Genomic DNA, 127,500 nt, shown 5'->3' on the forward strand with positions numbered 1-127,500 from the left:
CTCATCACGTGGACATTTCCAGCAGCCAAATACTCCAAACACACGTTTCTAAACGTGGAGGGAAAAAACGAAAGGCCCGGGGAGAAAAATCCACGCAACCGCGGGGAGAGAAAAACATGTAGAACTCCCAACAATACAGGCATCGTCAGGGTCGGCATCGAACCCACGACCTCCTGCATACCAGGCGAGGTAGTTAACATCTCCTAGCCACCGTGATGATGATGATGATGAGAGAGAGAGAGAGACAGGCAGACTCCAAATATAGAGCAGCAGGCGTCAGGGTCAGGATCGAATCCACAACCTCCTGCATACCAGGCGATGTAGTTAACATCTCCTAGCCACCGTGATGATGATGATGATGAGAGAGAGACAGGCAAACTCCAAATATAGAGCAGGCGTCAGGGTCGGCATCGAACCCACGACCTCCTGTACACCAGGCGAAGTAGTGAACATCTCCTAGCCACCGTGATGATGATGAGAGAGAGACACTGCAGACTCCAAATATACAGCAGCAGCAGGCATCAGGGTCTGGATCGAACCCACGACCTCCTGCGTACCAGGCGAGGTAGTCAACATCTCGCAGCCACCGTGATGATGATGAGAGAGAGACACTGCAGACTCCAAATATACAGCAGCAGGCATCAGGGTCTGGATCGAACCCACGACCTCCTGTACACCAGGCGAGGTAGTTAACATCTCCCAGCCACCGTGATGATGAGAGAGAGACACGCAGACTCCAAATATACAGCAGCAGGCGTCAGGGTCTGGATCGAACCCACAACCTCCTGCGTACCAGGCGAGGTAGTTAACAACCTCCTAGCCACCGTGATGATGATGATGATGATGAGAGACACTGCAGACTCCAAATATACAGCAGCAGGCGTCAGGGTCTGGATCGAACCCACAACCTCCTGCATACCAGGCGAGGTAGTTAACAACCTCCTAGCCACCGCGCCCGACTGCGATTGGCGGCAGCATTAGCTTGTAACGAAGCGGTACATTTCGAGTGCAGCGGCCAAACCTTCTCTCGCTTGGGCGCGATGGCGTCCAGTTCGTCGATGAAGATGATGGCCGGAGCGTTCTTCTCGGCCTCCTCGAAGGCCTTGCGCAGGTTACTCTCCGACTCACCCGCCAGCTTGCTCATGATTTCGGGACCTGAGTTGGATGACCGCAAAATCGACGTCATCAGTGACGCATCGACCCCCCCCCCCCCCCCCCCCGAGATACCCCGCGCTGCTTTTAACAAACGTTGCCGAAGGTTCGTGTTGCTTTTGTTGGCAATTTCACCCCGCTCACCTTCCCTTCCAAAGTGTGAGCTCTAGGCATCGTGTCGTGAGATTAAGTAATCCTTTTAAACCAACACGACGGACGCACTGTTGATATACCTTGTGAAGAGTGTTCATTGAATGCATAAAAACAATTTTTAAATGTTTAATTCTGAGAGCCAGAAAAAAGTCTAATTAAGCGACAAAGCTAATTTGAACATGACCTTTTCCGATTTAAAGCTTTCGTTACTGCAGGGATTCATCTTATTGGTTCTTTCGGTAAAGTCACGTAGAATTGAAATAATAAAATAATAAAAATTAAACATAATGAAATAATTCTCACGACGTTTCGGCCACAACGCAAGGTGGAGAACAGGTCTATCTTCTCGACAGACCTGTTCTCCACCTGAGGACGGCTGCTTGCGTTGTGGCCGAAGCGTCGTGAGAATTGTATTTTATTATATTTTATTTTTATTTTACTATTTCAATTCTACGTGACTTTACCGAAAGAACCAAGAAGATGACCTTTTCCGTGCAGTCATTGGCCACCGAGCTGAGAGCAACAGCTTGCTACACTTGATAACCTGGGTGGCTAAGAACCAGATTCGAACATAAGATCTCATCTTAACACGTAGGCTTTTGTGACCAATATTATTCAGGGTTAAAGCTTTTTTTTTGGGGGGGGTTGGATCTCATCGTTGTTGGTCAATGCCAGCCCTATGAACCATGCGGCCACTCACCACACTAACCAAACTTAACCAAACATGTCTAGAGGTGGCACGCTAAGTCAATCAAGTCCATGAATCGACCGGAGATTAAAATCAATGATTTTTCTCCTGTGAATTACTCAGGCTCCTTTAATGATGGTGGCCACCCCAAAATTCTGCCTCTCAAAGACAGGAAACCCCCGTCCGAACCAGGCCCAGCGTGATCCCAGCTCATTGAATGCCAAAGAGATCGCTATGCCAGGTCTGAATACGTACCGTGGCTCCCACAATGCCACGCGGGAGGCCGTGTGGCACAGTTTGGGTGCCAGTTATCACCGAGCTTGCGGTCATGTCGCTACAGTTCTCTGCGGTGAGTACAACGTCGAACTAAAATGAACACTGAACCGCTTGCAGGTTCCGAGATCCAGCGGTATACGGGACACGCACCCTGCAACTTGCAAGGACGTCTCGCCAACGGGAAAGGGTTCAAATAATCGTAGAGCCCAGCACTGATTTGTTACCCGCCTGGGCTTGTCACGGGAATTAATTCTAGATTTGAAGCTTTCGTGACTGCAAGGATTCATATTCTTAGGTTTTTTTCGGTAAAGTCACGTAGGTAAAAAATTAAAATTAATAAAAGTAAAATAAAAATCACGACGTTTCGGAGGCAACACAAGCTTCCGTCTTCAGGTGGAACCGTCACAGCACAATAGCAGTATTTGTATTTTATTAATTTCAATTTTTTACCTACGTGACTTTACCGAAAAAAACCTAAGAATATCGTCACGGGAACTCACCGTTAATCAGGAAGAAAAAGGCCCCCGTTTCGTTGGCGACGGCGCGGGCGATGAGGGTTTTGCCGGTGCCAGGAGGCCCGTACAGCAGAATGCCACGGGGCGGCTGTGAAAAACAACGGCAAAGATCACGGGTTTATGGCCTCACAGACTGGCCGAGGAAAAATTCTGCAAGCGATCACCTACTGAGAATGCACGAGGGGGGGGACGGTGTAGCCAGAGTCACCTGTGGCCAGAGGTCGCAACCGGGTACCCGATACCCGTACCCTACCCGACACCCGGCTACCCGTACCCGGCCGGGTACGGGTAGCCGTTTGCGACTCTGGTGCGGCCGGGTACGGGTACGGGTAGGCCGTGAGTCACTGGTGAGTCACCGTTTGTCACTCATTTCGAGTAGGGTACGGGTAAGGAACGGGTACCCGCACCCGTACCCGGCCGGGTACCCGTACCCGGCCGGGTACGGGTACCCATTTGCGACCCTGGTGCGGCCGGGTACGGGTAAGGAATCAAAACCCGTTTGCGACCTCTGCCTGTGGCTGGCCTCACTTTGTCTCCCCACTGCTGATGACTAACGCACCTCGCCACGTTCTCATTTAAGGAACTCTAGCGAGGAGGGCCCGGGACCGGTTCGGTTAAATGCCACCAACGTTAGCCGCAGCTGGGTCAGACGGATGAGATCGCAATCAAAATTAGGATTCGAGATTTTTTCCGGAAGTAAATATGATAACTTGGCATTTGGGTAGGAAATATAGCAAGCCAATGGAGGGGGAGAGACAGCGGTAGACGTAAAATAACATTGCGAGACAATAGCAGAACATCTGGATGAGCGTATTGGATGAAGGGGCGATAGCAGAACATCTGGAGGAGCGTATTGGATGAAGGGACGATAGAACATCTGGATGAGCGTATTGGATGAAGGGACGATAGAATATCTGGATGAGCGTATTGGATGAAGGGATGATAGAACATCTGGATGAGCGTACTGGATGAAGGGGCGATAGCAGAACATCTGGATGAGCGTATTGGATGAAGGGATGATAGAACATCTGGATGAGCGTATTGGATGAAGGGATGATAGAACATCTGGATGAGCTCACTGGATGAAGGGCGATAGCAGAACATCTGGATGAGCGTACTGGATGAAGGGGCGATAGCAGAACCTCTGGATGAGTGTATTGGATGAAGGGACAATAGCAGAACATCTGGATGAGTGTATTGGATGAAGGGATGATAGAACATCTGGATGAGTGTATTGGATGAAGGGACGATAGAACATCTGGATGAGCGTATTGGATGAAGGGATGATAGAACATCTGGATGAGAGTATTGGATGAAGGGACGATAGAACATCTGGATGAGCGTATTGGATGAAGGGATGATAGAACATCTGGATGAGCGTATTGGATGAAGGGATGATAGAACATCTGGAGGAGCGTATTGGATAAAGGGACGATAGAACATCTGGATGAGCGTATTGGATGAAGGGATGATAGAACATCTGGATGAGTGTATTGGATGAAGGGATGAAAGAACATCTGGATGAGTGTATTGGATGAAGGGATGATAGAACATCTGGAGGAGCGTATTGGATGAAGGGACGATAGAACATCTGGATGAGTGTATTGGATGAAGGGATGATAGAACATCTGGATGAGTGTACTGGATGAAGGGATGATAGAACATCTGGATGAGTGTATTGGATGAAGGGACGATAGAACATCTGGATGAGCGTATTGGATGAAGGGATGATAGAACATCTGGATGAGTGTATTGGATGAAGGGATGATAGAACATCTGGATGAGCGTTTTGGATGAAGGGATGATATAACATCTGGATGAGTGTATTGGATGAAGGGACGATAGAACATCTGGATGAGTGTATTGGATGAAGGGATGATAGAACATCTGGATGAGTGTATTGGATGAAGGGATGATAGAACATCTGGATGAGTGTATTGGATGAAGGGACGATAGAACATCTGGATGAGCGTATTGGATGAAGGGATGATAGAACATCTGGATGAGTGTATTGGATGAAGGGATGATAGAACATCTGGAGGAGCGTATTGGATGAAGGGATGATAGAACATCTGGAGGAGCGTATTGGATGAAGGGATGATAGAACATCTGGATGAGCGTATTGGATGAAGGGGCGATAGAACATCTGGAGGAGCGTATTGGATGAAGGGATGATAGAACATCTGGAGGAGCGTATGGGATGAAGGGGCGATAGAACATCTGGAGGAGCGTATTGGATGAAGGGATGATAGAACATCTGGAGGAGCGTATTGGATGAAGGGGCGATAGCAGAACATCTGGAGGAGAATATTGGATGAAGGAACAATAGCAGAACATCTGGAGGAGCGTATTGGATGAAGGGATGATAGAACATCTGGAGGAGCGTATTGGATGAAGGGGCGATAGCAGAACATCTGGAGGAGAATATTGGATGAAGGGACAATAGCAGAACATCTGGAGGAGCGTATTGGATGAAGGGATGATAGAACATCTGGAGGAGCGTATTGGATGAAGGGATGATAGAACATCTGGATGAGCGTATTGGATGAAGGGATGACAGAACATCTGGAGGAGCGTATTGGATGAAGGGATGATAGAACATCTGGATGAGCGTATTGGATGAAGGGACGATAGAACATCTGGATGAGCGTATTGGATGAAGGGATGATAGAACATCTGGATGAGTGTATTGGATGAAGGGATGAAAGAACATCTGGATGAGTGTATTGGATGAAGGGATGATAGAACATCTGGAGGAGCGTATTGGATGAAGGGACGATAGAACATCTGGATGAGTGTACTGGATGAAGGGATGATAGAACATCTGGATGAGCGTATTGGATGAAGGGATGATAGAACATCTGGATGAGTGTATTGGATGAAGGGATGATAGAACATCTGGATGAGCGTTTTGGATGAAGGGATGATATAACATCTGGATGAGTGTATTGGATGAAGGGACGATAGAACATCTGGATGAGTGTATTGGATGAAGGGATGATAGAACATCTGGAGGAGCGTATTGGATGAAGGGATGATAGAACATCTGGATGAGTGTATTGGATGAAGGGATGATAGAACATCTGGATGAGTGTATTGGATGAAGGGACGATAGAACATCTGGATGAGCGTATTGGATGAAGGGATGATAGAACATCTGGATGAGTGTATTGGATGAAGGGATGATAGAACATCTGGAGGAGCGTATTGGATGAAGGGATGATAGAACATCTGGAGGAGCGTATTGGATGAAGGGATGATAGAACATCTGGATGAGCGTATTGGATGAAGGGGCGATAGAACATCTGGAGGAGCGTATTGGATGAAGGGATGATAGAACATCTGGATGAGCGTATTGGATGAAGGGGCGATAGAACATCTGGAGGAGCGTATTGGATGAAGGGATGATAGAACATCTGGAGGAGCGTATGGGATGAAGGGGCGATAGAACATCTGGAGGAGCGTATTGGATGAAGGGATGATAGAACATCTGGAGGAGCGTATTGGATGAAGGGGCGATAGCAGAACATCTGGAGGAGAATATTGGATGAAGGGACAATAGCAGAACATCTGGAGGAGCGTATTGGATGAAGGGATGATAGAACATCTGGAGGAGCGTATTGGATGAAGGGATGATAGAACATCTGGATGAGCGTATTGGATGAAGGGATGACAGAACATCTGGATGAGCGTATTGGATGAAGGGATGATAGAACATCTGGAGGAGCGTATTGGATGAAGGGATGATAGAACATCTGGATGAGCGTATTGGATGAAGGGATGATAGAACATCTGGATGAGCGTATTGGATGAAGGGATGACAGAACATCTGGATGAGCGTATTGGATGAAGGGATGATAGAACATCTGGATGAGCGTTTTGGATGAAGGGCGATAGCAGAACATCTGGAGGAGCGTACTGGATGAAGGGATGATAGCAGAACATCTGGAGGAGCTCACTGGATGAAGGGGCGATAGAACATCTGGAGGAGTGTATTGGATGAAGGGGCGATAGAACATCTGGATGAGCGTATTGGATGAAGGTGTCAAGAATATCGTGAAGAGTGGTGGAAGACACAGGGAGAGGCCTTTGCCCAGCAGGGGATGTTAACGGCAAAGAGAAAGAGGAAGAAAAAAAAGCGATGGGACATTCTTATCTTCTTGGTTCTTTCGGTAAAGTCACGTAGAAGGGAAATAATAAAATAAAATAAATAAAACATAATAAAATACAATTCTCACGACGTTTCGGCCACAACGCAAGCAGCCGTCCTCAGGTCAAGAACAGCGCTGTCGGAAAGACAGCGTCTGAATGACCACCACCAAGCTTGGCATCGTATATTTAAGCTGGGTTAGAGGGGGAAGGGTGCCTTGACAAAGGAATTTGCATATCAAGATGAATTTAGCATATTCATGGAAAATGCAGATATGGGATTAGTCACTACTTGTGGAATGCGTAGGAGGTGGGGGGGGGGTCTCAAAGTCATATTATGCCCGTGCATTATGTAGGATTAGCAGCAACAAAGGGAGGAATTAGGGTTAGCAGTAATAAAGGGAAGGAATTTTAATAGTAAGGAGCTGCAGCAGCTAAACCGCCACGTAAAAAACGAAAATATAAACTACAGTAATCCCTCGCCACTTTGCGTTTCAAGTTTCGCGGCCTCAGTGCATCGCGGATTTTTCGAACTCATTTAAAGGCCTCATTATACCTGTGCAGTAACACCATCATCATCATCATTCATCATCACATTCATCGAACTGCACAGGTCTGTCATCGTCGTCATTGTCATCGTCATTGTCATTGTCTTCGTCGTCGTCATTACTGGAGTCAAGTCTCAAGATACTACTGTCATTGGTGAGTGTAGAACACCATAATACGTATCGTATGAGAGACAGAGAGAGAGAGTGAATGTATAATATTAAGGTTTTATAATTAAATAGACTTAAGTAAAATATTTATATAAAGTATAAATATACATATTTTAAACATTCTGGTACCCACACACACATAGACAAAAATTCCTAGGGGGGCCAATCCTACTTCGCGGATTTTCACCTATCGCGACGGGGTTCCGGTCCCCATTAACCGCGATAAACGAGGGATCACTGTACATCAATATCATCAATATACTCAATATACCTTGACGCCAATGGCCTTGAAGAGTGCCGGGTGCCTCAGAGGTAGCTCCACCATCTCCTTGATCTGCGCCATCTGCCTCCGGCAACCTCCGATGTCATCGTAGCCGATCTCATTCAATGCCTCCTCTTCCTCCTGAAGGAGCATTCACGGTTCCGGGGGTCAAGTCCTGCTTGCTGGCCGATTCTCAGTGTACAGCTGCTACACTTCTCATTTTACGCGGGGGCAGGGATTGTGCCTCTTGAAAACACCCCGTACATTAAACGTAATTTTCCCCTAAAGAAATCAAAGGAAATGGTTGGGGGTTAGAGAGAGCACGCGATCAAACACAATTCTTCCGTCTAGATATTTCGCCGGTTACATTAGCGTATTGTTTACAATACTATTATATTCTTAGGTTTTTTCGGTAAAGTCACGTAGGTAAAAAATTAAAATTAATAAAAGTAAAATAAAATAAAAATCACGTTTCGGAGGCAACACAAGCTTCCGTCTTCAGGTGGAACAGTCACAGCACGATAGCTGTATCAAGTGAGATGCTACCACGCATATATTAAAGATGGTAACAGCCTAATTAAAATAAAGTTCAAAAAGTCCAACAAAAAATATGTTTTAACACATAGTGAGATTTCGATTTAAAGCTTTCATGACTGCAGGGATTCATCTTGTTGGTTCTTTCGGTAAAGTCACGTAGAAGGGAAATAATACAATAAAATAATAATCTATTTATTTTATTATGTTTTATTTTTATTATTTTATTATTTCCCTTCTATTTTATTATGTTTTCTTTTTATTACTTTATTATTTCCCTTCTACGTGACTTTACCGAAAAAACCTAAGAGTATGAATCCCTGCAGTCACGAAACCTTCAAATCTAGAATTGACCCCCTTAACTTGTGGATGTTTACCAGCGTAGCAGTGTGATGACACGAGAGTCGTGTCAACGAATCAGCGTCTTTCAATTCCTGGGTCTGAGCCCTGGGGCTGGGTGCATCTATTAGCAGGCCGATGTCTCGGTGTCACAGATGCCGAACCAGCATCTCGGACGGCACAGGTTCAAGCTCCGAGGCTAGCTGTCTCTTACCAGGGGGCATGATGGCCATTTCAAGGCACGGAGCCAGTAACTCAGAGTCACTTAGCTTTGTCTCAAGAATCAAACCTAAATCACGATTTAAAGCTTTCGTGACTGCAGGGATTCATCTTCTTGGTTCTTTCGGTAAAGTCACGTAGAAGGGAAGTAATACAATAATAAAAATAAAACATAATAAAATAATGCTCACTTCATTCAGACGCTGTCGCCTCGACAGACCTGGTCTCCACCTGAGGACGGCTGCTTGCGTTGTGGCCGAAACGTCGTGAGAATTATTTTATTATGTTTGATTTTTATTATTTTATTACTTCCCTTCTATGTGACTTTACCGAAAGAACCAAGAAGATAAACCTAAATCACTTAAGATAAACGCCTGGCCTCCGGACTTGAACTTGAACGGTGTGGCTCAGTAAAATTTTCTATAAATGGCACCAACCCCCATGTGACAAGAGAGCGACACAGCCAGCAATCGGACACCTCAGCAAAGCGCTCAGTCAGCTGCTCCAAGGCTCTGGCTTGTGAGTCTATAAACGCTGACTCAAGTGGCAATGCAGCAGCAGTGCTGTTGTTGTCGATGGCGGTGCTGTTGGTGGTGTTATTGTTCCTGGTGGTATCGTTGGTGGCATTGCAGGCCCGTGCCATCCTCAAACCGCCCACACTTCGCCTGTTGATGGTATTTTTGGCGTTGCTGTTATAATTATTGGTCAGCGATGCAGAGTGCTGTACGGTATTTCAAAATCGTGTTGTTACTGTTGGTGTTGTGGTTGTGGTGGTGGGTGTTGTTGGTAGTGTTGTTTCATTCGGACGCTGTCTTTCCGACAGACCTGTTCTTCACCTGAGGACGGCTGCTTGCGTTGTGGCCGAAACGTCGTCGTGAGAATTATTTTATTATGTTTTATTTTTATTATTTTATTACTTCCCTTCTACGTGACTTTACCGAAAGAACCAAGAAGATGAATCCCTGCAGTCACGAAAGCTTTAAATCGAAATTTAGTGTTGTTGTTGTTATCGATGTTGACGATGTAGTTGGTGGTAATGTTGGTGTTGGTGTTGTTGGTGGGGAGCGGTAGTGTAGCGGTTAGCTACGAACCCGGCGACCCGCGTTCAATTCCCGCTCACAGCCAAACACCAGTGATGATTATCTGAACCGAGTACCTGGTGCGGTGTGTAAACATCGCCACTGGGGAGACAAAGGCGGCTGGGCGTGGTGCTGGCCACCCACCCCATCCGTACCGTGCCGGCCTTAAATCGGTGCAAGCAAAACAGCACTTGCCCCAACAGTATGTTAAGGCTATACGGGGGATCTTTGTCTTTGTTATTGCCGGTGATGTTGCATCAAATACCGTCCTTGGCCACTCACCTCCCTATTGATGGGCTCGCCCTCACAGTGGATCACAGTGTCCGGCGCCACGATGCAGAAAGGGCTCGGGTCTGTCTCCACCACCTTGAACTCCACCGCACGCATCCCGCCTCGAACGAGGAAAATGTCTCCTGCAAAGGCGCCGCGCAGTACAGCAAGTAGGATCACCATCGAACAGGCTATCCGTGTGGGTTTTCTGAGCATCGGTCATCTCAACAAGAACAATATTGCTGGGTCGTATCGTAACAAATGTCTCGCAGTTTTTTAGCCTAGGGGGAACTCACCCCCATGATGACAGCTGTCCCTGTGTGGCAGAAAGGTGAACGCAGCACTGGCCAGCAAAGTGGGCATGAGCGCGCCAGTGGGAGGCTATGTTGCTTTGGTTTTGGTTTTACAATTAAGTAGTTGTGGCAAGATCGGACCATGACACCGGTACACACACGTGGCTCACTCTTTCTTTCAAATAGCGTCACGGAATCTTTGAAGTCCACTGCGTGAAACCCAAGTGAAAACGGACAGCCGAGAATCCCTTTGAAAGAGCACTAGAGAAGAGGAAAATGAGGCTAAAGATAACAGAATAAGATGGGATGGCGACCAAGTACAAAAAGCTATGCAATGGGACATCGGGGCAAGAAAGGTTTAGCAGGAATGTCTGGAAAAGCAATGTCGCCACATTGAATACTACGCCGGAGAAATACAAGACCAGGGGAAGGTGCACAAACTAGTCAAGAGCACAAACAGGAAGTTTGCAACCAAGGCAAACGGCAGTGGACAGCTACGAGGTATCTGCCCATGAGTCGTGATGATGATGATGTCGAGGGCGACGGTTAATAAAACCGGGACGGCCGGAGCGGCGCCTGAACCGAAGAAATCCTCAACAGGCGACAAGACGCGTTTGTCGCAGAGGTTTTTAAATACTTTATATTAAGTTCGCTTGCTTGCTTGCTTGCGCGCTTACGACCGTGCAAATCTTTCGGTTGTTTATTAACCCACTTCCCGTGATCCAATCGAGCTGACATTTTGCACACAGACTCGTTGTGCGTGACAATTTATTTTCGTGAACATTTTTTTCCAAAATTTTCCACCTTTTAGGAAAAAAAAAATTAGATTTAATTTAAAATACCAATGTGATAAAAATGAAACTCTTACTCAAGAAAAACAGAAATGAATAATAACATAAAACCGATGCCATGCATATAAAGGATTTATAGTGAAAAACTTTGTTTTTACGGGTTAATTTTTTTTCACCGCCCTCGCGTCGGACGCGGTTGCACGCACACACTGAGAGGCAGCGCTTCAAAGGTGAAGGTTTGGCGAGTCGGGCAAATTAGTGAAGCTCCTGAACGCTGAGGGTCGACCGGAGAGAAGGCAGTAAGTCTAGTGGGTTCCGGAACCCATCTGTGCGGACCTTCTGAGAATTGTTCTTTTATTTGGCGAATGCTTTTGACCGTCACACAGTCAGAGCGCCAGATTTCAGAGAAAAATAAGTAAGTAATTCTAGATTTGAAGCTTTTGTGACTGCAAGGATTCATACTCTTGGGTTGTTTTCGGTAAAGTCACGTAGGTAAAAGTTAAAAGAAAAATAATAGAAATAAAATGTAAAATCACGACGTTTCGGAGGCAACACAAGTCTCCGTCATCAGGTGGGACCGTCACAGCCAAATTTACTGTATCAAGTGAAGAGAAATCCAAGAGACAAGATCTTATATACTGGTTCAGGGGAGGGGGGAGGAGCTTATTTAGATAAGCTCCTCCCCCTAAGCTCCTCCCTCTAAGCTCCTCCCCCTTCCCCTGAACCAGTATATAAGATCTTGTCTCTTGGATTTCTCTTCACTTGATACAGTAAATCTGGCTGTGACGGTCCCACCTGATGACGGAGACTTGTGTTGCCTCCGAAACGTCGTGATTTATTACTTAATTTCTATTATTATTTCTATTACTTTTACCTACGCGACTTTACCGAAAAAAACCTAAGAGTATGAATAAGTAAGCTTGTCGATGTTACACGCAAGTGGACGTCAACCCACGTAGCCTCGTGACAGCCTCCTCCTCCAGCGTGTGTGCAAGGCAACCAGTACCTTTGAGAATGATGCCCTCGCATGCGTACACTTTGGTTTCTTCCAACAGGAAAAGGAAACTATTCAGTGGGAAGTTGGCCAAAGGTCCAAATTATTGCATCGTCTTCTTGGTTCTTTCGGTAAAGTCACGTAGAAGGAAAATAATAAAATAATAAAAATAAAACATAATAAAATCATTCTCACGACGTTTCGGCCACAACGCAAGCAGCCGTCTTCAGGTGGAGAACAGGTCTGTCGAGAAGGCAGAGTCTGACAGACCTGTTCTCCACCTGAAGACGGCTGCTTGCGTTGTGGCCGAAACGTCGTGAGAATTATTTTATTATGTTTTATTTTTATTATTTTATTATTTTCCTTCTACGTGACTTTACCGAAAGAACCAAAGAGTTTCAAGATTATTTTTCAGGAGATCTCGTGGGCAGAAACCAGAGAACCTGGGGGAAACCTCCTTAAACGGATGGTGAGTTAAGACTCAAAGCTCCGCAAAGGTAGATGCAATCCATTGCTAAGCTACCATCGCCTGGCCACGTGGCAGTCCCACGCTTATCAGGCAGCCTCCCATCCATTTCAACCCAGCTTGGCTTCGGAAGAGATGTGACAAGATGTGGCTAAATTCCTCTGTTGATATATACATTCCTTTGTCAAGGCGCCCTTCTCCTCCTCTAACCCAGCTTAAATATACGCTGCCAAGCCTGGTGGTGTTCATTCAGACGCTGTCTTTCCGACAGACCTGTTCTTCGCCTGAGGACGGCTGCTTGCGTTGTGGGCGAAACGTCGTCGTGGAAATTATTTTATTATGTTTTATTTTTATTATTTTATTATTTCCCTTCTACGTGGTGACTTTACCGAAAGAACCAAGAAGATGAATCCCTGCAGTCACGAAAGCTTTAAATCGAAAGATGTGGTGGTTTATTGACGGCAAGTTGGTCACACGGGTGTTCGTGGCTAGGGAGTTGTAAGTGGCAGAGAAAGCGGAATGCCGAATGGTGAAAGCTCAGAGATTAAGCAGCGATGGGGATTAATGAGAACCCAGAAGCTACCGCTAGACCACCAGAACTGGGCTGTTCTGGGGGCTGGCAAAAAACCCGTTTCCCAGCGTTGTCACGGAGAGCAGTCAAGAGATGCCCCTACCTTTGCGTACAGGCCGGTAAGCCTCCAGGAAGTACGGCTTGAGGTAGACCTCAAACAGGTTTCCCGTGATGCCCTCCACCGTGTCGTCAATGGGCAACACGTGCACTCGCTTGCCGTACTTGACGTCCGGGCAGGCCTGGATGCTGCATGCGCGCACGCAATGTGGGCACAACACATCAGCCATTAAATAATGCGTAAGAATTGGATGTTTTTCTCTTCATAGTTGTAATAGGGGGTTGACATGACCCCGAAAGCAAACGGTGGCCACCACATTCACGACGGCGTTGAACAAACAATTCGATTTAAGATTTGAATAGATACCAGAACACAAGGACACATGAGCACAGGGCAAGCTGGGTTTGTAGTGCATTGCGCTGCTATGTTCCCGCTACACTGTGCCACACACAAACTACCGTTCGTCGCTAAATGGCGGTAAAGTCACCAACAGCGCTTGTGCCAGGCTAGATGCACCTTGAGGCCACGTGGAGTTGTCAAAGGCTCGCTGGCAGGATGTTACGGGACCCAGGTATTATGGGTTGATGGAGATGACAGATGCAGCCAACTCTGCTCCACACTCAACTTTCTGCGTTTTAGTCACCCGGCACTCTGCTCATTGTTATGAGCATCGCTCCACGCACAAAGACCCCCCCCCCCCGTATAGCCTTAACAAAAACTGTTGAGGCCAGTCCTGTTAGCGAGCACCTATGAAGGCTGGCACGGCACACGAGGGGGTGGGTGGCCAGCACCACGCCAAACCACCTTTGTCTTCTCAGTCGCTGTGTTTACACATCATGCCAGGTACTCGTTTAAGGCTGAGTCGACCTAGGGGAGGAGGCCCAGGACCGGTTTAGATAATCGTCACTGGTGTTGGCCGTGAGCGGGAATCGAACTCGGGTCGCCGGGTTCGTAGCGCAGTGTGTCACACGCAAAGCTATTGCTACCCACAACAACAACAACCGCCATTCGCCACTAAGTGGCCGTGACGTCACCACGGCGCTTGTGCCAGACTATGTGCACGTTGAGGCCACGTGAAGTGTCGAACACCCGTTTGCAGGAGGTCACGGGACAGACCCAAGTGCCATGGGGTAACTGACTGAGCCGACTGGCCGATGCAAAGATCCCCCGTATAGCCTTAACAGACTGTAGGGGCAAGTGCTGTTAGCGAGCACCTATGAAGGCCGGAACGGTACATGAGGGGGTGGGTGGCCAGCACCACGTCCGACCGCCTTTGTCTCCCCAATGGCGATGTTTACACACCGCACCAGGTCACTCATTCCAGGCTGAGTCGACCTAGGGGAGGCCGAGGACCGGTTCAAACAATCGTCACCGGTGTTGGCCGTGAGCGGGAATCGAACCCGGGTCGTTAGGTTCATAGCGCAGCCTAAAATAAAATGTTTCGCTCCGGATGATCGCTACAAAGTATGACCTGTGTTTTAAATTAGTGTGCTGATCTTAAAGGTGCATTGAAAAATTATAATACTCCGATTGATGCTCCTGCTGTTGTGGAGTGATTCATGCAGCCCGCTATGGCTGCAGGGTTTTGGTAGTACATGTTGTTTGTTGTTTATTGTGAAAATTCCGTCACAGTTCCTATGATCACTGTTTCATTGCTTTCATGGCTTTATTTTGGTGATTTCGAAAAGTGTATTGGTTTGGCCATGTTTGTTTGTTGTAGTACAGAGTTAGACTGATGGCCTTAATCTAAGTTGTCTTGTGGTTGTTGCTGGTTGTTTGACTTGCATCCCACTGGGATTTTTGCACACAGCGTTGGTGTACGGTGTTTTTTCTGCAATATGTTGCCGTCTTTTCTTGGATTTTCTGTTTACACTCAGTCACATATTCACTTTAAGATGTTTTCTTGTTCACGTTTTAGTTTTTTGTTTGTTGCGGTTGCACCCGATTCAAGAGCCGAATGGCTCACAGGGCTACACCTAATAAATTAATCTTAATTTTGGAGCTTTCGTGACTGCAGGAATTATTCCCCCTCCCTCTCTCCGCCCCCGCCCCCTCTCGATATTTAAGGCCCCGTCACAGAGACGACCTCTCTCTTTGTGCCGATACGTGTTCTCTCTCTCTGTGTATCTTTATGATGTCTGTCTGCTTGTGTGTCTGTCTATAGTTTTCTGGTTAGATTTTTGTTGCTATTTCTTTTATACCTGATGACGATTGCTTGTGTTGCAATCGAAACGTCGTAGTATGCTATTATTTAATTTATTATTAAATCTTTTATATTAAGTTCGCTTGCTTGCTTGCGTGCTTGCGTGCTTGCTTGCTTGCTTACGACCGTGCAAATCTTTCGGTCGTTTTTTAACCCACTTCCCGTGATCCAATCGAGCTGACATTTTCCACACAGACTCGTCGTGCGTGACAATTAATGTTCGTGAAAACATTTTTTCCTAAATTTGACACTTTTCAGGACAAAAATATTATATTTAATTACCAATTGCTTAATGGTGCCATGCAATCATCTGACCCATAGGTGGCAGCCATCTCAAGCCAGAGAACGAGAGGACTCTAGCCGCCACGCATATAAAGGATTTATAGTGAAAAACTTTGTTTTTACGGGTTATACTTGTTTTATCTTTATACGTGACTTTACCAAAATAACCAAAGAACTAATAAATGAACTTGAAGCGCGAAACGCTACACCACCGCTCCCCACCACAGACACACACATACACAGCCTCACGCGCGCGCGTGCGTAACCCACCTGACCACGTCGCCCAGACGCACGCGCAGGTTGTTGCGCACGACCCGGTTCATGCGGATCTTCTCGTCCGAGCACGTGTCGTCGGAGAGCACGATGCAGACCGTCTCGCGCCGCTTCTTGCCCTTCAGCATCACGGTGTCCCCGCGGAACAGCTGCAGCTCGTCCATCTTGGGCTATGCGGGGAGACACACCGTCGAGTGTTTACATTTCTCGATTTAAAGCTTCTTTCGTGACTTGCAGGGATTCATCTTCTTGGTTCTTTCGGTAGAGTCGCGTAGAAGGAAAATAATAAAATTTTAAAAAGAAAACATAATGAAATATTTTGCGCTATGCCGATCTAGCTGCCGAAGCACGGCATCATGGCTGAAACACAGAAGTCCGACCAGTGGAGGTGGGCTGCAGAGGTTTTGTGGCAACATCTACAACCAGACTGCTTAGAGACCTGGGAATTAAAGGCCAGAGCCAGCGTTCGGCAATCAGAGCCGTATCAGAGGCGGCAGAAGGCAGCAGTCAGTGGCTCTGGATGAAGAGGAAAGACCCCAGCTGGGCCCCGAAGTGAGAGGGCCAGGAGGTATGCAGTCAACAATGCTTGACTCAGGGAGGAGGACACCCCTGCCATGCATAGTCCCATGGGATGTTGGCTATCAACAACAAGGCAACTCCTATGACTAATTGGGAATGGGACGCAAGCGTAGGATTGATCACCCTGTCGCTTGGCCGCCTTTGGGGAGGGTGTATAGTGTGAAAGGCCGAAACACCCTAGGAACCAAAGGTTCACTACTGACGATGCGCTCCCCAAATTTCACCAGGCTCACTGTTCATGAACTCTTGGAAGTGCTTGCACAAAGGATAGTAACATCTCATCCTGTGTTCTTTGGAATATGAATTTTTATTTTTTATTTTTATTCAGTTATTTTATTATTTCGATTTAAAGCTTTCGTGACTGCAGGGATTCATCTTCTTGGTTCTTTCGGTAGAGTTACGTAGAAGGGAAACAATAAAATAATATTAATATTAAACAATAAAAATTATTCTTCTTGGTTCTTTCGGTAAAGTCACGTAGAAGGAAAATAATAAAATAATAAAAATAAAACATTTAATAATTCTCACAACGTTTCGGCCACAACGCAAGCAGCCGTCCTCAGGTGGAGAACAGGGCTGTCGAGAAGGCCGAGGAGCCCCACACGAGCTGAGATGTCGATCAGTTAGTGAGCCGGCGTCACCATCAACTCTCCAAAGCTCTGCCTTCTCGACAGACCTGTTCTCCACCTGAAGACGGCTGCTTGCGTTGTGGCCGAAACGTCGTGAGAATTATTTTATTATGTTTTGTTTTTATTATTTTATTACTTCCCTTCTACGTGACTTTACCGAAAGAACCAAGAAGATGAACACCATCGAGTGTTTAAGGGACCTGCGACAGAGGTCGCAAACGGGTTTTGATTCCTTACCCGTACCCGGCCGCACCAGGGTCGAAAACGGCTACCCGTTTGCAACCCTGGTGCGGCCGGGTACGGGTACGAGTAGACCGTGAGTCACTGGTGAGTCACCGTTTGTCACTCATTTCCCAACGTCTTGTCTCTTCTTACTATTCCTAGAATCAACCCACCCGCGCCTGCAACATGGCTTCATCCCAGAGGTCGCAATCGGGTACCCGTACCCTACCCGATACCCGGCCGGGTACGGGTAGCCGGGAATCGGGTAGGGTACGGGTATCGGGTACCCGGTTGCGACCTCTGACCTGCGACCAACTTTTAACTCTGCTGGTGGGGGGGGGGGGGGGCAGCTAGCTCAGTCCAGGAGCCGGGGTGCTTTAGGGGAAGGAATCAGCGCCTCTGAGGGTGTGGGTTTCAACATGAAGTGCTCAAGCAACATGGTGGCAGCATCGGAGACAAGGAGTCAACATCTCTGAGGGTATGTGTTTTAGTCAAGGAGATCAGTATCCTAGGGGACTGACGCTTGTGCCAGCACATCCGAGGCCCTGGGATCAAGCTCTGGGTCATGGTTTCTCTAAATTTCAACCAAACCACTGCCACTCACCTGAAGCCAGACTACAGAATATTCAGATTAGTTTTAAGTCCAGCAAGCTACAGTTGTATCTTGATTCTCAACACCATAAGGGATCATATGTCAACGTAAATATGGGAGTCATGACGAGATCGTAACTCTTAATCTCGCGAGAGCTATTGCGAGAGATTACACCATCACTCCCGCTACACCAGCCAACGGAACGCCAGGGAGACATCAACAGGCATCCATCCGACAAGGCCGGCATGATTTCATCACCAAGCGCGATATTGCGACGCGTCGTTAACGGCGTTCCCTCTTCAGGCTGCTCCTAACCACGTTCTGCGGTAGTGACCTGCAACCGAGCGGGGGGTGCGACAATTCGTAGAAAACTTCCGAGCGTATCAACAAAAGCCCGCCACCCGAAGCCGCGACGTGTCTCACAGAGCTCGACGCTTCTCGCGCGAAAACCGGCCACGTGCCGGAACGAGGAAGTGCGGGGCGAGGGATGGTCACCTGAGACAGAGACACCACGCTGTTGTCCTCATTGATGGCCTCGTCCACCACCAGGCGGTTGGGCCTCTGCTTCTGCTTCAAGATTGCCGTCGACACATCACTGGGTGGCGCAGAGACGCACACGGGGGAAGAAGACGCGCGGGAAACGTGAGGGCGCGGCCGCGATCGTTTTGTTGGTAAAAAAAGAGGCAGCAGGGCAGTTGGCGCAAATGGACCCACACTCGGTGAAAATGTCAACATCCTAAGAAAATAAGCCTATGACTGAATCACATGGAATGCGTCCTATCTCATCAGAACTCAGGGTTGAGACTGGTGAATGATTGATAATTGTTTTTTTTTATCTGGCAACAAAACTGACATCTTTTTTTACAAGGAGTCATGTTTGCATAGACCACAATACTTGCAGTCATAATGCAAACAAAAAACATAACTCTGATAATGTATGTGCACTGTCCTTGATGTTGATTGGTCCACACCCGAGACAGCTTTCCTTAGAGCCTAGTCTCACATGGTGTTGGACCAGATGACGCCAAAAGGCGCACAACTCAAAGACAATGCACCATCAGAGTATGAGAGCTCGGGGCAAGCATTTACACCATTGGAACCTCATTTGCCAGTAAAAAATATGATAATTGATTTTTTACCCTTTTATCTGGCAACAAAACTGACACCTTTTTTACAAGGAGTCATGTTTGCATAGACCACAATACCTGCAGCCATAATGGAAACAAAAAACATAACTCTGATAATGTTATGCACTGTCCTTGCAGTTGATTGGTCCACACCCGAGACAGCTTTCCTTAGAGCCTAGTCTCACATGGTGTTGGATCAGATGACGCCAAAAGGCACACTTAAAGACTAGGCTCTAAGGAAAGCTGTCTCAGGTGTGGACCAATCAACTTCAAGGACAGTGCATACATTATCAGAGTTATGTTTTTGTTTCCATTATGGCTGCAGGTATTGTGGTCTATGCAAACATGACTACCTTGTAAAAAAAAAGGTGTCAGTTTTGTTGCCAGATAAAAGGGTAAAAAACTGTATTTTGTTGTTGGCTTAGATGGCGTAAATAAAAAATGTGCCGTTTAGCCCGCCAGCACCCGACATAGGCAATTTACCGTAGCATACATGTCAACTCCTCACCAGTGGCCTAACTTATTACAAAGCAATTCAGACTTTATTGGTTACCCCGTGCCCCTTTTGAATCTCAGCGTTCATCCGACAAAGTCCCATCACAAGGGAGAAACACAAACAAATAGACACAATGTTATTGCCGGTATTGAAACGGCTGTACGCCGTATGGACCTGAAAAGTCAATACGGGGTAAACCGTGTGGGTTGACAAGTAGTGTATAGTAGTGTAGTGTTTAGTAGTGTAGTGTATAGTGTAGTGTATAGTGTAGTGTATAGTGTAGTGTATAGTAGTGTAGTGTTTAGTAGTGTAGTGTTTAGTAGTGTAGTGTTTAGTAGTGTAGTGTATAGTGTAGTGTATAATGTAGTTTATAGTGGTGTAGTGTATAGTGGTGTAGTGTATAGTGTAGTGTATAGCAGTGTAGTGTATAGTGTAGTGTATAGTGTAGTGTATAGTAGTGTAGTGTTTAGTGGTGTAGTGTTTAGTAGTGTAGTGTATAGTAGTGTAGTGTTTAGTAGTGTAGTGTTTAGTAGTGTAGTGTTTAGTAGTGTAGTGTTTAGTAGTGTAGTGTTTAGTAGTGTAGTGTTTAGTAGTGTAGTGTTTAGTAGTGTAGTGTTTAGTAGTGTAGTGTATAGTGTAGTGTTTAGTAGTGTAGTGTATAGTGTAGTGTATAGTAGTGTAGTGTTTCGTGGTTTAGTTTATAGTAGTGTAGTGCATAGTAGTGTAGTGTTTAGTAGTGTAGTGTATAGTGTAGGGTGTAATGTAGTGTATAGTAGTGTAGTGTATAGTGTAGTGTATAGTAGTGTAGTGTTTAGTGGTTTAGTGTTTAGTAGTGTAGTGTATAGTGTAGTGTAGTGTTTAGTAGTGTAGTGTTTAATGGTTTATTGTATAGTAGTGTAGTGTATAGTGTAGTGTTTAGTAATGTAGTGTTTAGTAGTGTAGTGTATAGTGTAGTGTATAGTAGTGTAGTGTTTAGTGGTTTAGTGGTGTAGTGTATAGTAGTGTAGTGTATAGTGTAGTGTATAGTAGTGTAGTTTATAGTAGTGTAGTGTTTAGTATAGTGTGTAATGTAGTGTATAGTAGTGTAGTGTATAGTGTAGTGTTGAATGCAGTGGCGGCTCCTGCAAAATCTCTCAGGGGGGGCAAATGTCTGGATGATTGATAAGGATAAGGTCCACCCATGCAATGGATAAATTAACAGCTTAAGCATGTAAAGGCAACTTCACTTCTTTAATATTAATGAAAAATAAAGTGACTCTTACAATACATCTTGTTTGTTTCTATACTCACTATTAAAACAAACCACTCAAGTTTTTTTTATTAAAGATTCCACTAGGTCGCGACAAATTATATTGTTGGATGAAACGTGCTTACGTATGATGATGTAAGCACGTATGATGATGTAAGCACGTATGATGACGTAAGCACGTTAGGGCGAGCCCTCCCGGAAGCCATAGAGAATGCATTGCAGCGCCCCCGTTCGAAAAAAAACATCTTTGAATGTAAGTCTACGGGAACACTCGGGGCGATTCTCAGCTGGAGGGAAATCGCCCAAAAAGAGACCGGTACTCCGCAGAACGTGACATGACGCTGATTGGACTATATCCAGCGGCACAGTGACGGCTAGCGTGACTCTGTGGTTGAATGACATTGGTGGTGCGTCGCCCAATCGCCCTAATGAAGAAACCGCCCCTGGTGTAATGTAGTGTATAGTAGTGTTGTGTATAGTGTAGTGTATAGTGTAGTGTATAGTAGTGTAGTGTTTAGTAGTGTAGTGTATAGTAGTGTAGTGTTTAGTGGTTTAGTGTATAGTAGTGTATAGTGTAGTATGTAATGTAGTGTATAGTAGTGTAGTGTATAGTGTAGTGTATAGTGTAGTGTATAGTGTAGTGTATAGTAGTGTAGTGTTTTGTAGTGTAGTGTTTAGTGGTTTAGTGGTGTAGTGTATAGTAGTGTAGTGTATAGTGTAGTTTATAGTAGTGTAGTGTGTAGTAGTGTAGTGTATAGTAGTGTATAGTAGTACAGTGTATAGCATGACTGTCAAAACCGTATGGACCTGAAAAGTCAATTTCCCTGTACAAGAATACGGGGTTATAAACCGCATGGGTTTTGACAGCTGTATCGGAGCGAGGCCGTAGCCATGGAGTCAACATTGGGGGGGACCAAATCTTCCAGAAAAAAAAATCTAAATTTGAAAACTAATTTCCTGCCTAAAATATTAAAAAATTAGCTAACACATAGGATGGACTTTTTATTTATTTTGTACAATAATGGCTAATAGTGTATTGTATTACACTGCTCTGTTTTTTTCTTTTTTAACCTTTTCTTGTTTCATTGTACGTAATGGCAGAGATTCTGGATTTATAAAGTCCAACCATAACCACAATCATATGAACAGAAATCTATTTTATAGCTGCGCTATGAACCCGGCGACCCGAGTTCAATTCCCGCTCACGACCAACACCAGTGACGATTATCTGAACCGGTCCCGCGCCTCCCCTAGGTCGACTCAGCCTAAAATGAGTACCTAGTGCGATGTGTAAACATCGCCGCTAGGGAGACAAAGGCGGTCGGGCGTGGTGTTGGCCACCCACCCCCTCGTGTGCCGTGCCGGCCTTCATAGGTGCTCGCTAACAGCACTTGCCCCTACAGTCTGTTAAGGCTATACGGGGGATCTTTGCCTTTGTCCCCCCAATATATATTAAAATTACGGCCTTTGTGTCGAAGTAACGTTTTTGTTACTTAAAACAAAACGTTGCCTATTAGTTACTATTTTAATTCGAAACCATACTCTTTTGTTCTTTCGCTAAAGTCACGTAGAAGGGAAATAATAAAAGCAAAACAATAAAATTCTCACGAAGTTTCGGCCACAACGCAGGACGGCTGCTTGCGTTGTGGCCGAAACGTCGTGAGAATTTAATTTAATTTTTATTATTGTATTACTTCCCTTGTGACTTTAGCGAAAGAACCAAGAATATCAGAGTATTAGTTGCAAGTTCAAGTATTAGGTGTAGCCCTGTGAGCCATTCGGCTCTTGAATCGGGTGCAACCGCAACAAACAAAAAACAAAAACGTGAACAAAAAAACATCTTAAAGTGAAAATGTGACTGAGTGCAAACAGAAAATCCAAGAAAAGACAGCAAAATATTGCAGAAAAAAATCACCGTACACCAACGCTGTGTGCACAAATCCCAGTGGGATGCAAGTCAAACAACAACAACAACCACAAGGCAACTTAGATTAAGGCCATCAGTCTAACTCTGTACTACAACAACACAAACATGGCCAAACCAATACACTTTTCGAAATCACCAAAATAAAGCCATGAAAGCAATGAAACAGTGATCATAGGCACATTGGTTGTGGATTGTGGTGGTTATGGTAAGGGGGTAAAAGAGTAAAACTCCCACGACGTTGACAATCTGGAGTACGACGTTTCGCATCGGACCTAAACACAAACAAGAGGACGTCGTAAACGTGAGCTGCTGTCACATTGTCAAGGACGACGCCGAGTAACGGTTCAAGGCGTGACTCGACACTTTATCGGCCTCACGCAAGGTAGTTGGTTTTACGTTAATGTTTATACTCTGTGATTATTTCGGTAAAGTCACGTAGGTATATTTTATTACGTATTATATTTTTTTATTTTAATTTTATTTTGTATTATATTTTTTATTAAATTTGTTATGTTTTATTTTATATATTTTTTAACATTTTACTTTATATTTTATTTTTTATTTTATTTTTATACCTACGTCACTTTAACGAAAGAGCCCAAATAGAATTGATTCACGCAGTCACGAAAGCTTCTAATCAAGATTTTTTAACGTTTTGTTTATTTGTTTAAAAAAAATAATAAACCTCTTCCCCGGCGTATAAAACGATGGGTAAAACGCTCGCAAAATAACGACGACGTTTTACAAAGCAACCAACAATAGCGAAACTCTCCCAGCGTTTTTTTTATTTTATCGCAGCAAGAGTTTGACGGCGTTACGACAAGGCTGGGACTTGCGGCCTAGTCTCTACTCAATTACACATTTTTGTTGTTTAAGATATATAAACTCTGACATGCAAGAAACAAACTAAAAAAAACACACATTCGTTAGTTACTTACTCTCCGCCCGTGGCCATGCTTGGAGACAGAAGCCGATCGTTGCTTTTATTAAAACAAAAAAATATAAATAAGAAATCGGCCACTCCGCTTCTAATATCGTCGGCGAACAAGTGACTCGGTGGATTTAGAATCTCCCACCACGCACCGCGGTGCACGCGCACGCAGTGACGCAAGCAGTGACGCAATAACGCACGCGCACTCACTCGCCACTCATCACTCACTCACCACTCACTCACTCACCACTCACTCACTCACTCACCACTCATCACTCACCACTCACTCACTCATCACTCACTCACTCATCACTCACTCATCACTCACTCACTCATCACTCACTCATCACTCACTCATCACTCACTCACCACTCACTCACTCATCACTCACTCATCACTCACCACTCACTCATCACTCACTCACTCATCACTCACCACTCACTCACTCATCACTCACCACTCACTCACTCACTCATCACTCACTCACTCATCACTCACCACTCACTCACTCACTCATCACTCACTCACTCATCACTCACTCATCACTCATCACTCACTCACTCATCACTCACTCATCACTCACTCACTCATCACTCACTCATCACTCACTCACCACTCACTCACTCACTCATCACTCACCACTCACTCACTCATCACTCACTCACTCATCACTCACTCATCACTCACTCATCACTCACTCACTCATCACTCACTCATCACTCACCACTCACTCACTCATCACTCACCACTCACTCACTCATCACTCACTCATCACTCACTCATCACTCACTCACTCATCACTCACTCATCACTCACTCATCACTCACTCACTCATCACTCACTCATCATTCACGGATGACGTCACCGCGCGCGGCACAAATAAACAAAGTCACGGCTCGGTGACGTCATTGCGCACACCGCCCGCGTTGCGGCTTGACGCATCTACAGCGAACGGGGGGGGGGAGTTGACCCGATGCGTGATGACGTAAGATCATTTAACCCCCACGCCTTCCCCCCCCGGGGGGCCATGGGTAACGCGCGATGACGTCATGTTTAAATACTTTTGCGCCTTTAATTATTGCGCGATGACGTCACGTTTTAAATTCCCACGTATCCGTGTATCAAGCGCGATGACGTCACGTTGTAAATACTCTTGCGCCTGTAAATAATGCGGGATAACGTCACGATTTAAATACACGTGTCAGTGTATAATGCGCGATGACGTCACGTTTTAAATACTCTTGCGCCTGCAAATAATGCGGGATGACGTCACGTTTTAAATACACTCGCGCCCGTGTATCTTGCGCGATGACGTCACGTTTTAAATACCCATATTCTTAGGTTCAAAGAAAACAACAAAAACAATCTACGCAAGCGGTCGCGTGACGTCATGTGTTAAATAGCCTCGCCTGTACAATGCGTTATGACGTCATGTCTCATGTACATGCCTCGCCGTTTGAACTGCGAGAGCTACAACAATGGCTGTTGTAAGGGACTACTCTGCACCAGGGGCTGAGATGGCTCTAAAGATGATTTGTGGGACTCTCTCCCAGGGCTTGCGAAGACTTCAGTTTTTTATTCATTTTATTTGGTAATAGTCCTGTGTTGAATCGGGTGCGACCGCAACAAACTAAAAACATAAACAAGAAAACATCTTAAAGTGACTGTGTGACTGAGTGCAAACAGAAAATCCAAGAAAAGACGGCAAAATATTGCAGAAAAAACACCGTACACCAACGCTGTGTGCAAAAATCCCAGTGGGATGCAAGTCAAACGACAACAACAACCACAAGACAACTTAGATTAAGGCCATCAGTCTAACTCCGTACTACAGCAAACAAACATGGCCAAACCAAACACTTTTCTAAATCAAAATAAAGCCATAAAAGGCTTGAATGGTGGTGTAGAGACTCAGGATCTGCAGTAGCTGCAATGATTGTTTTAGGGGAGTCTCTCACAAGGTAATTGTTTTTTTTACCTTTTATCTGGCAACGAAACTGACACCTTTTTTTACAAGGAGTCATGTTTGCATAGACCACAATACCTGCAGTCATAATGCAAACAAAAAACATAACTCTGATAATGTATGCACTGTCCTTGAAGTTGATTGGTCCACACCCGAGACAGCTTTCCTTAGAGCCTAGTCTCACATGGTGTTGGACAAGATGACGCCAAAAGGCGCACAACTCCAAGACAATGCACCATCAGAGTATGAGAGCTCGGGGTAAGCATTTACACCATTGGAACCTCATTTGCCAGTAAAAAATATAATTGTTTTTTTACCCTTTTATCTGGTAAAAAATCTGACACCTTTACTGGCAAATAAGGGTCCAATGATAATTGTTTTTTTACCCTTCTATCTGGCAACAAAACTGACACCTTTTTACAAGGAGTCATGTTTGCATAGACCGCAATACCTGCAGTCATAATACAAACAAAAGAACATAACTCTGATAATGTGCACTGTCCTTGAAGTTGATTGGTCCACACCCGAGACAGCTTTCCTTAGAGCCTTTTGACGTCATCTGGTCCAACCCATGTGAGACTAGGCTCTAAGGAAAGCTGTCTCGGGTGTGGACCAATCAACTTCAAGGACAGTGCATACATTATCAGAGTTATGTTATTTTGTTTGTATTATGACTGCAGGTATTGTGGTCTATGCAAACATGACTCCTTGTAAAAAGGTGTCAGTTTTGTTGCCAGATAGAAGGGTAAAAAACCAATTATCATATTTTACTGGCAAATGAGGTTCCCATAAGGTTCCAATGGTGTAAATCCTTGAATGGTTGTGTAGGTAGACTGTCACCCGGGAGATATGAAAGTGTAGGCACATGTTATTTTTCCATCACAGGAAGATTTAGTTTCTAACCACTTTCGTCCAGCATCTTGAAATGCAGTCACGTTTAGACAAGATGCACATATACATGACTATTGTTGTTGTGACTTGAATTTAAACATGCCTGTCGCAATATGCATATTTTAAAGTTGCATTTTTTTTTCCATTTTCCGAAGTATGATTTATCTTTCTTTAAAATTACATATCTGATCAGTTTCGCATTTCAAATCACATCACCGCAAATATAGTTTTCCACAGATCCAAACATTTAAAATCACTAATCCACACTAAACCTTGGCAAATATGCATAACTGGTGCTGCCCTTATGAAAGCTTTACCATTCCATCAATTACCTCCTCTTGTAGCTCTTCTTAAAACATTCTTTTATCCAGACAGGATTACATCAGCACCCATACAACATTGCAACGTTGAAGCAATTGTAGTTTTCTCTTCAGTCCTTTTTGAGTCCTTCAAAAAAGCTGCCTTCACTGGGAATGTGTCCACACACACCTGGAGATTCAATCCCATACTTTCAAGTAAAAACAAAGTTTTTCACTATAAATATTTTATATGCGTGGCGGCTAGAGTCCTCTCGTCATCTGGCTTGAGATGGCTGCCACCTATGGGTCAGATGAATGGCTGCCACCATTAAGCAATTGGTAATTAAATATAATTTATTTTTTTCTAAAAAGTGTAACATTTAGGAAAAAAAAATTCACGAAAATACATTGTCACGCACAACGAGTCTGTGTGCAAAATGGGAAGTGGGTTAAAAAACGACCGAAATATTTGCACGGTCGTAAGCAAGCAAGCAAGCACGCAATCAAGCAAGCAAGCACGCAAGCAAGCAAGCAAGTGAACTTAATATAAAGGATTTAAAAAAACTCAACGAACGAAAATTCTCATCTGATATCTGAAGCTAAGATTTTTTTCTGTGTTTTAGTGGGTGGCCACCAGGGCTTGAGAGCTGTTGTAGGCTTGGTGGCCTACAAGCTGGACAGGAGATGGCTTTGTTAAGTATTAGCTCCTCATATTCGTTGTGGGTAAAATCCAGGTTCTCCGTTTTCCTCCCACGTGTGAAGCCAAACACTTCTTGAATTGGCCTGGCATTCCATCTTAGCGGGACCTCCTTAATTATTGGGATTCAATTTCGATTCAAAGCTTTCGTGACTGCAGGGATTCATCTTCTTGGTTCTTTCGGTAAAGTCACGTAGAAGGGAAGTAATAAAATAATAAAAATAAAACATAATAAAATAATTCTCACGACGTTTCGGCCACAACGCAAGCAGCCATCCTCAGGTGAAAACCAGGTCTGTCGAGGCGACAGCGTCTGACGCTGTCGCCTCGACAGACCTGGTTGGGTGGGGAGGGAGGGGCTGGGTGGGGAGGGGCTGGTCACCCCGTGGTGCCCTTATAAAACTCAACGTTTAACCTACTCACGCCGGCTTGTGCCCGCCCTCACAGTCGCCCATATTTGCGGAATACACCACGCCGCCGTTGACCCTGGCCACTGACCGAGCAACCCAACGTGTTCCTACCAGCTCCCTCCGCAGGAATGTGTTTTTCGTCATTATAAAACACGTGTACAGTATTCATAATGTGCTTATATCTGTGATTATTGTAAAATACTTATTTTGGGCTTTAATATATTCATAATGGGTCCCGAGTGTGGTGATAGTAAAGCCAAAATAACCCATAAATAAATTTGCAAGATAAATAAAGGTTTCGTCCGTGCTTTGGTCCCTATAAACGAGTCGAAAGTTCAATAAAATCCTCCTGTATATGGAATAGTGACCAGACACTCACCCTCCACGCCACGACACCACAAATCTCTCAATCTCTCGGCACGATTACACTTTGTAACACGATTTTTGTTCCTGGGTTAGTAAGTGTTATGTTCTAATTGCTTATGCCTCAAAAGTATAGAAAATGGCTGCTATTATGATTCTCCACAAACTGTGCTTTTGTGACGAGGACTTTGTGTGAAGGAATCACACAAATGCACACCGCGTTTTCTCATTGAAAATAGGTACATTTCTAAATGTCACTGCCCTGGTCACAAAAGCAAAGTTTGTGAGGAAATATAGCCATTTTCTGTACTTTTGAAGCATAAATAATAAGAAAATAACACTACCAAGGAACACATTTTTTATAAAATTGTTTCACAGCGTCATTAATGGGGTGGATTGTTAACTTTGCTTTTGTGTCCTGGTCACAAAAGCAAAGTTTGTGGGGAATTATAGCCATTTTCTGTGCTTTTGAGGCATAAATAATAAGAAAATAACACTACCAAGGAACACATTTTTTATAAAAATTGTTTCACAGCGTCATTAATGGGGTGGATTGTTAACTTTGCTTTTGTGTCCTGGTCACAAAAGCAAAGTTTGTGGGGAATTATAGCCATTTTCTGTGCTTTTGAAGCATAAATAATAAGAAAATAACACTACCAAGGAACACATTTTTTATAAAATTGTTTCACAGCGTCATTAATGGGGTGGATTGTTAACTTTGCTTTTGTGTCCTGGTCACAAAAGCAAAGTTTGTGGGGAATTATAGCCATTTTCTGTACTTTTGAGGCATAAATAATTAGAAAATAACACTACCAAGGAACAAAAAATGTATAAATGTGTTACACAGCGTCATTAATCGGGTGGATTGTTAACTTTGCTTTTGTGTCCTGCTCACGAAAGCAAAGTTTGTGGGTAATAATAGCCGTTTTCTGTACTTTTAAGGCATAAGCAATTAGAACATTCTAGATTTGAAGCTTTCGTGACTGCAAGGATTCATTCTCTTAGGATTTTTCGGTAAAGTCACGTAGGTAAAAATAAATAATAAATAGAAATAACATGTTTTATTTCATTTCTATTATTTTATTTTTATTATTTTATTTCTATTAATAATAGAAATAAAATAATATAAATAATAACAGAAATACATGTATTAATTGTATTCCTATAATTGTATTTTTATTGTTTTATTTCTATTAATAATATAAATAAAATAATATAAATAATAATAGAAATAAATGTATTAATTTTATTCCTATAATTATATTTTTATTTTTTTATTTCTATTAATAATAGAAATAAAATAATATAAATAATAATATTAAAACATTTATTAAACTAATAGAAATAAAATTATTATTATTTATTATTTTATTTATAATATTATTTCTATTATTTTATTTTCATTATTTATTTCTACCTACGTGACTTTACCAATTAGAAAATATCACTTACTAACCCAGGAACAAAAAATAGTTGTTTTGTTCCACTGAAATTTGTATTTGGTAGCGTGGTGCAAATCGCCGCGGTCCCTAGGCCCCTCCACCATCACCACCATCACCCCCTCCCCCATCAACGTTAACCCGACATCATCATCAGCAGCAGCAGCAGCCAGGCCCGGCGAAGGTAAAGACTCAGGCCTTTCTCGTTCCTCAGGTAATGCTGCTGTTGTTGTTGTTGTTTACGTGAGACTAACGTAACGTTTAACAAACAAACACCCCCCCTCCCCCTCCTCCTTTAAACTCGAGTGCAGAGACGAAGATCTTTGTGGGAGTTGCGTTTCCGTGACGAGTGGCGTGTTAGACTGGTCGTTCTCTCGTTCTCTACAGGGCCTACTGTTGTTAGAATATAACCAAACACAACAACAGCAGCAGCATCACAACAACAATTTTGTTAAAGAATGTTTAATCGTAAGCCAAAATGTTGTTGCGGTTAAATTTCGATTTAAAGCTTATTTCGTGACTGCAGGGATTCATTCTTTCGGTAAAGTAACGTAGAATGGAAATAATAAAATAATAAAAATAAAACATAATAAAATAGCTTTATTTTCATAAAATGTGAATGAAAATAATAAAATAATAAAAGTAAAACATAATAAAATTTCTATTTAAAGCTTTCGTGACTGCAGGGATTCATCTTCTTGGTTCTTTCGGTAAAAGTCACGTAAGAAGGGAAATAATAAAAATACAACATAATAAAATACAATCCTCACGACGTTTCGGCCACAACGCAAGCAGCCGTCCTCAGGTGGAGAACAGGTCTGTCGAGAAGACAGAGTCAGACTCTGAGGACGGCTGCTTGCGTTGTGGCCGAAACGTCGTGAGAATTGTATTTTATTATGTTTTATTATGTTATGCTGTCGCCGTTTTTGACTTTGTGAGGTTTTTTTTTGTGTTTGAAGAGGAGCCGCGAACTTGGAAGCGGATTCACTTCCTCAACTTCTCATGGCGACGTCTTCATAGCGCACGCAAGTTGGTCTCCCCCCGTGTCACAGCCCCTGCATCTCCCCCTGCATCTCCCTGTGTCACAGTCCCTGCATCTCCCCCTGCATCTCCCTGTTTCACAGTCCATGCATCTCCCCCTGCATCTCCCTGTTTCACAGTCCCTGCATCTCCCTGTTTCACAGTCCCTGCATCTCCCCCTGCATCTCCCTCTGCATCTCCCTGTTTCACAGTCCCTGCATCTCCCTGTTTCACAGTCCATGCATCTCCCCCTGCATCTCCCCGTGTCACAGTCCATGCATCTCCCCCTGCATCTCCCTGTTTCACAGTCCATGCATCTCCCCCTGCATCTCCCCGTGTCACAGTCCCTGCATCTCCCCCTGCATCTCCCTGTTTCACAGTCCATGCATCTCCCCCTGCATCTCCCTGTTTCACAGTCCATGCATCTCCCCCTGCATCTCCCTGTTTCACAGGCCCTGCATCTCCCCCTGCATCTCCCCGTGTCACAGTCCCTGCATCTCCCCCTGCATCTCCCCGTGTCACAGTCCCTGCATCTCCCTGTTTCACAGGCCCTGCATCTCCCCCTGCATCTCCCCGTTTCACAGTCCCTGCATCTCCCCCTGCATCTCCCTGTTTCACAGTCCATGCATCTCCCCCTGCATCTCCCTGTTTCACAGTCCATGCATCTCCCCGTGTCACAGTCCCTGCATCTCCCCCTGCATCTCCCCGTGTCACAGTCCCTGCATCTCCCCCTGCATCTCCCCGTTTCACAGCCCATGCATCTCCCCCTGCATCTCCCTGTTTCACAGTCCCTGCATCTCCCTGTTTCACAGGCCCTGCATCTCCCTGTTTCACAGTCCATGCATCTCCCCCTGCATCTCCCCGTGTCACAGTCCCTGCATCTCCCCCTGCATCTCCCCGTGTCACAGTCCCTGCATCTCCCCATGTCACAGTCCCTGCATCTCCCCGTGTCACAGTCCATGCATCTCCCCGTGTCACAGTCCCTGCATCTCCCCATGTCACAGTCCCTGCATCTCCCTGTTTCACAGCCCATGCATCTCCCCCTGCATCTCCCCGTTTCACAGTCCATGCATCTCCCCCTGCATCTCCCCGTTTCACAGCCCATGCATCTCCCCCTGCATCTCCCTGTTTCACAGTCCCTGCATCTCCCTGTTTCACAGCCCATGCATCTCCCTGTTTCACAGCCCATGCATCTCCCCCTGCATCTCCCTGTTTCACAGTCCCTGCATCTCCCCGTTTCACAGCCCATGCATCTCCCCCTGCATCTCCCTGTTTCACAGTCCCTGCATCTCCCCCTGCATCTCCCCGTGTCACAGCCCCTGCATCTCCCCCTGCATCTCCCTGTTTCACAGTCCCTGCATCTCCCCGTTTCACAGTCCATGCATCTCCCCCTGCATCTCCATCCTGCATCTCCCTGTTTCACAGTCCATGCATCTCCCCCTGCATCTCCCTCCTGTATCTCCCTGTTTCACAGTCCATGCATCTCCCCCTGCATCTCCATCCTGCATCTCCCTGTTTCACAGTCCATGCATCTCCCCCTGCATCTCCCCGTTTCACAGTCCATGCATCTCCCCCTGCATCTCCCCGTTTCACAGTCCCTGCATCTCCCCCTGCATCTCCCCGTGTCACAGTCCCTGCATCTCCCCGTTTCACAGTCCATGCATCTCCCCCTGCATCTCCCTGTTTCACAGGCCCTGCATCTCCCCCTGCATCTCCCCGTTTCACAGTCCATGCATCTCCCCCTGCATCTCCCTCCTGTATCTCCCTGTTTCACAGTCCATGCATCTCCCCCTGCATCTCCATCCTGCATCTCCCTGTTTCACAGTCCATGCATCTCCCCCTGCATCTCCCTCCTGTATCTCCCTGTTTCACAGTCCATGCATCTCCCCCTGCATCTCCATCCTGCATCTCCCTGTTTCACAGGCCCTGCATCTCCCCCTGCATCTCCCCGTGTCACAGTCCCTGCATCTCCCCGTTTCACAGTCCATGCATCTCCCCCTGCATCTCCCTGTTTCACAGGCCCTGCATCTCCCCGTGTCACAGTCCCTGCATCTCCCTGTTTCACAGTCCATGCATCTCCCCCTGCATCTCCCCGTTTCACAGTCCCTGCATCTCCCCGTTTCACAGTCCATGCATCTCCATCCTGCATCTCCCTGTTTCACAGTCCATGCATCTCCCCCTGCATCTCCCTGTTTCACAGTCCATGCATCTCCCCCTGCATCTCCATCCTGCATCTCCCTGTTTCACAGTCCATGCATCTCCCCCTGCATCTCCATCCTGCATCTCCCTGTTTCACAGTCCCTGCATCTCCCCCTGCATCTCCCTGTTTCACAGGACCTGCATGTCCCCCTGCATCTCCCCGTTTCACAGTCCATGCATCTCCCCCTGCATCTCCATCCTGCATCTCCCTGTTTCACAGTCCCTGCATCTCCCCCTGCATCTCCCCGTTTCACAGTCCCTGCATCTCCCCCTGCATCTCCCTGTTTCACAGTCCCTGCATCTCCCCCTGCATCTCCCTGTTTCACAGTCCATGCATCTCCCCCTGCATCTCCATCCTGCATCTCCCTGTTTCACAGTCCCTGCATCTCCCCCTGCATCTCCCCGTTTCACAGTCCCTGCATCTCCCCCTGCATCTCCCTGTTTCACAGTCCCTGCATCTCCCTGTTTCACAGTCCATGCATCTCCCCCTGCATCTCCCCGTTTCACAGTCCATGCATCTCCCCCTGCATCTCCCTGTTTCACAGTCCCTGCATCTCCCCCTGCATCTCCCCGTTTCACAGTCCATGCATCTCCCCCTGCATCTCCCTGTTTCACAGTCCATGCATCTCCCCGTGTCACAGTCCATGCATCTCCCCCTGCATCTCCCTGTTTCACAGGCCCTGCATCTCCCCCTGCATCTCCCTGCTTCACAGGCCCTGCATCTCCCTGTTTCACAGTCCCTGCATCTCCCCCTGCATCTCCCCGTGTCACAGTCCCTGCATCTCCCCCTGCATCTCCCCGTTTCACAGTCCATGCATCTCCCCCTGCATCTCCCCGTTTCACAGTCCATGCATCTCCCCCTGCATCTCCCCGTTTCACAGTCCATGCATCTCCCCGTGTCACAGTCCCTGCATCTCCCCGTGTCACAGTCCATGCATCTCCCCGTTTCACAGTCCCTGCATCTCCCCGTGTCACAGTCCCTGCATCTCCCTGTTTCACAGCCCATGCATCTCCCCCTGCATCTCCCCGTTTCACAGGCCCTGCATCTCCCCGTTTCACAGTCCATGCATCTCCCCCTGCATCTCCCCCTGCATCTCCCCGTTTCACAGCCCATGCATCTCCCCCTGCATCTCCCCCTGCATCTCCCTGTTTCACAGTCCCTGCATCTCCCTGTTTCACAGTCCATGCATCTCCCCCTGCATCTCCCCGTTTCACAGTCCCTGCATCTCCCCCTGCATCTCCCCGTGTCACAGCCCCTGCATCTCCCCGTTTCACAGCCCATGCATCTCCCCCTGCATCTCCCCGTGTCACAGCCCCTGCATCTCCCCCTGCATCTCCCTGTTTCACAGTCCCTGCATCTCCCCGTTTCACAGGCCATGCATCTCTCCCTGCATCTCCCTCCTGTATCTCCCTGTTTCACAGTCCATGCATCTCCCCCTGCATCTCCATCCTGCATCTCCCTGTTTCACAGTCCATGCATCTCCCCCTGCATCTCCCTGTTTCACAGGCCCTGCATCTCCCCCTGCATCTCCCCGTGTCACAGTCCCTGCATCTCCCCGTTTCACAGTCCATGCATCTCCCCCTGCATCTCCCTGTTTCACAGGCCCTGCATCTCCCCCTGCATCTCCCCGTGTCACAGTCCCTGCATCTCCCCGTTTCACAGTCCCTGCATCTCCCCCTGCATCTCCCCGTGTCACAGTCCCTGCATCTCCCTGTTTCACAGTCCATGCATCTCCCCCTGCATCTCCCTGTTTCACAGTCCATGCATCTCCCCCTGCATCTCCCCGTTTCACAGTCCCTGCATCTCCCCGTTTCACAGTCCATGCATCTCCCCCTGCATCTCCCTGTTTCACAGTCCATGCATCTCCCCCTGCATCTCCCTGTTTCACAGTCCATGCATCTCCCCCTGCATCTCCCCGTGTCACAGTCCCTGCATCTCCCTGTTTCACAGTCCATGCATCTCCCCCTGCATCTCCATCCTGCATCTCCCTGTTTCACAGTCCATGTATCTCCCCCTGCATCTCCCCGTTTCACAGGCCCTGCATCTCCCCCTGCATCTCCCTGTTTCACAGTCCATGCATCTCCCCCTGCATCTCCCTGTTTCACAGTCCATGCATCTCCCCCTGCATCTCCCCGTGTCACAGTCCCTGCATCTCCCTGTTTCACAGTCCATGCATCTCCCCCTGCATCTCCATCCTGCATCTCCCTGTTTCACAGTCCCTGCATCTCCCCCTGCATCTCCCTGTTTCACAGTCCCTGCATCTCCCCCTGCATCTCCCTGTTTCACAGTCCCTGCATCTCCCCGTTTCACAGGCCCTGCATCTCCCCCTGCATCTCCCCGTTTCACAGTCCATGCATCTCCCCGTTTCACAGTCCATGCATCTCCCCCTGCATCTCCCTGTTTCACAGTCCCTGCATCTCCCTGTTTCACAGTCCATGCATCTCCCCCTGCATCTCCCCGTTTCACAGTCCATGCATCTCCCCCTGCATCTCCCTGTTTCACAGTCCCTGCATCTCCCCCTGCATCTCCCCGTTTCACAGTCCATGCATCTCCCCCTGCATCTCCCTGTTTCACAGTCCATGCATCTCCCCGTGTCACAGTCCATGCATCTCCCCCTGCATCTCCCTGTTTCACAGGCCCTGCATCTCCCCCTGCATCTCCCTGTTTCACAGGCCCTGCATCTCCCTGTTTCACAGTCCCTGCATCTCCCCCTGCATCTCCCCGTGTCACAGTCCCTGCATCTCCCCCTGCATCTCCCCGTTTCACAGTCCATGCATCTCCCCCTGCATCTCCCCGTTTCACAGTCCATGCATCTCCCCCTGCATCTCCCCGTTTCACAGTCCATGCATCTCCCCGTGTCACAGTCCCTGCATCTCCCCGTGTCACAGTCCATGCATCTCCCCGTTTCACAGTCCCTGCATCTCCCCGTGTCACAGTCCCTGCATCTCCCTGTTTCACAGCCCATGCATCTCCCCCTGCATCTCCCCGTTTCACAGGCCCTGCATCTCCCCGTTTCACAGTCCATGCATCTCCCCCTGCATCTCCCCGTTTCATAGCCCATGCATCTCCCCCTGCATCTCCCCCTGCATCTCCCTGTTTCACAGTCCCTGCATCTCCCTGTTTCACAGTCCATGCATCTCCCCCTGCATCTCCCCGTTTCACAGTCCCTGCATCTCCCCCTGCATCTCCCCGTGTCACAGCCCCTGCATCTCCCCGTTTCACAGCCCATGCATCTCCCCCTGCATCTCCCCGTGTCACAGCCCCTGCATCTCCCCCTGCATCTCCCTGTTTCACAGTCCCTGCATCTCCCCGTTTCACAGTCCATGCATCTCCCCCTGCATCTCCCTCCTGTATCTCCCTGTTTCACAGTCCATGCATCTCCCCCTGCATCTCCATCCTGCATCTCCCTGTTTCACAGTCCATGCATCTCCCCCTGCATCTCCCTGTTTCACAGGCCCTGCATCTCCCCCTGCATCTCCCCGTGTCACAGTCCCTGCATCTCCCCGTTTCACAGTCCATGCATCTCCCCCTGCATCTCCCTGTTTCACAGGCCCTGCATCTCCCCCTGCATCTCCCCGTGTCACAGTCCCTGCATCTCCCCGTTTCACAGTCCCTGCATCTCCCCCTGCATCTCCCCGTGTCACAGTCCCTGCATCTCCCTGTTTCACAGTCCATGCATCTCCCCCTGCATCTCCCTGTTTCACAGTCCATGCATCTCCCCCTGCATCTCCCCGTTTCACAGTCCCTGCATCTCCCCGTTTCACAGTCCATGCATCTCCCCCTGCATCTCCCTGTTTCACAGTCCATGCATCTCCCCCTGCATCTCCCTGTTTCACAGTCCATGCATCTCCCCCTGCATCTCCCCGTGTCACAGTCCCTGCATCTCCCTGTTTCACAGTCCATGCATCTCCCCCTGCATCTCCATCCTGCATCTCCCTGTTTCACAGTCCATGCATCTCCCCCTGCATCTCCATCCTGCATCTCCCTGTTTCACAGTCCATGCATCTCCCCCTGCATCTCCCCGTTTCACAGGCCCTGCATCTCCCCCTGCATCTCCCTGTTTCACAGTCCATGCATCTCCCCCTGCATCTCCCTGTTTCACAGTCCATGCATCTCCCCCTGCATCTCCCCGTGTCACAGTCCCTGCATCTCCCTGTTTCACAGTCCATGCATCTCCCCCTGCATCTCCATCCTGCATCTCCCTGTTTCACAGTCCATGCATCTCCCCCTGCATCTCCATCCTGCATCTCCCTGTTTCACAGTCCCTGCATCTCCCCCTGCATCTCCCTGTTTCACAGTCCCTGCATCTCCCCCTGCATCTCCCTGTTTCACAGTCCCTGCATCTCCCCGTTTCACAGGCCCTGCATCTCCCCCTGCATCTCCCCGTTTCACAGTCCATGCATCTCCCCGTTTCACAGGCCCTGCATCTCCCCCTGCATCTCCCTGTTTCACAGTCCCTGCATCTCCCCCTGCATCTCCCCGTGTCACAGCCCCTGCATCTCCCCCTGCATCTCCCTGTTTCACAGTCCCTGCATCTCCCCCTGCATCTCCCTGTTTCACAGGCCCTGCATCTCCCTGTTTCACAGTCCATGCATCTCCCCCTGCATCTCCCCGTTTCACAGGCCCTGCATCTCCCCCTGCATCTCCCCCTGCATCTCCCCGTTTCACAGTCCATGCATCTCCCCCTGCATCTCCATCCTGCATCTCCCTGTTTCACAGGCCCTGCATCTCCCCCTGCATCTCCCCGTGTCACAGTCCCTGCATCTCCCCCTGCATCTCCCCATGTCACAGTCCATGCATCTCCCCGTTTCACAGTCCATGCATCTCCCCCTGCATCTCCCTCCTGCATCTCCCTGTTTCACAGTCCATGCATCTCCCCCTGTATCTCCGTTTCACAGTCCATGCATCTCCCCCTGCATCTCCCCGTGTCACAGTCCATGCATCTCCCCCTGCATCTCCCCGTTACACAGGCCCTGAATCTCCCTCCTGGATCTCCCCCAGGCCTGTGTTGGTGTGTTATGTAAACTAATAACACCGTGTTAAGTTTTTGATTTAAAGCTTTCATGACTGCAGGGATTCATATTCTTGGTTCTTTCGGTAAAGTCACGTAGAAGGGAAATAATAAAATAATAAAATAATAAAAATATAAACCAATAAAAATTCTCACGACGTTTCGACTGAAACACAAGCCATCATCATCAGGTGTGAAATCCACACCTGATGATGATTGCTTGTGTTGCAGTGACTTTACCGAAAGAACCAAGAATACCGTGTTTAGTGTTTATGTTCGTAACGTGACCTTTCTCACCCTCCCGTGGCCCCGACTGGACATCTGAAACAAAGAGCTTTGTGTAGCTCATCAGATTCCTCCAGTATGAATACAGATTCTGAAGCCTGCAGTCATGGCACACATCTTTTTCAAATAAATTCTGGGAATTGGCAGACTTTGGGGGCGGAATTCGATTTCGTAGTCATTGTATAGCCCCTGTTTTGCAGTCCTGCATTGTACAGAATTCTTTCGATTAGCCTAAATTTAACATGTTTCAGATCATTTGCACATGGTTTACGTCACTAACGTTTCTTTTAAAAAACGCAGGGTGAATTCATTGATGCGTGTATGTACGTTGAACTTAAATTTCGATTTAAAGCTTTCGTGACTGCAGGGATTAATCTTCTTGGTTTCTTTCGGTAAAGTCACGTAGAATGGAAATAATAAAAATGAAACATAATCAAATAATTCTCACGACGTTTCGGCCACAACGCAAGCAGCCGTCCTCAGGTGGAGAACAGGTCTGTCGAGGAGACAGCGTCTGAATGAAACACTTCCCGACAGACCTGTTCTCCACCTGAGGACGGCTGCTTGCGTTGTGGCCGAAACGTCGTGAGAATTATTTTATTATGTTTTATTTTTATTATTTCCATTCTACGTGACTTTACCGAAAGAACCAAGAAGATGCGTTGAACTTCTTTCGCACCCGTATGTCGCCAACCGTGCTAATCGGAGGCGCGGGGGGAGAAGGACAAATAAACGAATTGATGCACGCCTGTCCACAGGTTAGACCCGCACGACCGTCGTTTACTTCCACCGCACCGAGTGACCTGAGACGAACATCACCACCACCGCCAGCATGGCGTGCGCGGTGTCCGCCCCGGTGCCGCCCGAGCCGACGGACGACTTCCCGGCGTGGCTGGAGGCGCAGGGCGTGAACCAGGAGGTGGCCCGGGCCATGGACTCGGAGCTGGGCATCCGGGACTACGGGGTCCTGCGCGCCTGCGTCGGGGACGGCCTCGTGCGTGCCGAGCTGCTGGCCACGGCGCGCGACCGCCTGCCCTTCGGCTTCTACGCCGTGCTGCGGCAGGTGGTGAAGGCCCTGCGGGGCGACGGGCACCACGATGATGCGGCCGCCTCCTACCCTGGCGACGTGACGCTGGGAGGGCTGGTGGAGGTGCTGCTCGCTCTGTTCAGCGGCTTGAGCCGGGAGCTGCTGCTGTCCGCGCGGAGGCTGGGCGAGTGGGATGGACTGACGCATCCCACAGGTTTATCAGCCACGGGCGCTGACAGTCCTGAAGATGTGGGGCTGGGAGCCATGGATGACCAAGAATTCAGTGACGGGGGTTTCGCTTTAACCGCCACAAGAGCAGCTGCCCCCTTGGATGCGGTAGATTTCGGTGTTTGTGTAGCAGAAGGTAATGTGGCCTGTGTCCGGTATTCACAGAGTGTTTTGGGATTTAATGAAACTACCGAAACGCACCTCCTGTTTGAGCACAGGTGGCTATGTACAGTGCGAAATGAGTTCCACGTACGTGCAATCTCCGTTTTGGTGTTAAATGCATACATTTACATTTGTGCCGCGTTTTTCCCATTTTTTTATGGCAACAAAACTGACACCTTTTGCAAGGAATCGTGCTTACATTAACCACAATACTTGCAGTCAAATGCAAACAAAAACTATACTCTGATATTTTGATTTAAAGCTTTCGTGACTGCAGGGATTCATAATAAAATTATGTTTTATTTTTATTATTTTATTACTTCCCTTCTACGTGACTTTACCGAAAGAACCAAGAAGAATACTCCGATAATTTATGCATTGTCTTTGAAACTGATTGGTCCACACCAGAGACAGCTTTCTTTAGTTGCCAGAAAAAAAGGGGAAAAACCCTATTAGTATATTTTGGTACTGGCAAAGGAGGTCCCATGATGGTTGTGCTGCGTTTTCAAAACTTCCCGCCGAACCAAGCTGCTAAAACGCAATATTGACTTGTTTTCATTGTTTTTACAGATGAGGCTGAGGAGCCAAAGTTGTTATCTGATGAACTTCTCCAACGCGATCAGTTGATGACCATCAAAGTTGAGACCTGCGCTGGTAAGATTTTTCCCCCTTGTTCACGGTGACAGGGCCCCGGCAGTAGCTTTACCGTGGTGTGAAACAAAACTTGATGGTGTCTCTTCAATGAGATGCCTTTTATAAAACCAACGAGATTATTATCAGGGGCTGGTAAGGAATAAGTCCGACACGCAATGCTCAGAATCAGAATATATTATTTATACTGGAGGCACCCGATGAGCTATAATGAATTCTAGATTTGAAGCTTTCGTGACTGCAAGGATTCATACTCTTAGGTTTTACCGAAAAAACCTAAGAGCTATAATGAACTCTATGAAATGTTAAAAGAACTTTGATGAAGGGAGTAAAATTTGGGCTTAAGATAAATGAGCAAAGTCACGGTGATGTACAGCAAGTTTGCTAGACAATTGGAGCTATCGTCTGGAGCGGGGCAAGTTGAAAACAATGGTTATTTACACCTCTAAGTGATTTTCACCCGGAGGTCACAAGGAATACAGGGCGATTACTTAGCACAGCTCAGAGGTCGCAAACGGGTTTTGATTCCTTACCCGTACCCGGCCGCACCAGGGTCACAAACGGGTACCCGTACTCGGCCGGGTACGGGTAGTCGGTACCAATCAACTTCAAGGACAGTGCATATCATTATCAGAGTTGTTTCTTTTTGTTTGCATTTTGACTGCTTGTGTTGTGGTTATTGCAAACATGATGCCTTGTATAAAGGTGTCAGTTTTTGTACCAGTTGAAAGGGTAAAAACGTATCACTACAGTAAGTGTCTGATTCTGCCTTGTGGCAGTTTGGGTCTGGACACTTTTGGCAAACCGCATGCAAATGTAGATCACCGGTTACCTTCCAGCTGCACAAGTACCACATTCAACTGCTGTATTCCTCAAGGGGTGAGAGGGACTGCATTTGTGGTTAAAGTGAAACCCACAGCACCGGGTTCCACGCTTCTTTGGGTACTTTTCAGATTTTGTTCAGGTTTTAATGACCATGTAATAGATGGTATGCGCCAATTTTCTCACGATTACGACGTTTCAAAAACAACTTGAACCCGCTCTCATCTGCCTCCGTTCGCCAATTTTGGTTCGGATCTGCTCCCTGTAGCTGTGCCAGAGGTCGCAACCGGGTACCCGATACCCGTACCCTAACCGATACCCGGCTACCCGTACCCGGCCGGGTACGGGTAGCCGTTTGCGACCCTGGTGCGGCCGGGTACGGGTACGGGTTGCCGCACGTGACTCACCCCAACCAATGAGTGAGAAGGCCGTGAGTCACTGGTGAGTCACCGTTTGTCACTCATTTCCCAACGTCTTGTCTCTTCTCACAATTCAAGTTCCTAGAATCAACCCACCCACGCCTGCAACATGGCTTCATCCCAGAGGTCGCAATCGGGTACCCGATACCCGTACCCTACCCGGCCGGGTACGGGTAGCCGGGTAGCCGGGTACGGGTACCCGTACCCTACCCGATACCCGACTACCCGTACCCGGGTACGGGTACCCGTTTGCGACCCTGGTGTGGCCGGGTACGGGTAGGCCGTGAGTCACTGCTGAGTCACCGTTTGTCACTCATTTCGAGTAGGGTACGGGTAAGGAACGGGTACCCATTTGCGACCCTGGTGCGGCCGGGTACGGGTAAGGAATCAAAACCCGTTTGCGACCTCTGCCTGTGGCTGGCCTCACTTTGTCTCCCCACTGCTGATGACTAACGTCCTAGAATCAACCCACCCGCGCCTGCAACATGGCTTCATCCCAGAGGTCGCAATCGGGTATCCGTACCCGTACCCTACACGATACCCGGCCGGGTACGGGTAGCCAGGTACGGGTAGGGTACGGGTACCCGTTTGCGACCCTGGTGCGGCCGGGTACGGGTAAGGAATCAAAACCCGTTTGCGACCTCTGATCCGACCCCACCCGCAGTGTTTTTTGTTTTTGCCAGGCGAACTGACGAAGACCACGATGGTCTTATTAAGGCTGACCCCGTACTGGACATCTGTGAAATAGAGCTTCGTAGCTCATCGGATTCCTCCAGCCTAAATGACAGATTATGATTCTGAAAAGATACTTCGTCACAGACATTGGCCGAGGGCATCGCTAAACACCCGTTTTCGGAGCTCAGCAGCTCCAACTTCTTCTCCCACCGTTGCCTTGTAGGAGTACAGTAGAATAATTCACTGGTCAACAAAAAAAACACATTTTTTTCTGGCCTGGACTTTTGCAGCTGTTTTAGACTAATTTCACAGGGTGCCGATTCCCAATCTGATCTCAGATTTGCTCTAACACATCTCATTTTTATGCTATCGGCAAGTTGTTGCGAGTCAGTGACTACTTTAGTGTTAAAATATGGTGCTGTATTTTTAGGATAGTGTGTTTATAATATCATTTTTTGTACATATCCACATTTCTTTAATATTTTTATTCTGCAGTTTTTATTGAAAATGCAATATTTGATATCTCAAAAACCCGATGTGATAGACAAAAACTGATGCCAGATTTGGAATCGGCACCCCAAAATTACCTTAAAACCGTTGGAATACCTTATGCCAGAAAAAGTGTGTTGACCAGTGTAATTATACTGATGTTAAAACACAGTATTCGCATCCGTATTATTAGTGGCACAATTACCGATAGCCCCAAGTGAAGCCCTCGTATATTGCTCCTATGATAGAAACCACGCTGTCGGGAGCGCATCCCCCATGTATGCCATGGTATAATGACCCCTTTTAGTGCCCATCTTGAGCACTCAGCGAGGTCTGCCTGTATTTGACCATAATTGACTTGAGCATTCTCTGTAAAAACTCATAAAGGTCCAATTTCGATTTAAAGCTTTCGTGACTGCAGGGATTCATCTTCTTGGTTCTTTCGGTAAAGTCACGTAGAAGGGAAGTAATAAAATAATAAAAATAAAACATAATAAAATAATTCTCACGACGTTTCGGCCACAACGCAAGCAGCCGTCTGAGGACCAAGAAGATCATAAAGGTCCGTACACCAATATTCTTAAACCCGCATAGAGGGTTTAGTTTTTTTTGGTATTATATCGCGTAAATATAAATAAACACGCCACCACACGAAACGGCCAATCAGCGACGCATATTTAAGCGAAAGCCTGCATGTTGAACATTCTTAACCCTGCCACGTTCAGCATTGTTCCGTACCAACCCATGCTGTGTGCATTTGTTTCTTAAAATCCAGACCTAGCTGAACAGAGCCTGGCTTTGGGCGTTGACGATTCTGGCTCCAGCCGAAAGGAGCGGATCGTAAAAGCGGAGAGCTTTGACGGTGAGCCTCGTCAATGTTCAAAGACGGTCTTCCCTCTATACGCCATTTCGCTGCGTGCCCTCTGCTCCGTGCCCACCCAAAGGGGAGGCTCCTGTCCACTTGCGTTGCGCTCCCCGTTGAAGCCGTGGTTCTTAACCTTTGCTGCAGCCCTTGCACCCCTTTGATTCTCAATTGTTAAAAAATATATTTTTTATAATGTTAATGAACAAGCAAGGTTTGAAACGGAGTAAGTTGTATTTTGATCTAAAGCTTTCAGTAAAAAAGTAAACTTCAAGGACAGTGCGTACATTATCAGAGTTATGTTTTTTGTTTGCATTATGACTGCAGGTATTGTGGTCTATGCAAACATGACTCCTCGTAAAAAAGGTGTCAGTTTTGTTGCCAGATAAAAGGGTAAAAAAACTATTACCAATGACATTGTTCAGTAGACATCTACAGGTTATCTGCCCACAGATCGTGATGATGAAATTGTGGTGCCGCAATTTCGATGTTTAGCTCCCTCGACTGGTATGCAAGAGGTAGTAGGTTCGATCCCGACCCCGACACCTGCTTTCATATTTGGAGTTTGCATGTTCATTCTCCCCGTGGACGTGTGGATTTTTCTCCCGGGTTTTTCCCTCCGCATTTAGAATCAACGTGCGTTTAGAGTACTTGTCTGTTCTACATTTTAACTTGAAAAGCCACTTTGTTGAGCTATCATTTGTGACCAGGTCGCTTCCGAAAAAGAGCTATATAGCTTGGGGCAGGCCTTACCTGCTATAAATACAAGTAGTTTTTGGTTGCTGCGCTGGTATTTTGAGCAAAACTGCCCATCAAACTGCAGATGTGGAAATACAATCGAGTCATTGTGTGCAGTCGGATGCTCGTAAGTTGCTGAGCTAAAGTGGCGGATTAGAAAACTACCCAGCCACGTGTGCATCGAATCGAAACCTTTTCGAGTTAATTTTTTCCCGCTCGCCACCATCGCCAACTGCCGTTCCTCTCTCCCGCAGGCAGCAACCACTCTCGCGATCGCCCGCGACCCCTCATTGCGGACGTGAAATCGCTGCAGGCGGCCCAAGCAAACTCTCCGCTCGTCGACAACTACCTCCGCTTTCCCCGGACGCATCATCCGGCGGCCGACGTGAGACGCGGCAACAAAGTCGCGGCGGCGGCGGCGGCTGCCACGTGCACGCCCGATCAGCTCGCGATGGGCCATGCCCTTGGCTGGGAGCCCGCGGGCAAGGACGCGGCCTACCGGAAGTATCCCGCCGCGGACGACGATCCGCTCCCGGCGTGCCACAGCTGCGGGATCTGCGGGAAGACCTTCTCCATGCGGCGCAACCTGACGCACCACCAGCGCATGCACACGGGGGAGAGGCCGCACCGATGCAAGGTGTGCGGCCAGGAGTTCTCGCGGGTGGACACGCTGAAGCGGCACGAGCGCACGCACACTGGCGAGAGGCCGTACCGGTGCAAGGTTTGCGGGCAGGACTTCCCGCTGCCGGGCACGCTCAAACGCCACCAGCGCAAGCACACGGGCGAGAAGCCGTACAGCTGCGACACGTGCGGTCAGACCTTCGCTTGGAAGAACGTCCTCAAAGACCACGAGCGAACGCACACGGGCGAGAAGCCCTTCCGCTGCGACGTCTGCGGTCGGGCGTTCACGCAGTCGTCCTCTCTGAAGTTCCACCAGCGCAAACACGCGGGAGCTTTCGCGCCCGTGACGATTATCTGAAACGGTCCTCTCCCCTCTAGGTCGGCTCGGCCTCAAACGAGTAGCTGGTGCGGTGCGTAGTCGACATCGCGACGCTGGGGAGACAAAGGCGGTCGGGCGTTGTGCTGGACACCCACACCCCTCGTGTGCCGTGCCGGCCTTCATAGGTGCTACTCGCCAACAGCACTTGCCCCAAGTCTGTTAAGGCTATACTGGGGGGGGATCTTTGTTTTTGTTTGTACTTCTTTCACACCGTACGTAGCCCATCGTGTTCATCGGAGGTGATGGTGGGGGGAAGGGGCTATACGCTAAAAGCAGTCCTAAATAAAGATTTTTTTCAGTTTGCATTTTAAAAGTTCACAGTTTCAGTGTGCATCTAATGGCAGAAGAGAGTTTTCCAGACCAGGTGCAGAGGCACAGCTGAAAGCATGCGATGCAGTGGGCCGTCTTCGGTGAGTGGCTGAAAAAGCTGGGGTTTGGCACGATGGTCTGTGTTTTTTGACAGTCTCTCAGCAAGGTACTGTGGTTCATTGGCAGCCAGCACTGTCTAAATAATAAGCAGAACCTTGTAATGGATATGTTGAGCAACCGGCAGAGGTCGCAACCGGGTACCCGATACCCGTACCCTACCCAATACCCGGCTACCCGTACCCGGCCGGGTACGGGTACCCGTTTGCGACCCTGGTGCAGCCGGATACGGATACGGGTAGGCCGTGAGTCACTGGTGAGTAACCGTTTGTCACTCATTTCGGGTAGGGTACGGGTAGCGTACGGGTACCCGTACCCAGCCGGGTACGGGTACCCATTTGCGACCCTGGTGCGGCCGGGTACGGGCAAGGAATCAAAACCCGTTTGCGACCTCTGGCAACCGGGAACCGATGCAGCTCGGCAAGCGCTAGACGGATACGTACGTACCGTAAGTGGCCAATCGTGCTAATTGGAGATGCGGTCGGATCTTGGAAGGTCCCGTCGCGACACCACACGTGTCAACGGATTTTGTGCACGCCCTGTAGCTCGCTAATGTTTGTTTTTTTTGACGTCCTGTTGGGAGTAGTGAGTTGCAATAGTCCAGCCTCATCAGTACTTTGCCGCGTGCCGAAATATTGGAATTGCACGATCCCCGACCCGTATTTTGCACGTGGTGATCAAACAACATCAACGGTTGATCGCGTGGTGTCGAGACTCATTGATCTCAAGTAGAAAACTAAAATCTTTCGGAGTCTGCGACCTCCTCTGGGTCGAGCAGCATCTCATTTTGTTGCGAACCACACGAGCGTCCGCTCGCGTGCAGTCTTCGAGGATACCGAGGCTCTTCGTGTTCCAACGTTGACTTCGCTGCCGCACACAACTGCGTTGTCGTCGGCATACCGATGGGACTTGATGTCGCACGAAAATTTGACATTGACAAACGTAGGAAGGCCCACCAGGCTCGGCACAGGCGACGACTGATGTTCACCCAGTTTAACGAACTGTGATCCACCATAGTAATGGGTTTTTACCCTTTCAACTGGTATAAAAACTGACACCTTTATACAAGGCATCATGTTTGCAATAACCACAACACAAGCAGTCAAAATGCAAACAAAAAGAAACAACTCTGATGATGATAATGATATGCACTGCCCTTGAAGTTGATTGGTCCACACCCAAGACAGCTTTTCTTAGAGCCTAGTCTCCATTGGTGTTGGACCAGATGACGCCAAAAGGCGTACAACTCAAAGACAGCGCACTATCAGAGTATTGAGAGCTCGGGTTAAGCATTTACACTATGAGACATCTCCTTTGGCAGTGGCAAAATATAGTAATAGGTTTTTACCCTTTCATCTGGTATAAAAAAAAAATCCACCATCTAGGTTATGACCTAAATCCACCTCGGTGCTGTACCCGTCATGCCAGACCTCGACATTAGCCACCCGGTGAGAATCTGGTGGTCGGCGTAGACAACGGAGAGATCCAGGCCGAAGCAACGCTGCGGTGCACCGTTTGTCCATGATCCTGTCGAGGTCTTCGGTGATCTTCGGTGGGGCCGTCTCGGTGCCGTGCGACTTACGACTCGTGCCGATTGCGAAGAGTCGAATCCGCCCGTCCAAGGTGGTTGGAAGTAACCACTTCAGACGGAGGCGCTCTAGCAACCTTTTAAGTTTAAGATGGGGGATGCTAAATTTCGATTTAAAGCTTTCGTGACGGCAGGGATTCATCTTCTTGGTTCTTTCGGTAAAGTCACGTAGAAGGGAAATAATAAAAATAAAACAAATACAATTCTCACGACGTTTCGGCCACAACGCAGGTCTGTCTTCTCGACAGACCTGTTCTCCACCTGAGGACGGCTGCTTGCGTTGTAGCCGAAACGTCTTGAGAATTATTTTATTGTTTTATTTTTATGATTTTATTATTTCCATTCTACGTGACTTTACCGAAAGAACCAAGAAGATGAGTGCGGGATGATTAAAAACACCGAAGTACGTGTGGGGGCTGTGGTTTGTATCCGAGCTGCACCACGTTCCATAAGAATTCGTGGGGGCCTTGAAAGGGGCCAGGCGCATGCGGTGTGATTACGGTGATGGCGACACTTTTTTTAATGTCCTCCCAAGGATGTACACTTGTCATCAACTTGACCACTAAAAATTGCCGGACAGAATCTGAATATTCTTGGATCTTTCGGTAAAGTCACGTAGAAGGGAAATAATAAAATAATAAACTTAAATTCCCACGACGTTTCGGCCACAACACAAGCAGCCGTCCTCAGGTGAAGAACAGAGCTGTCGGAAAGACGGCGTCCTCATGAACACCGCCAAGCTTGGCAGCTGCTTGTGTTGTGGCCGAAACGTCATGAGAATTTTATTATGTTTTATTTTATTTCCCTTCTACGTGACTTTACCGAAAGATCCAAGAATATGAATCCCTGCAGTCACGAAAGCTTTAAATCGAAAGAATCTAAATATTTTTACTGGTAAGAATCGATGAGCTATAAAGCTGGTAAGAACGTTACAACAGACAGCAAAAAATACATCTGAGTGCAAAATACAAGAAATGTAAACAAATCACAAATTTAATTTAAGCCATCCCCCATCCTACCAGACAAAGCCCACAAGCAATTTCAAACCCTCACGCCACAAACACCACACGCGCACCCATGCTGCTCCTGTCACCTGGCGCTTGACCAAATCGGAACTCGGGTGGCTCAAACGCGCCGCCGAGAATGCGCCTGGCCGAAATTGGTAGAACTCTTGTGTGCACGTGAGGCTCAACGTTGAATCACCGGACCCGTTCGGACCGTTCTTACAGCCGTCCACAAACGTACCAAGCCCTTGGCCACGATACCAAATAACCAATTGCAGGACACGGCCTGTGCTTGTGTGATGCCACCGCCACGGAGCCGATCGGCGGGTGCCCCACACATAGAGCGCTAGAAGAGATCCCCTGGCTGACAGGTTTTAACCCGGAAGCCCTCGTATAGGGATAATCTTCACGGTTTCCTGCGGCCAGGGAATTAGACGGTCTTCTCCGACGCTAACGCACACCGGGGCGTCGTGACTCGAGTGGAGAATGACATGGTCCCGACGGGGCTGTCCCGCCACCACGGTTGAAACGCACCCCCCGCACTTGCCCAACCCATAACAACGGAAGCTCCTAGAGTGCGCAATTGTATGTGCGAGTCGCCAGCAGGCAAACGTGAATATTTGTGCGTAGGGAATGTCAAACGGGGTTAGCAGGTCAACCGCCACCATTTACAAGTCGGCATGATTCACTCAACACTGCGGGTCGCTTGGGGGGGGTAATGTAGCACGAAGGGAGGAGGGACTGTCCATTCGGGATGTCTTCAACAGAGATGTTTATTCGGTAACGTCCCATTACCATGGACACTTGCTCAACTCCGGTGCATCATGAAACGACAGTCTGAAATGGAGGCCGACCGAAACTCAATTTGTGGCTTGGGCTGAAACCAAAAATAAACGGAAAGTTAAAAATTGACTTTCAGCCGAAACCGAAACTTTAACTACACTTTCGACCGAGACCGAAACAGAAAGGTATATAACCAAAGTTACCGAACAAAATATTTATGAAATACAGTACTGTACTAGCTTTACCACCCGGCTCTGCCCGGGACTTGGATTCACCACGGCCGGCCGCCTTTGTCTCCCCAGTGGCGATGTTGACACCACACCACTTACTCGTTTGAGGCCGAGTCGACCTAGGGGAGGCCCAGGCTAAAGACAAAGATCCCCCGACTGACCGGCTGACTTAGCACTAGCGTTATATTCTAAAAATAGATCTTCGCTTGACGACCGAAAGCCAATATCAGTTTCAGATGTAGATGCCAATGGTTCTTCACGTTCTGCAGATGTAGATGCCACTGGTTCTTCACGTTCTGCAGATGTAGATGCCACTGACTTTTCACGTTCTGCAGATGTAGATGACACTGGTTCTTCCATGTTCTGCAGTTGCTAGTTCCCTTTGGTGCTCGTGTTTCCTCGACTCTCTTGAAAAACTTATCAAGAGATGTCTGCACAGTTTACTCTCTTCTGTTCACGAATCAACTTGTCACAGGCAGATGGGGCCTCAAACGATGAACACCTTTAAGAGAAGCTGGCTTGCTTGCACTGTACCTGTAACTCTTGCGCGATTATTGAGAAGCCACGCTGTTCACGAGTGCTTGTGTCTCTCTACACTACTCGGAGCACAACAACGAAGCCACTAAGCCAGCAACGTGGTTCACCAATTAAACGATTCTCACAAAGCACATTGATAACACTGGTCAACAAAAAAAAAATTCTGGCCTGGACTTTTGCAGCCGATTCCAAATCTGATCTCAGATTTGCTCTATCACATCTCATTTTTATGCTATCGGCATACCCCACTTTCATTGATTTTACCCGAAATTAACTCGGTCACTTATGATTGCAAGTTGTTGCGAGTCAGTGACTGCTTTAGTGTTAAAATATGGTGCTGTACTTTTTAGGATAGTGTGTTTATAATATTATTGTATGTAGATATCCACATTTATTTAATATTTTTCTTCTGCAGTTTTTATTGAAAATGCAATATTTGATATCTCAAAAACCTGATGTGATAGACAAAAACTGATGCCAAATTTGGAATCAGCACCTCAAAATTACCTTAAAACCGTTAGAATACCTTATGCCAGAAAAATTGTGTTGACCAGTGTAATTCAATTTACGAGTAATAACATAATTTTTAACACTTAAAAGCTTTCGCGACCAATATCCATAAAAAAAAGTTTCTTTTTTTGGGGTTAGAGCGCGTAAATATAAACGTGTCGTTAAACCCGCCACCAACCGATACGGCCAATTTAGTAAGATTTTTCACATAAACAGAACTGAAAAAACCCCTATATTACGGATGAATTAAAATGCAAAGCGTCTTTCGTATGTGGGTGGCAAGCAAGAGTGGTGATATCTCATATTCTTAGGTTTTTTCGGTAAAGTCACGTAGGTAAAAAATTAAAATTAATAAAAGTAAAATACTCACTTGATACAGCTATCGTGCTGTGACGGTTCCACCTGAAGACGGAAGCTTGTGTTGCCTCCGAAACGTCGTGATTTATTATTTTATTTCTATTTTACTTTTATTAATTTAAATTTTTTACCTAAGTGACTTTACCGAAAAATCTTCTTGGTTCTTTCGGTAAAGTCACGTAGAAGGGAAGTAATAAAATAATAAAAATATAATAAAAATAAAACATAATAAAAAAATTATTTTATTATGTTTTATTTGTATTATTTTATTACTTCTCTTCTACGTGACTTTACCGAAAGAACCAAGAAGATGAATCCCTGCATTCACGAAAGCTTTAAATCGAAATTTACTGGAAAAACCTAAGAATATGAATTCTTGCAGTCACGAAAGCTTCTAATCTGGTGATATCTCCCTCGCTTGCTATGCAGGAGGTTCAATAAGCCATCTTTCTTCATCATCACAGCAGGGCCTTACTTGGTAAAAAAAAAAAAACTAGTTTAAATCACCGACTCCGGAGCACGCCACTTGCGTACGCTGGTGGAACTTCAAAGACGACGCTTTGCCGAAGCTCTGCCCGCACCCGCCGCAGTGAAAGGGCCTCTTGCTATCGTGCGTACGCTCGTGCTTCCTCAGGACGTTCTTGCGCGTGAAGGTCTGCTCGCACTCGCCGCAGCGGTAAGGCCTCTCCCCCGTGTGCGTCAGCTCGTGGCGCCTCAGCGTGCTCAGCTGCGAGAAGTTCTGCTTGCAAACCTCGCAGCGGTACGGCCTCTCCCCCGTGTGCGTACGCTCGTGCGACTTGAGGTGCGAGCTCGAGGAGAACAGGTGGTTGCACACGCTGCACGAGTAGGGCTTCTCGCCCGTGTGCAAGCGCTGGTGGCGGACCAGGCTGCACCTCATCGAGAAGAAGTGGCCGCAAACCCGGCAGCCGAACAGCTTCTTGCCCGCGGCCGCCTTCAGCGAACGCCGGCGAATCGGCTCGAACGCCGGCGATAGACCGTCGACGGCGAAGGCAAAGTCGTCGTGATGCTGCTGCTGCTGCTGCTCCTCCTGCGGGAGAGGCACGTCTATGTCCGCGGCCTTCTCGTCCCGGGCGTATCCCATCGCGAGCTGCTGCTGCTGCTCGGTCTTGAACGCGCCGCCACTCGTGGTGGCCACGGCGTTGCCGACGCGCGTTCTGCCCAACGTCGGCCGCCGACGCGGCGCGGGTAAACTGCCCACGGGGGGGGGCACGTCCGCCGCTTGGGCGTCCCGCAGAGAGCCGGCGTCCGCGGCGACGGGCCGCCAGCGCTCGTGCGAGCTCTTCGTGCCTGTGGTGGAGAGGAAAAGACGACGAAAGCAAAGGGTCAACGGGGGGGTTTTGCCTCGACGCAATTTGCCGTGGCGTCTGGCCGCACACGATGGCTGCCTAATCCCGTCTTGCGGTTGGGTTTCTGCTCGAAGCACCGTGCCAAGTGATAATTGTTTTTTACCCTTCTATCTGGCAACAAAACTGACACCTTTTTACAAGGAGTCATGTTTGCATAGACCGCAATACCTGCAGTCATAATACAAAAGACATAACTCTGATAATGTGCACTGTCCTTGAAGTTGATTGGTCCACACCCGAGACAGTTTTCCTTAGAGCCTAGTCTCACATGGGTTGGACCAGATGACGCCAAAAGGCGCACAACTCAAAGACAATGCACCATCAGAGTATGAGAGCTCGGGGCAAGCATCTACACTATGGGAACCTCCGATTTAAAGCTTTCGTGACTGCAGGGATTCATCTTCTTGGTTCTTTCGGTAAAGTCACGTAGAAGGGAAGTAATAAAATAATAAAAATAAAACATAATAAAATGAAATAATTCTCACGACGTTTCGGCTACAACGCAAGCAGCCGTCTTCAGGTGAAGAATGAGACACTACCAAGCTAGGAGCTTATATATAAGCTGGGTTGGAGGTGGAAGAGCGCCTTAACAAAAAGAATGTGCATATGAAGAGGAATTTAGCATATTCATGGAAAATGCGTAGGAGGTCCGATTCAACACAGTACATAAAATCCGTGATCTGGTACCGTCTGTAAAAGATGTGGTTCCAGACATACAGTACCCTGGTGTCTACAAACTAAGTTGCCTCTGTGGTAGCAGTTACATTGGGGAAACCAAACGACATGTCTCGGACCGCATCCGTGAACATAAAGCTGACCTGAAACACGGTAGGACAAACACCTCAGCCGTGGCAGATCACTGTTACAACTCAGTGGGCTCACATGACATTGACTTATCCAAGACAGAGGTTCTCTGCAAGCCATCTGGCTATCATGAGAGATTCGTTCATGAGGCGATCCACATATACAAACACAGAGACAATTTTAACCGAGAAGATGGATTCTGGCTTAGCAATCATTGGAAGGACGTAATAAACCATTTCGATACACATTAGGGTGGGTAGAATAATACATAGTGTTATGTTGAAATGTATAAGGTATAGGGTGGTTTATAGTAATACAGTATATAATTTAATGTTGGGTTTATCTATGGCAGTATATAGTACGGTATATGCTCGTGTGATGTAAGAGAATAAAGTTTAGATGGAAGCATATTATATAATTTTTACGACGTAGAATTGTAATGTTTTACTTGCTGTTATTAACTCAGCTTATTGTAGAGTATAGTAAGTATACTGATGGTGCTATGCAGTTTATACTTTAGTTTTTTATGTAGTTTATACTTTAGTTTTCTACGTGGTTGTTTAGTAATTGCAGCTACATATCATTAACATTCCTTTCCTTTGTTAATGCTACTCCCTGCACCCTCCCTTGGTGCTGCTGATCCTGCATAATGCATGGGCATAATATGACTTTGAAACCCCCCCCCCACCTCCTACGCATTTTCCATAAATATGCTAAATTCCTCTTCATATGCACATTCTTTTTGTTAAGGCGCTCTTCCACCTCCAACCCAGTTCATATATAAGCTCCTAGCTTGGTAGTGTCTCATTCTTCACCTGAAGACGGCTGTTTGCGTTGTAGCCGAAACGTCGTGAGAATTATTTCATTTTATTATGTTTTATTTTTATTATTTTATTACTTCCCTTCTACGTGACTTTATGGGAATCTCATTTGCCAGTAAAAATATGATAATTGTTTTTTTAACCTTCTATCTGGCAACAAAACTGACACCTTTTTACAAGGAGTCATGTTTGCATAGACCGCAATACCTGCAGTCATAATACAAACAAAAGACATAACTCTGATAATGTGCACTGTCCTTGAAGTTGATTGGGTGTGTCTTTTGTTTGTATTATGTATTATGCAGGTATTGTGGTCTATGCAAACACGACTCCTTGTAAAAAAGGTGTCAGTTTTGTTGCCAGATAGAAGGGTAAAAAACCAATTATCATATTTTTACTGGCAAATGAGGTTCCCATGGCACCGTGCCAAGTGTTTCGCACGCATGGTCTCTCTTACGGGAGGCAAAAGACATCGACTCTTTATGCGTAATAATGTGGCGAACTTGCCATGCGATACGTGAAAACATTTCAGTAAAATTAATCGTCGCAAGATCAATTGAGCACCGCTGACAGCAGGAGCCGCAGATGAGAGGGGATTTTGCTGCAATCGGGTTTTTATATTTCTAGATTTGAAGCTTTCGTGACTGCAAGGATTCATATTCTTAGGTTTTTTCGGTAAAGTCACGTAGGTAAAAAATTAAAATTAATAAAAGCTAAATAAAAATCACGACGTTTCGGAGGCAACACAAGCTTCCACCTGAAGACGGAAGCTTGTGTTGCCTCCGAAACGTCGTGATTTTTTTTTGTTATTTTACTTTTATTCATTTAATTTTTTTACCTACGTGACTTTACTGAAAAAACCTAAGAATATGGATTTTAATATGTTGCGTTACCTCCGCGGGTTTCCGTTTTCACTCTTTGCAACATCTGCCCGGGGTCCAAACCTTCGAAGTCTGCAACTGGGTTCCACTTCTCCTCTGCGGGATAAATCAAACGGCAACGGACAACGATTCAGGATCGTGCGCGAGAATGCAGGAACGTCCGAACTACAAAGGGGTAAAGCTGAAAAAAGGCTCCCCCCCCCAAAAAATAAGAAATTACAAAGTAAAATAAATAATTTACACCATTGGAACCTCATTTGCCAGTAAAAAAATATGATAATTGGTTTTTTACCCTTCTATCTGGCAACAAAACTGACACCTTTTTTTGTTTTGTTGCCAGATAGAAGGGTAAAAAACCAATTATCATATTTGTTACTGGCAAATGAGGTTCCAATGGTGTAAATGCTTACCCCGAGCTCTCATACTCTGATGGTGCATTGTCTTTGAGTTGTGCGCCTTTTGGCGTCATCTGGTCCAACGCATGTGAGACTAGGCTCTAAGGAAAGCTGTCTCGGGTATGGACCAATCAACTTCAAGGACAGTGCATACAGAGTTATGTTTTTTGTTTGCATTATGACTGCAGGTATTGTGGTCTATGCAAACATGACTCCTTGTAAAAAGGTGTCAGTTTTGTTGCCAGATAGAAGGGTAAAAAACCACTTATTAAAATAAATAACTCGGACCGGAACACGCACTCATTATAACCTTTGCACCTGTACGATAGAGCATTCTGCCACCAGGCCACGTGCACCTGCCTACCGCTTAAGACTCGATGCTAATCGGTTGCAGGAAATTAAAGGTTGTGCCCGTCAACACTTGGGAGTGCAGGATGATAACCCGCTACAACCGTTCTGAATGAATGTGCCCTAACAATGGAACACCGTTCCCTTGGGCTCCTCTCTTTTCACAGTTACTCTTAAAAACGAAATACAACTCTTTGGTTCTTTCGGTAAAGTCACGTCGAAAGAAAATAATAGAACACGACGTTTCGATTGCAACACAAGCAACCGTCATCAGGTGAGAACTGGATGTAAATGCAAGCTCGGAGAGAGAGACACACAGAGACAGAGAGGAGAGACACATCGACACACACAGAGTGTGTCTCTGTGTGTCTCTCTCTGTCTCTGTGTATGTCTCTCTCTGTGTCTCCTGTGTGTCTCTCTCTGTCTCCTGTGTGTCTCTCTTTCTGTGTGTCTCTGTGTGTGTCTCTCTGTGTCCTGTGTGTGTGTCTCTCTGTGGGGAGGGGCTGGGTGGGGCTGGGTGGGGGGTGGGAGGGGTGGGGCTGGGTGGGGAGGGGCTGTTCACCCCGTGGTGCCCTTATAAAACTCAACGTTTAACCTACTCACGCCGGCTTGTGCCCGCCCTCACAGTCGGGCATATTTGCGGAATACACGCCGCCGTTGACCCTGGCCATTGACCGAGCAACCCAACGTTCCTACCAGCTCCCTCCGCAGCAGGAATGTGTTCTTGGCCAAAACCTTACCTTCGCTGGTCTCAACTTTGATGACAGTCAACGTCTTATTGTGGTTTAAGCGCTCACCGGATAACAACTGGCCAGCCTCAGCCTCACCTGGAAAACAAAAACCGCTGCGTTTGGTATCGACTCGTGGCAGTTTGGTCTAGCATGGGCCGTTCGTGGCAACGATTCGCACAGATTAAATATAAACGGGATCAAACACAATCGCAGGCCTAACATCTCACCGGAGAGGAGAAATTCAAAATCGAAAGCACTACGTGAACACCGTGGCACCTTACCTTCCGCTGCACAGGCAACAAAATCATCTGCTGCATCCAAGGGAGCGACCGCTCTTGCGGCTAAAGTGAAATCCCCGTCACTGGTTTCTTGCTCATCCATGGCTCCCAGCCCCACATCTTCAGGACTGTCAGCGCCCGTGGCTGATAAACCTGTGGAATGGGTCAGTCCGTCCCACTCGCCCAGCCTCCCCACGCACAGCAGCAGCTCCCGGCTCAAGCCGCTGAACAGAGCGAGCAGCGCGTCCACCAGCCCTCCCAGCGTCACGTCGCCCGGGGAGCAGGCGGCAGCGTCATCGTCGTCATCGTGGTGCCCGTCGCCCCGCAGGGCCTTCACCACCTGCCGCAGCACGGCGTAGAAGCCGAAGGGCAGGCGGTCGCGCGCCGCGGCCAGCAGCTCGGCACGCACGAGGCCGTCCCCGACGCAGGCGCGCAGAACCCCGTAGTCCCGGATGCCCAGCTCCGAGTCCATGGCCCGGGCCACCTCCTCGTTCACGCCCTGCGCCTCCAGCCACGCCGGGAAGTCGTCCATCGGCTCCGGCAGCACCGGGGCGGCCACCGCGCACGCCATGCTGGTGGTGCTCGTCTCGTTAAAGGCGATGACTTTGGGTGGAAATTAAGGGTTGTGCGGAGTAAAACTGTGAACAGGAACGGAACAATACGTCAATTGATCGTGCATTTTTATCAACTTTGCAAGATGTGCCAACTACACTATGAGACCTCCTTTACCAGTGGCAAAATATAGTAATAGGTTTTTACCCTTTCAACTGGTACAAAAACTGACACCTTTATACAAGGCATCATGTTTGCAATAAGCACAACACAAGCAGTCAAAATGCAAACAAAAATAAACAATTCTGATAATGATAATGATATGCACTGTCCTTGAAGTTGATTGGTCCACACCCGAGACAGCTTTTCTTAGAGCCTAGTCTCCATTGGTGTTGGACCAGATGACGCCAAAAGGCGTACAACTCAAAAACAGCGCACTATCAGAGTATTGAGAGCTCGGGGTAAGCATTTACACTATGAGACACCTCCTTTACCAGTGGCAAAATATAGTAATAGGTTTTTGTTGAAAGGGTAAAAACCTATTACTATATGTGCCAACTAGTCAACGCCATGGAAAAGATTTACCCCCCGAACAAAAACCATACCAACAGTGGTTTCAGCAACAGGTCTGTTATCCGGCACTTGACCATCCGGAATGCTCGATTAACGGGCATCTCGTCATGGACGGAAATACAAATGTTTCCTGCACGGATCCGAAAGAAATTCTGACAAGCCATCCGGCATCTTGCTGTGCGCCTGCCGTAGATCCATTGTTGTCGTCGTTGTTTAGGGAAACTTCAGGACGCTGCCGAGCGGTGGAGCTAGCGGAAGTCTGTACGTACGGCGCCGTACTACTGTGTTCTGTACTCTGAACGGAGCCCCCACTGATTTTCTACAATCAACTAAGAATGCTCTGCAACTGAACGGTGAGTGCCTCTGTAAAAGGGTAATATTAGTTCGTGTATCGCAGTTAAAAGTGTAGGCTTAGTTTTTTGTTCTTTGAAAAACTGTACTGCTTGGAAAATTTGGTGAAGCGTAATTATAACTCTCTAAACTAACCGGCATCTTTAATTAACCTGAACCCCTCCATTCCAGACGGATGCCGGATCACAGAACTTTTGCCGCATTTATTTACATTGTAAAAAAACCCTAAGACTTTTTCTTTTATCAGGTTCAAGTTCACTTATTAGGTATGGCTCACAGGGCTATTCGGCCCTTGAATCGGGTGCAACCGCAACAAACAAAAAACAAAAACATGAACAAGAAAACCTCTTAAAGTGAATATGTGACTAAGTGCAAACAGAAAATCCAAAAAAAGACAGCAAAATATTGCAGAAAAAACACCGTACACCAACGCTGTGTGCAAAAATCCCAGTGGGATGCAAGTCAAGCAACAACAACAACCACAAGACAACTTAGATTAAGGCCATCAGTCTTACTCCGTACTACAACAAACAAACATGGCCAAACCAGTAAACTTTTCGAAATCACCAAAATAAAGCAATGTAACAGTGATCATAGGAACTGTGACGGAATTTTCACAATAAACGACAAACAACATGTACCACCAAAACCCTGCAGCCATAGCTGGCTGCATGAGTCACTCCACAACAGCATTGAGCTCTTTTTAAATCCTTTATATTAAGTTCGCTTGCTTGCTTACGACCGTGCAAATCTTTCGGTCGTTTTTTAAACCACTTCCCGTGATCCAATCGAGCTGACATTTTCCACACAGACTCGTTGTGCGTGACAATTAATGTTCGTGAAATTTTTTTTCCAAAATGTTACACTGTTTAGGGAAAAAATAATTACATGTAATTACCAATTGCTTAATGGTGGCAGTCAATCATCTGACCCATAGGTGGCAGCCATCTCAAGCCAGAAGACGAGAGGACTCTAGCCGCCACGCATATAAAGGATTTATAGTGAAAAACGTTGTTTTTACGGGTTAATTTTTTCATAAGCGAACTGGCCATCACAAATGAAAGCTCAACTGAGTGGCTTGTCGTCACGTGGACATTCATAGCAGCCAAATATCCTTAACGCATAATGCTGATTCTAAATGTGGAGGGAAAAACCGGTGGACCTGTAGAAAAATCCACGCGTCGAACCCACGACCTGTATTACCAGGCGAGGCAGTTAACATCTCCTAGCCACCCTCAATTTACATGTTTTTACAAATAAGCAATCCGTTCTTTCTGACAGACTCCCACAGCTGTTAGACAGCTAATGTGCCATCTTCAAAGTCAACTCTTAAAGAATCTTGTCACCGCAACTTTGTGTCTTTCAGTCGCCAACCTCTGGCGTGGTGGTAGTAGTAGTAAGACAGAGTTACAAATCAGTCCCATCTGGAACTCTGCGTGGAAGACGATTGCTTGTGTTGCGATCGAAACGTCGTGATATTTTTATTATGTTTATATCTACGTGGCTTTACCGAAAGACCCATAGAATATAAAGAGAAAGAGTTCCAGACCGCCAGTCCCATCTGGAACTCTGCAAGGAACTAGAGAAAGTTCCAGACGGCCAGTCCCATCTGGAACCCTGCGTGGAGGTAGAGAAAGAACGTTCCAGACGTCGGTCGCGTCTGGAACTCTGCGTGGAGGTAGAGAGAGAACGTTCCAGACGTCAGTCGCGTCTGGAACTCTGCGTGGAAGTAAAGAGAGAACGTTCCAGACGACCAGTCACGTCTGGAACTCTGCGTGGAGGTAGAGAGAGAACGTTCCAGACGGCCAGTCGCATCTGGAACTCTGCGTGAAAGTAGAGAGAGAGAATTGGAGAACGATGATCGATAATTGTTTTTTTACCCTTCTATCTGGCAACAAAACTGACACCTTTTTTTTTACAAGGAGTCATGTTTGCATAGACCACAATACCTGCAGCCGTAATGCGAACAAAAAACACAACTCTGATAATGTATGTGCACTGTCCTTGAAGTTGATTGGTCCACACCCGAGACAGCTTTCCTTAGAGCCTAGTCTCACATGGGTTGGACCAGATGACGCCAAAAGGCGCACAACTCAAAGGCAATGCACCATCAGAGTTGTGTTTTTTGTTTGCATTATGACTGCAGGTATTGTGGTCTATGCAAACATGACTCCTTGTAAAAAAAGGTGTCAGTTTTGTTGCCAGATAGAAGGGTAAAAAAACAATTATCATATTTTTTACTGGCAAATGAGGTTCCAATGGTGATGATGATCGAGTTATGGGAATACCAAAGCAGTCAAACAACCGCAAGATGATGGTGGTGGTTGTGGGGTGAGCAACACCAACCCAACCACCCACAATATCCCAAGAGTTGCGTCTGAAGGTATCGCCTCTGTGACCTCCCCCCGGGCCGCCTGTCCACCAAAAGATCCGTGTTTGAAACAAGTATAACCCGTAAAAACAAAGTTTTTCACTATAAAAACTTTATATGCGTGGCGGCTAGAGTCCTCTCGTCCTCTGGCTTGAGATGGCTGCCACCTATGGGTCAGATGATTGCATGGCAGCATTAAGCAATTGGTATTTAAATATCATTTTTTTGTCCTAAAAAGTGTAAAATTTTGGAAATTCTTTTTCACGAACATTAATTGTCACGCACAACGAGTCTGTGTGCAAAATGTCAGCTCGATTGGATCACGGGAAGTGGGTTAAAAAAACGACCGAAAGATTTGCACGGTCCTAAGCAAGCAATCAAGTGAACTTAATATAAAGGATCAATCTTAATTTTAGAACTTTCGTGACTGCCTCCGCCCCCCCCCTATGTCTATTTAAGGCCACCCCACAGAGACGATCACCCCTCTCTGTTACCTGTGTAGTAACGCTTACGACTCGTTGACACCGGAGTTGGAGGCACACTTGTTTATTTGAACACCAACTTTGTGACATACACAATTGAGGGGGTATCGGCCCCCTCACCCGTCTATCTGAGGACACACCTCTAGGCTAACCTTAGCCTGCCTCTGAGTCCTCCACTAATGGGCTAGGGGAGGCTATCTTGGCCCGACACTGGTCAGTCGGGCCCAGTACCCAGAGTCCAGACCAGCACTGGCTCTGGCTCTGGTACCACGCCACTGGCTCGAGCCTGCGCGGTCCTGATAAGGACGGCGTACCAGGGGGAGTCCAGGGCTCTATCTCAGACGTCTTCCGCCTCCTCTTCTTTAGCTAAACATCACTCCCGAGCCCCCCGATACATTCCCCTTTTATACACCCCCCTCCCTGAGGGGTGGGGCCCCGGGGGATCGTAACGTCCGAAGCGCGGACGTCGTAGAGGGCACCTGCCCGTGCACTGACGTAGCCCTGCCCACTGTGCTTGTTTACCATAGGCTGCCATGCATAACGGGCTCTCTGTAACAACCTGTGTTGCTCCCGCTATGTATCTTGGTATAATATCTGTCTGCTAATATGTCTGTCTATAGTTTTCTGGTTAGATTTTATGTCGCTATTTCATTATACCTGATGATGATTGCTTGTGTTGCAATCGAAACGTCGTATTCTATTATTTAATTTATTATTTTATCTTTAGACGTGACTTAACCGAAAGAACCAAATAATAATATTAATATAAAGGATTTAATTAAAAAAACATCAACAATGTCATTCTCCCACGACTTATCGATTGCAAACAATTTCTCTCGCTGTGGTTTTCACACCACCTGATGACAATTGCTGGCGTTGGCAAACGAAACGTCGTGATAATTTTATTGTTTTATTATTTATATTTTTTCGCTTCTACGCGATTTTACCGAAATAACCACGAATATGAATCCACGCGGTCACGAAATCTTTAAATCGAACATCGCCAGCTCCGTTTAGTTCGGAATTTTAGTTTTTTTTAGAAATCCTCCGCCAACGTTACACTTCCGTACAGTAATCACCGCCACCCGCCTATTGATGTAATTCCCATTTTTTATGTCATAAAAACTAAAAATTAAACAAACACAATCGTCGTTTACCTTAGGAAGGTTATCTCGAATCGTGTTAATTTCGACTTTAACGCCCTTAAACTCATCGTCGTTGTTGTTGTTGCTGCTGCAATGGGTCGCACTGTACCGTCACGGCGGCCGCGCGCGCGCGAACAGAGAGGGGTCAAACAACAACAATAACAGGACTCACGCGGGATTTGCTTGCTTGCTTGTTTGTCGTTGTCGTCTTGTTAAAATTCACGTTAAAAAGGTAACACGAAGCGATATAAAAGAGAGAAACGGGAGACGTTTGAACGAACGCGGAGAGAGACGCCGCCGCCGCCACCACCGCCACCGCTCCTCCGTGTGGATCAACGCAGCGGCCGCTCTCTCTAAGGGACCGCGGCGAATTTGCCTCTCGGCCCCGCCCCCCTTCGCCCCCTGCCCCCTCTCCCCCCTTCCGCCCCCTCCCCCTTCCGCCCCCTCCCCCTTCCGCCCCCTCCCCCTTCCGCCCCCTCCCCCTTCCGCCCCCTCCCCCTTCCTATCCCTCCCCCGCTCTCCCTCCCCCCTCTCCCACCCCCCCGCCCTTTCCCCCTCTCCCTCCCCCCCGCTCTCCCTCCCCCTCTCCCTCCCCCCCTCTCCCCCTCCCCCCCCTCTCCCCCTCCCTCTCCCCCTCCCTCTCCCCTCCCTCTCCCCTCCCCCCCTCTCCCCTCCCTCAATCTCCCCCTCCCTCTCACTCTCCCCCTCCCTCCCACTCCCCCCCTCCCTCTCCCCCCCCACCCCACCCCCTCCCTCCCCACCACAAAATTACATTGCGATCATTTTCCCTCCGATCCTATGGGGGCCCGTCCATAAATGACGTCACGCACCTGGGGGGCGGGGTGGTCAGACATTTGTGACGATGTGTGACGAGGAAACACGTAATCAACCAGGCTATGCGTTAATTGTGTGTTAACCGACTCTCTGTGTTGTATTACATCACATTTCGATATTTTGCTGGGTTATTTAATTTTCGTGTGCCTGTCTCCTAGTTTTCAATTTTGCGTGCGCGTTCCACATTGTCATCTTACTTGCAGCAGCAGCAGTACGTTGGCGTACACTCATTGATATGCTAATTCTCTCTTACCCCCTCCCTCTCTCCGTTCTCGCCCCCCCTCTCTATATTTAAGGGACCGTCATAGAGACAACCCCTCTCTTTGTGCCGATGTGTGTCCTCTCTCTGTGTGCCGTTGTGATGTCTGTCTGCTTGTATGTCTGTCTATAGTTTTCTAGTTAGATTTTTTGTTGCTATTTCTTTTATACCTGATGATGATTGCTTGTGTTGCAATCGAAACGTCGTAATATGTTATTTTAATTTATTATTTTATTTTTAGACGTGACTTAACCGAAAAGAACCAAAGAATAAGGGAGGGGGGGGTTGAGAAATGTGACGTCACATCAAAATGCGCAACTTTAAATAAATATAGAATTGTTTTACCAACACTAAAGGGGCCGTCCATAAATGACGTCACACGGCGTCACAAAAGTCAGTCCCCCCCCCCCTCAAATATGACGTCACAAAGCTCTGCCCCCCCCCCCAAATATAAAACATGCTTCAAATCGCTTTAAGCTATTGTCATTGTAGTGCGTATTTAATGTGGCGCTGCACTGATGTTGTAGGAAGAAAACATTTATTAAAAAGTCTATTTAATTAAGTAGAACGTGTTGTCTATGTTTATTTAAAGTTGCGCATTTTGATGTGACGTCACGTTTCTCCCCCCCCCTCCCCCCCCTAGGTGCGTGACGTCATTTATGGACGGCCCCTATCTTCTAAACTCTAAAGAATATAAAATAATCAGTGCCGGATGATCCCAGTAGCACAAAAGTAGCTACATAAAAAAAGCTCCCCCCCCCAACTCCCGGCGCTAAACGCTTTCAAGCTATTCTGCACTTGCTCTATTGCTATAGTACTATACCGCCTTCGACTTTTAGGAACGACTGGGTGTTTTAAGGTTAGCGATTTGTCGTGTTATCTGGCTGTATAGCAAATTAAAAAAATACAATTACTTTACTGCGCAAGTTAAACTTTTGTGTTTTAATATTTCTGTGTTGCAGTAATTTTAGCTGTGACGGTCCCACCTGATGACGGAGACTTGTGTTGCCTCCGAAACGTCGTGAATTTTATTATTTTATTTTATTCCCATTATTACTTTTATTAACTTTTAATTTTATTTTTTACCTACGTGACTTTACCGAAAAAACCTAAGAGTATGAATCCTAAATTTCGATTTCAAGCTTTCGTGACTGCAGGGATTCATCTTCTTGGTTCTTTCGGTAAAGTCGCGTAGAAGGGAAGTAATAAAATAATAAAAATAAAACATAATAAAATAATTCTCACGACGTTTCGGCCACAACGCAAGCAGCCGTCCTCAGGTGAAGAAATGAATCCTTGCAGTCACGAAAGCTTCAAATCTAGCGTGATGTATTACAAATGTAAACTTCGTATTAATACGATGGAATTAAGCTGCGGTAACGATGTTAAATATATGAATGCATGCGGGGTATATGGAGGCGCGGGCTATTTGAAATTTGTTTAACACAAAACGCTATTTTTGCAGAGTATATGCATCTGCAGTTTATATGCGTATGCGGGCTATATGCGTGAACATACGATACCTGGTGCTGTGTGTAGTGAACATCATCACTGGGGAGACAAAGGCGGCCGGGCGTGGTGCTGGCCACCCACCCCCTCGTGTGCCGTGCCGGCCTTCCGAGGTGCTCGCTAACACCACTTGCCCCTACAGTCCGTTACAGGCTATACGGGGGATCTTTGTCTTTGTTGTGAGTGCGTTTGTGAGGACTCATTACACAGGACAGATGAAAACAAAACTGATTTTAGTTTTCTATTCATGTTACTTTATTTCGTGTTTTGTTCACTATACAGTACTTATTACAGCATTGCTTGCAAATGTACACCATTTCTTTTTATTTACGCGTTTATAAAAACTTCTCTTTTTTTTGTTGAAATGGAACACATTTCATAAGTACGCACATTTAAATACGGTAACATTATTGTGTTCCGACTTACGAACGGGCCTTGGAAACGTTCGTAAGTCGAAGACTGCTCGTACTTTTAAAGCATTAGAACAGAATGTTGTCAGGGGCAATACATCTTTCAAAGTGTCCCGTAGTCCATCGCAAAAGGAATAAAACACTGCCCCATAAAGTCCCAGGCAATAATGGCGGAGTTTTCAAAATAACATCTGGAACATTCTGGCAGCCGTCAAAGAAATGATTCGCATCGTCGTAGCGGAAAGTTATGCTTCGTACCATAGTATGATGCCACGCTTGCCCGTGGCAAAATGCGTGAGGCTAGCCACGCTGTAGGGCTCTCTGTAGGGCTCTCTGCATCAACAACTGCACAAACACGAGGCTGTAGAAACACGATCCCAAATGGGTCCAAGGAAAATAATAAAAGCAACAGCAATACCTCGATACGCGAATATTCGACGTGCGCAAAGTCTCAGCATAACTTTGTATTTACCAACATTATCTTAATGTGAATACAAACGAAGTAAAACAATAACTAAATACACTGACATTTATAAATAATACAATTATCCATCGACAGTATACAAATAAAAATACAATTATATGATACGGATTCTTGAGAATTGCGCATTGCGATGGTCAGAATGTTTTTTTTGTTAATTCGTCTTGGGCAATCGGCAATGCAGCCTTACGACTGCACCCAAGACTGCAACGGTGAGCGCGAAGATATTTGACAATCGTTTTTTTAATTTGAATACCGCACAGTATAAAACACATTATTTTCAACGTAAATTGTCTCCGTGTACGATGTGAACGGTAAGTCAACAAGTGTCTGGTCTTCTTAGTCTTAAGCCTCACCTTACCATATTAACAAAAAGTGTACCGTACTTGGCCCTTCCCCTCTCCAAGCATTATATATACGGAGTGGTATTTCTTGTGATCTCTCATTTACTTGATACAGCTGTCGTGGCTGTGACGGTTCCACCTGAAGACGGAAGCTTGTGTTGCCTCCGAAACGTCGTGATTTTTATTTTTATTAAATTTTTTTTACCTACGTGACTTTACCGAAAAAACCTAAGAATAAGTGTCTGGTAGCGTGAAAGGTGAAGCTACTTAGGCCGGGAACGCGTCCTCACGCCGCGCGCGGTACCAACGCTAGAAGCCGCTCAACATGCAAACTTTCTATACGCGTACGAAGCTCACGGAACGCGATCCCCCAGATCTCCCGCGCCCGTGGGCAAGCTCAGGCCGGACGGGCCCGGCGTTCCCTCGGCGGCGCCGGCTTCCCGCGCGTGCGTCCGCTCGTGCATCTTGAGGCTCTTGCTCCACGTAAACGCGCGTCCGCACACGCCGCAGCTGAACGGCCTCTCTCCCGTGTGCGTGCGCCGGTGGTTCCTGAGCTCGCTCGGCAGCACGAAGGTCCGCCCGCACTCGTCGCAGCCGTGCGGCTTGTCGCCCGTGTGCGTGCGCTCGTGACGCTTGAGCCCGCAGCGGTGCGGGAAGCTCTGTCCGCAAGCGGCGCAGCGGAAGGGCCGCTCGCGCGTGTGCGAGCTCCGGTGGATCTTGAGGCTCGACAGCCACGAGAAGGCGCGCCCGCACACGCCGCACGGGTACGGCTTCTCGCCCGTGTGCGTGCGCGCGTGCGACTTGAGCTCGCCGGCGAGGGCGAAAGCGCGGCCGCACACCGGGCATCGGTGCGGCCTCGCCGCGGCGGCGGCGGCGGCGGTCGCGGCGCACTCGTCGAGGTTCGTGCCGCGGCCCTGGGGGAGGGCGCGGCCGCAAGCGCCGCGCCGGTCCGGCTGCTTGGCGCCGGCCGTGTGCGCCAGCCGGTGGCTTTGGAGGGTGCGGCGCTGAGCGAAGCACCGGCCGCAGACCTCGCACCGGTGGGGGCCGTCGGAGGGGTGCCCGGGGGCCTGGCCGGCGGGCGGGACTCCGGGCCGACCGGCGTAGCAGTCGCGCCGGTTTGACTCGGGCGGAACGCGCTCCGTTGCCGGGCGATCCCCGTCGCCGGCGGGCACAATCTTGTTATGGTTCGGGCCTCCCGGCCAGCGGAAGCTACCGTCACCGAACAGCTGGTTTGCGTGTTCGGCGGCGGCGGCGATGACAGCTTTTGATCTTGTACCGCCACCGCCACCACCGCCGCCACCGCCGTACTTTGCTTCGGCCGGGGGCTGCAGCAGACGCGGTGAAGAGTCTATGCTGAAATCGGCCCCTGCGGCCTGCAGCGAGGTTACTTTCTGAATGACGAAGTCGGATTGGTCACCGATGTGTTTGCCTATGGGAGGCGGAAACTCGTGTTAGGAATTGCATCGGTGTTATCGCGCGTGATGCGCACGTGCACACGCACAGAGGCAAAGCCACTGCCATGATGTGAATCCGTGAGCCATATCTGAATTGAAAAGTCGCGTCTTTGGAACTGCTGTTTGTGTTTAGTTTGGTGTCTTTTCCCCTCCCGCAACCTCCGATTACCGCAGTTAGCTACGTAAGGCGCGAAAGAAGTTCAACATACATACTGCACTGCAATCCTTCTGCAGTACCTTATACTGTACTGGAAAGATTCTGGTCACCATGTTGCGATGAAAATTATATCATTACTAGCTTGACTAGCCGGCTTCGCCCGGGACTTGGATTAACCACGCCTGGCCGCCTTTGTCTCCCCAGTGGCGATGTTCACACACACCAACACCAGTTACTCGTTTGAGGCTGAGTCGACCTAGAGGAGGCCCAGGACCAGGTCGAATAATCGTCACAGGTGGTGGCCGTGAGCGGGAATCGAACTCGGGTCGCCGGGTTCGTAGCGCGGCGCGCGAATAGCTACGCAATCGCTGGCCCCCCACCACACACACACACACCCATGTCGGGAAGTATGCTAAACATTTTGAACAGACACGCATAATCACAACTTTGCCTTTTATGCATATGGAGATGATTATTAGATCACGTTTTAAGGCTTGGGATGCTTTCGTTTTGTTATTGGTAAATTTTTAATAAATTATTCATCTATTAAAAAGCACGTTTTTATAACCTGTTCGGTTTTTAATCATTGTTTGTGCTCCTTAGAATGTGTTTTTTTATACGATGTTTTTTATGTATTGTTTTAATATATGTCACGTTTTAATTGTTACATAAATGTTTAGAACTGCGTTTTTGCGTTCAGTTTTGTTGTCCGTCCCCTCTGATTGCCACGGTTGGCTATGTACAGTGCAAAACAAGTTCAACATACATATACGTACAAAGTTGAAATATGCTGTGGTAATCAATTATATAAAAAATTGTATATTTTCAGCACCACTCCACACACGTTAATTGCACGTTCGCAGAATAGCAAACACGTGCCAATGATTATAAAAATGCACAGACGTAACATTCGCATCGTTAGCATGCCCTGCACATGACAAGCAAGAGACAACATCACGTGGCAGGCTGCCTGAAACGCCCCAGGCAAATTCATTCGAGGACAAATTAAAATGGAGGGGAAGAGACTCAAAATGTTGTCAGGCCTGAAAATTTTGAGACAACTCCCTGAGTATTTACAGGTAAAAAAAAAACGTTAAATATATATTTTAAGAAACACATGTTCATGCTTGAAAAATTGAGACAATTATCTGAGCATTTTTACGTAAAATAAAAAAATGTATTTTCAGGTCTGAAAATGTTGAGACAATTACCTGCGTATTTTTCGGTAAAAAAAAAATCAGATAAAAAAAATTAATGCTTGAAAAATGTCAACATGTGATATGTACACCACGTGGGACACAAAACGTTGTTATCTGAGCATTTTTACGTAAAATAAAAAATGTATTTTCAGGTCTGAAAATGTTGACACAATTACCTGCGTATTTTTCGGTAAAAAAAAAATCTGATAAAAAAAATAATCATGCTTGAAAAATGTCAACATACGTGATACGTACACCACGTGGGACACAAAACGTTATGTTATCTGAGCATTTTTACGTAAAATAAAAAATGTATTTTCAGGTCTGAAAATGTTGACACAATTACCTGCGTATTTTTCGGTAAAAAAAAATAATCATGCTTGAAAAATGTCAACATGTGATATGTACACCACGTGGGACACAAAACGTTGTTATCTGAGCATTTTTACATAAAATAAAAAAATAAAAAATCTATTTTCAGGTCTGAAAATGTTGAGACAATTACCTGCGTATTTTTCGGTAAAAAAAAATCTGATAATAAAAATAATCATGCTTGAAAAATCTCAACATACGTGATACGTACACCACGTGGGACACAAAACGTTATGTTATCTGAGCATTTTTACGTAAAATAAAAAATGTATTTTCAGGTCTGAAAATGTTGACACAATTACCTGCGTATTTTTCGGTAAAAAAAAATAATCATGCTTGAAAAATGTCAACATACGTGATACGTACACCACGTGGGACACAAAACGTTGTTATCTGAGCATTTTTACGTAAAAAAAAGAATCTATTTTCAGGTCTGAAAATGTTGAGACAATTACCTGCGTATTTTTCGGTAAAAAAAAAATCAGAAAAAAAAAAATGTCATGCTTGAAAAATCTCAACATACGTGATACGTACACCACGTGGGACACAAAACGTTAACACGCGTCACACCTCACAGTGAAATCTCGAAACCCTTCAGCACCGCTCCCCCCTCTTGCCCGTCACCTGCTAGTTCTGTTGAGCTTATGAACCCCATTCTTCGCGGGTCCAGATCCTCCCACGAGACCTGGTGGAGGTTGCCGTCGCCCCCAGACGCTGGCCACGAGATGTCATCTGCAACCGGGTTAACGGAGGGCGGGCACTCAAATCGATGACGACAACGCCAACGCAATGCGGTTCTCCTAAAGAGTTGACGCACGCAAAACGTACCAATCTAGCGAGGCTAGCATCACAAGGGGTGGCGCGGTGGCTAGGAGATGTTAACTACCTCGGCTGGTATACAGGAGGAGGTCGTGGGTTCGATCGCGACCCTGACGATGTCTGCTGATGAATATTTGTAGTTTGCGTGTCTCTCTCTCATCATCATCATCACGGTGGCTAGGAGATGTTAACTACTTCGGCTGGTATACAGGAGGTCGTGGGTTCGATTCCGACCCTGACGCCTGCTGCTGCATATTAATATATTAAGAGTTTGCGGTGTCTCTCTCCCCGCGGTCGCATTTTTCTCTGGGTCCTCCGGTTTTTCCCTCCACATTTAGAACTGTGCATTTAAGAGTATTTGGCTGCTAGAAATGTCCACGTGACAAGCCACTTGGTTGAGCCATCATTTGTGGCCAGGTTGGCTCCTCAGTGGGGCCTTACCTAGTAAACAAATATATAAATAGTTTGAATAGTTAGTAAGCCCCCTGGTCGTCGACGATACTGGCAGAGGTGTCAAGCAGAGGTCGCAAACGGGTTTTGATTCCTTACCCGTACCCGTACCCGGCCGCACCAGGGTCGCAAACAGGTACCCGTACCCGGCCGTACCCGTACCCTACCCGTACCCTGCCGGGTACGGGTAGGGTATCGGGTACCCGATTGCGACCTCTGGGATGAAGCCATGTTGCAGGCACGGGTGGGTTGATTCCAGGAACTTGAATTGTGAGAAGAGACAAGACGTTGGGAAATGAGTGACAAACGGTGACTCACCAGTGACTCACGGTCTACCCGTACCCGGCCACACCAGGGTCGCAAACGGGTACCCGTACCCGGCCGGGTACGGGTAGCCGGGTGTCGGGTAGGGTACGGGTATCGGGTACCCGGTTGCGACTTCTGGTGTCAAGGCATGGAGATAATTAATGGGAAGAGTGGCGGCGATAAAGGAGCTACGGGGAAGCAACCGTCCGTAACCCGCCGACTACATTTTAGCAAGCCACTCACTTGCCTGTCTCCGTGCCCTCAACTGGCTACCCATCGCCAGCAGGGTCATATGCAAGATCGCCTGCCTCTGCCACCACGCCTTCACATCTGCCTGCCCGCCGTACCTTCCTTCATTACCGACGACTTGCAGCTCAGCACACGGCAGATTGCCTTGCGCAGCGCGACTCACGACCTCCTCTCGATACCAAGATCCAGGATGGTCGCGTCTATGCGCCGCTTCTCGGTGGCAGCCCCAACAGTCGGGAACGCCATCACCCCTCTGCACATTCGCAGCATCGCCTCAATCGCCTCCTTCAAGAGACACTTAAGAACTCACCTCTATAACCGCGCTTTCGAGCTACTCTGAGCTTGGCTCTGCGCCTCTGAGTTGCCGCCGTTACGTCCGCAAATTTGCGCGCGTTATGAATTGCGTTATTATTATTATTAACATTCAGCCCTAGAGCTAAATCTGTTTTGTCTCAAAGCCCCATTACCGCTAGCACAAATCGGATCATAGCCGGGAAAGAAACTCGTGATGAAACGGAGGTGCAGGTTGCGTTGTTACCATCACGGAGCTCCATTTTAATCACGCGAGTCGCCTGCGACGGACTGAAGCCCCCGACCGGAGGAGACACCTCCACCGCGTCTGCAGAGAGAGAGAGGGGGCAAAAGCGACATCGACTGAACGGGCAGCTCGCTTTTTCTAAAACAGAAGCCAACGCCGGAAAAGAATCGGGCGGTGAAACGTGCATTTTGTTTCAAGCTTTTGACGTCACCGAATGCTTCACGTACGATAACAATCACCGCCTCTACCTGTGTAGTGACACAGCGCCGACTGCTGTCCAACAGCGGCAACTGCGGTGGACAGTAAGCGCGCACGCCGTGGAGCAAATTAACCTTATGGCAGTACCCCGGCTCTTGCATAATGTCCGTGATGCAGTCATTTTTAGTCTGTCGATGGTCGGCGATGCGGCAATCGACTCATCTCGACGAGCTGTACACGATGCACCACCACGGTGCGTACCGCGAGCGTTCAGGGTTTCAGCGCAATCGTCCTCGCTGCGTTTCGACATCGCGTGGTAGCACCGATTTCGGATTGATTGGTACCGCAGTCGCGGAGTTAAGTACACCCCTGGAAAAAAGAGTGTCCCAGAAATAAAATATTGAATTGCCCCGGGCAATTTTGTGTTATTTGGTACCCCGGGGTACCGCCATCAGGATCATATACACGGTTGTGCCGGCAGGGCGGAGGGACTGGGGCAAGGGTCACGGAAGACCTCATCTGGAAGCCCCTGGAACCCGCTAGTGGGTTCGAGAAGAGAGGCGTGGCCAGGGCGGTGCCAGACCGCGCCGAGGAGGATAAAAGCAGCGGACAGTGAGAGCTCTGGGCTGCCGGTTCTGGGAGTGCAAACGTCTCGTCGTCACTGTCATCTTCGCCGCTGCCGCCTTCACTCGATAACACTGTCTTCTTGGTTCTTTCGGTAAAGTCACGTAGAAGGAAAATAATAAACCAATACAAATAAAGACAGCGTCTTTCCGACAGACCTGTTCTTCACCTGAGGACGGCTGCTTGCGTTGTGGCCGAAATGTCATGAGAATTGTATTATTTTATTATGTTTTATTTTTATTATTTTATCATTTCCCTTCTACGTGACTTTACCGAAAGAACCAAGAAGATGAATCCCTGCAGTCACAAAAGCTTTAAATCGATAACACTGGTCAACACACTTTTTCTGGCACAAGGTATTCCAACGGTTTTAAGGTAATTTTGGGGTGCTGATTCCAAATCTGGCATCAGTTTTTGTCTATCACATCAAGTTTTTGAGATATCAAATATTGCATTTTCAATAAAAACTGCGGAAGAAAAATATTAAAGAAATGTGGATATCTACATAAAATGATATTATAAACGCACTATCCTAAAAATACAGCACCGTATTTTAACACTAAAGCAGTCACTGACTCGCAACAACTTGCAATCATAAGTGACAGAGTTAATTTCGGGTAAAATCAACGAAAGTGGGGTATGCCGATAGCATACAAATGAGATGTGATAGAGCAAATCTGAGATCAGATTTGGAATCAGCACTCTGAAATTAGTCTAAAACAGCTGCAAAAGTCCAGGCCAGAATTTTTTTTTTTGTTGACCAGTGTTATTACGCGGCCGGAGAGTTGTTGACTGTCTCCGTCGATGCCGTCGGTGTAGCGCGGTCAGGGTTTGTGTCTAGGCTGGGCTATACGACATGGAAGGAATGAGTCGTGAACCTGTGAACCGAAGAGTGTCAATAAAGAAGGTACCTTTTGGCGTCATCTGGTCCAACACCATGTGAGACTAGGCTTTAAGGAAAGCTGTCTGGGGTGTGGACCAATCAACTTCAAGGACAGCGCATACATTATCAGAGTTGTGTTTTTTGTTTGCATTATGACTGCAGGTATTGTGGTCAATGAAAACATGAGTCCTTGTAAAAAAGGTGTCAGTTTTGTTGCCAGATAGAAGGGTAAAAAAACAATTCTCATATTTTTTACTGGAAAATGAGGTTCCAATGGTGTAAATGCTTATCTCCGAGCTCTCATACTCTGATGGTGCGTTGTCTTTGAGTTGTGTGCCTTTTGGCGTCATCTGGTCCAACACCATGTGAGACTAGGCTCTGAGGAAAGCTGTCTCGGGTGTGGACCAATCAACTTCAAGGACAGTGCATACATTATCAGAGTTGTGTTTTTTGTTTGCATTACGACTGCAGGTATTGTGGTATATGCAAACATGACTCCTTGTAAAAAAGGTGTCAGTTTTGTTGCCAGATAGAAGGGTAAAATAAACAATTATCAAGAAGGTGCCTCCTCAAGAATCCTGCCTGCCGGCCCGTCGACACTACACCTGCACAAATAAAGGCGCGCGATTGTTTTATGTGGACATAACGGTAGCGCTGTGTGTTGGCGCACTTGCACTATGAACCTGGTGACCTCAGTTTGATTTACAACCCCCTGTAGCAACCCACACTGACCGGCGTGGTAAAGTTCGGTCGACGCATCCCACAGCCCGACACGTTATGGAGATGCCTTCATTCATCAGCGGACTAACAAAGGGCTATTTCTTTCTACGCTTCCACAGTGGCCATATTTATTTGGTGTCTATTGCAACAGGTATCATGACATTAACATATTTTTCTTACCATTCCCTGAAGGCTGATTTCCGTTGGCCTTTAGCAAGTCCTCGATCTCAACCTCCGTTCCAGGCGGAGTGGAGCCCCCAGCACTGGCCCCTTGACCGTCCATGGCTCCCAGCCTCCGCGCGGACAGCAGCAGCTCCCGGCTCAGGCCGCTGAACAGAGCGAGCAGCACGTCCACCAGCCCTCCCAGCGTCACGTCGCCGGGGGAAGAGGCGGCCGCGGCGGCCGCGGCGTCGTCGTCGTCCCAGAGCGGAGTCCCGGCGCCGTCGTGGTGGGTCTCGGCGCCCCGCAGGGCCTTCACCACCTGCCGCAGCACGGCGTAGAAGCCGAAGGGCAGGCGGTCGCGCGCCGCGGCCAGCAGCTCGGCACGCACGAGGCCGTCCCCGACGCAGGCGCGCAGGACCCCGTAGTCCCGGATGCCCAGCTCCGAGTCCATGGCCCGGGCCACCTCCTGGTTCACGCCCTGCGCCTCCAGCCACGCCGGGAAGTCGTCCATCGGCTCCGGCAGCACCGGGGCAGCCACGGCGCACGCCATGCTGGTGGTGCTGGTGGGTCATGGAGAGAGAGTAGATGCGTCACAACTTATCGAGTAAAACAAAATTGTTAGACTCATGTAACCAGCTCGCCCTGTATGCCTCTCCTCCCGTGATCGTAATGAGGGGACAGGCCGGCTAATAAAGAGGACAACAATAGACGACCATTGGAACCTCATTTGCCAGTAACAAAATATGATAATTGTTTTTTTACCCTTTTATCTGGCAACAAAACTGACACCTTTTTTTACAAGGAGTCAGTTTTGTTGCCAGATAAACGGGTAAAAAAACAATCATCATATTTTGTTACTGGCAAATGAGGTTCCAATGGTGTAAATGCTTACCCTCATACTCTGATGGTGCATTGTCTTTGAGTTGTGCGCCTTTTGGCGTCATCTGGTCCAACACCATGTGAGACTAAGCTCTAAAGAAAGCTGTCTCTGGTGTGGACCAATCAGTTTCAAGGACAGTGCATAAATTATCAGAGTATTGTTTTTTGTTTGCATTCAGACCGTGGGTATTGTGGTCAATGCAAACATGACTCCTTGTAAAAAAAGGTGTCAGTTTTGTTGCCAGATATAAGGGTAAAAAACAATTATCAACAATAGACGACATCATGGGACCTCCTTTGCCAGTGTAGTAACGCTCACGACTCGTTCACACCGGAGTTGGAGGCACACTGGTTTATTTAACACCAACGTTGTGACATACACATTTGAGGGGGTATCGGCCCCCTCACCCGTCTATCTGAGGACACACCTCTCTAGCTAACCCTAGCCTGCCTCTGAGTCCTCCACTAATGGGCTAGGGGAGGCTATCTTGGCCCGACACTGGTCAGTCGGGCCCGGTACCCAGAGTCCAGACCAGCACTGGCTCTGGCTCTGGTACCACGCCACTGGCTCGAGCCTGCGCGGTCCTGATAAGGACGGCGTACCAGGGGGAGTCCAGGGCTCTATCTCAGACGTCTTCCGCCTCCTCTTCTTTAGCTAAACATCACTCCCGAGCCCTTCGATACAATCCCCTTTTATACCCAACCCCTCCCTGAGGGGTGGGGCCCCGGGGGATCATAACGACCGAATCGACCCCCCAGGGTGTCTGGCGCGGACGTCGCAGAGGGCACCTGCTTGTGCACACATGTAGCCCCGCCTACTGTGTTTGTTTACCATAGGCTGCCATGCATAACGGGCTCTCTCTCTAACACCCCTACATCACTCCCCCCCGCATAGCATGCAGCCGTCCCGGCTGCCAACATACAAAAATTTGACAATAAAGGTGCCTTCACCCCCTGACCGCGCGTGTGCCTCACTATTTTTGAACAATAACAGGAACCAGAACAAGAACGCAACAGCAAGATGAGAAACAACCCGACGCACCCCCCCGAATAAATACGAATTCCGTAAAAAAAACAGCTTATATACAACCAGCAGGGAACCCACCCCGCACACACAACAAACGGTGAACCCAGCATATGTACATCCGAGGAGCGGGAAACACACCATCCACACAACACCCAATAAACACAACAGCTATGTACACATTTTCCGGCCTCACAACAGTTTGCGCATTTTAGCGCGCGTCCTTGCAGCGGGCCCCTCACACGGGGTAACCCCGCGTGGCGGACAATCAGGTGGCGACTGTCCGTCGTGAGGTGAGCATTCCTCTGACTCCGCGTGACCCTCGGCATCCGCAGGAGGGGTGATCGGGCGTGAGCCCGTCACTCCTGATGCTCCTGAAGGTGGCACAGCCGGCAAGGCATTAGGTGAGAGCGACGGAGACGGACCCAGCAAGTCGGCCGACCCCCCACATGTTTGGCCACGCGCGTGTGAAGTGGGGTTGTGAACCGCAGCGAAGGGTTTTAATCTGGAGGGGTGCACGAACCATCGCCGCTTCCCCCACTTGATGCGCACGCACTGCGGACGTAACACCTCCACCACTTCCACAGGGCCCCGCCACGGCCGCACAAGTTTAGAGGAGGTTGCCAGTGGCACCTGGGGGCAGTGCAACCATGCCTTGTCCCCCGGCTTCCACTGCAGCATGTGCGCTCGACTCAATCTGAGGCGCTCATTTGCCTTCTGACGGAGGTCAGAGTTTTGCATTGCAGCATCCCGTGCCTCGGTCAATTTGTCCAGATTAAATTTAACGTGGTCAGCCAGATTAGTTTTTCCCTGCGGCACGGGGATCCGCAACTGGGCACGAACAGGCGGGTCTGGTTCTCGGCCGTACATAAGGTAAAAGGGAGAAAACCCCGTAGCCGCATGGGGTGCCATCCGGTACGCCGCCAAGACCCCCTGAATTTGTAGGTCCCAATCCGTTTGCGAGTCCGAAACTTGTTGTGATAACATGGACGAGATGGTGCGATGCAAACGTTCGACCATCCCGTCAGTTTGTGGGTGATATGGGGAGGTCCGAATTTTCTTTGTGCCCAGGAGATCGCAGACTTGTCTGAGTAGTTTACCGGAAAAATTTCTGCCCTGGTCGGTCAGCAGCCTCTCCGGAGCACCTTTGTCCAGGACATAACCCTGAACAAAGGCCTCCACGATGGCTGCTGCCGACTGGTTGGCCAAAGGCCAGGCCATAGGCCAACGTGTAAAATACTCGACACCCGTCAACAAATATCTATTCCCTCTGGGGGTGGCGGGGAATGGTCCCAAAATGTCCAGAGCGACCAGCTCGTTTATCCTGGACACTTTGATCGATTGCAAGGGCGGGTTAGACTCCCGTGCCGGCGGTTTGCGTTGTGCACATTGAGGGCACGATCCCAACAAATCCCCCACATCCCTCGTCATGCCAGGCCAGTAAAAATCAAGTTGCAGCAAGGCGAGAGTCTTTTGGGTCCCCAGGTGTAGGAGGCGCTCATGAGCGGCCCATACCACCCTACCCCGCAACCCAGTAGGGACAACCAGCCGATGTCGACGTGACTTCCCGTCCCAATGCAATAGCAGACCTTGGCACATTTCCCATGCGTCGGAACCACCACTTTTTCCCCCCGCCGCACCGCCAACGCGACGTCGCCACCCGAGGAGGGAGACATCCTCCATCTGGAGGCGCCCCCATTCAATGACGGGCAACCCCAACAGGGAATCTTTGCCCTGCTGTTCGATCGAATTAGGAACCATTTCATCGTCGTCGTTGGCGGCCGCCAAGACAGGTACCGATGTGTCCCCTGGAGGCCTGCAACGTCCAGACCCCAGGAGGCATGCACACTCGGAGGTGGTTGGCAAGCGTGACAGAGCGTCCGCGTTGGTGTGGCGAACGCCCTTACGGTATGTGGTTTGGAAATCGTAATCCTGGAGGACCTCCAACCATCGGGACAATTGTCCCGATGGCTGTTGAACCCTCAGGGCGTACTGCAGTGCCGCATGATCTGTGCGGACGGTGAAATGCCGACCGTACAGATATGGGCGATACTGTTGGACGAAATGGACAATTGCCAACAGTTCCCTACGGGTGACACAATACCGTTGCTCCGCTGGAGACAACACCCGACTGCCGTACGCAACCACATGTTCCACGCCGTCAACCACCTGGGAGAGCACGCCCCCAATACCCGTGTTGCTCGCATCGGTGTCGAGCAAGAACGGTTTTGAAAAATCAGGGTAAATCAGGGGAGGAGCGTTTACCAAAGCATCCCGAAGGGAGCAAAAAGCAGCCTCCTCCTCCTGACCCCAGCAAAACCGAACCCCTTTAGATGTTAAAGCATGTAGGGGTTTGGCGATAGTCGCAAAATTAGCGACGAAGCGTCTATAATACGACGCAAACCCAATAAAACTCCTAACCTCTCCCACTGAGGTGGGAGTCGGCCAGGAGCTTACACACTGCGTTTTGGCGGGATCGGTAGAAATACCTGAGCGCCCCACGATGTGCCCCAAATAACGCACCGACTCGCGTAACAAATGGCATTTTTGGGGCTTAAATTTCAAATTAGCAGCCCGCATCTTTAGGAAAACCGCCCGCAACCTCTGGAGATGTTCCTCAAAAGTTTTTCCAAAGACAATGACGTCATCCAAATAAATCAGGCACGACTCCCATTGCAATCCAGCCAAAACCAATTCCATCAACCGCTGGAAAGTTGCCGGCGCTGAGTGTAAGCCCATCGGCAACCGGTTGAATTGAAACAGGCCGTGCGGAGTACGGAAAGCAGTTTTAGGCTTTGAATCATCGTCCAGAGGAAGCTGCCAGAATCCCGAAAGTAAGTCCAATGTGGAGAAGAATCGCGCTCCCGCCAAGGCGTCAAGCGATTCGTCCATCCGTGGGAGCGGGTATGCGTCGGCAACCGTAATTTTATTAAGGCGCCGAAAGTCAACGCAAAACCGCAACGAACCGTCCTGCTTCTTAACCAGGACGATCGGCGCTCCCCAAGGGCTGTTGGAGGGAGAAATTATGTCGGCGGCTAGCATGTCATCAACAGCCGATTTGACATGGTCCTTTTCGGCGGGACTCAACCGAAAAGGATTTTGGCGTATTGGCGCGCTGTCACCCGTATCAATATGGTGACGCAGCAGATGAGTGCAGCCCAAATCGTATTTATCCCGACTGAAAACGTCGGAAAATTCCCTCAGTAGTGTCTTAAGACGTTGGCGCTCTAAATTTGACAGGTCCGTCGATCCCGCGCAAAGCGCCTCGAGCCACCCTTCATCGCTGTCTGAATGTGGTCGCGGTGCAGGGGCAGCGCCGACATGACTCGCGACGGGTTCCTCACAGGGCACCGGCGTTGCGTGAGCAAGCACGGTCCCCTGTGGGACCACCACCGTCTGCGAGCCCACATTGAGGACCGCGATGAAGGGTTCTCCATCCCCTCTCACTATGGTCTGGGCCGGGAGTAAATTAGGTCCACTGACCCCGGCCCTAGACGGTCCCAGCAAAACCCCTTGAGCCCCAATGCCCTTAGCGAAGGGCCGCCGAAGTCTCAAAGGAATTAACATTTGCGCCCCCGGAGGAACGCGCACCGTTCTATCTACGAACGCCGGCACCGTCGCGAACGCCGTCCGGCTCGTAGCGGGGGATGGCAAAAACGCCATGCGTCGGCCCGATGGGAGCTCAATGCATCCCTGGTCGATTAATATCCTAATCGGCATTTTGGCCAGGAAATCCGTCCCCAGCAGGCACGGAACCGCCAGCGAGGAGGAAACAAAAATCGGCCCAGATAATTTAATATCCCCGACACAAATTTGGGCTCGAATTTGTCCGATGATGCCAAGTGAACCCCCGTTAGCAGCAAAGAATGGCACATTAACAGGCATCAAAGGACGGCTCTGGGCAGGGAGAATGTTATAAATCAACTCCGAAATAATGGTCGCCGATGCTCCTGTATCGACCAGGATGCGCACCTCGACCCCATCGATGTGACCCACAACGGCCGACGACCCCGATGACGCGGCTACAACCCGATGGGCCAACACGGACCACTGGCTGGGTTCAATGTGAGTACCCAGAGCGGTGCGTGTTGGTGCCATGGTACGCGATATTTGCCCCCCCTTCGCTGCGGTGTTCGAGTGTGTGACGGGCGTGTGCGTGGGCCAAACATGAGGGGTGCCGCGACTCGCCGGATTATGATGGTGGAGCTTGTGACGAGGGCCGGCGTCCCGTTGAGGTGTCGTTCCGCGCTGCCGAGGAGAGCGGCACCCCGAGGCGACGTGGCCCCGGATGCCGCAGTTATAACAGCGTGGAAGCGCTGGTGGCGACGATGGACGTTGTAGACGGCTTGAACCGGCCCGGTCCTCCCGCGCTCCCGCTCCGTGCTGCCGTTGATGGTTGATGGCGCAAACCTCTTCCGCCGGGAGGGTGGCCGCAGCGACGGCGCGCCCGCTCGCCGCCTTGCTGGCCTTCCGTCGTTGAGAGGACAGGTTTGCGTGGAGGAGACGGGCCGCTTGGAGGGAGCACATCTCTGCATCGTCCTGTGCGACAATGACGATGTCTAAGTCGTCCGCCAGCAAAAGTATCTTCTCTGTCACCATGGCGTCGACACCCTCGTCATCCATTCGTGGAAAGGCCTCCTTCGCCAGTGCCAGGAGGCTTGTGCGGTACGCCAGGGGCGACTCCTTCGTCCCCCGCTGGCGATCGTAAAAGAGTTGGCGACAGTCCGATGGTGGACCATATACCGCCGACAGCACCTGCATCGCCTTCCGCAGCGTGGAGCGCCTCTCCTTCGAAGCCGATGTTAGAGTGGCGAGGGCGTCGCTGTCGAGAAGTGCTGGCAGCGCGCGGAGAGCCTCGGCGTCTGTCCACTGTGCCATCTCCTGGTGAGCGAGGAAGCGCCGCTGGAAGCCGCCCCAGTCGCCATCCTCGCCCACAAATTCCTTGAGTGGAGGTAGCCGCTGATGTAAGGCAGCGGCTGCAGAGGAAGAACGCACTCCCTCGTCCGCCTCACTCAACTCAGCGTCGGCACGAACCAGCGATGGCATCGCCGGTCGCACCCGTGGTGACGCGGCAGGCACTGTACTCCCGCCGTTGGACGCGATGCTTAGAGCGGCCACGCCCTCAACAGCAGCTGCGGCGATGGCGGGAGTTTCAAAATGTTGCTCCGTTGAAATGGCGGGAAGGCGCTGTGGTCGTTGGCTGCTGTCGCCTCGTGGCGGTCCCGCAGCCCCCAGCCGCGTGATGTTGTCGAGCATGGCGGCTGCGGCGTACAGCAGCTCGGCCAGCTTCGCGTGCGCCTGCCTCAGCCCCTCCGTCGACGGCTCCCCTTCCTCCAGCTGCTGTGGCGTGGATGCACCCAGCCCCGGCTGCTCGATGGCATCTTCAGCCATCTCGGGCCCTCCGACTGCAGCGGTGTCCTCCGCCCCTGGTACTCCGACTCGAGTCGTCCGGCGTGTATCCATGTTCGTACTTTGTTTCACTTCTGACGCCAGATGTAGTAACGCTCACGACTCGTTCACACCGGAGTTGGAGGCACACTGGTTTATTTAACACCAACGTTGTGACATACACATTTGAGGGGGTATCGGCCCCCTCACCCGTCTATCTGAGGACACACCTCTCTAGCTAACCCTAGCCTGCCTCTGAGTCCTCCACTAATGGGCTAGGGGAGGCTATCTTGGCCCGACACTGGTCAGTCGGGCCCGGTACCCAGAGTCCAGACCAGCACTGGCTCTGGCTCTGGTACCACGCCACTGGCTCGAGCCTGCGCGGTCCTGATAAGGACGGCGTACCAGGGGGAGTCCAGGGCTCTATCTCAGACGTCTTCCGCCTCCTCTTCTTTAGCTAAACATCACTCCCGAGCCCTTCGATACAATCCCCTTTTATACCCAACCCCTCCCTGAGGGGTGGGGCCCCGGGGGATCATAACGACCGAATCGACCCCCCAGGGTGTCTGGCGCGGACGTCGCAGAGGGCACCTGCTTGTGCACACATGTAGCCCCGCCTACTGTGTTTGTTTACCATAGGCTGCCATGCATAACGGGCTCTCTCTCTAACACCCCTACACCAGTACCAAAATATACTAATAGGAGTTTTCCCCTTTTCCTGGCAACAAAACTGACAGCTTTTGCAAGGAATCATGCTTACATTAACTACAATACTTGCAGTCAAATGCAAACAAAAACAATACTCTGATAATGTATGCATTGTCTTTGAAACAGGTGGAGAGTCAGACTCTGTCTTCTCGACAGACCTGTTCTTCACCTGATGACGGCTGCTTGCGTTGTGGCCAAAACGTCGAGAGAATTATTTTATGTTTTATTTTTATTATTTTATTATTTCCCTTCTACGTGACTTTACCGAAATAACCAAGAAGATGAATCCCTGCAGTCACGAAAGCTTTAAATCCAAATTTAATGGACAGCTCATTAACATTACTTAACACTGTTTGAGACTAGGCTCTAAAGAAAGCTGTCTTTGGTGTGGACCAATCAGTTTCAAAGACAATACATCATCATATACCACCAGAGCACGTTTTTTGGTTTGCATGTTGATGGAGGCGTGGTTCCTTGCAAAAGGTTTCTGTTTAGCGGTTTAACGTCTGAACACAACTGTTTCATTGCCAGAAAGGGTAAAACCTATTCTTATATCTTGATACTGACAAGGGAGGTTCCAAATCTATGCATGTTACCTGTGCAAGTGTCCACCGTGAATTGATAGGGCAGTCACGTGAGTTCATGGGTCCAATCCACGGTCACCATTATCTCCATTCACAATTACACGTGTGATTCAGGCAAATTCATTGGTGGACAGCTTAAAATGTAGGAGGGCAAAAGACTGAAGATGTTTGAGGCCTGAACATTTTGAGACAATTACTTGAGCATTTTAAGGTAAACAACTTTTAACGCGTATTTTTTTAATGCTTGAAAATTTGAGACAATTACTTGAGCATTTTTAGGTAAAAAAAAAGTTATTTTTTACACATGAACATTTTTGAGACAATTACCTGAGCATTTTCAGGTACAAAATGTTATATATAAAAAAAATGTCATGCATTGAAATTTTTGTAGACAATTACGTGAACATTTTCAGATAACATTTTTTTTACATATATTATTTTTTCATGCTTGAAATGTTTTTGACAATTACGTGAACATTTTCAGATACATTTTCTTAATTTATATGATTTCTTCATGATTGAAATTTGTAGACAATTACCTGAGCATGTTTAGATAAAACTAAAATCAGAGTTTTTAAGCATATGAATAGGTTTTCTGGCAATAAAAAAAAACGTGTTAAGATGTTCAAACGCCAATCACACAAACATTTCGCAAGCAATCAACTTCCCATTAACCACAGACACTCGTGTTGAACATTGGAGAGACAAAGGCGGCCGGGGCGTGGTATTGCTGCTGACCACCCAAACCCCCCTCGAATGCCACGATGTCGACCTTCACACAAGGCGCAGACAGCACTTGCCCCTACTGTCTGCTAGAGGCTACACGGGGGACCTTTGCCTTTGGGCACTGTACCCGTCTCGCTGCGGCTGACGACGGCAGCGGCTGCTGCTGGGGCGAGGCGCTGAACCGGCTCAGGCGGATGTCATTGACGCGGGGTTCGACGTTTCGCAGCCGGTGACGAGTTCAGGAGCGCGGGGTGGGTGTGTGGGGGTGATAGAAACTGATGTGTACGGCGAGGCGGAGATGTTTTTGTGTTGTTTTGTTTGTAAGATCGAGAGGAGGGGAATTGAAGAGAGATGTGAACACCACCGCCACCACCACCACTACCAGCCGGCCCATGTCGCCACCTGCTGCCGATTCGAGACTTGAGGGGCAGCGGTGAATTTTATTTGAGTTTTGTTTGTTGTTACCGCTTATTAAGATTTGGTTCATATTCTTGGTTCTTTCGGTAAAGTTACGTAGAAGGGGGGAGTAAAAATACAAAATGAAAGAATAAAATTCTCACGACGTTTCGATTGCAAGGCAAGTAATCGTCGTCAAGAAAATTTGAAGAAAATTGCCACTTTAAAAAAAAAATGTGTTGCTGTGATAATGATTGCTTGTGTTGCAATCGAAACGTCATGAGAATTGTATTGGTTTATTATTGTATTATTTCCCTTCTACGTGACTTTACCGAAAGAACTAAGAATATGAATCGCTGCAGTCACGAAAGCTTTAAATCGAAATTTAAGATTTCGTTCGGTTTTACCAAAAACGTTCTTAGACAACAAAGCAAAACAAACGAAAATCAAATAAAGAGAAAAAAAATCAAAGCAAAACAAAATAAAAAAAAACCCCAAAACAAATCTAAATAAATAAATAAAACCTAAAGTAAACAAATCAAAATACATAAATAAAAATCTAAATGAAATAAATAAATGAAAATCTAAAGAAAACAATTAAAAAGAAATTTAAAAAGCTCTAAAGAAAACAAATCAAAATTTATTTAAAGAAAAACCAAAAGAAATGAAAAAAATTTAAGAAATCAATAAAAAAAATACATTTAAAAAATCCAAAGAAAACAATTTAAAATAAAGTTAAAAAATCTAAAGAAAACGAATCAAAACAATTTACATCACGAGACCTCCTTTGCCAGTGCCAAAATATGATAATAGCTTTTTCCCCTTTTTTTCTGGCAACAAAATAGTTGTGTTAAGATGTTGAAACAGAAAACTGAAACCTTTTTACAATGAATCATGTCTGTATTAACCACAATATTTGTCTTCTTGGTTCTTTCGGTAAAGTCGCGTAGAAGGGAAATATTAAAAGAATAAAAAATAAAACATAATAAAATAATTCTCACGACGTTTCGGCCACAACGCAAGCAGCCGTCCTCAGGTGAAGAACAGGTCTGTCTGACGCTGTCTTTCCGACAGACCTTGTGGGGGTCGCTAGCCCCCGAGGTCCCTCCCGCCTCCATCCCCTATTTCGTCTACGTTACCCCACCTCCCTATTACCCGCTACGGTTTCGCCGGCATTCGAACGCGACGCCCCTACTGTTACAGCCTCACGCCGCGCTCCCACGCTGCGAGCATACGTGCGCACATCATCATCAATCAAACGCCGTGCTCGCAGTATAGCCCTGTGCGGCACGTTACCAATGCGCATCCGTATCCGACACGTAACGAACGTATGCGCACTCCCACACACACGCCGCTCCGCGCACTCCAACTCCACTCGCGTTATGATCGCGCACCTGTATCACACACGGAGTGAACACACGCGACACCCGCTCTCGCACCGCTCTGCGCAGCGCTCCCCCGAGGCGAGCCGCAGCGCTACAGAACCAATGCGTACACACGCGCCCCCACACGCTCACACTGCACGACAAGATCACGCGAGACCACGCTTCGCTATTAATGATTTATTACCTGGTAACTAATGTTGAATCAGTGAGTCGACGAGGCTGGCCTATTCCACTAAACCGGTACCTATTCCCTATTTATCGGCTATTATCCTACCTCACCTCCCCACTCACTGTTTGGCGCCCGCGGAGGTTCGCTGCTCTCTGCGCTAACAGCGTACCTCGATACGTCGCACGGACGTCCGGGTCGCTGGCTGCAGCTGCTGCTGGTCCGCTGGCCTGGAGAGAAGCGTCCCCTTCCCCCTTGCGCCCCCCTATTTATTCTCCCTACCTCAAAGGGATGCTGCGCTGAACAATGGGCTCGTGCACCTCGAGCCCGCGCACGGCGGTTCCGGGCGCTTTTGATCTGCTAAACAGTGAGCGCGTAAATCCTAATCAATCCCTTTCTCACGCAGGCCCCCATCATCGAGGTTCATGCGGCGGCGTCCATTACAAAGGTGCGCCGTGGGAATTGGTGCACGGCTGCCCGCGTGCCCCCGCTCTCCAGGTTATTCATACTAATAGCCGTATTCTTTAACTCCCCTAATAATGGTGCCTGCGTGCCCGAGCGTAATTACGTCGTCCCTCCGCTGCCTGTGCGGGGGTGCCTGATTATGCGTTCAGATGCGCTGCGTGTTTTCTAACGATGCTCCTCCATCACAATGCTTATTCCCTCTGCCTGCCCCGTCGATACTTGCGTGTGTGGGGGGAAATGCGCCTCAACCGCGGTGGCCGAATGCCCCACGCCGCGACCACACCATATTAAGGCCGGCCGCAGCGCCGCGGTGCCACGTAGCACGGGGGAGGTCATCCAATTCCCTGATCGCCGGAAACCGTGAGAGTTATTCCCGATAAGGGTTTCTCGGATAAAAACCGGTCGATCAGGTGACCTTCCCTTCCAGCTCTATGGGGGGGGGGGGGGGAATGCGTGCGGGTGTGTGCTTATGTGGGGGGGGTGATGGGGGGCAGTGCGGTGGGGGAAGCCGGGCGGCTCCCTGGCTCGGCAGAGCGGCCCCGTCGCTGTGGCACCACAATACAAATGTTGTGGTTAATACAGACATGATTCATTGTAAAAAGGTTTCAGTTTGATGTTTTAACATCTTAACACAACATTTTTTGTTGCCAGAAAAAAAGGGGAAAACATATTATCATTATTTAATTTATTTATTTTCCACCTATGTGACTTTACCGAAAGAACCAAGAAGATGAATCCCTGCAGTCACGAAAGCTTTAAAATAAAAATAGAACAATTAAGTTAAATAAATAAAGTTAAAATAACCATGCAAAATAAAACAATCACAATAACAAAGCAATAAGCAACTTCGAAAATCGCAAAAAATCGCAGCCTTTGCGATTCGCCAATCGCGTTCGTCTCAAATTGCGAGTAATCGATTTCAAATCGATCAATCAATCGTTCAGAGCCACCCCATCGCTGCGTGACCGCGGACCCTAAGCCTCCGAATCTGCAGCCAGCCGCCTTCGAAGCGTGCCCCACGGCGCACGCTGCGACGACTTTCTTGTCACCGAGGTTTGTACCGTGTTGGAATCCTCCACCCCCCTCCCCCTCTTATTCTTTGCTCTCTCCACTGCTCGATGGGTGTCTGGATATCTGCCTCGGGTCGTTGTTGTCGTCGTTGTTGTGGTTGTTGTTGTTTAAAAGTTTCCCTTTGAAACTATTCAGGGGTGTGCAGTAGGAATGACTGTGTGTGTGTGGATGGTGGGGGAGCGGTGGTGCAGCGGTTAGCGCTAATCGAACCCAGCGACCCGGGTTCGATTCCCGCTCACGGACAACACCGTTGACGATTATTTGGAACCGGTCCTGGGCCACCCCTAGGTCGACTCAGCCTGAAATGAGTACCTGTGCGGTGTGTAAACATCGCCACTGGGGAGACAAAGGCGGTCGGGCGTGGTGCTGGCCACCCACCCCCTCGTGTGCCGTTCCGGCCTTAATAGGAGCTCGCTAACAGCACTTGCCCCTACAGTCTGTTAAGGCTATACGGGGGATCTTTGTTCTTGTTGTGTGGCTGGTGGGGAGCGGTGGTGCAGCGGTTAGCGCTAATCGAACCCAGCGACCCGGGTTCGATTCCCGTTCACGGCCAACAACACCGTTGACGATTATTTGAACCGGTCCTGGGCCACCCCTAGGTCGACTCAGCCTGAAATGAGTACCTGGTGCCATGTGTGTAAACATTGCTACTGGGGAGACAAAGGCGGTCGGGCGTGGTGCTGGCCATCCCACCCCACCCACCTCGTGTGCCGTGCCGGCCTTAATAGGTGCTCGCTAACAGCACTTGCCCCTACAGTCTGTTAAAGCTACACGGGGGATCTTTGTCTTTGTGTGTGGCTAAAATGTTGATGACTTTAAAGGCTTTCGCGACTGCGAGAATTCGTGTTATTTTGGGGGTCTTTCGATACAAAGCCACGTGGTTAAAAACTAAATAATAATCAAAATAAGATCAATAATATCACGACGTATCGATCGCGACACAAGCGATCGTATTCGGGTGGAGAAAAATACGATTTTTTATGATTTATTTTTTATGATTTTTTTTCCTAAGTAGCTTTACCTAAAGACCCAAAGAATATAAAATTATCTTCTTGGTTCTTTCGGTAAAGTCACGTAGAATGGAAATAATAAAATAATACAAATATTAAACATAATAAAATAATGTTTTATTTTTATTATTTTATTATCGTGACTTTACCGAAAGAACCAAGAAGATGAATCCCTGCAGTCACGAAATCTTTACATCGAAATATAAAATTAGTAATGTACAGACACACACACAGAGGAGTGGGGGGCCCTTCTTTATCCACACAATTGCTTAATGACTTGCTACTGGGGGGGTTGTTTTTGACCATACTTCACCACGCCGGTCACTGCTGTTTGGCGACGCTGTTGTATGCGAGTTTGCGTCGTTTTAACTCGAGTTTTTATTATTTTTTAAAGACACAAACAACAACAACAACACATCTCCCCCCCTCTCCCCTGCGTGGCACTGGCCACTAATGTTATCCGTGAGAATGCTGGGGGGGCTGGGGGGGCTGGAGAGTTGCCACAGCCGCTTGCCACCGTCTCGGTCTTCATCTCTTCAGAGGTCAGGGGTCGTGGTGACACCCGCAGCGCTGCGAGAGAAGTTGACCTCTTGAACTATTTGTCGTGTTTTAGTTCAATTTTTGTTGTTTTAGTTTTTGACCAGGCGGTGACCCCCACTGAGCTGCCATCGATATGCGGCTCTTTCTTTCCTTCCTTTTTTCCTTCCCCTTTTCCTTCTTCATTCCTTCCTTTCTTCCTTCCTTTCATATTTTTTACTCCATTTTTTCTTCCTTCCTTCATGCTTCCTACTTTTCCTTCCTTTTTTCTTCCTTCCTTTTTTCCCCTTCATTTTTTCCTTCATTCTTTCTTCATTCATTTTTCCTAAATTTTTTCCTCCTTTTTTCCTTATTTCTCTCCTTCCTTTCCTTCCTTTCTTCTTTTTTCTCCCTTCTTCCTACCTTTCCTTCCTTTTTTCTTCCTTTCTTTTTTCCTTCTTCCTTCCATTCTTCCTTCCTTTCTTCATTTTTTCCTTCCTTTCTTCCTTCCTTCCTTCTGCTGCTTACCAGAAGCGAGCTGGCCACCATCCCACGTGAGCATGGAAGCCCACAACCTCCTTGACTCTTGTGGTCGTCGTCGTCGTTTTTATTTTCTCGTGCGTTCGTTCGTCGCGGGCGGCCAAAGTGACAACTCTGGAAACGCCGCGGTGTCGATTTGTAAACGTGGGGGGCGGGGGGCGGGGGGCGGGGGGTAGAGAAAAGTCAGAGGACCCGGAGACAAAATCCACGCGACCACGGGGAGAGAGAGCGAGAGACGCCTCCTGTACACCAGGCGAGGTAGTCAACATCCCATCATTGTGATGATGATGATGAGAGACACGCAAACTCCAAATATACACCAGCAGGCATCGTCAGGCTCGTGATCGAACCCTGACGACATCTCCTGTACACCAGGCGAGGTAGTCAACATCCCATCATTGTGATGATGAAAGAGACACCGCAAACTCCAAATCTACAGCGGCAGGCGTCGTCAGGGCTCAGGATTGAACCCACAGACCTCCTGTACACCAGGCGAGGTAGTTAACATCTCGTCATTGTGATGATGAGAGAGAGACACGCAAACTCCAACTCTACAGCAGCAGCAGGCATCGTCAGGGTCGTGATCGAACCCACGACACCTCCTGTATACCAGGCGAGGTAGTTAACATCTCATCATTGTGATGATGATGATGAGAGAGAGACACTCAAACTCCAAATATACTGCAGCAGGCATCGTCAGGGATTGGGATCGAACCCACGACCTCCTGTATACCAGGCGAGGTAGTCAACATCTCATCATTGTGATGATGATGAGAGAGAGACACGCAAACTCCAAATCTACAGCAGCAGCAGGCATCGTCAGGGGTCAGGATTGAACCTACAGACCTCCTGTATACCAGGCGAGGTAGTCAACATCCCATGATTGTGATGATGATGATGATGAGAGAGAGACACCGCAAACTCCAAATCTACTGCAGCAGCAGGCATCGTCAGGGTCGTGATCTAACCCACGACCTCCTGTATACCAGGCGAGGTAGTCAACATCTCATCATAGTGATGATGATGATGAGAGAGAGACACCGCAAACTCTAAATATACAGCAGCAGGCATCGTCAGGGTCGTGATCGAACACACGACCTCCTGTATACCAGGCGAGGTAGTCAACATCTCATCATTGTGATGATGAGAGACACGCAAACTCCACATCTACAGCAGCAGACATCGTCAGGGTCGTGATCGAACCCACGACACCTGTATACCAGGCGAGGTAGTCAACATCTCATCATTGTGATGATGATGAGAGAGAGAAACCACAAACTCCAAATATTGGAGGTGCGTGGGGGGATGGACAATGAGCACGTTCTAATGAACTCGTATCGTGTAAACATCGCCACCGGGGAGACAAAGGCGGCCGGGCGTGGTGCTGGCCACCCACCCCCCTCGTGTGTCACAGGGCCGGCCTTCATAGGTGCTCGCTAACAGCACTTGCCCCTGCAGTTTGTTAGAGGCTATATGGGGGATCTTTGCCTTCGTAGACTAATGTGCAGTTTATTGTGTTCACTGTGTAATGTGAGGATATACCCGGGTTGCTGACGGATCACAACTTGTCACGATGATTGGCTCTGCCCGTCCTGACCCATAGCCAATGGGGGGAAGCCTATAGGGCGTGGCCCTGACGTAATGGAAAGGTGACAGCTGTTTGTAGAGGATTGGTTCTGCTGGCTTTGGCCACAGCCAATGGGGAGACGAGTCAGGGGCGTGGTCCCGGGAGCCTACGGTGGAGTCTGGAATATTCCACGGAGGCTAACCAGGATTGGTGGAAACGTACCACGTGACCCGGGTATTAAATAGGGGTGGAGACGAACGACACGTGGTCAGAACTGGAACGAACGGAGGGTAAGGCCACGTGGCCGCGCGTGTCTCTCTCTCTCTATCCCTCTCACGCTGTCTGTCAGCATCGTGAAGGAGTGTTGTAAAAGAAAGACAAATAAAGACCGGATTCCAGAAGTCGCTTCCACGTATTTTATTACAACTGTAACGTAGACTACCGTATTTTCCCGCATATAACGCGCGGGGTACACCACTTTTTACAAACAAAACAAGACCCTGCGGTTTAACACGTAGCAGGCTTTTGCGACCAATATTATTCATAATCAACGTTCTTGGGTTTAGATCGCGTTCTTTATAAATGTGTCGTAACCCTCCACCACCCGACATGGCCAATCAGCAAAAAAGTGTCACGTTGACAAAAGACAAATAGTTCACTGCTTTAGCCCCACCGGTGTGATGAAGCGTGAAACCACAACATTTACAATTTTTGAGTAGCACGACGTTTTGCTGGTAATTACATCCAGCATCATCGGGCAATTCGCCAAAATGGTGACACTTTTTTACTGATTGGCCGTGTCGGGTGGTGGAGGGTTACGACACAGTGGTAGTAGGTTTTTATACCCTTTAAACTGGTACAAAAACTGACACCGTTATACAAGGCATCATGTTTGCAATAACCACAACACAAGCAGTCAAAATGCAAACAAAAAGAAACAACTCTGATAATGGTAATGATATGCACTTTCCTTGAAGTTGATTGGTCCACACCCGAGACAGCTTTTCTTAGAGCCTAGTCTCCATTGGTGTTGGACCAGATGATGCCAAAAGGCGTACAACTCAAAGACAGCGCACTATCAGAGTATTGAGAGCTCGGGGTAAGCATTTACACTATGAGACACCTCCTTTACCAGTGGCAAAATATAGTAGTAGGTTTTTACCCTTTAAACTGGTACATTTATAAATAACGCGATCTAAACCCAAAAACATTGATTGTGAATAAGACCCTGCGGGGTATATGGAGGTACGGGCTATGCCAACAATATTTGACACATGTGACATGTCATAACTCGTTTAATGTTTTCATGGTGGTACTATCCACTATGCAACACTTACCTTTGACTAAAGCACTGCTGAATAAACCATTCGCACGAAAATGTCACGTGTTATCACGTTTTAAATTAATTGTTTGCACAATTAAACAGTTTACCGGCTACGAGAGAGGTGGTGGGGGGTTGGGGGCGAGGCAACGGCGTTACCGTAGTGCCGCTATTATCTGCACAGCGCGCAATCTACCAGTGAAATTTCGATTTAAAGCTTTCGTGACTGCAGGGATTCATCTTCTTGGTTCTTTCGGTAAAGGACGGCTGCTTGCTTGCGTTGTGCCCGAAACGTCGTGAGATTTCTATTTTATTATGTTTTATTTTTTTATTTTATTATTTCCCTTCCACGTGACTTTACCGAAAGAACCAAGAAGAAGAATCTACCAGTGCTAACAGGTCCCTGCGGGGTGGGCTGGTAGGAACGAATAACCAAAGATTATAAACATAATGTATTATTACACTTATTTAGCCAGGAAAGCCTCACTGAGTGTAAAGGCTTTTGTAGGGTCCTGCCAAGTGTTTGCAGTAGGGGGCGATGTTGCTACACCTAATCGGACGATACGAAGGGAGAGTTTGAGGCCTAGTTCTAGGCTTTAGGCCTAGCTGTAGGCTTTAGGCCGCTGTGAGTTAATTTTTAATTTAAATGTTTTAATTATTAATGTAAAAGCTTTAAATGTAAATGTTTCTATTTAAAAAAAACATCAGGGAATGTCACAGTGTTAAGCATTAACTCCCTTTCACACACACGGGGGTACGATACGAAGGGAGAGTTTGAGGCCTAGTTCTAGGCTTTAGGCCTAGCTGTAGGCTTTAGGCCGCTGTGAGTTAATTTTTAATTTAAATGTTTTAATTAAAAGCTATCTCAGGGAATTATAAGGGAATGTTACACTTGTTTAGCCAGGAAAGCGTCACTGAGTCTAAAGGTTTTTGTAGGGTCCTGCCAAGTGTTTGCAGTAGGGGACGATGTTGCTACACGGACGGACGGACGGACGATATAATCTATTGTAGGCTGGTTCACTTCGTTCCTACCAGTAAAACTACTTACTTATCTACCAGTTATGTCTTACTTATTTATTGGATATTTACTTTTGTTACTTATTTGCTGTTTTCAGTTCACTCGTGTCCGGTTTGTTTCTTTTCTTTGTGCACGTTATGATTTTAATCTTTACAATTGATAGTGTGATGTACTACAAATGTAGACTTCGTATTAATACGATGGAATTAAGCTGCGGTAACGCCGTTAAATATTCGAATGCATGCGGGGTATATGGAGGTGCGGGTTATCTGAAATTTGTTTTACAGAAAACGCTATTTTTTTCAGGGTATATGCTTCTACGGGCTATATGCGTATGCGGGTTATATATGCGGGGAAATAGGTAGATTAGTGTGCACCCTTAATGTAGACTCGAGTGCAGTGTATGCGTGTACTGCGTGCACTGTATAGTAAACTACTGCGTAGTGTGTACAGTGTTGTGACATGTAATATGTAGCGTGTACTGTATGCACTGTATAGTAAACTGGTGTGTAGTGTGTACAGTGTTGTGAAGTGTAATGTGTAGCGTGTACTGTATGCACTGTATTGTAAACTGGTGCGTAGTGTGTACAGTGTTGTGAAGTGTAATGTGTAGCATGTACTGTATGTACTGTATTGTAAATTGGTGCGTAGTGTGTACAGTGTTGTGAAGTGTAATGTGTAGCGTGTACTGTATGCACTGTATAGTAAACTGCTGCGTAGTGTGTACAGTGTTGTGAATTGTAATGTGTAGCGTGTACTGTATGCACTGTATTGTAAACGGCTGCGTAGTGTGTACAGTGTTGTGAATTGTAGTGTGTAGTGTAGGCATGTCTTCTAGCCTGTGGGCCAGGGTTTAATTTCATCTTTTGCTGCCAAAGCATTTCAGTCCTCTAGATTGCATCGTTGTTGTAGTACAGAGTTAGACTGATGGCCTTAATCTAAGTTGTCTTGTGGTTGTTGTTGTTGTTTGACTTGCATCCCACTGGGATATTTGCACAGCGTTGGTGTACGGTGCTTTTTATGAAATATTTTGCTGCCTTTTCTTGGATTTTCTGTTTGCACTCAGTCGCACAGTCACTTTAAGATGTTTTTTTGTTCATGTTTTGTGTTTTTTGTTTGTTGCCGTTGCACCCGATTGAAGAGCCGAATGGCTCACAGGGCTATACCGAATACATGAACTTGAACTTGAATCGTCAGTGCTGGATGAGGAGGAATCAATCGCGCGCCGCTCGCTTTCATCGCCGCGTGGGCCTGTCGCCCACATTTGGCCACATTCGTCGCCACTTTACAGTTTAACGTCGTGTTTTGAATTCTCATTTCACAGTCGAGTGTTTAAGCCTTTTGATCGCCGTGCAGCGATTTTGCTTCGGCGAAATGTATTTAGTGTATTCAGGATCGGGATTAGTATTTGGTCACACTTCAGTGCGACTTTGTCTGAAGACATGTGACGTGAATCCAACCCATGTAGATATTTAATGACTCTACACGCTCTCTCTCTCGCTCTACCCATCACCACCAGCATGGCGTGCGCGGTGTCCGCCCCGGTGCCGCCGGAGCCGATGGACGACTTCCCGGCGTGGCTGGAGGCGCAGGGCGTGAACGAGGAGGTGGCCCGGGCCATGGACTCGGAGCTGGGCATCCGGGACTACGGGGTCCTGCGCGCCTGCGTCGGGGACGGCCTCGTGCGTGCCGAGCTGCTGGCCGCGGCGCGCGACCGCCTGCCCTTCGGCTTCTACGCCGTGCTGCGGCAGGTGGTGAAGGCCCTGCGGGGCGACGGGCACCACCACGACGATGCGGCCGCCTACCCTAGCGACATGACGCTGGGAGGGCTGGTGGACGTGCTGCTCGCTCTGTTCAGCGGCCTGAGCCGGGAGCTACTGCTGTCCGCGCGGAGGCTGGGAGCCATTGACGGACAAGGGAGCGGCGATGGTGGTTCGAGCCCACTCGGTGCAGAGATGGAACATGAGGACCTGATCGCTGATGAAGAAAAGCTCGCCGCAGGGGATGGTAACAAAAATATTTATTGGAATTTTGATTGCAGCAGTCTTCTAGTGGGCTTTGTGATACTTTGGCCCCTGCCATAATGTGGAATGTAAATTAAACTAAACAATTTTTTTATTTTACCAGGTAAGGCCCACTGAGCTACATAGCTCTTTTTCAGAAGCGACCTGGCCACAAATGATTGCTCAACCCAGTGGAAATGTACAGCAGCCAAATACCCTAAATGCATGTTTCTAAATGTGGAGGTGAAAAACCGGAGGACCCGGAGAAAAATCCACGAGGAAGATCCGCAAACTCCAAATATACAGCAGCAGCAGGCGTCACGGTCGGGATTGAACCCACGACCTCCTGTATGCCAGGCGAGGTAGTTAACATCTCTCCTCCTGGCTCATGGCAAACCAACAGAGACTGAGCACCATCCCTTAGTCCATTGTCCGTCTCTTACTCTACACAGAGAGGCAACTAATGATCTAATGCTGTACTGCCCTCAGCAGCAGAGGTCGCAACCGGGTACCCGATACCCGTACCCTACCCGATACACGGCTACCCATTTGCGACCCTGGTGCGGCCGGGTACGGGTAGACCGTGAGTCACTGGTGAGTCACCGTTTGTCACTCATTTCCCAACGTCTTGTCTCTTCTCACAATTCAAGTTCCTAGAATCAACCCACCCGTGCCTGCAACATGGCTTCATCCCAGAGGTCGCAATCGGGTACCCGATACCCGTACCCTACCCGTACCCGGCCGGGTACGGGTAGGGTACGGGTACGGCTGGGTACGGGTACGGGTACCCGTTTGCGACCCTGGTGCGGCCGGGTACGGGTAAGGAATCAAAATCCGTTTGCGACCTCTGCTCAGCAGGCAACCTTGTGCCCTGTGCTCAAGGACACGTGGCATTCGTACGCAGTTTCCCATCCCAGCGCTGACCAGACTCAACTCGGCTTCCAAAATTTGACGAGATGGGGTGGTGTTCGTGTCGATTTTGTCTCCTGTGCACAACATTCAGCCCTGCGGTTTGCCTCTGCCCTGGTAGATCGCGCTGTCAAACGTACCGACGTGTACCAGGAGCCGGATAAAGAAGCGACGTTGGATTCAAGGGAGCCTTGCGGTAAGGGTCCTTTGCCACGGTTGCCTTGAATGCTGCGATGTAACTGTGGATTTGAAGCTTTCGCGACTGCAGGGATTCACATTCTTGGTTCTTTCGGTAAAGTCACGTAGAAGGGAAATAGTAAAATAATAATAAAAATTCAAAATAACAAATTTTGCTGCGGTTTTCACACCTGATTATGATGACGATTGCTTGTGTTGCAATCGAAACGTCGTGAGAATTGTAATTGTTTTATTTTTATTCTTTTATTATTTTCCTTCTACGTGATTTTACCGAAAGAGGGTGGGGCTGGGAGGGGAGGGTGGGGAGGGCCTGGTGGGGAGGGTGTTGAGGGGCTGGGTGGGGAGGGTGGGGCTGGGTGGGGGGTGGGAGGAGTGGGGCTGGGTGGGGAGGGGCTGGTCACCCCGTGGTGCCCTTATAAAACTCAACGTTTAACCTACTCACGCCGGCTTGTGCCCGCCCTCACAGTCGGCCATATTTGCGGAATACACCACGCCGCCGTTGACCCTGCAGGCCATTGACCGAGCAACCCAACGTTCCTACCAGCTCCCTCCGCAGGAATGTGTTTGTCATCCGTATGACATAAGTATACACAGTTTGCAGTCGATACAACATTGGGAAGTCGGTTAAAATCGAGTTACAAAATTTGACGATACGACGACAACAACAACGGCCGGCGTGAGTTAAATCAAAGCGTGTAACAAGTATAACCCGTAAAAACAAAGTTTTTTACTATAAATCCTTTATATGCGTGGCGGCTAGAGTCCTCTCGTCCTCTGGCTTGAGATGGCTGCCACCTATGGGTCAGATGATTGCATTGCACCATTAAGCAATTGGTAATGAAATATAATATTTTTGCCCTAAAAAGTGTAAAATTTTGAAAAAAACATTTTCACGAACATTAATTGTCACGCACAACGAGTCTGTGTGCAAAATGTCAGCTCGATTGGATCACGGGAAAGTGGGTTAAAAAACGACCGAAAGATTTGCACGGTCCTAAGCGAGCAAGCGAGCGAACTTAACATAAAGGATTTAAAAACCACGCGACCTCCGGGGAGAGAGAACGCGACCTCCTCCTACCCTGAGAGGTAGTTAACGTCTCGCCGCTGCGCTGCCCTGCAGACGACGGAGGAGGAGACACCCACACGTGGCACGGGGTGAAGATGGAGACCTGCGACGGTGAGTCAAGCACTTTGCTCACCGCGCCTCCGTTCGTCTCCCGAGCGTTTCCGTGTCCCGTTTTCCCGCTGTGCGTCTCTATCCACGTCTTTACATTTCTTTCCCCGCCCCCCCCCCCCCCCTGCATCTCTGTACGCTCCCCACTGGGTACTCAATGTGTCTCTCGTCTCTTTCTCCACGTCTCCGTTCCTTTCTCTGGAGCCATTTTTCCCTCCGCTGCACAGCGGCCTAACTTAGTGTGGGAATAAGCTCTGGCTTAAAGAACCTGCTGCCTGTGTATGGCCACGTGGACGTCGACTTAGGCATCTACGTCCAGAGTACAGTGAAACCTTGGATTGCGAGTAACTTGGTCTGCGAGTGTTTTGCAAGACGAGCAAACATTTTAAGTAAATATTAATTTGATCAACGAGCGAGGTCTTGCAATACGAGCAGTACGTGTTTACGCTTTGTCTGTCGAGCGTCACGTGATCACAACTTATATACGAGTTACTTTGGATTACAAAGACGTTTCCGGAACGAATTATGCTCGCAATCCAAGGTTTTACAGTACTTCACTTTTCGCGAGATTCACCCTGTTGAGAATTCTAAACGTGAGCACAAACCGACGTCATCGGATCGGATGATTAGCAATGACAAACATTCCCCTTATGTTTCGATTTAAAGCTTTCGTGACTGCAGGGATTCATCTTCTTGGTTCTTTCGGTAAAGTCACGTAGAAGGGAAATAATAAAATAATAAAAACAAAACATAATAAAATAATTCTCACGACGTTTCGGCCACAACGCAAGCAGCCGTCCTCAGGTGAAGAAATTATTATTTTGTTATTTTATTACTTCCCTTCTACGTGACTTTACCGAAAGAACCAAGAAGATGATTCCCCTTATGTTGGTTATCGCACCAATCTATCGTGAAAGGCACATGCCCCACCCGTTCCAAACTGCTCGCATGGTGCGACGAGAATCAGAAAAACCACATGTCCTCAGTGAATTACAGATCTCGCTGAAACTGTGCGTGTACTTGGAAACATGTCCTAACTCGCCACGGTGGCTAGGAGATGTTAACTACCTCGCCTGGTATGCAGGAGGTCGTGGATTTGATCCCGACCCTGACGCCCGCTGCTGTATATTTGGAGTTTGCATGTTCTCCCTGTGGTTGCGTGGAATCTTTCTCCGGATCCTCCGCTTTTTTCCGCTACACATTTTAGAAACATCCGTTTGGAAGTATTTGGCTGCTATACATTTCCACGTGATTAGCCACTCCGATGAGCTACCGTTAGTGGCCGGGTCGCGTCTGACAAAGAGCCGCATAGCTCGCTGGGCCTTACCTGGTACGGCCTACCTCCGTTAAGTAAATCCGCGGTCCGGCCGAAAACATGCGTTGGGTGAAACCGCGTTGCCGCGCGCGGTGTGCCAATTCAAGTGCCGCCCTCTTGTGTCGATTCCAACCGCAGAAATCCCGTGGACGGTGCCAGGAGACAACAATTTGAGCAACCACGGGGCAGCCTGGGAGGAGATCATCGTGGGAGGGACGGCGCCCATCAGCCCGGCACAACGTGCAGGTAAGAAAGGGGAGGTTGAGGCGGGAGATGGTGAATTTTCCAGGAGTGGGTTGACTTCTTCTTTCGTACGGCTTCACAACAGCAGATTAAAGGTCTTCTTGGTTCTTTCGGGTAAAGTCACGTAGAATGGAAATAATAAAATTACAACATAATTAAATAATACAAAAAATAAGACAGAGTGTCTGTTTTCTCGACAGACCTGCTCTCCACCTGAGGACGGCTGCTTGCGTTGTGGCCGAAACGTCGTGAGAATTATTTTATTATGTTGAATTTTTATTATTTTATTATTTCCATTCTACGTGACTTTACCCAAAGAACCAATGGAAATAATAAAATAATAAAAATAAAACTTTTATTTTTATTATTTTATTACTTCCCTTCTACGTGACTTTACCGAAAGAACCAAGAAGATGAATCCCTGCAGTCACGAAAGCTTTAAATCGAAATCAGATTAAAGGTGTCATTTTTTTAATGTGTTAGCCACTCGTTTGCTTCGAAGCAGAGAGTTAGTTGATCTCACCCATTCCTCCCTTGAAGGGGCGGAGGCAGCGGCTGGTGTTTGCAGTGCGCTCGAGGGTTTGGGATTGGTGCCCGCACTTGCAAGGCCCGCGAGCGCGGCCACGAAGAGATTGTCGAGAAGGGAACGTAGTACTAATAGGGGTTTTTCCCCTTTTTTCTGGCAACAAAACTGACACCTTTTGCAAGGAACCATGCTTACATTAACCACAATACTTGCAGTCAAATGCAAACAAAAAACAATACTCTGATAATGTATGCATTGTCTTTGTGTTTTGTTTGAGATTTGACTGCAAGTATTGTGGTTAATGTAAGCATGATTCCTTGCAAAAGGTGTCAGTTTTGTTGCCGGGAAAAAAAGGGAAAAACCCTATCAGTATATTTTGGTGCTGGCAAAGGAGGTCCCAAGGGAACGTGGATCGTCAAAGACGCGGCAGGTCCTGGCCGTGCGGCTCCTCACGCGCTCGTCATAATAAGGACGCGGCTAAACATCCCGACCCCTACAGCGCCTGACAGGCAATCTACCCACCCGGGTAACTAACAAGGCTCAAACTCGGCCTTTCCCTCCGATGTCTCATTACTTTTGCAGGCAGTTGCGTCGGTAAGGGCCACTCGGAATTCATCATCCAGGACGTGACCTCGCTGCTTGCGACCGGCAAAGCCCGCTTGCGCGCCAAACGGCGGGCTGGCGATGACGGCGAGGTCACCGGGGAGAATGTGGACGGCCCCCAACCCCCTTGGCAGTGGCAGCAGCAGCAGCAGCAGATGACCAAAGGGACGCTGGACAAAAACATCATTTCCGAGTTCGCCACCCAACCGCCCGCCGAGTCCCAGTACAAACAAGCTCCCTCCGCCACGGCGAGCGGGCTGCACCCGGGGTTACTCCAGCGCGGCGACGACACCACCGCCGCGGATCGACAGCTGGCGCAGCAGCTGCAGCTGCAGCCGGCGCTGTCGTGCGACATCTGCGGGCAGGCTTTCGCGCAGCGCCGCGTCCTGGACGTGCACCGCCTGAGGCACACTGGCGAGAAGCCGCACCGATGCGCCGTGTGCGGGCGCGCCTTCTCGCAGAACTGCAGCCTCAAGCGGCACCAGCGCACGCACACGGGCGAGCGTCCGCACCGATGCGCGGTGTGCGGGCGGGCATTCGCGTTGCCCGGCGACCTCAAGAACCACCAGCGCATCCACACGGGCGAGAAGCCGTACCGCTGCGCGGTGTGCGAGCGCTCCTTCTCGTGGTACTCCAGCCTCAAGATCCACCAGAACACGCACACGCGCGGCCGGCCCTCGTGCTGCAAGGTGTGCGGCCTGGTGTTCGAGGACCAGGCAGACTTCAGGCGACACCAGCAGGCGCACGCGCGAAAGGCGGCGGCGGCGGTGGCGGCGGCGGAGGCCGCGGCGACGACCCTTCTGTGACCTCGGCGACCCTCCTGTGACCTCGGCGACCCCTCTGTGACCTCCACGGAGCGTGGCGGCAGGGCTCCTCGCGTGTGAAGTCGCCGTGAGAACTCGGGGAGGGCTCTGCTTGAAATTCTAGATTTGAAGCTTTCGTGACTGCAAGGATTCGTGCTCTTAGTTCTTTCGGTAAAGTCACGTGGGTAAAAAATTTAATTAAAATTAATAGAAATGAAACGATAAAATCACGACGTTTCGGAGGCAACACAAATCTGTATCAAGTGATACAGATATTTTGCTGTGACAGTTTTACCTGAAGAGGGAAGCTTGCTCTGCTTGAAAAGTTGGCGCGCAATGGCACGTTGCGATTGCCGTCATGTTACCTTGACGATCGACTCTGCGGCGATGTCGTCATGGTCGCCGGTTTGTTTGTTTGTTTCTTGGGGAAACCGCAAAATACAAAATGCTCAGGGGATGCCGTGTAATGGTTACGACACAAGATGCGTATCCGGACGGCATCGGTTACAATTAGAATCTCTCGGCGCGGCGGTTGAAATGGGTAGACGTGGCGATGGCTTGGGCAGGCCTCCAGCCGGCAGTGGGTTGATCATGGCTGATAGCTGCTTTATATATCTTACTTTAAAAGTTCTAACACGCACGGCCTGCCAAGATTCGAGAATATATTTTCACCGATGCGTCGTCGGACACTGCGAGTTGCGGGGTGGGTCGCATTCGCCGCTGAACCTCGCAAACGCGCAAGCAGTCCAGCGTTCATTTTATTTGGAGGCAGAGTTGCTATGATGGCCGTCGCCAAACTGTGCCACACGCCTTCCCACGGCATGGCCTGTTACCGTCGATTCCATGCGGAATCGATTTCGTTCCGATGACATCAACGGAAGAACTGGTGACATACGTGTGCATGTCGTGGGAACGGGACAAGGTTAAGAATCGATTTGAATCGATGCATAGTTACGCGTGTCGGGTCGCAGATAAAAAGATTGTTTAACCCAACTTGTTGCGGACAAGGATAACAAAACGGCACCGAATAAAACAATTTTTATCGCTGCATCCAACGATTTATTTCAGGCCATTACAGAGTCATACAATACCGGAATCTTTTCTTTTTCAACGAATTTATTGCTGTGGTTTTCACACCTGATGACGATTGCTTGTGCTGTTGCAATCGTTAACGTCGCGAGCATTTTATTGTTTTGTTTTATTATTTCCCTTCTACGTGACTTTACACGAAAGAGCCAAGAATATGAATCCAGGAATCCCTCACCAACCGCCGTTTCACATCTGCACGGTATATTGTTTCGTCTACCCAATCGCGGCATGGAAATTTGCGCAAGCAGCGTTAAGGGAATTTCGATTTAAAGCTTTCGTGACTGCAGGGATTCATCTTCTTGGTTCTTTCGGTAAAGTCACGTAGAATGGAAATAATAAAATAATAAAAATAAAACATTTAATAATTCTCACGACGTTTCGGCCACAACAGACCTGTTCTCCACCCAAGGACGGCTGCTTGCGTTGTGGCCGAAACGTCGTGAGAATTATTAAATGTTTTATTTTTATTATTTTATTATTTCCATTCTACGTGACTTTACCGAAAGAACCGAGAAGAAGCGTTAAGGAAGTCGCATGACGCAGATATGAAGTCATTGGTACAAATTTCACCAGGGCGGTGGTTCTCAGCGCCACATGGCGACCGCTGGGCTGCGTAGCCGATCGCCTGCCCGCCCGCCCGCCCGTCAGAGGTCGCAAACGGGTTTTGATTCCTTACCCGTACCCGGCCGCACCAGGATCGCAAATGTGTACCCGTACCCGGCCGGGTACGGGTAGCCATTCCCTACCCGTACCCGTACCCTACCCGAAATGAGTGACAAACGGTTACTCACCAGTGACTCACGGCCTACCCGTACCCGGCCGCACCAGGGTCGCAAACGGCTACACGTACCCGGCCGGGTACGGGTAGCCGGGTATCGGGTATCGGGTACTCAATTGCGACCTCTGGGATGAAGCCATGTTGCAGGCACGGGTGGGTTGATTCTAGGAATTTGAATTGTGAGAAGAGACAAGACGTTGGGAAATGAGTGACAAACGGTGACTCACCAGTGACTCACGGCCTACCCGTACCCGTACCCGGCCGCACCAGGGTCGCAAACGGGTTATCGTACCCGGCCGGGTACGGGTAGCCGGGTATCGGGTAGGGTACGGGTATCGGGTAGGGTACGGGTATCGGGTACCCGGTTGCGACCTCTGCCGCCCGTCTTGCTGTACTGCGATTGTCGCATCTCAACCACAGTCGCGTTCATTCTGCCTTCAATCATGTCACCCCGAAGCGTGCGGCGAGTGGTGAACGTGAGAGAGCATCGGGTCTGTGGCCCCGCAGGAAGAGGAGCATGGTGAGCCGAAAGTTGATGTGATGTTTGTATTTGATTGTTACGTTATTGCGTAATGTACCGGGTTGTTTGTTTTTTTCATTCGGGGTTTAGAGGTCATCAACAGGCAACTTAGGGGGCCGTCCATAAATGACGTCACGCACCTGGGGGGGGGGGGTGGTGGGGGGTTTGAGAAATGTGACGTCACATCAAAATGCGCAACTTGAAATGAATATAGACAACACGTTCTACTTAATTAAATAGACTTTTAATTAATGTTTTATCCTACAACATCAGAGTGCAGCGACACATTAAACACGCACTACAATGACAATAGTTTAAAGCGATTTGAAGCATGTTTTATTTTTTGGCGAGCGGGGGGGGGGGCAGAGCTTTGTGACGTCACATTTGAGGGGGGGGGGGGGGTCAAAAATCGTCCAAAATCGCGTGACGTCATTTATGGACGGCCCCTTATGCCATGGCGAGTCTGACCGTGGTTCCCCTAACCCGCTATTTCTCATAAAAGGATTTTCCTACCGCGCCGTTTTCCAGCAACCTAACCCCGGCGTATGGCGAGGGATTTGCTCGTATGTGACATTGAAACTAGACTGTCTAATTCTAGATTTGAAGCTTTCGTGACTGCAAGGATTCATATTCTTAGGTTTTTTTTCGGTAAAGTCACGTAGGTAAAAAAAATTAAAATTAATAAAAGTAAAATAAAAATAAAAATCGCGACTGAAGCTTGTGTTGCCTCCGAAACGTCGTGATTTTTATTTTATTTTTACTTTCATTCATTTTAATTTTTTTACCTACGTGACTTTACCGAAAAAAACCTAAGAATAGACTGTCTTAACCATGCGTTAATTTTCTCTCCCAACTTCCCTGCGACAATCCAATAAATGACTTCGTCGCAAATTAGGGGTCACGGTTTCCATATATATATAAAAAAAGAAGTTTTATTCTCTTTTAACCTTCCGAGGTGAAAGTAGTTGACGCCTGTGGCTACATGAGGTGCATAACCGCAGTACATTTCAATAAAAAAAGAGAGAGAAACGAACAGCCCTTTTGTCAATCCATTTGCGTATCCCGTGTCCGTCATGGGGTGGATGGGGGCGGCAAGACCGGGTTTAGCAATCACCAGCAATGAAACATGACAGAGGAGTTGTTAGCAAGTAAGGACTTGTCCCTTGCTTTGTATTCGACGCGTGTGCGGCGATGACGCAGCCATCGACCGAGGGTCGAATTCGAACCGTGTTGTGTGATCGGCATCGCGCTCGCTGAAGGTGTTGATGCCTTCAGGGAAGTCGTGTGTCCTGTCTACGCAACTGCGCACAATTCTGAGTCACTTATAACCGCTTTGCCGTTACTTATTGACAATTGTTCACTCAGACTATTGTCCTATCATCTCATAGAGTCCCTGGCACGTAATAATAATATGGGTCTTTCGGTAAAGTCACGTAGATAGGTTCAGAGAAAATAACAAAAAAAACTACGATCGCAACACAAGCTTTTCCTGATGATGAATATGAATTCCTGACAGTCACGAAAGCTTTAAGTTAATTAGTTGCTCGTTCAGTGCACACCGGTTGTGTGTTAGAGAGTAAACCCACAACATTTACAATTAGGGTTACGATGTTTCACTGGTGATCACAACCAGCATCATCAGTCTTCCCGTTTCAGGCAAATTCTTTTTGACACTGATCATAGTACAATTACATTTCGATTTAAAGCTTTCGTGACTGTAGGGATTCATCTTCTTGGTTCTTTCGGTAAAGTCACGTAGAAGGGAAATAATAAAATAATAAAAAATTAAACATAATAAAATCCAATTCTCACGACGTTTCGGCCACAACGCAAGCAGCCGTCCTCAGGTGGAGAACAGGTCTGTCGAGAAGACAGCGTCTGAATGACACACCCCAGGCTTGGAGCGTCTATTTCAGCTGGGATGGAGGGGGGAAGAGCGCCTTGACAAAAGAATTTGCATATCAAGAGACCCATAGACAGACCTGTTCTCCACCTGAGGACGGCTGCTTGCGTTGTGGCCGAAACGTCGTGAGAATTATTTCATCATGTTTTATTTTTATTATTTTATTATTTCCATTCTACATGACTTTACCGAAAGAACCAAGAAGATGAGTACAATTACAATCAAGGTACAGATACACCATCAGTACAAACACATCCCCGTATAGCCTTTACAGACTGCTGGGACAAGTGCTGTTAGCTGGCTGGCACGACACACGAGGGGGTGGGTGGCCAGCACCACGCCCGGCCGCCTTTGTCTCCCCAGTGCTGATGTTTGCACACCGCACGAGTTACACATTTTTCAGGCCGAGTCAATCTACGGGAGGCCCCAGGACCGGTTCAAATATTCGCCACTGTAATCAGTTACGGAGCGGGAATGCAACTCGGGCTTCCGGCTACTGCCAACAGCAGCAGCAGCAGCAGCCACCCATTTGCCACTAAGTGGCGGTGACGTCACCACGGCACCTGTGCCAGGCTAGGTTGCACTTTTGAGGCGCGCCCACGTGAAGTGTCCGATGGCTCACTGCTGCTGCTGGCAGGAGATCACGGGACCGATCAAGGTGCCATGGGTTGACCGATTTAGATGAATGGCAGATGCGCCACCCGTGCTCCCTACTGTGCCGTCTTGCTGTATTTTAGCCGCCCGGCAATCCGCTCGTTGTTGTGAGCATCGCTCCTCCGTCGTCCACTATTGTTGGAGGGCGACTGGCTCAAACTGCCCAGTAGCACCCTTCACGAGCCTCCTCCATAGAAGCCAATCTTGACACCGCTGGTATCAGTCTTCGGCAAGTCCATTCAGCTCCACATCCTCCCATATCATTCCATCTCTTCTCCAGCCCGTGCCGTGCCCATTTAGCTCCCTCCGGCCAAACAGAAGCTGCTTGGGCATGCGGTGGCTGGGCATGCGGCTACATGACCCAGCCAGCGCAGCCTTGCCCGCCGGAGGAGCACACCGATGGGAATGTGTCCAGATCTTCCAAGGATATGCGAGCTCCTCGCGCAATCCAACCTGTTTAAACACAGGATGGATCGGAGGCAGGCCAAACTGAAAGATTCAAACCGGTGGTAGATGTTTCACGTTTTGCAAAGAGAAGAGAGGGCATCGATTGTGGCAGAGAAAATCCGGAGCTTCGTGTGGAGCAGCAGACACCAGGTAGCTTCCACGCAGATTTACGTAGCGGACGAAAATATAATGCCGCTCGGCTGATTCGGAGCGCTGTTCACAAGCACACTACCCACGTACGGAAACGTCTCCATTCTCTTCATGAATGTCCCATCACTCATGGGGAGTTGAGGGGCGTGGAGTTTGGATGATACAAAATACCCAGGCAGGTGCTTCGTTTTGGTGGCATGCCCCAAGTTCAGCAGCAGAACCTCCCAATTCCTCAGAGTGAGCAGCAACCACCAGATCATCAGCATACATCACACACAGAAAACACACGCATACAGACACACACACACACAAATATAACGAGAATTCACACACCGCAACAGGTACTCGTTCAAGGCTAAGTTGACTTAGAGGAGACCCACCCAGGACCGGTTCCGACAATCTCCACTGACACATGCCGCGGTCGGGAACTGAAGTGGGGGGCGCTAAATTTGGAGTGCGGTACGCTCACCACTACGTATGTGTGTAGAACTTCTTTCGCACCTTATGTAGCCAATCGTGCTAATCGGATGTGCGGGGGGGGGAAGGACAACAAACTGTGGGTCTCTGTGTGAGAAGTCTATGGGTCTCTGTGTGAGTCTATGGGTCTCTGTGTGAGTAGTCTATGGGTCTGTGTGAGTCTGTGGGTCTCTGTGTGAGTAGTCTATGGGTCTCTGTGTGAGTCTATGGGTCTCTGTGTGAGTAGTCTATGGGTCTCTGTGTGAGTCTGTGGGTCTCTGTGTGAGTAGTCTATGGGTCTCTGTGTGAGTCTATGGGTCTCTGTGTGCGTAGTCTATGGGTCTCTGTGTGAGTCTGTGGGTCTCTGTGTGAGTAGTCTATGGGTCTCTGTGTGAGTCTGTGGGTCTCTGTGTGAGTAGTCTATGGGTCTCTGTGTGAGTCTATGGGTCTCTGTGTGAGTCTGTGGGTCTCTGTGTGAGTAGTCTATGGGTCTCTGTGTGAGTCTATGGGTCTCTGTGTGAGTAGTCTATGGGTCTCTGTGTGAGTCTGTGGGTCTCTGTGTGAGTAGTCTATGGGTCTCTGTGTGAGTCTGTGGGTCTCTGTGTGAGTAGTCTATGGGTCTCTGTGTGAGTCTATGGGTCTCTGTGTGAGTCTGTGGGTCTCTGTGTGAGTCTGTGGGTCTCTGTGTGAGTAGTCTATGGGTCTCTGTGTGAGTAGTCTATGGGTCTCTGTGTGAGTCTGTGGGTCTCTGTGTGAGTAGTCTATGGGTCTCTGTGTGAGTCTATGGGTCTCTGTGTGAGTCTGTGGGTCTCTGTGTGAGTCTGTGGGTCTCTGTGTGAGTAGTCTATGGGTCTCTGTGTGAGTCTGTGGGTCTCTGTGTGAGTAGTCTATGGGTCTCTGTGTGAGTCTATGGGTCTCTGTGTGAGTCTATGGGTCTCTGTGTGAGTAGTCTATGGGTCTCTGTGTGAGTAGTCTATGGGTCTCTGTGTGAGTCTATGGGTCTCTGCGTGAGTAGTCTATGGGTCTCTGTGTGAGTCTGTGGGTCTCTGTGTGAGTAGTCTATGGGTCTCTGTGTGAGTCTATGGGTCTCTGTGTGAGTCTGTGGGTCTCTGTGTGAGTCTGTGGGTCTCTGTGTGAGTAGTCTATGGGTCTCTGTGTGAGTAGTCTATGGGTCTCTGTGTGAGTAGTCTATGGGTATCTGTGTGAGTCTGTGGGTCTCTGTGTGAGTAGTCTATGGGTCTCTGTGTGAGTCTGTGGGTCTCTGTGTGAGTAGTCTATGGGTCTCTGTGTGAGTCTATGGGTCTCTGTGTGAGTCTGTGGGTCTCTGTGTGAGTAGTCTATGGGTCTCTGTGTGAGTAGTCTATGGGTCTCTGTGTGAGTCTATGGGTCTCTGTGTGAGTCTGTGGGTCTCTGTGTGAGTAGTCTATGGGTCTCTGTGTGAGTAGTCTATGGGTCTCTGTGTGAGTAGTCTATGGGTCTCTGTGTGAGTAGTCTATGGGTCTCTGTGTGAGTAGTCTATGGGTCTCTGTGTGAGTAGTCTATGGGTCTCTGTGTGAGTAGTCTGTGAGTCTCTGTGTGAGTAGTCTTTGGGTCTCTGTGTGAGTAGTCTATGGGTCTCTGTGTGAGTCTGTGGGTCTCTGTGTGAGTAGTCTATGGGTCTCTGTGTGAGTAGTCTATGGGTTTCTGTGTGAGTCTGTGGGTCTCTGGGTGAGTAGTCTATGGGTCTCTGTGTGAGTAGTCTATGGGTCTCTGTGTGAGTAGTCTGTGGGTCTCTGTGCGAGTAGTCTATGGGTCTCTGTGTGAGTAGTCTATGGGTCTCTGTGTGAGTAGTCTATGGGTCTCTGTGTGAGTAGTCTATGGGTCTCTGTGTGAGTAGTCTGTGGGTCTGTGTGCGAGTAGTCTATGGGTGTCTGTGTGAGTAGTCTATGGGTCTCTGTGTGAGTAGTCTATGGGTCTCTGTGTGAGTAGTCTATGGGTCTCTGTGTGAGTAGTCTATGGGTTTCTGTGTGAGTCTGTGGGTCTCTGTGTGAGTAGTCTATGGGTCTCTGTGTGAGTAGTCTATGGGTCTCTGTGTGAGTCTGTGGGTCTCTGTGTGAGTAGTCTATGGGTCTCTGTGTGAGTCTATGGGTCTCTGTGTGAGTCTGTGGGTCTCTGTGTGAGTCTGTGGGTCTCTGTGTGAGTAGTCTATGGGTCTCTGTGTGAGTCTGTGGGTCTCTGTGTGAGTAGTCTATGGGTCTCTGTGTGAGTCTATGGGTCTCTGTGTGAGTCTATGGGTCTGTGTGAGTAGTCTATGGGTCTCTGTGTGAGTAGTCTATGGGTCTCTGTGTGAGTCTATGGGTCTCTGCGTGAGTAGTCTATGGGTCTCTGTGTGAGTCTGTGGGTCTCTGTGTGAGTAGTCTATGGGTCTCTGTGTGAGTCTGTGGGTCTCTGTGTGAGTAGTCTATGGGTCTCTGTGTGAGTCTATGGGTCTATGTGTGAGTAGTCTATGGGTCTCTGTGTGAGTCTATGGGTCTCTGTGTGAGTCTGTGGGTCTCTGTGTGAGTAGTCTATGGGTCTCTGTGTGAGTAGTCTATGGGTCTCTGTGTGAGTCTATGGGTCTCTGTGTGAGTCTGTGGGTCTCTGTGTGAGTAGTCTATGGGTCTCTGTGTGAGTAGTCTATGGGTCTCTGTGTGAGTAGTCTATGGGTCTCTGTGTGAGTCTGTGGGTCTCTGTGTGAGTAGTCTATGGGTCTCTGTGTGAGTCTATGGGTCTATGTGTGAGTAGTCTATGGGTCTCTGTGTGAGTCTATGGGTCTCTGTGTGAGTCTGTGGGTCTCTGTGTGAGTCTATGGGTCTCTGTGTGAGTCTGTGGGTCTCTGTGTGAGTAGTCTATGGGTCTCTGTGTGAGTAGTCTATGGGTCTCTGTGTGAGTAGTCTATGGGTCTCTGTATGAGTAGTCTATGGGTCTCTGTGTGAGTAGTCTATGGGTCTCTGTGTGAGTAGTCTATGGGTCTCTGTGTGAGTAGTCTGTGAGTCTCTGTGTGAGTAGTCTTTGGGTCTCTGTGTGAGTAGTCTATGGGTCTCTGTGTGAGTCTGTGGGTCTCTGTGTGAGTAGTCTATGGGTCTCTGTGTGAGTAGTCTATGGGTTTCTGTGTGAGTCTGTGGGTCTCTGGGTGAGTAGTCTATGGGTCTCTGTGTGAGTAGTCTATGGGTCTCTGTGTGAGTCTGTGGGTCTCTGTGTGAGTAGTCTATGGGTCTCTGTGTGAGTCTGTGGGTCTCTGTGTGAGTAGTCTATGGGTCTCTGTGTGAGTCTATGGGTCTATGTGTGAGTAGTCTATGGGTCTCTGTGTGAGTCTATGGGTCTCTGTGTGAGTCTGTGGGTCTCTGTGTGAGTAGTCTATGGGTCTCTGTGTGAGTAGTCTATGGGTCTCTGTGTGAGTCTATGGGTCTCTGTGTGAGTCTGTGGGTCTCTGTGTGAGTAGTCTATGGGTCTCTGTGTGAGTAGTCTATGGGTCTCTGTGTGAGTAGTCTATGGGTCTCTGTGTGAGTCTGTGGGTCTCTGTGTGAGTAGTCTATGGGTCTCTGTGTGAGTCTGTGGGTCTCTGTGTGAGTAGTCTATGGGTCTCTGTGTGAGTCTATGGGTCTATGTGTGAGTAGTCTATGGGTCTCTGTGTGAGTCTATGGGTCTCTGTGTGAGTCTGTGGGTCTCTGTGTGAGTAGTCTATGGGTCTCTGTGTGAGTAGTCTATGGGTCTCTGTGTGAGTCTATGGGTCTCTGTGTGAGTCTGTGGGTCTCTGTGTGAGTAGTCTATGGGTCTCTGTGTGAGTAGTCTATGGGTCTCTGTGTGAGTAGTCTATGGGTCTCTGTGTGAGTAGTCTATGGGTCTCTGTGTGAGTAGTCTATGGGTCTCTGTGTGAGTAGTCTATGGGTCTCTGTGTGAGTAGTCTGTGAGTCTCTGTGTGAGTAGTCTTTGGGTCTCTGTGTGAGTAGTCTATGGGTCTCTGTGTGAGTAGTCTATGGGTCTCTGTGTGAGTAGTCTATGGGTCTCTGTGTGAGTAGTCTGTGGGTCTCTGTGCGAGTAGTCTATGGGTGTCTGTGTGAGTAGTCTATGGGTCTCTGTGTGAGTAGTCTATGGGTCTCTGTGTGAGTAGTCTATGGGTCTCTGTGTGAGTAGTCTATGGGTTTCTGTGTGAGTCTGTGGGTCTCTGTGTGAGTAGTCTATGGGTCTCTGTGTGAGTAGTCTATGGGTCTCTGTGTGAGTCTGTGGGTCTCTGTGTGAGTAGTCTATGGGTCTCTGTGTGAGTCTATGGGTCTCTGTGTGAGTCTGTGGGTCTCTGTGTGAGTCTGTGGGTCTCTGTGTGAGTAGTCTATGGGTCTCTGTGTGAGTCTGTGGGTCTCTGTGTGAGTAGTCTATGGGTCTCTGTGTGAGTCTATGGGTCTCTGTGTGAGTCTATGGGTCTCTGTGTGAGTAGTCTATGGGTCTCTGTGTGAGTAGTCTATGGGTCTCTGTGTGAGTCTATGGGTCTCTGCGTGAGTAGTCTATGGGTCTCTGTGTGAGTCTGTGGGTCTCTGTGTGAGTAGTCTATGGGTCTCTGTGTGAGTCTATGGGTCTCTGTGTGAGTCTGTGGGTCTCTGTGTGAGTCTGTGGGTCTCTGTGTGAGTCTGTGGGTCTCTGTGTGAGTCTGTGGGTCTCTGTGTGAGTAGTCTATGGGTCTCTGTGTGAGTCTGTGGGTCTCTGTGTGAGTAGTCTATGGGTCTCTGTGTGAGTCTGTGGGTCTCTGTGTGAGTAGTCTATGGGTCTCTGTGTGAGTCTATGGGTCTCTGTGTGAGTCTGTGGGTCTCTGTGTGAGTAGTCTATGGGTCTCTGTGTGAGTCTATGGGTCTCTGTGTGAGTAGTCTATGGGTCTCTGTGTGAGTCTGTGGGTCTCTGTGTGAGTAGTCTATGGGTCTCTGTGTGAGTCTGTGGGTCTCTGTGTGAGTAGTCTATGGGTCTCTGTGTGAGTCTATGGGTCTCTGTGTGAGTCTGTGGGTCTCTGTGTGAGTCTGTGGGTCTCTGTGTGAGTAGTCTATGGGTCTCTGTGTGAGTAGTCTATGGGTCTCTGTGTGAGTCTGTGGGTCTCTGTGTGAGTAGTCTATGGGTCTCTGTGTGAGTCTATGGGTCTCTGTGTGAGTCTGTGGGTCTCTGTGTGAGTCTGTGGGTCTCTGTGTGAGTCTGTGGGTCTCTGTGTGAGTAGTCTATGGGTCTCTGTGTGAGTCTGTGGGTCTCTGTGTGAGTAGTCTATGGGTCTCTGTGTGAGTCTATGGGTCTCTGTGTGAGTCTATGGGTCTCTGTGTGAGTAGTCTATGGGTCTCTGTGTGAGTAGTCTATGGGTCTCTGTGTGAGTCTATGGGTCTCTGCGTGAGTAGTCTATGGGTCTCTGTGTGAGTCTGTGGGTCTCTGTGTGAGTAGTCTATGGGTCTCTGTGTGAGTCTATGGGTCTCTGTGTGAGTCTGTGGGTCTCTGTGTGAGTCTGTGGGTCTCTGTGTGAGTAGTCTATGGGTCTCTGTGTGAGTAGTCTATGGGTCTCTGTGTGAGTAGTCTATGGGTATCTGTGTGAGTCTGTGGGTCTCTGTGTGAGTAGTCTATGGGTCTCTGTGTGAGTCTGTGGGTCTCTGTGTGAGTAGTCTATGGGTCTCTGTGTGAGTCTATGGGTCTCTGTGTGAGTCTGTGGGTCTCTGTGTGAGTAGTCTATGGGTCTCTGTGTGAGTAGTCTATGGGTCTCTGTGTGAGTCTATGGGTCTCTGTGTGAGTCTGTGGGTCTCTGTGTGAGTAGTCTATGGGTCTCTGTGTGAGTAGTCTATGGGTCTCTGTGTGAGTAGTCTATGGGTCTCTGTGTGAGTAGTCTATGGGTCTCTGTGTGAGTAGTCTATGGGTCTCTGTGTGAGTAGTCTATGGGTCTCTGTGTGAGTAGTCTGTGAGTCTCTGTGTGAGTAGTCTTTGGGTCTCTGTGTGAGTAGTCTATGGGTCTCTGTGTGAGTCTGTGGGTCTCTGTGTGAGTAGTCTATGGGTCTCTGTGTGAGTAGTCTATGGGTTTCTGTGTGAGTCTGTGGGTCTCTGGGTGAGTAGTCTATGGGTCTCTGTGTGAGTAGTCTATGGGTCTCTGTGTGAGTAGTCTGTGGGTCTCTGTGCGAGTAGTCTATGGGTCTCTGTGTGAGTAGTCTATGGGTCTCTGTGTGAGTAGTCTATGGGTCTCTGTGTGAGTAGTCTATGGGTCTCTGTGTGAGTAGTCTGTGGGTCTCTGTGCGAGTAGTCTATGGGTGTCTGTGTGAGTAGTCTATGGGTCTCTGTGTGAGTAGTCTATGGGTCTCTGTGTGAGTAGTCTATGGGTCTCTGTGTGAGTAGTCTATGGGTTTCTGTGTGAGTCTGTGGGTCTCTGTGTGAGTAGTCTATGGGTCTCTGTGTGAGTAGTCTATGGGTCTCTGTGTGAGTCTGTGGGTCTCTGTGTGAGTAGTCTATGGGTCTCTGTGTGAGTCTATGGGTCTCTGTGTGAGTCTGTGGGTCTCTGTGTGAGTAGTCTATGGGTCTCTGTGTGAGTCTGTGGGTCTCTGTGTGAGTAGTCTATGGGTCTCTGTGTGAGTCTATGGGTCTCTGTGTGAGTCTATGGGTCTGTGTGAGTAGTCTATGGGTCTCTGTGTGAGTAGTCTATGGGTCTCTGTGTGAGTCTATGGGTCTCTGCGTGAGTAGTCTATGGGTCTCTGTGTGAGTCTGTGGGTCTCTGTGTGAGTAGTCTATGGGTCTCTGTGTGAGTCTGTGGGTCTCTGTGTGAGTAGTCTATGGGTCTCTGTGTGAGTCTATGGGTCTATGTGTGAGTAGTCTATGGGTCTCTGTGTGAGTCTATGGGTCTCTGTGTGAGTCTGTGGGTCTCTGTGTGAGTAGTCTATGGGTCTCTGTGAGTAGTCTATGGGTCTCTGTGTGAGTCTATGGGTCTCTGTGTGAGTCTGTGGGTCTCTGTGTGAGTAGTCTATGGGTCTCTGTGTGAGTAGTCTATGGGTCTCTGTGTGAGTAGTCTATGGGTCTCTGTGTGAGTCTGTGGGTCTCTGTGTGAGTAGTCTATGGGTCTCTGTGTGAGTCTGTGGGTCTCTGTGTGAGTAGTCTATGGGTCTCTGTGTGAGTCTATGGGTCTATGTGTGAGTAGTCTATGGGTCTCTGTGTGAGTCTATGGGTCTCTGTGTGAGTCTGTGGGTCTCTGTGTGAGTCTATGGGTCTCTGTGTGAGTCTGTGGGTCTCTGTGTGAGTAGTCTATGGGTCTCTGTGTGAGTAGTCTATGGGTCTCTGTGTGAGTAGTCTATGGGTCTCTGTATGAGTAGTCTATGGGTCTCTGTGTGAGTAGTCTATGGGTCTCTGTGTGAGTAGTCTATGGGTCTCTGTGTGAGTAGTCTGTGAGTCTCTGTGTGAGTAGTCTTTGGGTCTCTGTGTGAGTAGTCTATGGGTCTCTGTGTGAGTCTGTGGGTCTCTGTGTGAGTAGTCTATGGGTCTCTGTGTGAGTCTATGGGTCTCTGTGTGAGTCTGTGGGTCTCTGTGTGAGTCTGTGGGTCTCTGTGTGAGTAGTCTATGGGTCTCTGTGTGAGTCTGTGGGTCTCTGTGTGAGTAGTCTATGGGTCTCTGTGTGAGTCTATGGGTCTCTGTGTGAGTCTATGGGTCTGTGTGAGTAGTCTATGGGTCTCTGTGTGAGTAGTCTATGGGTCTCTGTGTGAGTCTATGGGTCTCTGCGTGAGTAGTCTATGGGTCTCTGTGTGAGTCTGTGGGTCTCTGTGTGAGTAGTCTATGGGTCTCTGTGTGAGTAGTCTATGGGTCTCTGTGTGAGTCTATGGGTCTATGTGTGAGTAGTCTATGGGTCTCTGTGTGAGTCTATGGGTCTCTGTGTGAGTCTGTGGGTCTCTGTGTGAGTAGTCTATGGGTCTCTGTGTGAGTAGTCTATGGGTCTCTGTGTGAGTCTATGGGTCTCTGTGTGAGTCTGTGGGTCTCTGTGTGAGTAGTCTATGGGTCTCTGTGTGAGTAGTCTATGGGTCTCTGTGTGAGTAGTCTATGGGTCTCTGTGTGAGTCTGTGGGTCTCTGTGTGAGTAGTCTATAGGTCTCTGTGTGAGTCTGTGGGTCTCTGTGTGAGTAGTCTATGGGTCTCTGTGTGAGTCTATGGGTCTATGTGTGAGTAGTCTATGGGTCTCTGTGTGAGTCTATGGGTCTCTGTGTGAGTCTGTGGGTCTCTGTGTGAGTCTATGGGTCTCTGTGTGAGTCTGTGGGTCTCTGTGTGAGTAGTCTATGGGTCTCTGTGTGAGTAGTCTATGGGTCTCTGTGTGAGTAGTCTATGGGTCTCTGTATGAGTAGTCTATGGGTCTCTGTGTGAGTAGTCTATGGGTCTCTGTGTGAGTAGTCTATGGGTCTCTGTGTGAGTAGTCTGTGAGTCTCTGTGTGAGTAGTCTTTGGGTCTCTGTGTGAGTAGTGTATGGGTCTCTGTGTGAGTCTGTGGGTCTCTGTGTGAGTAGTCTATGGGTCTCTGTGTGAGTAGTCTATGGGTTTCTGTGTGAGTCTGTGGGTCTCTGGGTGAGTAGTCTATGGGTCTCTGTGTGAGTAGTCTATGGGTCTCTGTGTGAGTCTGTGGGTCTCTGTGTGAGTAGTCTATGGGTCTCTGTGTGAGTCTGTGGGTCTCTGTGTGAGTAGTCTATGGGTCTCTGTGTGAGTCTATGGGTCTATGTGTGAGTAGTCTATGGGTCTCTGTGTGAGTCTATGGGTCTCTGTGTGAGTCTGTGGGTCTCTGTGTGAGTAGTCTATGGGTCTCTGTGTGAGTAGTCTATGGGTCTCTGTGTGAGTCTATGGGTCTCTGTGTGAGTCTGTGGGTCTCTGTGTGAGTAGTCTATGGGTCTCTGTGTGAGTAGTCTATGGGTCTCTGTGTGAGTAGTCTATGGGTCTCTGTGTGAGTCTGTGGGTCTCTGTGTGAGTAGTCTATGGGTCTCTGTGTGAGTCTGTGGGTCTCTGTGTGAGTAGTCTATGGGTCTCTGTGTGAGTCTATGGGTCTATGTGTGAGTAGTCTATGGGTCTCTGTGTGAGTCTATGGGTCTCTGTGTGAGTCTGTGGGTCTCTGTGTGAGTAGTCTATGGGTCTCTGTGTGAGTAGTCTATGGGTCTCTGTGTGAGTCTATGGGTCTCTGTGTGAGTCTGTGGGTCTCTGTGTGAGTAGTCTATGGGTCTCTGTGTGAGTAGTCTATGGGTCTCTGTGTGAGTAGTCTATGGGTCTCTGTGTGAGTAGTCTATGGGTCTCTGTGTGAGTAGTCTATGGGTCTCTGTGTGAGTAGTCTATGGGTCTCTGTGTGAGTAGTCTGTGAGTCTCTGTGTGAGTAGTCTTTGGGTCTCTGTGTGAGTAGTCTATGGGTCTCTGTGTGAGTAGTCTATGGGTCTCTGTGTGAGTAGTCTATGGGTCTCTGTGTGAGTAGTCTGTGGGTCTCTGTGCGAGTAGTCTATGGGTGTCTGTGTGAGTAGTCTATGGGTCTCTGTGTGAGTAGTCTATGGGTCTCTGTGTGAGTAGTCTATGGGTCTCTGTGTGAGTAGTCTATGGGTTTCTGTGTGAGTCTGTGGGTCTCTGTGTGAGTAGTCTATGGGTCTCTGTGTGAGTAGTCTATGGGTCTCTGTGTGAGTCTGTGGGTCTCTGTGTGAGTAGTCTATGGGTCTCTGTGTGAGTCTATGGGTCTCTGTGTGAGTCTGTGGGTCTCTGTGTGAGTCTGTGGGTCTCTGTGTGAGTAGTCTATGGGTCTCTGTGTGAGTCTGTGGGTCTCTGTGTGAGTAGTCTATGGGTCTCTGTGTGAGTCTATGGGTCTCTGTGTGAGTCTATGGGTCTCTGTGTGAGTAGTCTATGGGTCTCTGTGTGAGTAGTCTATGGGTCTCTGTGTGAGTCTATGGGTCTCTGCGTGAGTAGTCTATGGGTCTCTGTGTGAGTCTGTGGGTCTCTGTGTGAGTAGTCTATGGGTCTCTGTGTGAGTCTATGGGTCTCTGTGTGAGTCTGTGGGTCTCTGTGTGAGTCTGTGGGTCTCTGTGTGAGTCTGTGGGTCTCTGTGTGAGTCTGTGGGTCTCTGTGTGAGTAGTCTATGGGTCTCTGTGTGAGTCTGTGGGTCTCTGTGTGAGTAGTCTATGGGTCTCTGTGTGAGTCTGTGGGTCTCTGTGTGAGTAGTCTATGGGTCTCTGTGTGAGTCTATGGGTCTATGTGTGAGTAGTCTATGGGTCTCTGTGTAAGTCTATGGGTCTCTGTGTGAGTCTGTGGGTCTCTGTGTGAGTAGTCTATGGGTCTCTGTGTGAGTCTATGGGTCTCTGTGTGAGTCTGTGGGTCTCTGTGTGAGTAGTCTATGGGTCTCTGTGTGAGTAGTCTATGGGTCTCTGTGTGAGTAGTCTATGGGTCTCTGTGTGAGTCTGTGGGTCTCTGTGTGAGTAGTCTATGGGTCTCTGTGTGAGTCTGTGGGTCTCTGTGTGAGTAGTCTATGGGTCTCTGTGTGAGTCTATGGGTCTATGTGTGAGTAGTCTATGGGTCTCTGTGTGAGTCTATGGGTCTCTGTGTGAGTCTGTGGGTCTCTGTGTGAGTCTATGGGTCTCTGTGTGAGTCTGTGGGTCTCTGTGTGAGTAGTCTATGGGTCTCTGTGTGAGTAGTCTATGGGTCTCTGTGTGAGTAGTCTATGGGTCTCTGTGTGAGTAGTCTATGGGTCTCTGTGTGAGTCTGTGGGTCTCTGTGTGAGTAGTCTATGGGTCTCTGTGTGAGTAGTCTATGGGTCTCTGTGTGAGTAGTCTATGGGTCTCTGTGTGAGTAGTCTATGGGTCTCTGTGTGAGTAGTCTATGGGTCTCTGTGTGAGTAGTCTGTGAGTCTCTGTGTGAGTAGTCTTTGGGTCTCTGTGTGAGTAGTCTATGGGTCTCTGTGTGAGTCTGTGGGTCTCTGTGTGAGTAGTCTATGGGTCTCTGTGTGAGTAGTCTATGGGTTTCTGTGTGAGTCTGTGGGTCTCTGGGTGAGTAGTCTATGGGTCTCTGTGTGAGTAGTCTATGGGTCTCTGTGTGAGTCTGTGGGTCTCTGTGTGAGTAGTCTATGGGTCTCTGTGTGAGTCTGTGGGTCTCTGTGTGAGTAGTCTATGGGTCTCTGTGTGAGTCTATGGGTCTATGTGTGAGTAGTCTATGGGTCTCTGTGTGAGTCTATGGGTCTCTGTGTGAGTCTGTGGGTCTCTGTGTGAGTAGTCTATGGGTCTCTGTGTGAGTAGTCTATGGGTCTCTGTGTGAGTCTATGGGTCTCTGTGTGAGTCTGTGGGTCTCTGTGTGAGTAGTCTATGGGTCTCTGTGTGAGTAGTCTATGGGTCTCTGTGTGAGTAGTCTATGGGTCTCTGTGTGAGTCTGTGGGTCTCTGTGTGAGTAGTCTATGGGTCTCTGTGTGAGTCTGTGGGTCTCTGTGTGAGTAGTCTATGGGTCTCTGTGTGAGTCTATGGGTCTATGTGTGAGTAGTCTATGGGTCTCTGTGTGAGTCTATGGGTCTCTGTGTGAGTCTGTGGGTCTCTGTGTGAGTAGTCTATGGGTCTCTGTGTGAGTAGTCTATGGGTCTCTGTGTGAGTCTATGGGTCTCTGTGTGAGTCTGTGGGTCTCTGTGTGAGTAGTCTATGGGTCTCTGTGTGAGTAGTCTATGGGTCTCTGTGTGAGTAGTCTATGGGTCTCTGTGTGAGTAGTCTATGGGTCTCTGTGTGAGTAGTCTATGGGTCTCTGTGTGAGTAGTCTATGGGTCTCTGTGTGAGTAGTCTGTGAGTCTCTGTGTGAGTAGTCTTTGGGTCTCTGTGTGAGTAGTCTATGGGTCTCTGTGTGAGTCTGTGGGTCTCTGTGTGAGTAGTCTATGGGTCTCTGTGTGAGTAGTCTATGGGTTTCTGTGTGAGTCTGTGGGTCTCTGGGTGAGTAGTCTATGGGTCTCTGTGTGAGTAGTCTATGGGTCTCTGTGTGAGTAGTCTGTGGGTCTCTGTGCGAGTAGTCTATGGGTCTCTGTGTGAGTAGTCTATGGGTCTCTGTGTGAGTAGTCTATGGGTCTCTGTGTGAGTCTATGGGTCTCTGTGTGAGTAGTCTATGGGTCTCTGTGTGTGAGCCTATGGGTCTCTGTGCGAGTCTACGTACATATGTACGTTGAACTTCTTTCGCACCGTACGTAACCAACCGTGCTAATCGGAGGTGCGGGAAGTTACCGGTTCCCAACACGCCCAAATAGACCCCCCAAAAAAAACACGCCCACAAAACAACATCCGCAACATGCAGACGCAAAGAGAGGGGACCTGTAGAAAATCTCCCAGCAGCGCGTGGAGCGAAAACGCCGGGACGAAATCCCGAACAACACGCCGGTAGAGGTCCCCATCCCAAGTCCCCGATCTGTCCAAAGCAGAGCTGCCGAATGGCGACGACGACGACCACCGCTTGCGAGGCGAGCATCAGCTCACGGGCTGTCGTCCGCGTGCAATCGCTGGTGGAATCGCAGCACGGTGGCGCGCGTGAACACCTGGCCGCACACTCCGCAGCGGTACGACCGCCCGCCCGCCCGCGCCCCCACGCCCCGTGACGGCTTGGCGTGGCAACCCTGCGGGAAGGCCCGCCCGCGCCCCTCGCAGGGGCAGGGACGCTCTCCCGCGCACAGCCCCCGCCGCCGCCGCCGCCTCGGGCCGGACGCGTCCGCCCACGTGCGGTCGAACGGCTCGCGCCAGGGCGGCCTTTCCAACGCGCCCTCCGGCGGACCGAGAGGCTTCCCGGAGAAAAAGGCGAACGACGCGTCGTCCCCGCCCCCGGGCGCAAACGGACGTGGCCGCGTCGGTGGGTTGAATGCGGCGGCGGCGGCGGTGGCGGCTGTTTCTTCGCCGTGCATTTCAGACGACGCCTGCTGCTGCTGCTGCTCTTGCTGCTGCTGCTGCTGCTGCCGCCACGGATGAGGAAGAAATGCGGCCGCAAGCGCGGCGGTTGTTCTGGACGCCATGTTCCGCGCGATGAGGTCGGCGTAGCCGGCCAAGGGAGGTTTGCCTTCATCAGAAAATACAGCGGTTCACGGGACTGTAGCGCATTTCATGAAATGACCAAAAAAAATAAAAACACGATTTTTTTTTTGTTGCCGTGTAATACACACGAAGACGTGTGTGTACGTTGCGTCTATCGTATATCGGAGCAGGTTCGATTGCGTGTTCACCACAAGTTCGTGTGGTTAATGCAGTCCTTGATTCCTTACAAAAGGTGATGTTTTAACATCTTAACGCCTAACAATAGGGGTTTATCCCCTTTTTTCTGACAAGAAAACTGAAACCTTTTTTCAAGGATCCATGTTACTGCATTAACCACAATACTTGCGGTCAAAATGCAAAAAAAAAAACACACTCCGATAATATATTAGCATCTTAAATTTGGAGCTTTCGTGACTGTAGGAATTACTCTTTGGTTTTTTCGGTAAAATCACGTATAAAGATAAAATAATAAATCAATCAAATAATAGCATACTGTATGCTATTATTTGATTTATTATTTTATCTTTATACGTGATTTTACCGAAAAAACCAAAGAGTAATATATTAGCATTGTCCTTGAAACTGATTGGTCCACACCAAGGGACGGCTTTCTTTTGAGCCTCGACCCAATTGGTGCTCGACAGAGGTCACAACCGGGTACCCGATACCCGTACCCTACCCGATACCCGGCCGGGTACGGGTACCCGTTTGCGACCCTGGTGTGGCCGGGTACGGGTAGACCGTGAGTCACTGGTGAGTCACCGTTTGTCACTCATTTCCCAACGTCTTGTCTCTTCTCACAATTCAAGTTCCTGGAATCAACCCACCCGCGCCTGCAACATGGCTTCATCCCAGAGGTCGCAATCGGGTACCTGATACCCGTACCCTACCCGATACCCGGCCGGGTACGTTTGCGACCCTGGTGCGGCCGGGTACGGGTACGGGTAAGGAATCAAAACCCGTTTGCGACCTTTGGTGCTCGATCAGAAGACGCCAAAAGGCGTACAGCTCAAAGACGATGCCACTATCAGAGTAACGGGGGCTCGGGGTGAGCATCTACATTATTAGACCTGCTTTGCCAGTACCAAAATATAATAATAGGGGTTTTTCCCCTTTTTTTCCAGAAAAACCTATTCTTATTTTTAAATCCTTTATATTAAGTTCACTTGCTTGCTTGCTTGCGCGCTTACGACCGTGCAAATCTTTCGGTCGTTTTTTAACCCACTTCCCGTGATCCAATCGAGCTGACATTTTGCACACAGACTCGTTGTGCGTGACAATTAATGTTCGTGAAAAAAAATCCAAAATGTAACACTTTTTAGGACAAATTTTTTATATTTAATTACCAATTGCTTAATGGTGCCATGCAATCATCTGACCCATAAGGTGGCAGCCATCTCAAGCCAGAGGACGAGAGGACTCTAGCCGCCACGCATATAAAGAATTTATAGTGAAAAACTTTGTTTTTACGGGTTATACTTGTTCATACTCTGGTACCGGCGAAGGGGTTCCATGATACGTACTGTGCGCTTGTTACGAGCGGGAAAAGCGCTGAGACTTGAATGCGTAAATGTGTCCGTGGTGACGTCCTAAGTTTGAGGCCCCAACGTATAACGGTGGATGGTGAAGCCTACAATTGATCATTAGGCCACGCAGCCACACCATCGATTGTAGTTTGGGGAAATGAATTATCATCATTCCCACACGGAGAGGCCGTTAATGGTAGATTACACTGGTCAACACACTTTTTCTGGCATAAGGTATTCCAACGGTTGTAAGGTAATTTTGGGGTGCCGATTCTAAATCCGGCATCAGTTTTAGTCTATCACATCAGGTTTTTGAGATATCAAATATTGCATTTTCAATAAAAACTGCAGAAGAAAAATATTAAATAAATGTGGATATCTACATAAAATGATATTATAAACACTATCATAAAAATACAGCACATTTTAACACTAAGGCAGTCACTGACTCGCAACAACTTGCAATCATAAGTGACAGAGTTAATTTCGGGTAAAATCAATGAAAATGGGGTATGCCGATAGCATAAAAATGAGATGTGATAGAGCAAATCTGAGATCAGATTTTAAATCAGCACCCTGTGAAATTAGTCTAAACCAGCTGCAAAAGTCCAGGCCAGAAAAAAATGTTTTTTTGTTGTTGACCAGTGATAATCCCACGAGATGCTGAAGCCCACATCTGCTGCAGCGAGTCTCGGCGTTCTTAAAGTCACCCTCGAGACTGCATTGGTGTTGAACGCCATCAGCGTCGCTCGCTCTCTTACCAAGTGGCTCGCTTGTAGCTTGCGCGACAGAGCCGCTCTCCGACGGCCGAGGTATCGGCGCAGGATTTTTTGAGAAATCTTTGCCGGCATCTGGAAAACACGACGGGGGACAAGGATGTCCACGTGGCGAGCGAGGTCTGAACAAATGGCTCGAGAGGTTTTGGAGACCATTCGTAGGCTGTCGTTTGCAAGACAACGCAATTCACTTGAAACGGGGCCATCCATTTAGTACGTACGCATGGAGGGGGGTTAACCCAAATGCGTTCGTTTAACACGTAAATGTTGTGGTTTCACGCTTCAACACACCGGTGGGGCTAAAGCAGTGAACTAATTTGTCTTTTGTCAACGTGACACTTTTTTGCTGATTGGCCGTGTCGGGTGGTGGAGGGTTATGACACATTTATAAAGAACGCGATCTAACACCCAAAAACGTTGATTATGAGTAGATACTGTCAATACGAATCCAGCATAGACAGCACCTTCAAAGGGCTCCATTTTAACACGGTTCACGGTCAAGCAGCGTGCGAAGTCACCCGCGACTGGAGCCGACACCTCTTCAAGCTCATCTGCAACAAACCCACGAAACAAAAACGCGTCAACATATTTTACATAAGATGAACGTCGCTGATGTAAGATCTAGAATGGCGGGAGAGATTCTAGATTTGAAGCTTTCGTGACTGCAAGGATTCATGCGAGACTTGTGAAGACGGACACTTGTGTTGCCTCCGAAACGTCGTGATTTAATTGAGTTATTTGTTATTTAGTTTCATTTTATTTTATTATGATTTTTTTTACCCACGTGACTTTACCGAAAAAAACCTAAGGGACGGAGAAATGACGTCTAGCATGAATGCAGTCGAGTGCAGGGAGGTTGTAGTAGTAGGTTTTTACCCTTTAAACTGGTACAAAACTGACACCTTTATACAAAAAAACCTACTACTATATTTTGCCACTGGTAAAGGAGGTCTCATAGTGTAAATGCTTACCCCGAGCTCTCAATACTTTGATAGTGCGCTGTTTTTGAGTTGTACGCCTTTTGGCGTCATCTGAACCAAGAAGATGAATCCCTGCAGTCACGAAAGCTTTAAATCGAAATTTAAGGTAGTATTTATTGCAAATGCGCTGAGTTTTTTTTTCCCGTGCTCATTCACCGCTCTCACAACTTTTGCCAATTCAAAAACTTGAAGAACACCTCCGACTAGCACCGTGAGCTACGTACGGCGTGGAAGAAGCTCAACGTACACACATTGCTCGATGCGTAAAACACGTATATTTTTTTTACAACACCGTAATCCATATTCTTAGGTTTTTTCGGTAAAGTCACGTAGGTAAAAAATAAAAATTAATCCAATTAAATAAAAATTTAAATCTAAATCACGACGTTTCGGAGGCAACATACGAAACGTCGTGATTTTCATTAGACTTTTTTATTTTACTTTCATTAATTACATTTTTTTACCTACGTGACTTTACCGAAAAAAACCTAAGAATATGAATCCTTGCAGTCACGAAAGCTTCAAATCTACCGTAATCAATTTCGGCTGTCGCATCTTCGAGGCTGCCGACATCCGTGGCTGACGAGTCTGCCGCGGGAGGTTGGAGCCCGTCCCACTCGTTCAGCCTCCGCGCGCACAGCAGCAGCTCCCGGCTCAGGCCGCTGAACAGAGCGAGCAGCGCGTCCACCAGCCCTCCCAGCGTCACGTCGCCCGGGGAGGAGGCGACCGCATCATCGTCGTGGTGGTGCCCGTCGCCCCGCAGGGCCTTCACCACCTGCCGCAGCACGGCGTAGAAGCCGAAGGGCAGGCGGTCGCGCGCCGCGGCCAGCAGCTCGGCACGCACGAGGCCGTCCCCGACGCAGGCGCGCAGGACCCCGTAGTCCCGGATGCCCAGCTCCGAGTCCATGGCCCGGGCCACCTCCTCGTTCACGCCCTGCGCCTCCAGCCACGCCGGGAAGTCGTCCGTCGGCTCCGGCAGCACCGGGGCGGACACCGCGCACGCCATGCTGGCGGTGATGCTGCGGGGAGATGATGGGTTTACATTATAGAGCGGTAGTTGGATGTGAGAACGTCTTGCGTGCGAGATGCTGTCGCCAAAGTTGCTCACGGTGACATTGGAAGATACATTTGCACACGGCGTTGGTGTACGGTGATTTTCCTGCAATATTTTGCTGTCTTTTCTTGGATTTTCTGAGTTGCACTCAGTTACATATTCACTTTAAGATGTTTTCTTATTCGTGTTTTTGTTTGTTGCGGTTGCACCCGATTCAAGAGCCGAATGGCTCACAGGGCTATACCTAATAAATGAACTTGAACTTGAACAAGGATGAAGCATGAATATTATTGAAGACATCGGTCATCTTAGATGTGCGCATGTATGTTGAACTTGATAATAGTTTTTTTACCCTTCTATCTGGCAACAAAACTGACACATTTTTTTACAAGGAGTCATGTTTGCATAGACCACAATACCTGCAGTCATAATGCAAACAAAAAACACAACTCTGATAATGTATGCACCGTCCTTGAAGTTGATTGGTCCACACCCGAGACAGCTTTCCTTAGAGCCTAGTCTCACATGGGTTGGACCAGATGACGCCAAAAGGCGCACAACTCAAAGACAATGCACCATCAGAGTATGCGAGCTCGGGTAAGCATTTACACCATTGGAACCTAATTTGCCAGTAAAAAATATGATAATTGTTTTTTTTACCCTTCTATCTGGCAACAAAACTGACACCTTTTTTTTACAAGGAGTCATGCTTGCATAGACCACAATACCTGCAGTCATAATGCGAACAAAAAACACAACTCTGTATGCACTGTCCTTGAAGTTGATTGGTCCACACCCGAGACAGCTTTCCTCAGAGCCTAGTCTCACATGGTGTTGGACTGCAGGTATTGAGGTCTATGCAAGCATGACTCCTTGTAAAAAAGGTGTCAGTTTTGTTGCCAGATAGAAGGGTAAAAAAATTAACCCGTAAAAACAAAGTGTTTCACTATAAATCCTTTATATGCGTGTTCAATGGGCCACAACCCAGCCCACATTGGTCTTTGAAACGGGCGGCTAGAGTCCTCTCGTCCTCTGGCTTGAGATGGCTGCCACCTATGGGTCAGATGATTGCCTGCCACCATTAAGCAATTGGTAATTAAATATAATTTATTTTTTCCTAAAAAGTGTAAAATTTTGGGGGAAAAATTTCACGAAAATAAATTGTCACGCACAACGAGTCTGTGTGCAAAATGTCAGCTCGATTGGATCACGGGAAGTGGGTTAAAAAAACGACCGAAAGATTTGCACGGTCGTAAGCGCGCAAGCAAGCAAGCAAGTGAACTTAATATAAAGGATTTTAAAAAACCAATGATCACGCACAAGTTGACTCAACAATTGGGATGTATCTGTCAGAGGGACAGGACTGTTACCAGCACAGCGTACACGCTTGTTACAGCTATTGAGGATGTACCGGAATCAAAATAAGTAAATAGCGGGCAAGGCTGCAGTGATTGTTGGTAATCTGGACATCCGATTGAAAAATAACGTGCGGAGTGTGTTGTGTTTTTGTTTTAGTGTACGCGGGCTACCTGCTATGATATATCGATCACAAATCGTCGGCATTAACAAAGAGAGGGTGGGAAAGAAAGTTAAAAGTACGCAAAGCAATGAGATACGCGAGACGTGGAATTACACTCGGACGAAAACAATTGAAGATAGATTCGAGAGCATGCAGAGGATACGTAAACAGTACAGCGTTGTCACTGTTAACAAAAGCAAATGAGCTTTGGCAGGAAACTATAAACTAAGTAAACTCTTTGGCGCTTTCGGTAAAGTCACGTAGGTAGAAAAATAAAATATTTTTTTATTTTATTAAAATAAAATTGTATTTTATTTTTCTACCTACGTGATCAAATAAAAAAAATTAATTTTATTTTATTTTTCTACCTACGTGATCAAATAAAAAAATATTTTATTTTATTTTTCTAACTACGTGATCAAATAAAAATAAAAACATATTTTATTTTATTTTTCTACCTACGTGATCAAATAAAAAAAATTAATTTTATTTTATTTTTCTACCTACGTGATCAAATAAAAAATTAATTTTATTTTATTTTTCTACCTACGTGATCAGAAATAAAAATTATTTTATTTTATTTTTCTACCTACGTGATCAAATAAAAAGAAAAACATATTTTATTTTATTTTTCTACCTACGTGATCAAATAAAAAAAATTCTATTTTTCTACCTACGTGATCAAATAAAAATATTTTATTATAATTTTCTACCTACGTGACTTTACCGAAAGAACCAAAGAGTATGGATTCCTGCAGTCACGAAAGCTTCAAATCTAGATTTTTAAAAAACAATATTTTTTATTTTACCAGGTAAGGCCCACTAAGCTGTCTGGCTCTTTTTCAGAAGCGGCCTGCCCATCACGAGTGATAGATCAACGAAGTGGCTTATTATGTGGACATTTATAGCAGCAGCCAAATACATTAAAGCATCGTCAGGGCATCGTCAGGGGTCAGGATTTGACCCAAAGACCTCCTGTACACCGGGCGAGGTACTCAACATCTCGCAACTGTGATGATGATGGGAGAGACACCACAAACTCCAAATAAACAGCAGCAGGCATCGTCAGGGGTCAGGATCGAACCCACGACCTCCTGTATACCAGGTGAGGTAGTCAACATCTCGCAACTGTGATGATGATGATGAGAGAGGGACACCACAAACTCTAAATAGACAGCAGCAGGCATCGTCAGGGGTCAGGATTTGACCCACAGACCTCCTGTGTACCAGGCGAGGTAGTCAACATCTCGCAACTGTGATGATGATGAGAGAGAGAGACACCACAAACTCCAAATAAACAGCAGCAGGCATCGTCAGGGGTCAGGATTGACCCACAGACCTCCTGTACACCAGGCGAGGTAGTCAACATCTCGCAACTGTGATGATGATGATGAGAGAGGGACACCACAAACTCTAAATAGACAGCAGCAGGCATCGTCAGGGGTCAGGATTTGACCCACAGACCTCCTGTGTACCAGGCGAGGTAGTCAACATCTCGCAACTGTGATGATGATGAGAGAGGGACACCACAAACTTTAATTAGACAGCAGCAGGCATCGTCAGGGGTCAGGATTTGACCCACAGACCTCCTGTGTACCAGGCGAGGTAGTTAACATCTCGCAACTGTGATGATGATGATGATAGAGATACATCTTATGTTAAATCTTTCATTTAAAAAAAGGGAGGGGGGGGGTTAGTAACCCCCCCCCCTCCCTTTTTTTAAATGAAAGATTTCTCGACCTGCGCCACCCCAAGCCCGCGGCCTCGAGCACCGAGTACAGCAATATCAAGGACATGATGACGGACATTCTCAACCAGCGCTACCCAGCGTTGACGACGGACGCGGCGCCGAAGGCGGCGCCGCGTGGCGGCATTAACATCCTCTTTGACATGGTCTACGCGCCCAACGCTCACGACGGCGCCGCC

The 127,500-nt window shown here is 48.2% G+C and overlaps 5 protein-coding genes across 9 annotated transcripts in view; 2 read left to right on the top strand and 3 right to left on the bottom strand.

The window, feature by feature from the left end:
• Positions 1-24,911, bottom strand: part of LOC144717270 (transitional endoplasmic reticulum ATPase-like) — a 52,158-nt gene extending 27,247 nt beyond the window's left edge. Inside the window, exons 1-9 of the mRNA XM_078592683.1 lie at positions 24,397-24,911; positions 24,043-24,288; positions 18,801-18,900; positions 16,281-16,453; positions 13,571-13,713; positions 10,365-10,495; positions 7,921-8,052; positions 2,770-2,872; positions 1,022-1,155 (exon numbers count right to left, since the gene is read on the bottom strand). Coding sequence (XP_078448809.1) covers positions 1,022-1,155; positions 2,770-2,872; positions 7,921-8,052; positions 10,365-10,495; positions 13,571-13,713; positions 16,281-16,453; positions 18,801-18,900; positions 24,043-24,059 — 933 coding nt within the window. The 5' untranslated portion in view covers positions 24,060-24,288; positions 24,397-24,911. The remainder of the gene's footprint in view (positions 1-1,021; positions 1,156-2,769; positions 2,873-7,920; positions 8,053-10,364; positions 10,496-13,570; positions 13,714-16,280; positions 16,454-18,800; positions 18,901-24,042; positions 24,289-24,396) is intronic.
• A 5,293-nt stretch (positions 24,912-30,204) lies between these two features.
• Positions 30,205-46,005, top strand: LOC144717299 (uncharacterized). 4 transcript variants are annotated; one of them, XM_078592764.1, is made up of 6 exons: positions 30,205-30,314; positions 31,060-31,129; positions 39,375-40,007; positions 40,604-40,687; positions 43,865-43,951; positions 44,944-46,005. In XM_078592764.1, the coding sequence occupies exons 3-6, from the start codon at positions 39,449-39,451 to the stop codon at positions 45,666-45,668; spliced, it is 1,455 nt and encodes a 484-aa protein (XP_078448890.1). In that variant the 5' UTR covers positions 30,205-30,314; positions 31,060-31,129; positions 39,375-39,448; the 3' UTR covers positions 45,669-46,005. The 4 variants fall into 4 exon arrangements, with proteins under 4 accessions (XP_078448890.1, XP_078448893.1, XP_078448891.1 ...); XM_078592765.1 differs by having other exon boundaries at positions 30,208-30,284; XM_078592767.1 differs by lacking the exon at positions 43,865-43,951.
• A 2,673-nt stretch (positions 46,006-48,678) lies between these two features.
• On the bottom strand, positions 48,679-83,912 carry LOC144734558 (uncharacterized). The gene is made up of 10 exons (XM_078616808.1): positions 83,628-83,912; positions 74,210-74,751; positions 71,605-71,685; positions 69,867-69,974; positions 66,418-67,489; positions 65,516-65,568; positions 56,753-57,352; positions 56,481-56,567; positions 55,010-55,093; positions 48,679-52,432 (listed from the first exon to the last, which is right to left on the bottom strand). The coding sequence occupies exons 2-10, from the start codon at positions 74,739-74,741 to the stop codon at positions 51,618-51,620; spliced, it is 3,432 nt and encodes a 1,143-aa protein (XP_078472934.1). The 5' UTR covers positions 74,742-74,751; positions 83,628-83,912; the 3' UTR covers positions 48,679-51,617.
• A 2,600-nt stretch (positions 83,913-86,512) lies between these two features.
• LOC144717287 (uncharacterized) lies at positions 86,513-103,675 on the top strand. Of its 2 annotated transcripts, XM_078592725.1 has the most exons (6): positions 86,513-86,965; positions 94,475-94,962; positions 95,989-96,063; positions 97,186-97,242; positions 98,693-98,800; positions 99,906-103,675. In XM_078592725.1, exons 2-6 carry the CDS (start codon positions 94,476-94,478, stop codon positions 100,730-100,732), a joined length of 1,554 nt encoding a protein of 517 aa, XP_078448851.1. In that variant the 5' UTR covers positions 86,513-86,965; position 94,475; the 3' UTR covers positions 100,733-103,675. The 2 variants fall into 2 exon arrangements, with proteins under 2 accessions (XP_078448851.1, XP_078448850.1); XM_078592724.1 differs by lacking the exon at positions 86,513-86,965 and having other exon boundaries at positions 89,251-94,962.
• A 15,494-nt stretch (positions 103,676-119,169) lies between these two features.
• LOC144734568 (uncharacterized) lies at positions 119,170-125,803 on the bottom strand. Its single transcript, XM_078616817.1, has 4 exons — positions 123,533-125,803; positions 122,486-122,572; positions 122,007-122,096; positions 119,170-119,744 (listed from the first exon to the last, which is right to left on the bottom strand). The coding sequence occupies exons 1-4, from the start codon at positions 124,005-124,007 to the stop codon at positions 119,170-119,172; spliced, it is 1,227 nt and encodes a 408-aa protein (XP_078472943.1). The 5' UTR covers positions 124,008-125,803.
• Between the last annotated feature and the right edge of the window lie 1,697 nt (positions 125,804-127,500).

This window comes from Lampetra planeri, chromosome 3 (assembly GCF_965212315.1).
Source record: "Lampetra planeri chromosome 3, kcLamPlan1.2.h2, whole genome shotgun sequence".
Taxonomy (NCBI): Eukaryota; Metazoa; Chordata; class Hyperoartia; order Petromyzontiformes; family Petromyzontidae; genus Lampetra; species Lampetra planeri.

Coding starts and splice junctions, on each gene's coding strand:
- LOC144734558 (XM_078616808.1), bottom strand. CDS start 74,741: ATGGCGTGCGCCGTGGCTGCCCCGGTGCTGCCGGAGCCGATGGACGAC. Junction 69,975..71,604: donor TAAAATGGAGCTCCGTGATG/GTAACAACGCAA, acceptor ACCCGGTTGCAG/ATGACATCTCGTGGCCAGCG. Junction 56,568..56,752: donor TGTTGCCTGTGCAGCGGAAG/GTAAGGTGCCAC, acceptor TTTGTTTTCCAG/GTGAGGCTGAGGCTGGCCAG.
- LOC144734568 (XM_078616817.1), bottom strand. CDS start 124,007: ATGGCGTGCGCGGTGTCCGCCCCGGTGCTGCCGGAGCCGACGGACGAC. Junction 122,097..122,485: donor TAAAATGGAGCCCTTTGAAG/GTGCTGTCTATG, acceptor CGTGTTTTCCAG/ATGCCGGCAAAGATTTCTCA. Junction 119,745..122,006: donor AGCTACAAGCGAGCCACTTG/GTAAGAGAGCGA, acceptor TTTCTGATGAAG/GCAAACCTCCCTTGGCCGGC.
- LOC144717299 (XM_078592764.1), top strand. CDS start 39,449: ATGGCGTGCGCGGTGTCCGCCCCGGTGCCGCCCGAGCCGACGGACGAC. Junction 40,688..43,864: donor CAAAGTTGAGACCTGCGCTG/GTAAGATTTTTC, acceptor CTTAAAATCCAG/ACCTAGCTGAACAGAGCCTG. Junction 43,952..44,943: donor AAAAGCGGAGAGCTTTGACG/GTGAGCCTCGTC, acceptor TCTCTCCCGCAG/GCAGCAACCACTCTCGCGAT.
- LOC144717287 (XM_078592724.1), top strand. CDS start 94,431: ATGACTCTACACGCTCTCTCTCTCGCTCTACCCATCACCACCAGCATG. Junction 96,064..97,185: donor GGATTCAAGGGAGCCTTGCG/GTAAGGGTCCTT, acceptor GCTGCCCTGCAG/ACGACGGAGGAGGAGACACC. Junction 98,801..99,905: donor CAGCCCGGCACAACGTGCAG/GTAAGAAAGGGG, acceptor TTACTTTTGCAG/GCAGTTGCGTCGGTAAGGGC.